This window comes from Hyperolius riggenbachi, chromosome 7 (genome assembly GCF_040937935.1).
Source record: "Hyperolius riggenbachi isolate aHypRig1 chromosome 7, aHypRig1.pri, whole genome shotgun sequence".
In the NCBI taxonomy this organism is placed as follows: domain Eukaryota; kingdom Metazoa; phylum Chordata; class Amphibia; order Anura; family Hyperoliidae; genus Hyperolius; species Hyperolius riggenbachi.
Genome location: NC_090652.1, coordinates 6,381,090 through 6,525,268, shown reverse-complemented (window position 1 = coordinate 6,525,268; position 144,179 = coordinate 6,381,090). Strand labels below are relative to the sequence as shown.

General features: G+C 47.0%; 4 protein-coding genes across 6 annotated transcripts in view; 2 read left to right on the top strand and 2 right to left on the bottom strand.

The window, feature by feature from the left end:
• The window catches only part of FLII (FLII actin remodeling protein), a 107,614-nt gene extending 106,668 nt beyond the window's left edge, over nt 1-946 (bottom strand). Inside the window, exon 1 of the mRNA XM_068243531.1 lies at nt 773-946. Coding sequence (XP_068099632.1) covers nt 773-835 — 63 coding nt within the window. The 5' untranslated portion in view covers nt 836-946. The remainder of the gene's footprint in view (nt 1-772) is intronic.
• A 569-nt stretch (nt 947-1,515) lies between these two features.
• On the top strand, nt 1,516-27,236 carry MIEF2 (mitochondrial elongation factor 2). Of its 2 annotated transcripts, none has more exons than XM_068243529.1 (4): nt 1,516-1,590; nt 12,874-13,027; nt 15,341-15,527; nt 18,141-27,236. In XM_068243529.1, exons 2-4 carry the CDS (start codon nt 12,881-12,883, stop codon nt 19,199-19,201), a joined length of 1,395 nt encoding a protein of 464 aa, XP_068099630.1. In that variant the 5' UTR covers nt 1,516-1,590; nt 12,874-12,880; the 3' UTR covers nt 19,202-27,236. The 2 variants fall into 2 exon arrangements, with proteins under 2 accessions (XP_068099630.1, XP_068099631.1); XM_068243530.1 differs by lacking the exon at nt 1,516-1,590 and adding an exon at nt 1,637-1,737.
• Nucleotides 27,237-35,930: 8,694 nt separating this feature from the next.
• TOP3A (DNA topoisomerase III alpha) lies at nt 35,931-101,654 on the bottom strand. Of its 2 annotated transcripts, XM_068243526.1 has the most exons (20): nt 101,399-101,653; nt 96,493-96,779; nt 95,032-95,091; nt 92,182-92,255; nt 92,022-92,097; nt 90,374-90,482; nt 74,930-75,073; nt 70,689-70,859; nt 59,531-59,631; nt 58,254-58,328; nt 56,413-56,495; nt 55,399-55,606; nt 48,103-48,288; nt 46,387-46,516; nt 43,192-43,305; nt 42,939-43,104; nt 41,103-41,246; nt 40,892-41,014; nt 38,623-39,335; nt 35,931-37,190 (listed from the first exon to the last, which is right to left on the bottom strand). In XM_068243526.1, exons 2-20 carry the CDS (start codon nt 96,682-96,684, stop codon nt 37,009-37,011), a joined length of 3,051 nt encoding a protein of 1,016 aa, XP_068099627.1. In that variant the 5' UTR covers nt 96,685-96,779; nt 101,399-101,653; the 3' UTR covers nt 35,931-37,008. The 2 variants fall into 2 exon arrangements, with proteins under 2 accessions (XP_068099627.1, XP_068099628.1); XM_068243527.1 differs by lacking the exon at nt 74,930-75,073 and having other exon boundaries at nt 101,399-101,654.
• On the top strand, nt 101,618-114,926 carry SMCR8 (SMCR8-C9orf72 complex subunit). Its single transcript, XM_068243528.1, has 2 exons — nt 101,618-104,306; nt 114,188-114,926. The coding sequence occupies exons 1-2, from the start codon at nt 101,959-101,961 to the stop codon at nt 114,639-114,641; spliced, it is 2,802 nt and encodes a 933-aa protein (XP_068099629.1). The 5' UTR covers nt 101,618-101,958; the 3' UTR covers nt 114,642-114,926.
• The last annotated feature ends 29,253 nt before the right edge of the window (nt 114,927-144,179 follow it).

Below are 144,179 nucleotides of genomic sequence, written 5' to 3'. Positions count from 1 at the left end.
CAGAAGTCAGTCAGTAATATAGTCAGGCAGTCAGAGCTCAGCAGCCAGGTAGTCAGTAAGGCAGTGAGTGCTCAGCAATCAGTCAGGAAGGCAGTGAGTCAGGCAGAGAGTTACAGATCAGCAGTCAGTAATGTAGTCAGGCAGTCAGAGCTCAGCAGCCAGGTGGTCAGTAAGGCAGTGAGTGCTCAGCAGTCAGAGCTCAGCAATCAGTCAGTAAGGCAGTTAGTCTGGCAGTCAGTCAGAGCTCAGCAGTTAGTTAGTCAGTCAGGAAGGAAGGCAGTTAGTCTGGCAGTCAGTCAGAGCTCAGCAGCCAGGTGGTCAGTAAGGCAGTGAGTGCTCAGCAGCAGTCAGAGCTCAGCAATCAGCCAGGAAGGCAGTTAGTCTGGCAGTCAGTCAGAGCTCAGCAGTCAGTTAGTCAGTCAGGAAGGAAGGCAGTTAGTCTGGCAGTCAGTCAGAGCTCAGCAGCCAGGTGGTCAGTAAGGCAGTGAGTCTGGCAGTCAGTGACAGCTCAGCGGTCAGTTAGTCAGGAAGGCAGTTAGTCTGGCAATCAGTCACAGATCAGCAGTCAGTTAGTCAGTCAGGAAGGCAGTTAGTCTGGCAGTCAGAGCTCAGCAGTCAGTCAGGAAGGCAGTTAGTCTGGCAGTCAGTCACAGATCAGCAGTCAGTTAGTCAGCCAGGAAGGCAGTTAGTCTGGCAGTCAGTCAGTGAGCACCTCTCTGGGCAGACACACACAGTGTAATATGCAGGAACATGACGTCACTCCCGGGCTCACCTTGAAGTCATTGCCGCTCAGGTCCACCCCGCGGATGAAGGGCAGCACCCCGGTAGCCGCCATGTCCGGTGTCCGCACCAGCAGCAGCAGCAGCAGCAGGAAGAACTCAGGCCCCGCCCCTTCCGCAGCTCACACTAGCCTGGCCAGTCCGCTGTCACTGCCACACCCAACCCCGGCAGCGCTCAGGCCCCGCCCCTTCCGCGCATCATACAAGCCTGGTCGGTGCTGCTGTCACTCACTGTCACACCCAGCCCCGCCTACTCCCCTCTCACACGGCCAATCAGAGAGTCACAGGGCTGTCATTGAAGCGTCCGACTCGTTACTTTTTTTTTTAATTTCTTTCTAATAAACTTTGTTTCCCCGCCCAGACGTGACATTCTGATGACGTCACGCCCCAATGGCTTCCTCACTGGCTCCCGGACGGTGCTATTCTGGGAGCCTTTCCTCCCCTCCGGATCTGTTTTTATCCAGCTCGTCTGTGATTGGCCGCCGTCAGCCGCCTCCTCCCCTGATTGGCTGGCGGGCTGTACTAGAGGCGTGTGCGGGGAGCATGGCGAGGCCGCTGATTGGCTGGCGGGCTGTACCAGGGGCATGTGCGGGGAGCATGGCGAGGCCGCTGATTGGTTGCACAGCTGTACTAGGGGCGTCTGGCGAGGTCGCTGATTGGCTGGCGGGCTGTACTAGGGGCGTGTGCGGGGTGCGTGACGAGGTCGCTGATTGGCTGGCGGGCTGAGGATGGCAGAGCGTGATTGGTCAGAACCGTGTACTCCGTGCGGAGAGCGGAGGGGAAGCAGAGCGGGCCGCGGAGAGAAGAGCGGGTGAGTCCTGGGGTGACCCCGGGGCTGGAGGGAAGGAAGCCGGCCGCGGAGGGGGAGGATAGGCCTGGACACCCTGAGCTCTGTCCGGAATTGACAGGGAAGTCCTGGTCACCTCAATGTCATCTCCCCATATCAGTGCTATGAGGGGTGAGAGCACTTCCGGGGTCTTATGGCTGCCTAACCTCTCCACCAGCAAACGCCTCCTCAGTACAGCCCGCAATGCCTCAAGCCCTGACACTGAGTATCTGCCCCCTTTCTCCCTCCATACAAGGGATGGGGGGGGGGCCTTCAGCACCACTGGTCATCTACACACCACACTCTGCCACTGATTACCTGTCACCTCTCCCTCCTCCCCTTACATGGACTGGGGGCCTTCAGCACCACTGGTCATCTACACACCACACTCTGCCACTGATTACCTGTCACCTCCCCCCCCCCATTCCATGGGCTGGGGGCCTTCAGCACCACTGCTTATCTACACACTGCCACCGATTACCTGTCACCTCTCCCTCCTCCCCTTACATGGACTGGGGGCCTTCAGCACCACTGCTTATCTACACACTGCCACTGATTATCTGTCACCTCTCCCTCCTCCCCTTACATGGACTGGGGGCCTTCAGCACCACTGCTTATCTACACACTGCCACTGATTACCTGTCACCTCTCCCCCCCCCCCCCATTACATGGACTGGGGGCCTTCAGCACCACTGCTTATCTACACACTGCCACTGATTACCTGTCACCTCTCCCCCCCCCCCCCCCCCCCCATTACATGGACTGGGGGCCTTCAGCACCACTGCTTATCTACACACTGCCACCGATTACCTGTCACCTCTCCCTCCTCCCCTTACATGTACTGGGGGCCTTCAGCACCACTGCTTATCTACACACTGCCACCGATTACCTGTCACCTCTCCCTCCTCCCCTTACATGTACTGGGGGCCTTCAGCACCACTGCTTATCTACACACTGCCACCGATTACCTGTCACCTCTCCCTCCTCCCCTTACATGTACTGGGGGCCTTCAGCACCACTGCTTATCTACACACTGCCACCGATTACCTGTCACCTCTCCCTCCTCCCCTTACATGTACTGGGGGCCTTCAGCACCACTGCTTATCTACACACTGCCACCGATTACCTGTCACCTCTCCCTCCTCCCCTTACATGTACTGGGGGCCTTCAGCACCACTGCTTATCTACACACTGCCACCGATTACCTGTCACCTCTCCCTCCTCCCCTTACATGTACTGGGGGCCTTCAGCACCACTGCTTATCTACACACTGCCACTGATTACCTGTCACCTCTCCCTCCTCCCCTTACATGTACTGGGGGCCTTCAGCACCACTGGTCATCTACACACCACACTCTGCCACTGATTACCTGTCACCTCTCCCTCCTCCCCTTACATGGACTGGGGGCCTTCAGCACCACTGCTTATCTACACACTGCCACTGATTACCTGTCACCTCTCCCTCCTCCCCTTACATGGACTGGGGGCCTTCAGCACCACTGGTTCTCTATCCACTGTCACTGATTACTTGTCACAACCCTCTCCTTTTATTTACAAGGGATGTCATCTACACACACTACAAGGGATGGGGGCCTTCAGCACCACTTGTCATCTACGCACACTCTGCCACTGATTATCTGTCACCTCTCCCCCCCCCCCTTTTACAAGGGAAGGGGGGCTTCATGGACACACACTGCCACTTATCTGTCACCCTCTCCCCCTTTACATGAGACAGGGGGCTTCATCACCACTTGTCATCTACACACACTCTGCCACTAATTACGGAGCAGTGCTTTTCAGCGCTGCTAGATTTGGGCGCAGCCGGTGCCTCCATAGACTACAATAGGCATCACTCCTATTGCAGCGCTCAGTGAGTAACATCGGCTCCGTCAGATCGCTGGAATCGCTGGAGCCGAATTATTTCATCCCACCACTATCCATGGCGCCTGGAGGGCGAAATAGTAATTAAAACAGCCCGGACTTGTGCAGAAGCAGGATCAGCCGTATAACAGCTGTATCCTGCGCCCAAGTCTACCGGTGCCGATTTCAAATGTACTCCACTAATTATCTGTCATCTCTTCCATCATTACCTCTTACAAGCACCTCTTGAGACACACACACGCACACACACACACACACACACACACACACACACACACACACACACACACATACACATGTTTAAATTGCATTGTAAGGACATACACATAGAACAGTAGCTTGTATTTTGAACCATATTTTCCAGCCTGCCTGATCTGCTTCAGGTCGAGAAAGAGATCGAGTTCAAGCTAGAATCGGTCGCTGACAACCAGTAGGCTGTACAATTGTTTCCTGATACCTCCATGTCGTCATACTTCCTGGGTTAGCTCCGCCCCCCCTGACCCCTATAGGACCCATACCAAAAGTATAAATAAAGGCCATGACCCTTAGCACCCCATTCTCTTTTTTGTCCTCAGACACTATAGGATCCATGGTGTGGTAGCTATTACCAAATTTATTTACTCTAATACTCTTACTTTTATACTTACACTTTTCAAGGTTGTTCTTTCTCTAAATTGTAGATGATTGGCTCATTGAGCTCTTACCCTATACCCAGGTTTTTATATATGGAATGTTTTTTCCCTGCGGTACAAGAGAGTCCTCTGGCTACTAAATGTGCCTCTTAAAGACCTCTTATGGATCATTATCGGCATCACATAGCAGGCTAAATGCCTGAGGGGATCACTGTGTGCCCTTTTGGGTGCGCTTTACTCACAGGTTTGCCTCTATGTCGGGTCAGCCTGCTGTGAGGTTAGGTCTTTTCTGCGAGGACGGCTGCTGTGGTCGTAGGGGAGGCGGATATTGCCTCTCTGGATCGGAGGTGTGCCGCTTGGCGGGACATCGCTGTGCTATGGCCGCCGCAGGGTTTCTCCCTCGCCATGCCGCTTGGCGTCCGGAAGTCCGCAGTACGCATGCGCGGAGGGAGGTGTCTGGTCTATACTCGGTCTGAACGAGCGGCGGCCATATTGGTTGAAGGCAGGCGTGCCCATTCAGCGTCAGGACGTCTCGGCACGCTGCACTGCTCTGCAACTAGAGCGGGTATTTAAAGCAGAGGTGTCTGGGCTCTCGGAGAGAGAGCTGCAAGGCGCAGGTCGTGGAGGTTTCGCCTTGAAAGCTGCGGATACTCCTCCTATGGTCAGAGAACTTGCGGTTCTTGAATTGTGAATCAGTAAGTCATAGTTTTGTTGGAGGTTGTATGGTTCAATATTATTTTCATGATCGGATTGTGATAATTGTCTTTCCTTATTCCCCACAGTGAATCCCGCCGGTAGTAATGATCCGGGTCCTTCAGGGTAAGATTAAAAAAGGACAAAAAAAAAAAAAAAAAAAAAAAACTTTTTTGCTGCAGACTAAAAAAGCAATTAAATTATTGCTTATGTCTTTCAGTGCATGCCAAACAAACCAAGGAGAGGAAAGACGTAATAGGTCAGACTCCCGCTCCAGATCAAAGCATAAGAAGCGTCAGCACAAATCAAGGTCTAGATCAAGGTCTAGGTCAAAACGGCGGTCTTCCAGATCAAGCCATCATACACATCACAATTCAAGGAATAGATCTCATTCACCAATACGCAGGCAATTGCCTGATAAAGGACAGTGCTGGGCTTGTCCTAGACCAGCTTTGCCAGACAAGACAGTCTGTGACTCTTGTTTTAGTCAACTGGCTAAAGGTCAGGAAGACAAAAGTGAAGATATTACAGAAATTATAAGGAAGGTTGTACGAGATGAAGTAATGGCCCATTCATCAACAGCGCAACAACCAGTAAACCAACAAGACATGGGAGAGACTGAAGAGGAGGAGGAAGAAACTCCTTGCATATTTGACATTAAACTCACAAATCCGTTCATTACTGCAGTGAAGGAAGCATTAGAATGGGTGGACCCTCCCGCAGAGCAAGAGCAAAATAAGGAGTATTATGCGCACCTACGTAAGAAGTCGAATTCCTTTCCTTTAATGAAGGAGATCAAGGGTTTAATTATGGAAGAATGGCAGAAAGTGGAAAATAAACCCTCTTTCCATAATCGCTTCTCAAAGTTATATCCTTTAAAGGAAGATGAGGTTGCGTTTCTTCAGAACCCTCCTACAGTAGATGCGTCTTTATCAAGACTGGTAAAGCATGTGACATTACCAAAGGAAGACTCAGCAATATTCAAGGATGTGTTAGAAAGACGTGTGGATAATGACCTGAAGAAATCATATCTCATGGCAGGAGCTTTGTGCAAACCAGCTATTGCACTTACTTCAGTGGCAAAGGCACAGAAGGTTTGGACATCTACAATAGAACAGGCGATTGTGGCAGACGCGGATAAATCAGAAATTCTGGCAGCTTTGGAAGATTTAAAGATCTCGGCAGACTTTGTGGGAGAAGCTTCCATGGACATCTTGAGGTCATCTTCTAGGATTATGCTGAACGCTGTGACAGCCAAGAGAGCTCTTTGGCTAAGGCCATGGAGAGCTGATTTGGGATCCAAACAAGGCTGGGTGAAGATTCCATATGACGACGTCACGCTGTTTGGTAGCGAGATGGACAAAGCAATCGCCAGAGTGACTGGCGGAAAGTCAGGATTATTGCCGCAGGACAGACCTCCAAGAAAGAATTTCCAGAATTATAGAAAACAGCAATCTAGTCGGTTTAGGGATGCCAAGTCATATAGACCTGGGAAACCATACAAGGCTAACTGGAAAAGCTCGCAAGCCTCTTTAGCAAGATCCTTGAAGTCAGGTATTCAAAGTTCAACGCAAGCCAAACAGTCCTTTTGAAGGTACGACCACCCTGGTGTCACCGGTGGGCTCAAGACTCCAGAGCTTCAAGGACATCTGGGTGGAGAGAGTGCAGGAAAGATGGGTGCTTTCTACCATAGCAAGGGGCCACAAGTGGCAATTTCGCTGGTCTCCAAGGGACCGGTTTCTCCCAACACTACTTTCAGGGAATCAACAGAAGGCAAATACATTATTGGAATATGTAAGCACCTTAAGGAAACAAAAGGCAGTCTGTCTGGTACCCTCAGAAGAGAGATACAAGGGAATCTATTCTCAACTCTTCCTAGTGCAAAAGAAGAGTGGGGATTACAGACCAGTAATCGATCTCAAGTACTTGAACAAAGCAATATCAATTCCCAAATTCAAGATGGAGTCATTGCAATCGATCATACTAACAGTAATGCCGGACGACTGGCTGTTGTCAATAGACTTACAGGATGCCTATCTGCACATACCGGTTCACCAGAAATTTCAGAAGTTCCTAAGATTCTACATAGAGGGTATCCATCTGCAATTCACTTCGCTGCCCTTCGGGCTAGCAACCGCTCCAAGGACATTCACGAAGGTTCTAGTAGCAGCAATAGCGGTTCTAAGAGTCAAGGGAATACGTATTTACCATTATCTGGACGATATATTGATCCTAGCAGATTCCAAAGAGAAGCTGATCAAGCACAGAGACACTTCACTGCAGTTTCTGACAGATCTGGGTTGGATTATCAACCACAAGAAGAGCCAGTTATTCCCAGCAAGAAGATTGACCTATTTGGGGGCAGATTTCGATACCAGAAAGAACACAGTATCTCTGCCAGTGGAAAAGGTAAAGAACTACAGCAGGATGATTCTTCAGGCAATGCATTGCCCGATGTTATCTTCGAGACAATGTCTTCAAATATTGGGTGTAATGTCATCTGCGATTCCACTGGTCAAATGGAGCAGATGGCATATGAGAACTTTCCAGATGAACTTCTTGAAGCAATGGAATCAAGCGTCATTGAGCCAGAATATAAAGTTGCCAATGTCATGCAGGCTCTCACTGCTATGGTGGACCAACTGGAGGAATCTCAGTCAGGGACATCCATTGACTCCATATGTTTGGATCACAATTACTTCGGACGCCAGCCAGATCGGATGGGGAGCTCATTGTCTCCAGAAGTGGTCTCAAGGACGTTGGACCACCATTCAGCAGGGAGTAGTATCCAACATACTGGAGCTCAGGGCAGCGTACAAGGCAACACAGGCATTCGCTCATCTAGTAAGGAACTCGGCGGTGTGTATACAGATGGACAATCGGGCTGCGGTTGCTTATGTCCAGAAACAGGGGGGTACCAGGAGTGTTTCTCTAATGAGGGAACTTTCTCCTCTTATGAACTGGGCAGAGAAAAATCTGTTGGCTATCAAGGCAGTGTATCTTCCGGGGACGATGAATATACAAGCAGATTTCCTTTCCAGAAACAAAGTGGACAACAACGAATGGAAACTGAATACGTCAATTTTCAAGGAGATTGTACTGTTATGGGGTCTCCCCCAGATGGACTTATTTGCTTCCAATCTCAACTGCCAAGTTCCGAACTTCATTTCGAGACGTCCAGTACTGGGAGCGAGTGGGACAGATGCGCTAGTAGCTCCTTGGGAAGCATCACTGGTTTATGCGTTCCCTCCAGTTCCACTGCTACTAAGATTCCTAAAGAGATTACGAACAGAGGAAGTGTGTGCCATAGTAATAGCCCCTTACTGGCCGAAGAGGCCGTGGTTTCCAATATTGATGAATATGTCTATGTGTCCACCATGGAGACTGCAAGTAGTACCGGACCTCCTTTCACAGAACGGTCTTTACCACCAGAATCCAGAGATTCTAGCATTAACTGCTTGGAGATTGAAAGGAAATTGTTGTTAGACGTAGGTTTCTCCCCGTCGGTTGTTGAAACTCTACTTCAAGCAAGAAAGGTCTCAACTAATAAGACATATCATAGAGTCTGGAAAAACTTCATAGACTTCTCATCCCGGAAAGAGGTTGATTTCTTAACACCCTCAGTCCCGCATATCCTGGACTTTATACAAACTGGTGTGGAAAAGGGTCTGGGGGTGAGTACTTTGAGAGGACAAGTGTCTGCCATCTCAAGCCTCATAGGAAGGACATTGTCCACAGACAGACTGGTACAGCAGTTCTTCCAAGCACTAATGAAGATTCGACCTCCCGTCAAAAAGACTCTTCCTGCCTGGGACTTACCATTAGTGCTGGAGTATCTTTCGTCATCTCCTTTTGAACCGATTGAGTCTTGTAACATCTGGAACTTAACGTTAAAAACAACATTCCTTGTTGCAATCTCGTCTGGCAGAAGAGTATCAGAAATTCAGGCTCTGGGGGCATCAGATCCATATATTATGTTCTTTCCAAACAGAGTAGTACTGAGGCCAGTCTTGGATTTCCTACCTAAAGTAGTCACCACTGCTCATATTAATCAGGAATGGACTCTGCCCGCCTTTATGGGCACAGACGAGGGGACAGAAGATCATCCTTTAGACATTGCAAGGATTTTGAAAGCATATATATCGGCTACTGAATCATTCAGAAACTCACAACACCTATTTATCTGTCCTTCCGGGCCTAGGAAAGGCAAGGAGGTCACAGCAAGAACTATCGCCACCTGGATAGTAAGACTAATAAAGGCATCTTACAGGGCCAATGGGGAAGGTCAGGTACCAGCAGCATCAGCGCATTCTACCAGAAGCGTAGCGGCCTCATGGGCAGCTTCAGCTGGTGTTTCTCTGACAACAATCTGTAAAGCAGCAAATTGGACTACTCCTAACACCTTTATTAAACATTATAGAATCGATCCCGCGGTTCTTACCACTGTGAATTTTGGGAAAAAAGTGTTGTCTGCTAAATGATAAAGATAAAGTTTTTTTGTGCATTAAACCCACCCGTCTGATTATTGTTGTGCTAGTTAAATCCCAGGAAGTATGACGACATGGAGGTATCAGGAAAGCCAGAAAATTTGTACTTACCTATGTAATTTTCCTTTCCTGATACAACTCCATGTCGGCATACGACCCACCCTTTTATTTTCTTGTGTCTGAGTCCTATATACGAGAATGGGGTGCTAAGGGTCATGGCCTTTATTTATACTTTTGGTATGGGTCCTATAGGGGTCAGGGGGGCGGAGCTAACCCAGGAAGTATGCCGACATGGAGTTGTATCAGGAAAGGAAAATTACATAGGTAAGTACAAATTTTCTGGCTTTTGCAAGATCTGATCTTTCCCTTGATCACAAATATTGAATTTGAAGTAGAAAATGTTATGTGTACCCACCATAATGAAAAGCTATAACACACAAAACAAAAACCAAGTTGTTTTACCAGTGGCACATTGATTGGTAGAAGCCATTCAGAGAAGTATGCAATCATTTTTTCTCTCGACTATGCTCCACTCCGAGCAGTACAAAACCAGCTGAGGCATAATGCTCAGTTGCATATGCATGTAAATAATCGATAGCCATTCAGATATTGGTCATTAAAGGACACCTGAACTGAAAGCGATATGGAGGCTGACATATGTATTTCCTGTTAAACAATACCAGTTGCCTGGCTGTCCTGCTGATCTCTGGCTGCAGTAGTGTCTGAATCACACACCTGAAACAAGCATGCGACTAATCCAGCCACACTTCAGTCAGAGCACTTGGTCTGCTGCATGCTTGTTCAGTGGCTATAAATGTATTAGAGGCAGATAACCAGCAGGACAGCCAGCCATCTACACTGTTAAAAAGGAAATAAATATGGCAGCCTCCATATCCCAGGTGTGCTGTTTGCTAACAGATGTGCAGTGGCTGTTAGAGTGAGAGTTATTTGTGTCGAGCTGCTGCTTGTTTTTCAGTCCCCTTGTTACTGTGAAATATAAATCAGATTTGGTATTCTTGTTATGGCGCCTGTGTTTTCAGTATCCACAGAGCACACTGCAATAATGTAAACAGTGATTTAGCAGGAAGGCATGCGGTGCTGGATCAGCTCCCAGTGCCACAGGCTCTTATCTGCGGGTAGGAATGCACCGCGCCCCTGTCCTGATTCTGTCCTGATTCTGTCTGTGACGTCAGGGTGTTTAGTCTGTTGGTGAGACCTTTCTGTAGTCATAGCAGAAGGATTAGCACTGGCCGGAGCGTAGCTATAGCTGGCCAGAAGTGGCCTGACCGAGCCTCAGAAACACACAGCTGTGATCATCACACTTCTGATGGATTAGGGCATAATCACACATGATCGCAAAACGCTAGCGTTCTGTCATTGCACTTTATTTACGCGTTGATCGCATATTTTTACTGGACATTTTTGCGGGGTTTTTTTTTTTTTTTTGCGTGTTTGTGTTTAGCGTTTTCTAGCATGTTTGTGTTTAGCGTTAGTCACAATCGGCGGTGATCAGGGCAGTGTAGTCACTGCCATATAGTTATTATTGCACTAGCACTTTAACAAGCCCTAGTGATCGCCAACGATTAGCGGTAAATGGCTGCTAATCACCCCAGTGTGAATGGGCCCTAAAACTGTCTGAAATCATTTCAGGGCCCGTTTCCACTAGCGCAGAAATTGGGCAGACCTAATCTGCAGAGTTTCCCCGCAGGTAAACCCTGCCATAGAGTATAAAACTGCTGCCGGCCGAATCACTTGCCTTAGCGATTGTGCCGACATTGCAGCATTTTTCCGTGTAGGCAGCAGCGAATCCCATAGCCGTGCATGGCACAGCTTCTGGGATTCGTCTGTGTACCTGCAACACCAGGAAGTGCTGCCGCGCGTCTCTCATAGTGGAAACTGGCCCTCAAAGTTTATCGGTTGTTGATGTTGGAACTTTAGACCCCGTTGATTGATCCAAGCCCCATGTATGGCTGGCCAATGAGATTTAAATCGCCCTGAGTTGATGCAAATGTTTATACAAATATATGCGGGTTGAAAATTGACCCATCAAATAATTTGCATACAAAATTAGCATAGCGTGTATCGGCTGGGAATTATCTGCATCACATTGATTAGGCCTGGTCGAGCTCCAGTTTTTATGATACTTCTTCATAGAAATCTCAATGGGACAATGGGCATTAGGAACAAGGGTAGGAACACACTAGGCAAAATCGCATGCGGTTTCCTCTATGTGCTATGGAAGGCGCATATGCGATTCTGCCGAGTGTTTTCCTACCCTTAGGCCTCCTTTCCACGGACCGCTGATAGGCAGTGAAGTGCCTCTCAAACTCTCACAAATTCTCACTGCTGCCTGGTCACTGCTCACTGCTGCCTGGTCACTGCTCACTGCTGCCTGGTCACTGCTCACTGCTGCCTGGTCACTGCTCACTGCTGCCTGGTCACTGCTGCCTGGTCACTGCTCACTGCTGCCTGGTCACTGCTCACTGCTGCCTGGTCACTGCTCACTGCTGCCTGGTCACTGCTCACTGCTGCCTGGTCACTGCTCACTGCTGCCTGGTCACTGCTCACTGCTGCCTGGTCACTGCTCACTGCTGCCTGGTCACTGCTCACTGCTGCCTGGTCACTGCTCACTGCTGCCTGGTCACTGCTCACTGCTGCCTGGTCACTGCTCACTGCTGCCTGGTCACTGCTCACTGCTGCCTGGTAACTGCTTGTCGCTGCCTGGTAACTGCTTGTCGCTGCCTGGTAACTGCTTGTTGAGCACACAGCTCAAAGGTTCGTGGAAAGGAGGCCTTAAAGTGAACCCGAGATGAGGGATTTAGAGGCTGCCATATATTTGCAGATTGCGTGGCTGTCCTGCTGATCCTCTGCCTCTATTGCCTGACACACACAATGAGATTTTCTTGCAGTTTTACTGCCAGATAGATCATTTCCAACATGTCTGATCGATTTTTACGATTAATCGATCGATTTTCTGTTTACTTCTGTGGAAAATTGTTTGGAAATCAGATTGTACACGTTGTAAATAATTGATCTGGCAGTAAATCTTCCAGAAAATCTCATTGTGTGTGCCAGGCATAATGCATAATGCCTGGTACACACCATGCAATTTCCCGTCAGATCAACAGGTCGAATTGATAATTTCCGACAGGTCCAATCTGATTTCCAAACATTTTTCTGATCAGTTTATGATAGAAGTGATTGGAAAATTGATCACACCTGTCAATGTATCAGTTTGACCCGTCAATCTGAAAGGGTATTGCAGGGTGTTTACAAGACATAATACATTTAGCCATAGCCCCTGAACAAGCATGCTTACCAGCTGCTCTGACTGAAGTGTGACTGGATGCTTGTTTCAGCATTATGACTCAGGAATAGCACTGCCAGGCAACTGGTATTGTTTTTAAAAGGAAATAAATATGGCGGCCTCCATATCCCTCTTACGTCTGGTTCCCTTTGCATAAGAAGCTTAGACAGGCTCCCATAGAGTGATAAGTGTGCAATCTGTGTCGGCTCTGCCTATAACGATCAGCAGTACACATTAAAGCTGAATCTGTCTCTCTCTGTTTTTGCAGTCTGAGGATGGCAGAAATGCAGATGCAGAAGAAAGGAAAGAAGGGGGACGATGGTATCAGCAGCGTGCTGGACTTCCTGCTGGCTAATGCCCGCCTGGTGCTTGGGGTGGGCGGAGCTGCCATGCTAGGCATTGCCACGCTGGCTGTGAAGAGGGTGAGTACCGGCATCTAGCAGGATTCGGTCCTGGCAGTTTGTTGGTCAGGTTTGCAGGACAATTGCTTTTCTGGTGCTCATACACACGTGCAGATGTCACAACCAGAGATCCAATCTATATTCAGATGGGGTATCACCGCTTCCCTTCACCTACTGTCCTATCCCTTAAAGGGACACTTAGAGGTGCTTCATTTTTACAATAATTATGTATAAATGATTGTCAGTGTTTGCCCATTGTAAAATCTTTTAATTCCTTGATTTACATTCTGACATTTATCACATGGTGACATTTTTACTGCTGGCAGGTAATGTAGCTGCTGCATGCTTTTTTTTGGCAGTTGGAAACAGCAGTAAACAGCTATTTCCCACAATGCAACAAGGTTCACAGACAGGAAACTGCCAGGAGTACCACGGTCCTCAGTTTCTTGTGGGAGGGGTTTCACCACAAGATCAGTCATACAGCGCCCCCTGATGGTCTGTTTGTGAAAAGGAATAGATTTCTCATGTAAAAGGGGGTATCAGCTACTGATTGGGATAAAGTTCAATTCTTGGTCGGAGTTTCTTTTTTAAGCCAGGAATAGAAAAAAAATCCGTTCTACTTGCCTGGGGCTTCTATCTGCCCCCTGCAGCCGTCGCATGACCTCGCAGTCACTCACTGAGTCTCTGGTCCCTCGCTACCAGCTAGTTTAGTTTTCGCTGACAGACCTGGCCATGCATATTTTTCTTTGCGTTCCCTTGCACAATAGCGTCCTGCGCTTTCGCAGGACGCTATTGAGGATGGGGACATGAAGAAGGATACATGTGGCCAGGCCTGCGCAGGCGCAGAAAGCCTGCCGACTCCGTCAGGGAAAACTAAACTAGCTGACGGCTGGGGATAGGAGGATCCGAGAGTGACAGTGAGGGCACGGGACGGCTGCAGGGGTCCGGTAGAAGCCCCAGGGGGATGCTGTCGTTTTGCACTTACACATTAGAGGAGACAGCACCGGGGGTTTCATCGATTGTCCTGATATTGCTTGTCATTGCCACTCTGCACCCAATCGAGCAAGTCGAACCAATTGCAGGATGTCCGACCGTTTAATGCGGCCAATTTCGTAATAGCAGTGAACTGTAACCTGGTAAGATGAACGTGTGTGCGCACTCATAGATCTGCATAGCGCTAGCCTGCGTTCCTGGAAGGGATGATCGCTGTTTCTCTGCAGTGACTGCCCATACATTACTCAACTCTCGGCATCGATATCTGTCCAATTCAATAAGACGGATCAAATCTGGCAGAATTCGAAGACCCAACATGATTACCCGATCAATCGGTTCAATTGATTTCCGGCCAAATTGATCAATGCGACATGCTGGTAAAATCTGTCAAGAGGCTGGATTGGGTGTGCGTTGTTCGGTTTTCTGTTTTTTTCCACGCTGGTCTCCCCCACCCGCGGTGTTTCTTTTTATTTATTTTTATTATCCACCATGTTAAACCGCTTTATGTAGTGAGATCAGTACATGCGGCGGTGTCACATGGTACAGGCGCTTGTGGTGGCAATTCCGGAAGATGCAGGTCACAGGAGGCCAAGAGTTGGCGAGACTGGTGAGCCTGCAATCTAGTGGCCTTTTTCGAATGCATGGCCACCCTAAGGGCCCGTTTCCACTTGTGCGGTGCGAATTGGCTCGGTAAAAATTTGCATGCGGGTACGAATTTCGCATACGATTGTATGCGAATTTGCATACGATTTTGCATGGATGACGATGTATACTAATTTAACCATGGCAGTGCCTGTGTGCTTTTCCATTGATTCCATGCGAAATCGTATGCTAATTCGATAGAAAATTCACATACCAATACCGCATGCGAATTCCCTATTAAATACAGTGCATGCGATTCGCATAGCGGTATGCAAATTCTGATGGCTCTGCCGTGCAGATCCTGACAAGTGGAAACAGTCCAGTCCACTTGTATTGGCTATGCGAATTTGCATGCGGCAAATGCATGCAAATTCGCGATAGTGGAAACGGGCCCTTATTCTTCTGGTGATCTATAGATGGAGTGTAAGGCCTCCTTTCCACGAACTGTTGAGCTGTGTGCTTAGCAAGCAGTTGCCAGGCAGCAGTGAGCAGTTATCATGCAGCAACAAGCAGTTACCAGGCAGCAGTAAGCAGTTACCATGCAGCAACAAGCAGTTACCAGGCAGCAGTGAGCAGTTGAGAGTTTGAGAGCCATTTCACTGCCTGTGAACAGTTTGTGGAAAGGAGGTCTTACTGTTCCGCTAGAGGGGATCTTTCAGTGTTCTTTATTCCTCATTATTGTGTCTCCCTCTCCTCCAGCTGATAGATCGGGCCGCCTCTCCTCCTGATGAGAAGGACCCGGAGCTGAAGGTGGAGCAGAAGTCCTTGGAAGAGAGCTGGAAGGAGGCTGTGCTGCTGAAGGCATCTCCAAAACTCGTGAAGAAGGCGAAACGTGCCGATCTCAGCGCCTCATTGCCGGCCCCCGAGCCCAGCCAGCCTGCTGCAGGTCTGTGTCTTTTAGCTTCTCAGACAGGCTGGTGAGTCTTTGGCCTCGATTCATAAAGCATTCCCGCATGCGGAAATGCTGAAAACAGCTCACTTTACCGACCACACAGCAAAATCTGTATTCATAAAGGCTTTTTCCGCATGAAAAGCCGACATTCGTGAGCAGAGTGATAAATCGCTGCCTTGCGCGGTGATTATCGTGACAAAAGTAACAAATGTCAATTCATAAAGATTAGAGGAAGCGGTATGCGGACGGGTATTACCGCTACCTATGATGTGGCGAGAAGCGTGTGGAATACATTGCAGTGAATGGAACAGACCTCCCAAGCAGCAGCAGAGAGAACACCGCACGGAGGGACTCCGCCTGCTTCTCCTGTTTCCGCATGCGTACCGACAGCCTTACGCCTGCCTACAGCGGAATATCTCTGCACGCCTGTCACAACTAGAAACATTTTTATGAATGACCACCCAGAAGGCTGAAATACCGACAGCGATGTTTCCACGCTACAATTTACCTTACCGACAGCACTTTTATGAATCGAGGCCAATGTCTTATTTATTGTATAAATACAATTAATAATAATATAAATAATATTGTGCCTCCAGCAGCGATAGAACCTTACACCTTAGTATGTGCATCTCACTAACATTTTAAATGCCAAAGTTTGGATGTTTGTTACTCGATCACACAACAATGGCTGTATGGTTGTGAATGAAATTTGGCACACGCATAGTACATTACCTGGAATAAAGTACAGGATACTTTTTTATTCCCATAACCAAAAAGGGGGCGGAGACAAATACACATTTCACTGGGAAAATGTAAACAGCAGCCATTCTTACACTGTTAATGGCAGGGTTCTCAAACTTTGCACAGTTGGTCACTGGGTGACTGAGATTAATATTCAGGGAAGTGGGTGGAGCCTATAATAGCCAATCAAAATCCACCTATTGATTTTCAAGGGGAATATGTAATTGCAGCCATTCTTGCATGGTTAATGGCACAAGCCTCAAACCTGGTACAGTTGGTCATTGGGTGACTGGGGTTTAAATTCAGAAAAGGGGCTGGAGCCACAGCCAATCAGATTTGTTTCGTTTTAATGGAAATTGACGCCAAAGACCACAAAGCCGTCAAACTTGGCCATTGAGTGTTTCTGTGTTATGCTTCATACACACTTGAGATAAAAGTTTTTGGAAATTGAAAGATCACAGACCAATTTTACCCCCTTCCATGTAGTATGAGAGCCATACTCTACACAGTCTATTCTATGGAGCTGAACTCCCCGTCAGATAAAATCTTTGCAAGATGCTGCACACAAAGATGCTTTACAGACAAAAAAGATCGGTATCTGCAAAAGATCTGTTCCTGCCAAAGATCCGTCCCTGCAAAATGCATTCATAGTCTATATCTGCAAATCATCATACACACCTTGTTTAACAGACTTCATCTGCATATCTGGCAATCATCTGCAGATCTGAAAATCCATCCTGGTGGATCTGATCTGCAGATGAATGTCAGTTAAACAAGGTGTGTATGAGGATCTGCAGATATCATAGACTATGAATGCATTTTGCAGGAACAGATCTTTTGCAGATACTGATCTGTTGCATGTGTACAGCATCTTTGTGTGCAGCATCTTGCAAAGATTTTATCTGATGGGGAGTTCAGCTCCATAGAATAGACTGTGTAGGTATGGCTCTCATACTACATGAAAGGGGGGAACATTGGTCTGTGATCTTGCCTTTTCCAAAGACATTTTTATCTCAAGTGTGTATGAACCATAAGGTTTAGAAAAAGTGGATGGAGCCAATACCAGCCAAATACATTCCTGGTGCAACGCCGGGTCATCGGCTAGTATTAAATAAGCGAAAGGACTGCTTTGCTTAAATGATTCTACCAAAGGACTCTGTTTACACCTAAGCCAGTAGTGCATAAAGAACACCTGAACTGAGAGTGAATTGGAGGCTGCCATATTTTTTTTTTTTATTAAACTGGATCTGCGATTAAAAACTATAACAAGTAACTTCTCTATATATCTTATCTAAAGTTTAGATAGTTAATACAGCAAATCTAGCTGCAAACAGCTTCAACAGTATATGATTATTTATTCCTGTGATATGAGAGCGGCCATGTTTGTCACATTACACACAGGTAAGCTGGTCTGTATCTCCAGCCCTCAGGCTGTAAAAACTTCACTGCCTGTGTTGCCTGCTTACTGGCTGCTCAGTCTGTTCAAAAAGGGCCTTAAAGGGAACCTGATGTGAGAGTGATATGGAGGCTGCCATATTTATTTCCTTTGAAACAATACCAGTTGCCTGGCTGTCTTCCTTATCCTGTGTTTTTTAATACTTTAAGCCAAAGACCCTGAACAAGCATGCAGCAGATCAGGCACTCAGGTTTTACTGGATTGGCCATATGCTTGTCCCAGGGTTTTGACTCAGACACTACTTATGCCAGAAGATAAACAGGGCTGCCAGGCAATTGGCATGATTTAAAAGGAGATAAATATGGCAGTTTCCATATACCTCTCACCTCAGGTTCCCTTTAACCTATTTTTTTACTGTTTCAGCTTTATGGCTGCTTCATTTGATTTGATTGTGTTGTCCTTCACAGAGTCCGTGGCTGTTTCTGCCTCTGAGGAAGAGGACCTGTTGGCTAGTGCTAAGAAGTCTCCCATATGCTTCACCTTGCAGGAGATCCTGCTGGATTATTACAGTAATGAAGCCTGCATGTCGGAGCCTCTGGTGGAGACGGTCAGACAGCTGGTGCTGGACATCAGTCAGAAGCTGCAGGGTTTCCTAAAGGCCAAGCATCCAGAGATGCCCTTCTCTGCCCTGAAGCTCGGGGGTTCTCTGGGTCACGGTCTTGCTTTGACTTGCATAGACCACGCCTGCTTGTTACTTCCTCTGATCTTGGAGCCTGATTTGTGGACTTTTCTACCAGGAGAGGAGACTATCCTCAACGATCCTCAGTTTTGGATGGTTAAAAGGGTCAACCTGGAATACACCGCTCGGGGGAGCAGTCCTTGGGATAGGTTTATGCTGGGGGGCTACCTCTCCACTCGGACAATCGTGGAGACCCTGAGCAAGACAATCGTAGGGTCTATCAACTGGCCATCTGTAGGAACCGTACTGGGGTGCACCATAAAACCTGCCATTGCTCTAGATGAACTTAAGCTACAAGTAACTCATCAAGACTTCAGTCTTACTATTGACATTCTCCCAGTGGCTGAAACCAAAGACACTGTCCTCTTGGCTTACGCTCACTCAACAGCTCCTGCTGAAAACCTTTGGCATAGAAGCTTCTACCGTGATGAAATCGGCAAGCTACAAGACCTGGACAGCACCGACTGTGGCGTCCGGCAAAAATGTCTCCAAATTCTTAAAAGTATCTGTAAAAACCACCCTGGTCTCTGTCGGCTTACTCCAACTCATCTGAGGCACGTCCTCCTGCACATCAACAACAAGCCTTCTGATTGGACGGAGGGTGCCTTGTCCGATCGCTTTCTTCAGGTCGTAGAGGCCCTCATTGGATACTTGGATCAAGGCTTCCTCCCATGTTATTTTAATGATAAAATCAATCTGTTTACGTCTTTGACGGAGGAGGACATAGACGAGATAGGATATGGTCTGTATCAGATTTTTTCCCAACCGGAGTCTCTGCTGAACAAATGAAAAATGCTGCAGTCCTACTGCTTGCTGTGAACCAATCAACAGCTTAATTTACCAGACTTGCCAGAAGGGCATAGAATAGCGGACGCCTTTGTTGGGCTCTAGATGAACGTCCGTCTGCTTACCGAATTCATTTTGGCAGAGTATTCAGAATTATCATCGTTTCCATGGATGAATTAATACTTGATCTCTCCAAGTCATATATACACTGAAGTATTGTTTTTCTTTATCTCTGAGAGCTGAAGAAAGGAGTAAGATCTGATTGTTTTAATTGTCACCCATTTTGTCACACGAGGATTTCAAGCATGGAGATTAGCAGCCAAAAATAACCTATGGTATAAGAAGTGTGTGGTGCCAAGTGCACAATTTTTAAGCCCGGAAATGAGCAGTACATAGGGTGACAGAAGGGTTCCATTCTTTTAAAGGATTTGCTTTGCACATACCCCCTTTTACATGATTTGTGCTGCTGTAAAAATAACAATACTTGCCTCATTAGGGACTGCAAGCACCCACCAGAGCAGTGGTAGGGGTTCTCCCTGGTCCGGCCTGCACACTTCCTCCAGAACAGTGGTTGGGGATCTCCGGGGTTGGGCCTGCTTATCCTCACCAGAACAGTGGTTGGGGATCTCCTGGGTTGGTCCTGCTTATCCTCACCAGAACAGTGGTTGGGGATCTCTTGGGTTGGGCCTGCTTATCCTCACCAGAACAGTGGTTGGGGATCTCCGGGGTTGGTCCTGCTTATCCTCACCAGAACAGTGGTTGGGGATCTCCGGGGTTGGTCCTGCTTATCCTCACCAGAACAATGGTTGGGGATCTCCTGGGTTGGTCCTGCTTATCCTCACCAGAACAGTGGTTGGGGATCTCCGGGGTTGGTCCTGCTTATCCTCACCAGAACAGTGGTTGGGGATATCCTGGGTTGGTCCTGCTTATCCTCACCAGAACAGTGGTTGGGGATCTCTTGGGTTAGGCCTGCTTATCCTCACCAGAACAGTGGTTGGGGATATCCTGGGTTGGTCCTGCTTATCCTCACCAGAACAGTGGTTGGGGATCTCCGGGGTTGGGCCTGCTTATCCTCACCAGAACAGTGGTTGTGGATCTCCTGGGTTGGGCCTGCTTATCCTCACCAGAACAGTGGTTGGGGATATCCTGGGTTGGTCCTGCTTATCCTCACCAGAACAGTAATTGGGGATCTCTTGGGTTGGGCCTGCTTATCCTCACCAGAACAGTGGTTGGGGATCTCCTGGGTTGGTCCTGCTTATCCTCACCAGAACAGTGGTTGGGGATCTCCTGGGTTGGTCCTGCTTATCCTCACCAGAACAGTGGTTGGGGATCTCCTGGGTTGGTCCTGCTTATCCTCACCAGAACAGTGGTTGGGGATATCCTGGGTTGGTCCTGCTTATCCTCACCAGAACAGTAATTGGGGATCTCTTGGGTTGGGCCTGCTTATCCTCACCAGAACAGTGGTTGGGGATCTGGGTTGGTCCTGCTTATCCTCACCAGAACAGTGGTTGGGGATCTCCTGGGTTGGTCCTGCTTATCCTCACCAGAACAGTGGTTCTGGATCTCCTGGGTTGGTCCTGCTTATCCTCACCAGAACAGTGGTTGGGGATCTCCTGGGTTGGTCCTGCTTATCCTCACCAGAACAGTGGTTGGGGATCTCCTGGGTTGGTCCTGCTTATCCTCACCAGAACAGTGGTTGGGGATCTCCTGGGTTGGTCCTGCTTATCCTTACCAGAACAGTGGTTGGGGATCTCCTGGGTTGGTCCTGCTTATCCTCACCAGAACAGTGGTTGGGGATCTCCTGGGTTGGTCCTGCTTATCCTCACCAGAACAGTGGTTGGGGATATCCTGGGTTGGTCCTGCTTATCCTCACCAGAACAGTGGTTGGGGATCTCCTGGGTTGGGCAGTGACCATAGACAAGGGATGGAGTTAATTTGCCATGGTTAGAGATCCTGCAAATTGCGACTGGATGTTTTCTTGAAATTTTTTTGGGTCATACAAGGATATATGAGGGTGGGAGAAAGCTTATTTCTTTATCTTTGTGCTATTGCATTCTTTTTAGCAATCCCCCATTATGATCTGATATGCCCCAAACATGACATATTAACTTTTTCCACCAAAAAGTAGACCGTTTAAAAAATAACAAAATCCAGCCCAGGTTTTCGAGGGGAATTCTGTTCCCCAGCCTTAATAAATTGGGGCATCCCTCCATGACTGCGAAAAGAGACCCGTAATGCTGGCCTGCTCGTCCACTTCCCAAGTTTGGGAGAAAGTAGTTGGCTTACCCTTTATATGACTTTGAGATGTCTCAGCCTCTGAGCGACCTACTAGTGGGACTTGTGTTTTCTCTGGTGTTCAGTAGTGACGGCGCGTGAGAAATTGCCATCGCATTCCTGACTTGATCATTTGGCCTCCTCTTCATTAGGGGGTTGCGTTTCCAGAAGCTGATCTGCGAGTGAGCGGTGCATTCTGGGAGTTAGCACAACGGCCGGAGAGGAAGCATTGCATTTTCTCATGTCCATTGATTGCTGTGTTTCTATCTTTTATATTTGCATTGACATAATGGGAAGCGTAATTCATAGACTCTTGATTTATTGTTCTAATTGCTGCTATTAATTGAGTGATAACCGTAACGGCCGGTATGCCAGTAGCTGCACATGAAGTCACTTTTTGTTAATCTTGTAAGCTTTGTAATGAAGCAATCACTGTGAGGGTTCTTTGTTGAACGAGTGTCACATTTGCACAAATCCCTGACAAATTTCATATCTGAATTGCACTGGTGCTGGGTGTAGGGATAGGGAATGGGATGCAAATAGTTTTCAAGCTGATGCAGTATTATGCAAATTTTGTGTGCATTTTTATGCAGCCTGAACATGAACCAATCAAATCCTGCTGTGGTAAGATTTGATTGGTCCATTTTTTAAGATGCATAAATTTGCATAAGACATTTGCATAAAATTGCATCTATTTGAAGTTATTTGCATCTGATTGATCATCCCTAGTTGGGAGTTATGGAATATCTTGTATGCACTTAGAGGGGTACCTGTCTTACGTGTGGGTTGCCAATAACTGTTCTGCAGCTTAATCAACAATGATGGAATAATCGGATTGTGATGTGCCGATTCTTTGCTTCGATCTGTAGTGACTTGATTACATTTCTTGAGATGTTGATCCGGTTTATAAAGCACTTTACCTGTAATTTTGCTTCGCAGCGTCATGGATTCCGGTCGAAGTCTTCTGGAACGCTGAAGAGCCAGCGGGGCGTATAGATGTCCTGGCAGTTTAGCTTTTACCATACAGCTGCAGTTTAATCTTATGCATGTTATCTCTTATGATGTCCGAATTCAGCAACAGCGGGGCTGGAAATATGTGCGTCTCCATAAGCTGTAGTAGCTACAGCTATAGCCGCGCTCAGTCAGTAATTTGGGCGCTTTCAAAAGACTGAGCCCAAATTATGATCAAAACAACGTAATTTATCCGCCGGCAATAGCTGGCAGCCAGATTGCGTCTTTCTCCAGTGGCAATGGTGGCTCGGAGGGGGGGATAGTATTAAATGTGCAACACATACAGTACAAAGAATGTAAGCTTCTCTGCCACTGTAAACACACACGTTGTGCAATGAATGCTTAGCATGCAGTATATTACTCTGACGGGACCCTGCGTGAACGTACTATAGGAATATTGCTACAGTGCATCGGGGTCTGATATTAATGTAACAGATTCAGTGTAAGAGGTGTGAAGGCTGGTGGGTTGAGTTCCTCAAAGCATCTTTGCTATAACGGTCATTTAAACCCATTAAAGAAATAAGGCACCATACAAAAAAAACCAAAAAAAAAAAAACCTTTGCCCGATGTCTCCCACTGCTGCCTGTGGAGTGGACTTCACAGTTTTCTGAATCTGCTGATCCACTGCTGAGCAAGAGGCATTCTGATTGGAGGAGGTGGGTCATGTGACTGCAGTGGGGTCTGTTCCCTTATCTTTCTGTTTATATAATGGAGCAATAATATTCAGGCTTTCATCCAGTGTTCTCCCCAGGCTCTATTAGCCGGGTGCTCCACTCGGCTAATTTTAGTGAGCACCCGGCTATCTTCAGCTCACCTACTCCACCTCTGCGGTAAGCAGAGCTGCGTCGCCCCTGCATTCCCCCCCCCTTGCACCTCACCCAGCTGGAAAAAAAAAAAATCTGGGGAGAATGCTGCTTTCATCTGTAGCACCTATAAAACAATCCTCTCCATCTCATCAGGAGGCCTGAGATGAGAATCTCGTGATGGCTGCGTATTATAAAAAGCTGCCAGTCGCAGTTAGAGTAGTAAGGCCCAGATGATTTTCTGCCGATTGCCTGGCGTTTTCTTTATACATCTAGTGATGATGGGGGACATTCTTCCAAGAGAAAAATCGTTCTCTTATAGGCCCAAATGCAATTCACTTTTCCTCGTAGGATATTTTCACCCTTTGTCATAAAATGCCTTTTAAACCACCAGCAAGCAAGAAAATACTCAAAATAATTTTGATAGTACTTTTTCACCTACTATTAGGTACTTTAATTGTAAAATGTTTAAAAGTTATTTTAAAGACAATATGAAAATTATCTCCTAGGAGAAAAAGTTCATGTTGTTGAATATGGGCCATAGAATCAGATGAGAGATCGGTCATGCGGAAATCGATCTAGAATCGGCCTTGCTGCCTCCCCCCCAAATTAATAAATGTCCCCCCGGTGCAAGGAATGCATTACTGTTCTACGCCCTCAGCTTGTCCCTACGCTGCTTCGTGTGTGTGTGTGTGTGTGTGTGTGTGTGTGTGTACGTGTGTGTGTGTGTACGTGTGTGTGTGTGTACGTGTGTGTGTGTGTACGTGTGTGTGTGTGTACGTGTGTGTGTGTGTACGTGTGTGTGTACGTGCGCGTGTACGTGCGCGTGTACGTGCGTGTGTGTGGCCCAGAGCAGCAGAGGGACAAGCCACAGAGAGGTAATGTATAACATGCACTGCAAAATTGCACGCTGTTCTCGCTATGCACCCGATCGAGCAAGTCGGCCCAACAGCTTGCGGCATGCGTGATCGACAAAGTGCATGCCCGACAGACAAAGCGACCAATTTTGGGACAAAAATTGGTCGTATTGTCGGTCGGGCATGCACTTGGGGACACAAATTTTCATCCAATTAGATTAAAATAATCAAATAAGATGGTTGATCAGCCGCCAAGTTGCCTGATGTATGGCCACTTTAAAGTGTATCAGAGATGAAGCATTCTCATGTATTTTACCATATATATCAGTGGGAACATTACAGATACCTACCCTGCTCTCTGTTTCATCCTTCACTGCTCAGCCTGCTTGTTAGCAGCCCTGATAAAATCCCCGACTGAGCATTCAGTGTTGCTTTGCTACAAGCCTCAAGGGGCAGGCTTGGGCTTGAAAAGACATCAGAGAAGATAGACTCAGCTATTATAATTCCTGAACAAAGCCAGACTGAATGCTCAGTCAGGGATTTTATCTGGGCTAGTAAGAAGCAATATGAGCAGTAAGGGCCTGTTCACACTGCACGCGTTTCCAGTCGCGTTTTGGAAACGCGTGCAGGTGGCCGACACGCACGACATTAGACATTGCATAGAGTGCAATGTCTGATGTTCACACTGCATGCGTTCCAGACCTGTGCGGTCCGGGAAAGCATGCTGCACGCAGATTTTGCTATAACGCGTGGCTGTCCCATTCACTTTTCAGTGATGGGATCAGCCACGTAATGCACACAAACGCGGATGGCCATGCGTTCGTACGCGTTGCGGTCCGCACGCATGGCCATCCGCATTTGTGATTTGAACGGGCCCTTACTAATGTAACAGAAAGCAGGGTAGGTGATTTCTCTAATGTTCCCACTGATATATATGGTAGAATACGTGAGGGTGCTTCATATCTGGTTCCCTTTAAATGTTAGTACAAGATCAGTGAGAGATTAAGGCTTTGTGGTGCCCTCTACAGGTGGCCATCTATGTTTAGATTGCCACCCAATGTCATCAATCTTTAGCTACACACACACACAGACACACAGACATACAGACACACACAGACACACAGATTTACCAAATCTATGTAGTATAAGGGCCAACATATTTAAAATACCTTGAATGATTGATTGGATAAGCTCTTATACTACATGAAAGTGGTAAGATTGAACAACCAAAATTGTATGTGGTGTGTTGAGCCATGTGATCCGAATCTGTTCAGAGAGGGATTGATTTTTCCCGCACTATTGCCCTCGGAATGTGAACCTTATGTTGATCTACAATGGCTGTGTGTAGGTTATGTGTTTTCAGATGCGGTAAACGGCACACAAGCTCACCCGATGGTGACCCCTGTCTAAAGTATTAGTCAGGGATCAAAGCTTGTATTATAGTCATGTGTGAAGGGATCAAAGCTTGTATTATAGTCATGTGTGAAGATGCGATCATCAAATAATTAACGGGAAGAAACTACTGCATCAATTAAAAATCCAACTGCAAAGTAACGGACAATCAACAAATTCTGAATGATCAAATGAGAAAACTGCAAAAACAGTTGTTTTTAATCCATTACCAAGAATTCCGTTCTTAATCGCTTTAGAAAGATCACTAGATTTTACGATTATACTCCCAAAACTAAAAGTTCAGTGACTGCTAGAAGTTACATAAAAGAACGTTTGAGAAAATTCCCAATCATTCCGTGTATAAAAACCTTTATCTGTAATGGAGAGCGAGAGGTACAGTCTTGCTTTTCTCTGGTCAATAAATGTAATCATTGCTGGCTGAAACTCTCTGAGGCATGTCTTAACTATGCCCCCCTCCTGCATGGACGCATCACCTTGACAACAGCATAGGGGGGAGGGCAGATTGAAGATGGAGATTCTTGCCTTAGCCAATGAGCAGAGATAAGTAAGCCTATACTACGCTCTGCAGTAAAAAAATGATTTTTACACACGGAATACTTTCAAATGTTCTTTTATGTGATTAAGAGTAGTTTACTTGAAATTTTAGTTTTGCCAATATAATACCACTTTAAGATTTATCAGTGGTAGTTTATACTACTCGCATCAAATAATTGTATTAAGATTGGTGTGGCTGTGGTCAGTTGATTTCACAGAATTGGATAGGAAGGGGTAATCTGAAGGGTATTGGAGATCAGACTGCCTATCCAGCAACAGGATACCACAGGAGCAGAAACGATGCACCCCCTGCCCCCACCCCTATTTTATATTGAAATGTATTAGAAATCTGTTCCTAGTGTGTGTTACAGATCAGATAGATCTCTGCCGGATGTGAGAGGGATCTATCTGATGGTGAATCTGGTGGTCACCTAGAAGTGTATGGCCACCCTAAATAAATTATAAAAACTGATCTGTCCAACAATTTAATACCTTATAATTATTGGTTGAACATATGAAATGCAGTTGACTGGATCAATTCCTCTAATACTATTTATACTGGTTGAACTCGATGGACGTATGTCTTTTTTCAACCAAAATAACTATGTAACTATGTATGCAATGTTTGTGCCAAATTCTTCTTTGTTCTGGTATAGATTATCAATTACCGACTTCCAGCCAGTATGGTACCAGTCTTACTATATAATGCACATACGTATGTATATATAATGCACATACGGTAACTTGCAGCAGCCAATCAAAAAACATTCATTACAAAGGTAAAGTCTGATTGGCTCGCAGCACTTGACACCTCAGAAGGTGCAGTCTGATTGGCTGGCAGCACTGGACACCTCCAGCAGATGCAGTCTGATTGGCTGGCAGCACGTGACACCTCAGAAGGTGCAGTCTGACTGGCTGATAGTCTTCAGAGAGCCTTATTCATAGGCCAGGGTATCTATACGCACATTATACTCCAAGCACTTATAGCGAGCAGACAAGTGGGGATCTATAGGAACTAACACGGTGGTGTCTGTTATTGCTGTATCTTTTGTGTGAGTGATGCTTCGATTGTGATTTTTGCTGCTTAATATAATTCTATTTTTAAAAATGGAAATATATTGTGATAATAAAGGTTTTCTTTAATTAGCTCTTTCGAGTCTGTTCTTATAAATTCCATAGTAGTCTACTGTCGTGATGTCTGCCATTGCACACTAATGAAAACATTTACTACTTAAGTCCATTTACTTTTTCTCCATTTCTTAAAACGGAACTGTAGATCTAATTGTTTCACTTACCTGGGGCTTCCCTAAGCCCCCAGCAACCGTCCTGTCCCGCACCGCTCCTCGACGAGTCTCCATTCTCTCGCCGCCAGCTACTTTCAGTTTCGCCGCCAGGCCACTGCGCGGCTCTGGCCACGCGTATCCTTTCTTTGCGTTCCCCGCTATTGCAGAGGGGAACGCGAAGAAAGGATACCCTTGGCCAAATCCACGCTGGCATCGACTTACAAGTCGAGGTACAGAACTGATCGGCGGTGGGGGAACGGAGCCTCGGGCAGGACCGGCGCGGGACAGGATAGCTGCTGGGGGCTTGGAGAAGCCCCAGGTAAGTGAAACGATGTGTTTATTTTAGATCTACAGTTCCGCTTTAAGTTTAAAGGGACTCCGAGCATCTCTCATGGGCATGCCTTTAAACCAGATGACTTCCAACAAAATCGTGCTATGACCCCTCTGGAGGAGCCTCTTGCAGTGGCCATGCGTGTCACTTCCTCTTCCTGCTTCATTCAGTGATGCACTTCTCTAACAGAGAAGACAGGGTTGACCCAGAAGTTATAACATAGCCAAGATGGTAGTCGCAATCTTTAAATAGAACGAAAACTATTTGGTGTAGAACGGCGATTCTGGCATCAAATGAAAGAGGAGATCACACGCTACAGAAATGTATGCATCTTTAAATACTTTGCAGTACCGGTCGGAGTCTTAAAGACATGCCCATGAGAGTAGCTCAAGTGAGAATCTTAAAAACACCCCGGTTCTGACCAACAAAGCTGAGGATGCCGTGACATCACTGAAGTTGGCTCCTCCTCTCACAGCCTCGAAAAGCTGGAGTATGCTGCCTGCTAAACCAATTGTACTAAGTATGCCTGAGCTCAAATCTGTGTCCATCCTGGAGTCCCTGGCCCTAATTTGCTTTTTGATATTTTCATATCAATAGAATGCCCTTTAAAGAGACTCTGTAACACAATTTTCAGCCTCATTTCTTCTATCCTATAAGTTTCTATACCTGTTCTAATGTGGTCTGTCTTACTGCAGCCTTTCCTAGTTGCACAGTGGCTGTATTATCTGTTATATAATCTAATCTTTCCTTTGTCGGCTCAGGCAGGAATGTGCTGCTCTGCGGTGATAGGTAGAAGTTATGCACGCCCCCTGCAGGCTCTGTATGAGTCACAGACTGAGCTTCTCTAAGCCTATCACATGCTGGTTAGCAGCCATGTTTTTTGTTTGTAAACACTGCCTTAAACTGGCAATTACAAGCCAGGATTGCAGCAGTGAGTGGCAGAAACAGAACAGGAGGGGCCCAGGAGAACATAATGAATAGAATGGTATGCTTTTTATTGTAAGAATTTTAGAGTACAGATTCTCTTTAAAGCGATACCTAAGTCTTAAGAAAAAAATGACTTTTACTCACCCGAGGCTCTCCTCAGCCTCCTGCAGCTTAACGGTGCTCTCGCCATCTCCCTCCGATACACCTGGACTCGCCGGTGGCCACTTCCGGTTTGGCCGACAGGCTGGGAACGTGGCTGATTATAATGCTATTGCGGCCGGGGACGCGGATAATCAGCCGCGTTTCCAGCCTGTCGGCCGGTGACGGCCAAACTGGAAGTGGCCACCGGCGAGTCCAGGTGTATTGGAGGGAGACGGCGAGGGCACCGTTCAGCTGCAGGAGGCTGAGGGGAGCCTCGGGTGAGTAAAAGTCATTTTTTTCCTAAGACTTAAGTATCCCTTTAAGCTGCCAGCAAACAAGGAAATAGAATCATTTTGGCAGCACTTTTTCATTTCAGCTCTTTTTGGTCCTCTTTTAATTGCAGAGTGCTAAAGTTATTTTAAAGGGATACTGTAGGGGCGTCGGGGGAAAATGAGCTGAACTTACCCGGGGCTTCTAATGGTCCCCCGCAGACATCCTGTGCCCGCGCAGCCACTCACCGATGCTCCGGCCCCGCCTCCGGTTCACTTCTGGAATTTCTGACTTTAAAGTCAGAAAACCACCGCGCCTGCGTTGCCGTGTCCTCGATCCCGCTGATGTCATCAAGAGCGCACAGCGCAGGCCCAGTATGGTCTGTGTCTGCACAGTACACTCCTGGTGACATCAGCGGGAGCGAGGACACGACAATGCGGGCGCAGTGGTTTTCTGACTTTAAAGTCAGAAATTCCAGAAGTGAACCGGAGGCGGGGCCGGAGCATCGGTGAGTGGCTGCGCCAACACAGGATGTCTGCGGGGGACCATTAGAAGCCCCGGGTAAGTTCAACTCATTTTCCCCCGACCCCCTACAGTATCCCTTTAAGGAGAAGATTAAATTTATCTCCTAGAAAAAAAAGTTAGGTTAATAAGTGTCCCAGGCCCATATGCAATTATTATTATTTAGTATTTAACTTATTCTTCTGAGTGTTCACACCTTGTCTATAAAATGCCCTTTAAGCCGCCAGCAAGAATAATTTGGAAAAAACTTTTTCAATTTGTTTTTGGAAGAACAATTATCTCCTAAGAGATCTCAGGAGACTATATTGCATATGGACGACGGTGTCATCCTGGCTCTCTTAGGGTTGTTTGTTGTTTTTTTTCAAATTCACTAAGATTTAGAAGTTTGGTAATTTAACGAAGAGAGACCAGCTTCAATTCACTAAGCCCTGCTCAGTAAGTGTCAGGCAGGAAGCTGTGACTGTGTGTGTACGCGTCGGGGTTATTGAACTGTGCATCCCCAGAATTCCTTTAGATGTGCTGCAGCCACCAGAGGGAGCTCTTCTGTATTCCAGTATACAGATATGCACATCTAAAAGGATACAGAAAAGCCTTGTACAAATGTCTCCTTCCCTTGTTCTGCCCATTCTGAAGCCCCGCCCTCCAGAGTATAGGACCAAATGGGGTGAGAAGCAGGGAAGTGTGGCTCTCCCTATTGGCTGTCTGCTAGGCTACATCTGTCTATATTCCCACATGGAGAGTGGGAGTTACCGGCTGGTCAGAGCTGGAGATAAATAACCAAGCTTTTACTTGATTTACAGAATGCTTTAATCTTTGTGAATTGCAATTTCTTGGCATATTTACCACACAAGTCAATAATTTTTGCTTTTCAGGGGGGGGGGGTGATAAGTTTAGTAAATTGGCATTTGGCAAGGTAACCGGTAAAATCAGCTGTTTTCTTCGTGAATTGAGGCCCTGGTCTCCTCTCGCCATTGATATGGAGCTTTGTATTATTAAAGAGAACCAGAGACGAAGCACCCTCATGTATTTTACCATATATATCAGTGGGGACATTAGAGAAAACACCTACCCTGCTCTCTGTTTCCTCCTTCACTGCTCAGCCTGCTTGTTATCAGCCCTGATAAGATCCCCGACTGAGCATTCAGTCTGGCTTTGCTATAATGACTCAGCTATAATGATTCCTGAGCAGAGCCACAAGGGGGCAGGCTTGGGCATGAAAAGACAGCACAGAAGACAGACTCAGCCATAATGATTCCTGAGCAAAGCTAGACTGAATTCTCAGTCGGGGATTTTATCAGGGCTGATAACAAGCAGGCTGAGCAGTGAAGGAGGAAACAGAGAGCAGGGTAGGTGTTTTCTCTAATGTTCCCACTGATATATATGGTAAAATACATGAGGGTGCTTCGTCTCTGCTTCACTTTAAGTGGACAGAGTGATACGAGGACCCGGAGAAGAGGTGGGCACAGCACACGGCCATTCTTATACACACAAACCTGTCACGCCAATGGCTACAGTGCACACATTATCAAACAGCGCATTCCCTCTGCCAACCCCCTGCCATGGCCAAGCTGCAGCACACTCTGCCCTCTCCCCCTTTATGGCACTGAGCAGCAGCATCATCCTCCCAGACTGGGCAACTTCACATGGGGAGAGACGAGGGAAAGAAAACAGAAACTGAACAGGTAAAGCTATGGCCCATATGCAATTTGCAACTTTTTCTCTTAAAGAGAACCAGAGATGAAAAATTAACATTTATACATACCTGGGGCTTCCTCCAGCCTGGATCGCTGCCACACCGCCTTTCTCCACTGCCTCTATCCGCCGGTACCGGGTCCCGTCATTTCGGCCAGTCAACGCAAGCGCAGTGCGCTCCCTCCGTACTGCGCAGGCCCATGCGTAAAGAGCCGGAGGGAGCCCCTGCGCATGCGTATAACTGGCTGCATCAGGCGGAAGTGACGGGACCCGGTACCGGCGATAGAGACAGCGGCGGCGTGGGAGCGATCCAAGCTGATGAGGCTGGAGGAAGCCCCAGGTATGTATAACATTTTTTTTCATTTTTAACATACGTTCGTCTCTGGTTCCCTTTAAGAGATAGTTTTACATGTTCTATTTAGAATGATTGTTTTTTAGCACCTTGCAATTGAAAAAGTACCAGAAATTAGGTGAAAAGTACTATCAAAACTATTTTAAGTATTTCCTCACTTGGGCCTAGTGCACACCAGAGTGGTTCTGCTGCGGTTTGCGATCCGCTTGTGGGTGCGGATCCGCTAGGGTAATGTATCTTAATGGGCTGGTGCACACCGGAGTGGGAGGCGTTTTGCAGAAACGCATACTCCCGGGCTGCTGCAGATTTTGGATTGCGGATGCGTTTCTGCCTCAATGTTAAGTATAGGAAAAACGCAAACCGCTCGGAAAAATGGCAGTTCAGAGCGGTTTTGCAGGCGTTTTTGTTACAGAAGCTGTTCAGTAACAGCTTTACTGTAACAATATCTGAAATCTACTACACCAAAAACGCTTCCCAGAACCGCAAAACGCTAGCTGAAACGCTGCAGAAAAAGAAGAAAAAGCGTTTCAAAATCTGCTAGCATTTTGCGGATCTGCTAGCGGTTTTTGGTGTGCACCGGGCCTCGCTGCTGATTTAGGCTGATTTCACATTGGGACGTTAAAGTCCCAGGTTACAGCAGCCAGTAACGCAGCCCAACTCACAGCAATGTAAAATCAATGTGCTGTTCACAGTGCCCACGTTGCGTTAGGGTATAACGCTGCACAGTAAATGAAAGTACAGCATGCTGTACATTATACCCCTATAGAGCTGTGTTAGAATGTTTGCACATGCTCAGTAAGGTTTGTTGTTTTTAAAAAAAAAAAATATATAACGGCCAACTTCAATACTAACATGCGTTGTGTTAGGGGCACGTTATGCTACCTTAACATCGCATCAAACACAACGTCTTAGTGTGAAAGAGCCCTAAAGGGGCATTTTATTGACAAGTTTGAAAATATCACTTAGGAAAAAAAGTTTATTGCATGTGGGCCTATGAGTCTTAAAGCACCCCTGAACTGAGAAAGATATGGAGGCAAACATATTTATTTCCTCTTAAACAATTAGGCATAGAGCACACTTAGCAGAATTGCATGCGTTTTCCCCATTGCATAGTAGAAAATGCATACGATTCTGCTAAGTGTGTTTCCTGCCTCAATCTTTAAAGTTCGCCAATACATTTTATCATCCTGATTCTTGCTTTTACTGATGGGGGAGTCATCTGGCTATACATAATAATATGGTAGGACATTACACTATGACTATGGTAGGATTAGATTGTGAGCTCCTCTGAGGACAGTCAGTGACATGACTGTATTCTGTAATGTGCTGCAGAAGATGTCAGTGCTATATAAATACATAATAATAATATGGTAGGACATTAGACTATGACTATGGTAGGATTAGATTGTAAGCTCCTCTGAGGACAGTCAGTGACATGACTATGTACTCTGTAACGTGCTGCAGGAGATGTCAGTGCTATATAAATACATAATAATAATATGGTAGGACATTAGACTATGACTATGGTAGGGATTAGAGTGTGAGCTCCTCTGAGGACAGTTAGTGACATGACTATGTACTCTGTAAAGTGCTGCAGAAGATGTCAGTGCTATATAAATACATAATAATAATAATATGGTAGGGCATTACACTATGACTATGGTAGGATTAGATTGTGAGCTCCTCTGAGGACAGGCAGTGACATGACTATGTGCTCTGTAATGTGCTGCAGGAGATGTCAGTGCTATATAAATACATAATAATAATAATATGGTAGGACATTAGACTATGACTATGGTAGGATTAGATTGTGAGCTCCTCTGAGGACAGTCAGTGACATGACTATGTACTCTGTAATGTGCTGCAGAAGGTGTCAGTGCTATATAAATACATAATAATATGGTAGGACATTAGACTATGACTATGGTAGGATTAGATTGTGAGCTCCTCTGAGGACAGTCAGTGACATGACTATGTACTCTGTAATGTGCTGCAGAAGGTGTCAGTGCTATATAAATACATAATAATATGGTAGGACATTAGACTATGACTATGGTAGGATTAGATTGTGAGCTCCTCTGAGGACAGTCAGTGACATGACTATGTACTCTGTACAGTGCTGCAGAAGATGTCAGAGCTATATAAATACTAAATAGATAAAAAGTTGGTGTCTACCAGCATACTATCCAGTTACCCGGGCTATTGACCCCCTTGATAAACCGGTGGTGTTTGCTATGCATTGGTCTGTCCAATAAACACATAATAAGCACCTTTTCGTGTACGGATAATTGCGATTCTACACCTTGAGGGCCCATTCACACTACAAACGCTTTTCTGAGCATTTTGCGATTGATTAGCAGTTTTTAAAATCGCTCCCATTTATTTTACATTAAAATTGCGCTAAAAATCGCAGAGAAATTGTGGCGATATCTTGATCACGTACGCAAAAATCACGGCGATTTTTCTGCGATTTTAATGAAAGTGAATGAGTGATTTTAAAAACCGCTAATCGCAAAACTCTCAGAAAAGCGCTTCTAGTGTTATTGGGCCCTGAAGGCAGTTCAATCATCCATCTCGGATTTACAATCCCTCAGAACAGAACACGAAACATCACAGGCCATTCAGCTTTCAACACAGAAAATCTGATTTTTTAATAAACGTTTTTATCTGCAAAGACATAACAATGTATTGTGATAAAAAAATATCTGAAAACTATACAAAATCCACAAATATACAACCTGTATCTTACCGTTAGGAGAACGGCTGCCTCCGCTAGATATGGCCAATGGGATGCAAGTGTGGGATTATGCAAATGTTGTATGCTAATTAATGCGGTTTGAAAATGGAGCAATTCACCCTCGCGGAGGTGGAACTCAATCAGGCCATTTACAAGCAGCATCAATTTGCATAATCCGGGATCAACTGAATAATTTGCATCTCATTTACATTTTACCAAGGGAAACGTATTCACAGCAAACAACCAGGGGGTTGTCAGGTCTCTCTGGGTAGGACCAAAATCAGCAAGGTGGGGCAGAATCAGCTACGTGGGGCGGGGTCAATAGTGTGGGACAAAGTCAGCAATGTGGGGCGTCGCTGGTCATTTTATCTAGGTAGATCAGAGTCTTAAGGCACTGTAGGGACGTGCCTACAGCCGCCTGATGACGGAAAGGCATCTCACTTTTCTCCCCGAGTGCCTCCCTCCCTATGCAGAGTCCTGATAAGAGTGTATAAGAGGTTACTCACCCAGCTCTCTGCATTCCAGTGACGAGATCTCCCTTCAGCTAGGGGCACCTCTAGCTACCTAATACTTGGGGTACCTCTAGCTACCTAATGCTAAGGGACACCTGTAGCTATGACAGGCGAGGGACGTAAGGAAGGAGTGACAGGTGGGCCAGCCAGCACACTTGCGGTGCAGTTCGGTGGAGGTTTGTAGGTTCATGGAGGGCGGAGTCTCCATGAACCTACCAGGACATCTGTGCCTATGGGCTCCTGTGATCTAAACCTGGGCCTGCGTAGATCGAGTGAATATCTGAAATCTACTCTGGAAAGGATTTGTTGTTGGAAGGCAGCTGGCTGGGATGAGATATCGATGGCTAGGCTTCAATCTAGTCTAAAACAGCTCATCTGGATAGCAGCAGAGTTTCTGTGCATAAAATAAAACCTGTTTTTCCCCGAAGTGCACAGCAAACCAAGACAGATGAAACAAACCACCGCAGATGAAGCTCTGTCCTAGTGAAACAAGTCAGAGTTCACTCTGGTCAAGCCAGATCCATTGGAAAGGAGCTTTACTGTAATCCCGATGGTCTGTGTTACCCCCCAATAACAGAGACAGAAATAAGGCTGACACTCTTAGCTTTCCCACAGAAATGGCCACCCTGCCGCTTCACTTTAAAAAGAGCCTGAAGCCAATTTTTCTTACCTCTTTATTGCATCCTTATCGTCACCATTAAGATACAAGCTGATTCGCCGCATCCCCGCGGCAAAACGAGGTAGTTATGCCCCTGAAATCCCCGGGGCAAAATGCCACAACTTTCCAAGTCACAGATTTTGCTGCCTGGGAGAGGCAGAGCTGGGCACAGTAGCTCTGCCTGTTGTCCAGTCAGTCAATCTCTGCCTCTCCCCGCCCCTCTCAATCTTCTTTCACTGAGAGGGGCGGGGAGAGGCAGAGATTGACTGGATAAGAGGCAGAGCTACTGCACACAGCTCCGCCTCCCCAGGGCAACAAAATCTGCAACCTGGAAATTTGTGGAATTTTACCCGGGGATTTCAGGGGTATAAATACCTCGTTCTGTCGCGGGGAAGCAGCGAATCAGCTTGTATCTTAATGGTGACGATAACCGCGCGTTAAAATGAGGTAAACAAAAAATTAGGCTTCAGACTCTCTTTATTTAACACCTGAGCTGAGAGGGATATGGAGGCTGCCATATTTAATTCCTTTTAAACAATGCAGATTGCCTGGCTGTCCTGCTGATCCTCAGCCTCTAGCACATGCAGCCAGAGACTTCCTGCCTGCTGAGAAATACAAATCCTATTATTGTGCAATAAATAGTGAGTCCTATTGGCTGCCATGTTCTGCTGGGGAGGTAAGCCAACCACTAGCTCGCCTTTATTAAGCTGTTTTTGATCATTTTATAATATTTGGACGCCTCCATTCTCCAATTTGCCGGCACAATAGACTGAAGAAGCGGCTGACCGCCTGCCTGCAAGTCTGCTCTCCTTCACAGACCTGTACACACATCCAACTAGTCTTTTTAAACGTTCACCAAATGAAAGATTTCGCTGTGTTGGGCGACCACCTTGTGCAAAAAATGTAGCCAAACAACCTGACGAGTGACCGATATCAGGGTGGTTGCCAAATCCGTCTGGCAGATCAACTCAGACGAATGTTGGGCAGATATCAAGGCAGCCATGCGTGCACAATGTCGTTTGAATGACACTTTTCTCCTGAATGCGGACATGTTGTGCATACTGTCGTTTACGCTTGCGTCTGCAGTATTTAAAGGAGCTGGTCGTTTGCGATATGCAGAAAAGACTTGATGTTTCAACAGTGTAACTGGTAAAGTTCATTCATGCCCCGTTGGTTGTCTTTTCCACGACTTTTGTTTGGCTTGGATATGGGCCTTGAGGTCCAGAGACAACTCCCCTCCGGCCCCCAGTGCCTGAAATATGTCAGATAACAGCAGTGGCACCAAGTCTGATCTCTGGTTCGCAGGGCACTGTAGAATGAGGAGACAGTCTTCTGCTTGCAGTATTTCACTATACCCTCCAGTTCTTTTCCTGTAGTGCATCTGTAACTGGGACAATAGGCTGGGCACTATCTGGTTAGAGTTCTGCCTTAAGCCCTTAGTAGAGACACTCCATCACCTCGCATGGCTTCCTGGCAATGATAGCAGACGCTGGTCATCTGTTCTGGGGGCAGTTAGTGCGATTGTGACCTGGCTGGTGGCAGATGCCGCAGGTGCGCTGACGCTTTGCTGTCGGGCCGCGCTCTGAGGTGTTATCGGATCTCTTTTTCTTAGCGCCAAACCCTCGCTGTGCACCAGACCCGCCGCCGAATCCACCGGGAAAATCACCAGAGGGACCTGGGGGGAAAAAAACATTTAATGGGCTATAAAGGCAGAGTATAGCTGCAGGGCGATGCAGCAAAGCAGTATGGGTAGATTAGAAGCACTGTACTAATGTGACCTTACATATAATTAAGCATACTTATTACTAAGCTGCCGGGAGGCTTGGGCGCAGGATACAGCAGATATACGGCTCACCCTGCTCCAGCTCTATTCCCCCTCCAGGTAGCCATTGACACTGGGGAAATACGTATTTTGGTTTCCAGCTATTGCTGGCGCCCAAATTGTACTATTTGTTTTGTAATTTGGACATTAATTACTGTCTGAGCGCCACTTTAGCCATAATTACTATTATGGCCTATGGTAGCTCAGGCTGCTTCCCGGGGGAGGGGACGGGGGGTACAACTGCAGGGGGGACAGGGAGCAAGTGGCAATTTAATTTATGCAAATATATGCAGCCTTGAATTGGACCGAGAGAGTGCCACCTGTCCCATGCAGCTTCTGAACTGGCCACTAGAGGTCGAGGCTTGCTGTCATGTGACTGCAGTGAGCCTGGAGCTCTAGCGGCCAGTTCAAGACCTGCACAGGACAGTAGAGGGAGCCAGCTGGAGAAAGGACAGCCATATACACTGAAGCACGCTCAGACACATATTACCAGCGCATAGAGAGCGCTATAATAATAACAGAGCAGAAGATTTAGGTGCAGCCAGCGCCACCATTGACCATAATATGAATTCTGCCTATAGTGGCGCACACTGGGTAACTTCAGCGCCGTCAGAAGAAGGAGCTGAAGTTACTTTTATAACACAGTAATTCGGCTGTATCCCGCGCCCAAGTCTCCCGGCGGTGACTTCATATGTATGCCCCGCACACGTCACCCGAGGTATATCACCTGCAAGTAGGCCCCCGCCCATTTTACACATCATCCTCCACCACCCACGCGGACCTGGAGGGGGAATAGTAATTACCTCCGCCGGGACTTGTGCAGGAGCAGAATAAGCTGTATACCGGCTGTATCCCGCGCCCAAGTCTCCCGGCGGTGACTTCATATGTATGCCCTGCACACGTCACCCGAGGTATATCACCTGCAAGTAGGCCCCCGCCCATTTTACACATCATCCTCCACCACCCACGCGGACCTGGAGGGGGAATAGTAATTACCTCCGCCGGGACTTGTGCAGGAGCAGAATAAGCTGTATACCGGCTGTATCCCGCGCCCAAGTCTCCCGGCGGTGACTTCATATGTATGCCCCGCACACGTCACCCGAGGTATATCACCTGCAAGTAGGCCCCCGCCCATTTTACACCCACAATGCGGGTGCCAATAAGCCGGCCTACCCTTGGTGATACACGGTACTTTGAAAACGATTGCTGAAACAATCAGACAGTAAGATGGTGATTTCACGACCCCACAATGCATGCTTCCCGCCTTCCTTCACACGTTGCTCACCTGGCGGGACGTTCTCGTCAGCCCATTGAAAGTAGCCGCACTGCTGCTCTCTGGGCTTGGAGCAGGTGTGAAACTGCCGCCCCTTGTTGGCGCCATCTTTCTGCACGGTGCGTGTGATGGCCGGCTGATTGCACTTGCACGTCGCCTGTCCTCCATCGTCAGCGTTCCCATTTCCTCCCGCCGGCCGGAACCCCTCAGATGCCCAGGAACTATTGAAGGACGTGGAAGGTCGTCCTCCGGACACCTGCAAGGTCGGGGCACTCCTGCCGGCCCCGCTGTCCTGATCCGACCACAGGAAGAAGTTACAGTTTCCTTGGTTACACTTGTAAAACTGGCGTCCCAGGTTGGGCCCTTCTTTGCGCACGGTGAGCTGCACGGCACTGATGCCGCAGTTGCACGTCACCTCGTTACTGTCAGCGTCGGCGGTGATGGGCGGGGCACTGCGCTGGACAGCTGGCGTCACCAGTTGCGGTCTTCCATCCTTCTTAGCAGGGGGCTGCCGGCTCTGTCCACCCCTGCGGTTATTGGTTTGGTTCGCCTGCAGGTGGTTGCTCTCGCGGGGGGCGGTCTGGGGGGCTCTGCTGCCGCCGCCGCTGTGGAGATATTTCAGGTCCAGGATTTCCCTGAGGGTTTCGTCACAGCCACCGATGCACCCCACAAATTCCAGAGGCATCATTGGGGGAACACTACCTCGCTTAAACTTCAGCTTCAGCCTGCAGGGGGAGATACAGAGCATGGTCATTACAACCAAACAGGCTAAATTTACTGAGGTGTGGTCAGCCTGGCTTGGCTCCCGAGTCTGTTTATTATGTGTCTTTATCTTTCTTATGGTTTGAACAAGCAGTAACTGTGCACAAGGAGGTGGATGTGGAGCAGACTATTTTACTTGCACCGTATGTTGGAGCTTGTTGCTCCAGTTATGAGTGGGCACTATGTACTTAGTGTATTGAGATATGTATAAGGGCTACTTCACACTGACCTGTGTAATATTGGACATCAGTTGTGAATGTGTCTGGTCTGCCGATCCAGGGACAAGGATACTTGTAGTGAGAGGGCTGTGGAGTCGTTGCAAAAATCATCCGTCTGCCATATTTATTTCCTTTTAAACAATTTTTTTGCACGTTGCCTGGCTGTCCTGCTGATCCTCTGCCTCTAATACTTGTAGCCACAGCCCCTGAACAAGCATGCAGCAGACTGAAGTATGACTGGATTAGATGCATGCTTGTTTCAGGTATGTGATTCAGACACTACTACAGCCAAAAAGATCAGCAGGGCTGCCAGTTAACTGGTATTATTTAACAGGAAATAAATATGGCACCCTCCATATCCCTCTCACTTCAAGTGCCCTTTAATATTCACTATTTGGAGAGTTGGAAGCAGCACTTATGAAAAATTAAAAGAGTTGTGTGTAGATCAGCTGTGTGTACCAACAGACTCTAAGGCCGGATCCACACTAGAAGTGCTTTTCTGAGCGCTTTGCGATTGATTTACGGTTTTTACAAATTTCTCCCATTCACTTTCATTAACCCTCCTGGCGGTTTGTAAAAATCCGCCAGGGGGCAGCAAAGCCGTTTTTTTTTTATTTTATTTACCATGCAGCGAGACAAGGTCTTGCTACAGGATAGCCGCTGCTCAGCGGCATCCCCCCAGCCCCTCCGATCGCCTCCGGCGATCCGAGATCCCGTTCAAAGACGTTGTGACGTCAAAGGGGACTCCGATCCACCCCTCAGCGATGCCTAACACTGATTGGCCAGGCAGCGCACAGGGTCTGGGGGGCACACGCAGCTAGCAAAGTGCTAGCTGCGTGTAGCAAAAAAGAAATTATGCAAATCGGCCCAGCGGGGCCTGAGCAGTGCCTTCCGGCGGCATAGCCCGAGCTCAGCTCGGGCTTACCGCCAGGAAGGTTAAAATCGCTGTAAAAATCTAATGGGAGAAGTTTTTAAAAAGCGCTCATCAATCATCCGGCCTAAATCAGCGTAGTAAAACTATTGATCAGCACCAATCCAATAAAACACGTAAATTTATTGAAAAAGTTAAAATGACATGCTGTAGGGCAGCTACAGCCCGCTGTTTCAGGCGTCTGCACTCTTACAAGCCGTCCAGGCTGGGTGGGCAGAAGTCTGAAACAGCGGGCTTTAGCTGCCATACAGCATGTTGTTTAACGCTTTCAATACCTGTTTTACTGGATTGGTGCGGATCAACAGTTTTTCTAATTTAATACTCACTACACATTTCTCTCCCACTCAGTACACCCAATGTCCGCACTCACTTGTGGACAGGATGAGGCCTGCAGACATCGCACACGCTGTCGTCCCGCGACACCTCCAGAACGGAAGCAGGAAACCAAATCGAGGTCTTACAGCTCGGGTACCCCAAACAGGTGATGTAGAATCTGAGGAGTGAGAAGAAACCGTTACTCAACTAATGTCATCTTTAGCATCAGACGCCGGTCTAATAAGCATGGCCGCTCCCTCTCTCACCCGCCTTCTCTTCTGGTCTTCAGCACCATATCCCGGTTACACTGCGGACATTTCCGGATGGGCAGCGGCGTTTCCGCGTAGATCTCCTGCTGTTCCACATGCTCCGCCGCCTGGCCGAAGTATGAAGAGAGCGCCTCGTCCAGCCTGGCGACACAAAACACAGAACCGCGGGTCACACGCATATCATGGCGGCACTTATGGGTCTCCTGCCCTGAATTCAAGGTTTAAAGTGGACCTGAACTTTTGCACAGGACACAAGGAAAACATAACAGAAATGCACCCTGTATGTATTTAGAGAGTTTAGCCTGTCTAATCCCCCTCATTTGTGTCCAATCACAAGTTGTAATCTGATCTCTCCCCTGAGTCACATGACTGCCTATGGCAGATGAGCCCGTTTGAAAGCACGGGATGTAAACAATATGTCTGCTTCCATGAATCAGGAAGTAGAAACACTGCAGATTTATTTTAGGATTTCTATCAGCTGTAACAAAGAAATGTTTTTGTGTAAAGGTTATTATGCGGTTGTGTATATTTTACATCAGAGAGGAGTTCTGAGTTCAGGTCCACTTTAACCCCCCTGGCGGTATGATTTTACGCTCTGAAGCAATGCAATTTTTTTTTGCACGCTTTTAGGGGGGGGGGGGGGTATGATACTGCAATGAGATCTGCAGCGCATATTACTCGCCTCCCCTGGAGTTCTGAAATTCTCCCTCTGTCCTCCGTGTGGTGCTGTAACCCAAATTGACCCGAAATTGGCTGCATCGTTGATCAGGCATGCACTTGGCGGCACCGATTTTCATTTGATTCCGATTATGATAATCAAATGATGGTCGATCGGCCGCCAAGTCGCTTAATGTATGGCCACCTTAAAGAGGAACTGTTAAAAAAAAAAAAAAAAGTGTGTCACTTACCTGGGGCTTCTGCCATCACCGTGCTGTCCTGCGCCGGTCCTTCACGATCCTCCGTTCTCCTGCCGCCAGCTACTTTCGGTTCAGTCGAAGCAGCAACTGCGCCTGTGCGCCCCACGTAGCTTTCCCACCAGCTACAGTGGCCTGTGCGATTAGCGCAGGACCCTATTTTGGCCCGGAACGTGAAGAAAGCTACGCATGGCTAAGGGTGCGCAGGTGCCATTACCGTTGACTTACAAGTCGATGGTATGACAAACAAAAGTAGCTGGTGGCGGGAGAAAGGAGGATCGTGGAGGACCGGCGCGGGACAGGAAGGCTGCTGGGGGCTGGCAGAATCCCCAAGTAAGTCAAACACTTTTTTTTTTTTTAACTTTCAGTTCTGCTTTAAAGTGGAGCTGAACTCTTGCACAGGACAGAAGGAAAACATAGAAATGTACCCTGTATGTATTCAGAGAGTTAGGCTAATTCCCCCTCATCTGTGACAAATCTCACATAGTAATTTGATCCCCACCCATGTCACACGACTGCCATGGCAGGTAAGCCCATTTGAAAGCACAGGATGTAAACAATATGTCTGCTTCCATGAATCAGGAAGTAGAAACTGTACAAATGTATTTTAGGATTTGTATCGGCTGTAACAAAGACATGTTTTGTTTATTATATCGTCGTGTATCTTTTAGAGCAGAGAGGACATTCTGAGTTCAGGACCACTGACCAGCTGTGTGCCAGGAATACTTCAAGGCCTCACTTTATCTGCATGTGCATGAATAAACAGCTGAGAACAATACCCCAGCCCTCAAACTCTGACATCTACTGGTGATTGAGCTGATCCCAGAATCTGACGTCAGAGCTAACTACAATACTAGGGTTTGGTGACTATGAATGAATGAATGAAGGAAGGTAGGTCCAGATCGGAAGTCGAGCTCACTTGCTGGCTTTGGCTGCTGCCTCAATGAAGACCTGCTTGTACTTCTGCACTTGGTGCCTCAGGACGGTGAATTTGTCCTTCTTGCCTTCACAGATCAGCTTGAGATCGGCCTCCAGCTCAGCTCGGAGGTCAGGCTTGGACATCTCGAATCCCATGGAGTCATATCCTAGGAGGGAACACAAGAGGCATGAAACCACCGGAGGTCAGCCAACAACTCCAGACTGGTTTACTTGTGACCAGCAGAGGTCCTCACCTTCCACCAGCCCCATCCCCAGCTCTCCAGGAAGGAACCTCTGCTCCGGGGTGAGGCCCACATACATGCGGGACTTGATAGTCTCAATGTGCTCAGCGTGGGTGGCATCAGTTCCTGCGTGTGGAATAACAACGCAGCCGTAATAAGTCATCATACAGCACTGCAGTAAAAGCACATGCACTGCTCAGTACAACCACCTGCCTAATACCGTGCAGCTGCCGTCTGTATGGCCAACACTGACTCAGATGGTAATACCGTGCAGCTGCCTTCTGTATGGCCAACACTGACTCAGATGCTATGTTGTGGTGTCTAGCATTAAGACTGAAGCAGTAGATCCTTTAAAGCGGCACTATGGCAAAAATGATGCTGTTCCATTATCGCCACCATCAGTTATTTAATCGGGACAGCATAAATATATCCATAGAGCTTGTGTTAAAAAAATAGCTCCTAACACCAATTCTTCGATCTGCGTCATGAAATCCAGCTGTTCCTATGCTGATGCGACGGGCAGGACAGTGGAGTCGGAGTCTAAGGTTTCATCAACTGAGGAGTCGGAGTTGGATGATTTTTGTGCAGACTCCACAGCCCTGGCGACGGGGCTAGCTGCTCTCTCCTAACTGCTATCAGCCTTCTGCCTCTCTCTGCCACAGCTGATTTATAACTACACACTACAGAGCCGTGTTCATCTACAGAGCCGTGTAGCTATAAAGTAATTAGCTAAGTAACTAAGTAGCAGCCAGATCATTTAGTTACTTTCTACTGTATAGCTACATGTGAGAAGCAACAACACAGCTCTGGAGTGTGTGAGCAGCGTTATAAATCACCTGTGGCAGAGAGAGAGAGAGAGAGAGAGAGAAAGAGAGAGAGAGAGAGAGAAGGAGAAGGCTAATAGCAGTTAGCAGCGAACAGCCAGCCTGTCGCTCCCCCATCAGGAACAGTTAAAGGAACACTTAAGTCAAACAAAAAAAAAGTTTTACTCACCTAGGGCTTCCAATAGCCTCCTGCAGCTGTCCGGGGCCCTCGCCGTCTCCCTCCGATCCTCCTGGCCCCGCCGGCAGCCACTTCCTGTTTCGGTGACAGGAGCTGACAGGCTGGGGACGCGAGTGATTCTTCGCGTTCCCAGACACTTTAGCACACTCTATGCTGGTATATGGTATATGATATATGCTATAGCAGCATAGATGGCGCTATTGTGGCCAGGAACGCGAAGAATCACTCGCGTCCCCAGCCTGTCAGCTCCTGTCACCGAAACAGGAAGTGGCTGCTGGCGGGGCCAAGAGGATCGGAGGGAGATGGCGAGGACACCGGACAGCTGCAGGGGGCAATTGGAAGCCCCAGGTGAGTAAAACTCATTTTTTTTGTTTGACTTAAGTGTCCCTTTAATTTACTAACACAATCAGCTGTGTAGAAGAGTAAAATTGGTGTTAGGAGCTATTTTTTAACAAGTTCTATGGAGACATTTATGCTGTTTACTATTTTTTTATTTATTGGTTGAATTTATAAAGCACCAGCATATTACCCAGCGCTGTCCCTATTAAATAACAGATGCTGGGGATAACAGAACAGCATCATTTTCACCATAGTGCCCCTTTAAAGAGGAAATGTAACCAAGGAATGAACTTTATCCCAATCAGTAGCCAATATTCCCTTTCCCATGAGAAATCTATTGCTTTTCTCAAATAGATCATCACGGGGGTCTGTATGGCTGATATTGTGGTGAGAGAAAACAGATTTTAGAAAAATTAGAAGAAAAAATGATTTTTAAAGCATTAAAATTACATTGTATCAATGAGGTCACTTTGCAATTGAACAAGTACTAAGAAGCAGATGAAAAAGAGCTTTCAAAATTATTCTGAGTATTTTCTTGCTTGCTGGTGGCTTAGAAGGCATTTTAATGATAAGGCGTGGAAATATCCCCCAGGAGAAAAAGGGAATTGAATAAGGGCCACTGATTGAACAGAATTTATGTTAGACACAGGAAAACCTTATTGTGTTTTAGACACATTTCCTCTATACATTACTGCAGAGGTGCTTGGCGTACAGCCACCTTCTCATTCTATAGTGGTGGGGCTGTCTTAAAGGGGAACTGAAGTAAGAGGTATACGGAGGCTGCCATATTTATTTCCTTTTAAGCAATACCAGTTGCCTGGCAGCCCTGCTGGTCTATTTCTCTGCAGTAGTATCTGAATAACTCATCAGAAACAAGCATGCAGCTAGTCTTGTCAGATCTGACATTGTCAGAAACACCTGATCTGCTGCATGCTTGTTCAGGGGCTATGGCTAATAGTATTAGAGGCAGAGGATCAGCAGGGCTGCCAGGCAACTGGTGTTGATTAAAAGGAAATAAATATGGCAGCCTCCGTATACCTCTTACTTCAGTTCCCCTTTAACACCCTAAAGACAACAGGAAACAGAGTACGGGAGCCCAGCAGTGCAGGATGTAGGGTCACATGGAAAATTCAATAGGTATAAAAAAAAAAATTATTCACAAAGGTGGGTTGCAAAGGGGCAACTGACCACAAAAAGCAGGTGGAGATGATTAACCCGACTCCACTCAGGATGGTCCAGCCGGACCCACATGCGGTCACTCTCCTTGGTAAGAACTGAGGACAGTGCCACTCATGGTAAAACCACACGTGGTCTCTCTCAACCCCTCCGGCGTGGTATCTTGGGGGTGATATAATTTATGGGAAAAGAGGTGTCTAGGTGTGTATACAATGGATTCAAAACACAATACAATTAGAAGATGAGGTAGCTTACCTCAATGACGAAATCTGAGTCAACAAAGAATAATTTATTAAGCACAGGCAACGCGTTTCGTGGCTCACAGACTGCTTCCTCAGGCCAACACAAGTGTCCCGATTAGTAAAAGCTGATCAGCATAGGGAACCTCGTATTTCAGAGGTTCCCTATGCTGATCAGCGTTAACTAATCGGCACTGGTGTTGGCCTGAGGAAGCAGTCTGGGACCCACGAAACGCGTTGCCTGTGCTTAATAAATTATTCTTTGTTGACTCAAAGATTTCGTCATTGAGGTAAGCTACCTCATCTTCTAATTTTATTGTGTTTTTAATCCATTTTATACACACCTGGGCGCCTCTTTTCCCATAAATTGTGTTCTCAGTCTATATACTTCCTGTTAGACCCCCGCACACACATGGTTTGTACCAGTGCTGTATCGTGCCATAAGAGTCACCTATGCCGTGCTTCTCCATCAGAGAGATGAGATCGGCCTCTGTGAGCAGCTGCGGTGCGCTGGTCTCTCCATCCACCATCTCCACTGTGCTGGGCTGGAATCTGGCGTTCATCTCATACACCGGGAGAATCTGCAGGGATGAAATACCGCACAGAGGATTACCGTGCTGAGCTCACTACATGGCTACAGCAAACTGGCTGTTCAGAGCGACCCCCGGTGATACAGGTACACCGCACAGCCCCCTCACTTCATCCAGCATCTCATACACGGGAGAATCTACAGGAATAAATACCGCACAGAGGGTCACCACACAGAACTCGATACACCGCTACGGCGGACTGGTGATTCAGAATGACCCCCGGTGATACCGTTACACCGCACAGCCCCTCACTCATTCCAGCACTTCATACACGGGGAGAATCTGCAGGGATAAATACCGCACAGAGGATTACCGCGCAGAACTCGCTACACTGCTACGGCGGACTGGCGATTCAGAATGACCCCGTATACTGTTACATTGCACAGCTTCCACACTAAGGATAGTCAGAAATGCCGATAACCAGTTCCGACGGAATTCCGCATTCCAATTCTGCAGAAATCTGAATTTTAGACTTTGAGGAATGGGGATTTCTTCTGCCGTTTTTGTTAATAAAGTTAGGTAATTTAAAAGAAACATGTTTTTTTTTTTGCAGAATCTGCTATATTTTAGCGATGTACGCTATTATGTGTACAACAGCGGTACACTTCCGAATTCTCTGATTGGCCTCAGGGTCGGTCCACACTTGTGCGCATGCAAAACGGAAAAGAAACACGCGTCCCCGCAGTGTGCATTCTGCATCAGCTTTGTGCAAATACACCGTTCCGCGTCTGTTCGATATCCGCAGCGTCGCTAAGTTGGCGCGTACGCATCGCCGCTCACCTGTCTTGCTGCCGCTTGTCCCACCTTCAGCAGCATCGGGGTCAGCAGAAGCGCGGCTCTCCATAGGCTGCGAGAGGCCAAGTCTCCCTAGCAACAGGGAGAATTCTCATTGGTCCAACATGAACCAATGAAAATCCTCCCTGTTGCAGAGGATTCCCATTGGTCTGATGTAGCTCAACGGAGAATCCTCGGCCCCCAGGCTGTTCAGAAGGCACCAAAAGGTGGCGATGGTCAGCGGGAAACTTATTACACCACGGCAGCGGCGTGGATGTGACGAAAACGGGTGACGCGGATGCGGCGACTAGCCTAGTGAGAACAGAGTCCGATCTCATAGGCTTGCATTAGGCACGTTTTCCTGTCCAGTCCAGGAAAAAGTGCAAAGTCCGGATTCTACGTTCCACCTTGCATTCCACGGCACATGATTCGTGTTTTAACAAGTGGAAGCAGGTCCAATTTTTAACATGGGATCCGATTCCTGCGTTTTCGAGGAGCTTTAAAAACATATCTCATGGATACCGGTTTTAAATCAAGTGTGAACCGAGCGCTAATACTTCCGAGTCTTGTGAATGGCCTAAAATGTCCAAATCTGAGTAATGTGGCATTCCGCAGATTTCTGATTTCTGCACTCCGAATCCCGCTGCGGAATGCATATTTGTAATCAGAACCTCGAAAATCGGAATTATGCAGAATGTGGATGCCTATCACTGCTCCTCACTCATTCCAGCATTTCGTAACGGGCAATTGTGAATTTTCGCACCGCTCCCCAATTCAGCGTCCGGACGGGATTTTTCGCTCACCTTGGTGCTCCACTTGTCGTACGGATAGACGTCGAGGTAATTCCTGGCGATGATCATCAGCCCGTGAGCCACAAACCGCTCGGCGGCGATGTCGATCTCCACCGTGGTCTCCTGCCCCTGAGCATCCTGGGAGCAGCAAGCCAGAAAGTGCCGCACGATGAACTCATAGATGCGCTGCTCATTACCCTGGAGGCACAGAGATAAGGTGTTACTCCGAGGAAAACAAATAAAATTGTGTCTATACCAAGAACCCCTAGACATACATCAGGGATGCCTCTCCCAAATCAAACAAAGGGGGTGGTATTTCTGACAGCACTGCACTGACGGCTCTGACATCCATCTACACCAGTGTTTCTCAACATTTTATTGGTATGTACCCCTTTTAAAACCTTGTACTCACCAAGTACCCCCTAGCATAGCAAACATCACAAGTACCCCTTGACAAATATATATTTAATTTTAGTACATGATAATTGCTTCTAAACAATTTTCAAGCATTTGCTATTGCTTTTAATTTGCTAAATCACAGATTTGGTGTTGTTTAACCCTCCTGGCGGTTTGCTAAAAAATCGCCAGGGGGCAGCAAATCTTTTTTTTTTAATTTTTTTTTTTTTTTTTCATGTAGCGAGACAAAGTCTCGCTACATGATAGCCGCTGCTCAGCGGCATCCCCCCAGCCCCTCCGATCGCCGCCGGCGATCAGGAGATCCCGTTCAAAGAACGGGATCTCCTGGAGGGCTTCCCCCGTCGCCATGGCGACAGGGCGGGATGACGTCACCGACGTCAACGACGTCATAGGGGATTCCGATCCACCCCATAGAGCTGCCTGGCACTGATTGGCCAGGCAGCGCACGGGGTCTGGGGGGGGGGGGGGGGGGGCGGCTGCGGCGCAACAGATAGCGGCGGATCGGCGGGTAGCGGCGGCGATCGGGCACTGCACGCAGCTAGCAAAGTGATAGCTGCGTGCAGGAAAAAAAAAATTATGCAAATCGGCCCAGCGGGGCCTGAGCGGTGCCTTCCGGCGGCATAGCCCGAGCTCAGCTCGGGCTTACCGCCAGGAAGGTTAAATAAGATTTATCATTGTCTAAAACTCTAAATTTGTTATTCTTGGTGAAGTATATCAAGCCTGAGTACCCCCTGGAACCAACAGAAGTACCCCCTGGGGCACGCGTACCACACGTTGAGAACCTAGGATCTACACAACTGGGCATGAAAGGCCGCTAAGCACAGCCTTTTCCATCACTTTACACTTCCCACCCTATCATGCAAAGCTCTACATAAATTATCACCTCCTTACATTTCCTCATTAATCTCCATACCTCCCTGCCCAGAACCTTCACTCCGCCCAGGAGACCCTCTTGTCCTCTAGCTTGGTCATCTCCACTCACTCCCTCATCCAGGACTTCTCACGGGTGGTCCCTCTCGTTTTGGAACTCTCTCCCTCCAGCCTGGCATGCTCAGAGCCTGGCAGCCTTCAAACGCACTCTCAAAACACACCTGTTCAGACAAGCCTATAATTTGCTATAGGTAGCATTGGAGGTTCACTGCGTCCTCCGCTAACCCGTGTCTCCTTCCCTAATGTAGAAGCTTTCCAGAGGCGCCAATAGAATAAAAGTCACTTAAACGAGCTTAAAACCGATGGGGCAGTGGTGGGCCTATCCCATCCATGCGGACAAAGCAAACAAAGGAAGGACTGTGGCATCAATAGTCAAACAACAAATTATTTATACTCCTCAGTAAAAATAGGCAACGCATTTCATGGGCTCAATCCCGCTTCATCAGGCCAATCAAAAAGGAGCATACAGCTTATCAGCATCAAAACCACACTGAGCGCCTCTGTCTTCCCTAATGTCTCCACCCCACTACCCTCTAGATTGTAAGCTCACAAGGGCAGGGACCTCTTCCCCCTAATGTCTCAACCCACTACCCTCTAGATTGTAAGCTCACAAGGTCAGGCTCCTCCCCTAATGTCTCCACCCCACTACCCTCTAGATTGTAAGCTCACAGGGGCAGGGACGTCCTCCTAGTGTTTCTTATTCTGCTGTTATTTATCCTATGAACATGTACCAGTATTGGAGATGTCTCAAACCTCACATCAGCCATGTCAGTATCTGTATTCTTGGATGTCCTGATTGTACAGAGTTTTGAACTTCATGTATCTATGCTCACCAGTTTGTGTTTTGTATTATGTACATCACTACAGAAGATATTGGAACTTTACAAATACAAATAGATGCTCTGCCCATTCCAGCCAACAGAGGGAGCTGTGAGGAAGCAAACATAAGTGAGTGGAGTGAGTCAGCCTGTAAGACTAAAAAGTGGTCATATACTAGTCGATATGACCAACAGACCCCCTCAGATCATTATCTGACCAGAGAGCGATCTATCTGATCAAATCCCTTCACGCACTACAGATTTTTAAAGTTTAACTGTCGGGCATAAAATCAATGCTTTATTTTTATCTGGTAAACAAGTAATAAGGATGCTAACCAGGCAATCCAAAAGTTACATTCACTATTACTTTTCTTGTTGATAAATGATCATTCCCCAGTTTACCTGACTCTTATTTGGTACATCTGCCACACAAAGGAAGTTGCAGGGCATGCTGGGTTGTCCTTTTTTGCTTCTCTACTTCCCCTCAGACTTAACTAATGCAGCCTGATTGGCTGAAGCCTCTTTCCCTCCTGTTTTCCCCTCCCACACCTCTGTTCCTCTCTGATTGGCCAATATTTCTCATGCTGAGACAATGCACTTTATATAGTGGAAAGCAGGCAATGCATACACAATCAGGCAGAGGAGAGTAAGGGAGGAAATGGCATCAGGATTGGCTTCAAAATAGCCACAGCTAAAATGAGAAATGCTAAGAAGGATTTTCTCTTTTTTTACTGTTGAAAAATCCCTAAAATCAAAGCGTGGACAGCAGGGCTGTGGAGTCGGTCCAAAAATCCACCGACTCCGACTCCTCAGTTTAGGATTCCTCCGACTCCTCTAATTTGCATATTACAATTTTGTTGATTAAAAGTATGTAACATGAAATTCGTCTCTTAACTGCCAACATTTAGGAATTTTACAATACAACTGAAGTGAGAAGGATATATAGACTATTATATTTATTCCCTTTAGACTAAAACTAGTCCTTGGTAAGAGTACTTGTAAAAGGTACAAACCGGAACAAAGAACATCTATCAGGCCCTAGGCAATGTAAGTGTGGGTACATGTAAGAATGATGTGCAGGTACTCTGCAGGGGAATGAGGAGATTGTAACCAGACAACACCTCTGTGTTCAATGTGCACAGCATTCTCAGTGGAGTCCCTGCAGCTCTGTGGGGAGTGCATATGTAGAGTATAGTACTACTGTGTAACAAAGTAAACCTGAGACAGACGAAATTAAAGTTTTATACATACCTGGGGCTTCCTCCAGCCGCCTTCAGGATAATCAGTCCCTCGTTGTCCTCCTCCACCACCTGGATCTTCTGCTATGAGTCCAGGTACTTGAGCCAGTCGGGCGTAGTGCGCATGCACACACTCCGCCGCCAGGAGCATACTACACCTGTGCAGCACTATTGCGCAGGTGCAGAATGTTCCTGGCTGTGGGAGCGGCATGCGGCCGGACAGCGCTGACTGGCTGAATTACCAGGACTCATAGCAGAAGATCCGGGTGGTGGAGGACAGCGAGGGATTGATTAGCCTGAAGGGGGCTGGAGGAAGCCCCAGGTATGTATAAAACTTTACTTTTCATCCGTCTCAGGTACCCTTTAATTTGTAGTCACCAAACCAAATTTTAACAACATATCAAATTATTTGATTTCATCAGCAAAGGGAGTGCATACATTTGCATAAATCAGCATCAATGCAGAATTATTTCCATCTCGTTGACCATCTCTATTAGTGACACGGCTACACATCAGGCTTTATCCTTACAGCATAGATGTTATTTAGTATATATAAGAGATTCCTGTGTACACATATATACAGTCACAATCAGATATGTATATCTGACCTTAAAAATACGGGGACTGCTTTATTGAAGCAGCACAAGTAACTAATTTTGATTGGTTTATTTCATGCTTGTGGACTAAGCACAGCTATTACTGTATATATACTGTATATATACATTATTTTTAATGACTATTATCTGAGAAATAGAACATTTTATCATATTTTCTATTTTAATTACAGTTACAAATTCATTAGGAGTCGGTGCATTTTTTCCCGACTCCGACTCCAGGCACCCAAAATTTCCACGACTCCGACTCCACAGCCCAATACATTTGTTAAGTAAGTAGAGCAAATATTTATCTGCTTATATCCAGTGATGTGAAAAACTATTTGCCCCCTTCCTGATTTCTTATTCTTTTGCATGTTTGTCACACTTAAATGTTTCTGCTCATCAAAAACCGTTAACTATTAGTCAAAGATAACATAATTGAACACAAAATGCAGTTTTAAATGATGGTTTTTATTATTTATTATTTTATTATTTAGTGAGAAAAAAAAACTCCAAATCTACATGGCCCTGTGTGAAAAAGTGATTGCCCCCCTTGTTAAAAAATAACTTAACTGTGGTTTATCACACCTGAGTTCAATTTCTGTAGTCACCCCCAGGCCTGATTACTGCCACGCCTGTTTCAATCAAGAAATCACTTAAATAGGAGCTATCTGACACAGAGAAGTAGTTCAAAAGCACCTCAAAAGCTAGACATCATGCCAAGATCCAAAGAAATTCAGGAACAATTGAGAACAAAAGTAATTGAGATCTATCAGTCTGGTAAAGGTTATAAAGCCATTTCTAAAGCTTTGGGACTCCAGCGAACCACAGTGAGAGCCATTATGCACAAATGGCAAAAACATGGCACAGTGATGAACCTTCCCAGGAGTGGCCGGCCGACCAAAATTACCCCAAGAGTGCAGAGAAAACTCATCCGAGAGGCCACAAAGCACCCCAGGACATCATCTAAAGAACTGCAGGCCTCACTTGCCTCAATTAAGGTCAGTGTTCACAACTCCACCATAAGAAAGAGACTGGGCAAAAACGGCCTGCATGGCAGATATCCAAGGCGCAAACCACTTTTAAGCAAAAAGAACATTAAGGCTCATCTCAATTTTGCAAAAAACATCTCAATGATTGCCAAGACTTTGGGGAAAATACCTTGTTGACCGACAAAAGTTGAACTTTTTGGAAGGTTCGTGTCCCGTTACATCTGGCATAGAAGTAACACAGCATTTCAGCAAAAGAACATCATACCAACAGTAAAACATGGTGGTGGTAGTGTGATGGTCTGGGGTTGTTTTGCTGCTTCAGGACCTGGAAGGCTTGCTGTGATAGATGGAACCATGAATTCTACTGTCTACCAAAAAATCCTGAAGGAGAATGTCCGGCCATCTGTTCGCCAACTCAAGCTGAAGCGATCTTGGGTGCTGCAGCAGGACAATGACCCAAAACACACCAGCAAATCCACCTCTGAATGGCTGAAGAAAAACAAAATGAAGACTTTGGAGTGGCCTAGTCAAAGTTAGTGTTGGGCGAACAGTGTTCGCCACTGTTCGGGTTCTGCAGAACATCACCCTGCTCGGGTGATGTTCGAGTTCGACCGAACACCTGATGTTGTTCGGCCATATGGCCGAACTAAGAGCGCATGGCCGAACGTTCGGCTAGCGCTGTGATTGGCCGAACGGGTCACGTGGTTCGTACCCGAACGCGCTCTGATTGGCCGAACGGGTCACGTGGTTCGGGTAAATAAATACCCGATCCACGTCATTTCTCCGCCATTTGTCTGTGGGTTTAGCTTTGGGTAGGCAGGGTAGTTCTCTCTCCAGCTAGGCTAGCCAGGGTCCCCCCAGTCATTGTGTCGCTGCTGGGAACAGTAGTACACCGCTCACCCACCACTGTATAGCATTGTGCTCTGTGTCGCTGCTGGGAACAGTAGTACACCGCTCACCCACCACTGTATAGCATTGTGCTCTGTGTCGCTGCTGGGAACAGTAGTACACCGCTCGCTCAGCCACTGTATAGCATTGTGCTCTGTGTCGCTGCTGGGAACAGTAGTACACCGCTCACCCACCACTGTATAGCATTGTGCTCTGTGTCGCTGCTGGGAATAGTACACCGCTCACCCACTACTGTACAATCAATTTTCTCAAAAACTATAAGCTCTTTTTCAAATATTTTTTTCCACTCCCAAGGTGCACATACCCTGCAAATTTGGGGTATGTAGCATGTAAGGAAGCTTTACAAAGCACAAAAGTTCGGGTCCCCATTGACTTCCATTATGTTCGGAGTTCGGCGCGAACACCCGAACATCGCGGCCATGTTCGGCGAACGTTCGCGAACCCGAACATCCAGGTGTTCGCCCAACACTAGTCAAAGTCCTGACCTGAATCCTATTGAGATGTTGTCGCATGACCTTACAAAGGCGGTTCATGCTAGAAAACCCTCAAATAAAGCTGAATTACAACAATTCTGCAAAGATGAGTGGGCCAAAATTCCTCCAGAGCGCTGTAAAAGACTCGTTGCAAGTTATCGCAAACGCTTGATTGCAGTTATTGCTGCTAAGGGTGGCCCAACCAGTTATTAGGTTCAGGGGGCAATTTCTTTTTCACACAGGGCCATGTAGGTTTTGAGTTTTTTTTCTCACTAAATAATAAAAACCATCATTTAAAACTGCATTTTGTGTTCAATTATGTTATCTTTGACTAATAGTTAACGGTTTTTGATGAGCAGAAACATTTAAGTGTGACAAACATGGAAAAGAATAAGAAATCAGGAAGGGGGCAAATAGTATTTCACATCACTGTATGTGTTTTGTTTTTTATGACATAGTATGTCTGACAGCTCCTCTTTAACAAGTTCCAACAAGAAACCCATTGAACATCTGTGCATGAGCCCCCCAGTATTTGTTTTGCCACACAGGCTCCCCAGAACTCAGGAGTGAAAAGAGGAAAAAGCAGCCAGCATGTAGCTTCGTCTCTCGCTGAATCAAACGCCGCAAGCAACACACTCACGACCGGCCACTGATTGACCTAAATTTTCCACCCTGTGGAATCGATCGATTTCGGCTGAAAAGTGGTCGATCAGGAATCGTTTGCTGCGTTGATTTCTAGCAGATTTGATCGAATTGGCAGGATATCGATGGGAAATAAATTGATAAATGTATGGCCACCTTTAGATTGCTCAGATGCCCCCTTGCAGTCTGATCAGAGGGTAAGCAGGTGCAGGAACCACAGACCGTAAGCAGGTGCAGGAACCACAGCTTCGGCTAAACATAAAATTCCACAGAGGTAGAACTCCCAGTCTCACCTGCAAGCTGCCGGCGTATTTCGTGGGGTGGATGGGGGGATGGGCCTGATCTGTCTTGGTTCCATTTCGGGGGGTCGGCCCACCCCTGTCCAAGATGCGTTGTGCAAATCCGCCCCACTGAGGGTCTCCGGTCTGCTGCTCCACCAGTGGGGTGAGGTTCAGGTCCTTGGGGAAGATGTTGGTTTCTGTGCGGGGGTAGCTGATAAAGCTAGAGGAAAAGTAAAACAACAAAAAGGGGCTTATTTAAAGGACCACCGAGGTGACATGTGACATGATGAGATAGACATGTGTATGTACAGTGCCCAGTACACAACTAACTAGGCTGTATTCCTTTTTTCTTTCTCTGACTGAAAGAGTTAATCATCACGTATACAAGTGACAGCTTCCATCCGGGTCAGACTGGGTCAGACTATAACATAACCCTCACTGATAAGTAATTACAGCCATAAAACACTTTCCTGTCAGTAAATGGCTTCCGAGAGCAGGAATGAGATAAAAAGGGTCAATAATTCATAGATTTCAGCTCTAGCATACGTCAATGAAGGGGTCACTGAGCAGAGACAATGAAATAGTAAAAACTTAAAAACTAGATTTAAATATAAAATAAAACTGTGGGATATGTGAAAAAGTCATTTTTAGGAGGAGGAGGATAGATACAATTGTTTTTCTCATCCGTTTATTTTCACCTCAGGTGTCCTTTAAGAGACAAAGCCCCATATGCAATTTACTTTTTCTCCTTGGTGATATTTTCACAACTTGTAAATAAAATGCCCTTTAAACCACCAGAAAACAATACTCAAAATAATTAAGACAGTACTTTTCACCAACTTGTTGGTACTTTTTCCATTGCAAAGTACTGAAAAGTTATTTGAAATCGAAGATGAAAAATTATCGCCTGGGAGAAAAGTCAGGTGAAAAAGTGAATTGCATATGGCCCAAAAAGTAACTGCAAAAGAGTAACCGCAGTGGCACCAGTCATCTCTCTGCCATTAACGTTTAGGAGATCGATCTCACCCTTGTGTGTACAGCTTCTCTGCAATTTTCATCGTCTCTTTGGCTCCGATTTTAAGTTTTCGAGAGGCCAGTTTCTCCATCTCCTGCGCACAAATAACAGTAATATGATACCGTCTGGAAGCACAAGGGACACACTACACAGTAAAGCAATATGTAACATGATGAGGTAAACATAGGTACATGTAGTACTAGCCTTGCTAAGGCCTCACTCACATTAGGCAATGCAGATGGCAGTGTAAGCAGTATGCAACGCGCCTAATCGCACTGCCACCTACGTTGCTGTGCACTGCTGACCGTATTCACTACAGTGACATCAGATCAGTCTTTCCATGCTTTGCTGTGTTTAAAGGGAACCAGAGAGCATCAAAAATTAAATTTTGGGTTTCATACCACTTTAACCACTTCCCCTCCCCTGGGACGAGTAACTACGTTCCTGCAAAATCCCGTATCTCCTTGCAGGGACGTAGGTACTACGTCCCTCCCCGCCGTGCACTCCCGCTCGCGCACCCGCGCTAGTTACCGCTGCCGATCGTTAGCCAGGAGATGAATGAATGCAAACGCAGTTCCCATTCTTTAATCTCTGTCCCCATAGGAATGGTCGCAGGCATCAAAGCATTACAGCGATCATTAGTTTACATCCAGCGGAAGCCATGTGCGCACACTGCTTCCTATTTAACGTACTATAAGTACACAATAAGTATTAATGTGCGAGGACATCTTGTGGCCAAATAGTAAAAATACATCTATACAAAGTTTTTTTTTCATACACTTTTTTTTTTCTATTTAAAATTAACCCCTTACCTCCCACACTCGCCAATAGTTAACCCCAAAAATGTTTTTTGGGAAAAAAAAAAAAAAAAAGATGATGGGCTTGTAATTAGAGATGGACGCAAAGATAAAAAAAAATGCACCTTTATTTCCAAATAAAATACTGGCGCCATACATTGTACTTGGGAAAAATGTTAAGCATGGCAATAACCGGGACAAATGGGCAAATAAAATGTGTGGGTTTTAATTACGGTAGCATGTATTATTTTAAAACTATAATAGCTGAAAACTGAAAAATAATGAATTTTTTACATTTTTTTCTTATTTTTCCTGTTAAAATGCAATTAGAATAAAATAATTCTCATCAAAAAGTACCACCCAAAGAAAGCCTAATTGTGTAAAAAAAAAACAAGATATAGATTGTTTTGTTGCGATAAGTAGTAATCAAGTTATAGGCAAATGAGTGGAAGGAGCGCTGACAGGTGAAAATTGCTCTGGTTTTTTAAAGGGACTCCGAGCAGTGCAGAAACTATGGAAAGATGGATATCATTTTAAAGCTCTCTTTCTCCTCTTTCCAATGATATATAAACCGCCGCCCTACACCTTTTAGTTTTCGCTATTTTTGCAATTGAAATTGAATGCAGCTGCTGACTTTAGGAAAAAGTCGGCCTGTGTAATACAATGTAACTATGGAAAGATGGATATCATTTTAAAGCTCTCTTTCTCCTCTTTCTGGCGACACCTAAATCGTCGCCCTACGCCTTTTAGTTTTCTCTATTTTCGCGATTGAAATTGCGGCCGCGGCAATTTCAATCGCGAAAATAGCGAAAACTAAAAGGCGTAGGGCGACGGTTTATATATCATTGGAAAGAGGAGAAAGCGAGCTTTAAAATGATATGCATCTTTCCATAGTTTCTGCACTGCTCGGAGTCCCTTTAAGGTGAAAAACCCTTGGAGGTGAAGAAGTTAAAATAGTAAGATTTCAAAAGTCGATTGCAGACAAAACAATCTCTGCAAGACAAATGTGTGCGAGGAACATGTGACCAAAGCCGCCGCCCACGTCCCATACGCACCACTGTGTCCAGAGCCACAGGCCTCCACTTGCTTTTGGGTTTGCTCCCCACCTGAACGACGGTGGCTGTGGGGTCCTAAAAACACAACAACACCTTTGTTAAGTTCACAAAACACTGCGGACTAAAGTAAGTGCATTTTCCAGAAAATTCCCTCCCCCAGCTGCTGAATGGCTCCGCCTTTGTGGGCATTGAATGGGTAGATCAGGGGATGTGATACAAGTTCAGCTCTCCTCACTTGGGGTTTTGTACATAAAGCAGATAAGTGTTCTAAAAGAGTCTTTCTGCTCTCAATGTTTGCCTTTAACCACCCTGGCGTTCTGATTAAATCGCCAGGGTGGCTGCGGGAGGGTTTTTTTTAAATAAAAAAAAAACTATTTCATGCAGCCAACTGAAAGTTGGCTGCATGAAAGCCCACTAGAGGGCGCTCCGGAGGCGATCTTCCGATCGCCTCCGGCGCCCAGAATAAACAAGGAAGGCCGCAATGAGCGGCCTTCCTTGTTTTGCTTATATCGTCGCCATAGCGACGAGCGGAGTGACGTCATCGACGTCAGCCGACGTCCTGACGTCAGCCGCCTCCGATCCAGCCCTTAGCGCTGGCCGGAACTTTTTGTTCCGGCTGCGCAGGGCTCAGGCGGCTAGGGGGGCCCTCTTTCGCCGCTGCTCGCGGCGAATCGCCGCAGAGCGGCGGCGATCAGGCAGCACACGCGGCTGGCAAAGTGCCGGCTGCGTGTGCTGCACTTTATTTGATAAAAATCGGCCCAGCAGGGCCTGAGCGGCAGCCTCCGGCGGTGATGGACGAGCTGAGCTTGTCCAGACCGCTCAGGAGGTTAAAGGCCTCTTGGATTAATTCGGATTCATAACCTCCTGCTAACAGTCTTACCCCCAATTTCTTGACCAAGAAAATCCGAGCCGCACGTATTGTTACGGCGCAGCCTGAGGAATTGGCTGTAAGGAAGCCATTGGGTCACATGTTTTGGATGAAAACTAAAATAGTTTTTGGTACCCTGTGGAAAGGAGTCTTCCTCCATGGATTCACAATGCTAGATCTTACATATCCCTGTCTACACACTGTACAGATGGAGTGGTTGTAATATACTGAATGCCCACTAGATGGTGCTATGGAGCCATCCATAATGTACGCATATCCTCAGATGACGGGCGTAAGAGGCGGGGATAGAGATTTATAGATTCTGTATCATGTGAGTGTAAGCTCTGCTGCCAACCCTCTGCACGTCGGTTGCTGTTACTGCCGCACTCCCAACCAATCTAGCCCGTACCTCCATGCAGATCTGGTAGAGAACCAGGCAGGCCGTGTGGTTAAACAATCGGTGCCTCTTCCAGCTAAACTCCACATTCCCGTCTTCATGTTCATGAGTCACTGAAAGACACAAACACACCGCAGTGAGCAACAAGCAGCAAAAGAAAATACTAAATACTACAACTACAGGCAGGTTTGTTCTTAACCTGAATCTGTACTCTAAAATTCTTACAACAAAAAGCATACCATTCAATTCATTATGTTCTCCTGGGCCCCTCTGTGCTGTTTCTGCCACTCCCTGCTGCAATCCTGGCTTGTAATTGCCTGTTTTATGCAATGTTTACAAACAAAAAACATGGCTTCTAACCAGAGTGAGAACAGCTTACTGTGTGACTCATGCAGAGCTTGGAGAGGGTGTGTAAAGCTTCTGCCAATGACAAGCAGTGCTGCACATTCCACACATTCCAGCCTGAGCCCGACAGAGCAGACAGAGAAAAAAAGATTAGATATATTACAGAGACAGTGCAACTAGGAAAGGCTGCAGTAAGACAGACCACATTAGAACAGGCTTAGGAACTTATAGGATAGAAGAAATAAGGCTCAAAATTTTGTTACAGTCTTTTTAACCTGAATCTGTTCATAAGTCGGAACATTGTGCCATCTCTGCCCTCTGTACCTCCTCTGTGCCCCCGTGACTCCAGTGTCTCCCTCCATGTAACCTGTGTCCGCTGTATCTCCTCTGTACCTCCTCTGTGCCTCCAGTGTCCTCCTCTGTCCTCTGTGTCAAGAACCGGCCCGCGGCACGCCTGCGTATACGGTTCCCGACTGCGGGTTTGACCAGATTAAGCGGGGAACAGCCTTATTTAAGCTACAAACAAGGCTGGAACCCCTCAAAACACCTCTCACTGCCACCACTAGCGTTGCTAGACACTTCCACTCTGCTGTCGAGTCCTCAGCGCGCACTCCGCGTTTTCGTATTTGGGTCAGCTTTGCGCTTAGGCCAAATACGGGAACGCCACGCACCCACACACACACACAGTTGCAATCTTACACTGTCGTGAAGCCAAGACCCACTAACAGTCGTTCCGAACGATACTGTTAGCTACTCGCACTGGCGTTGTTCGTACGTTGGGTCAGCTGCGCGCTTAGGCCAACGTATGACAAACGCCCCCACACACAATGCAATTACAATTTCCTACGGTAGTGTTGCTCAAGCGTACAATTAGGCATGAACTTATACACGGTTACACTTCAGTCTCTTCTAGGCTATGAGTGTTAGTTTAGTACGGCAGAAGTCAAACTTATTAAATAATAATTTAATATTCCAGAAAAAACATAGAACAGTGCAGAACTGAATATATACAAAAAGATTACAAAAAAACAAAGTAAAAATAGTTACAAGATAAAATGTACAAAGATAACACACAAAGCGATTTTGCTTACCAAAATAAACGGGAAATAAACGTACCAGCGTATCGATCTGGTGTTGTTGCGGGCGGTACGCACTTCTGGTCAGGAACCAGGTTAGTTCTAGCCGTGTGAGCTACCTCCAAGAACTACAAGTTGTGGCTATCCTAGCTGCGGTTTTATACTATGAAATACGCCTGGAGGCTGTAAGCCTGTTTGGACGGGGGGAAGCTAGATTTAATAACATCCTCAGACATAATTTGATTTCCCAGAGATCTGACATCCACATGTGAACAGTGTCCTATACAACAAAAGACTTTGTTAACCTCCAATCTCCCCAGGTTACAGGTGACAATTGATTAAGGCTTTCACATTGCAGCAGGATGTCCTGTGTGATCTGCTTCAAAGCAACTGTCTGATTAAGTGTTTCCTAATTACCTGTTTTCTGGCTGTCCAGAGGAACTGTATGCTAATGTCCCAGCCCCCTGCTTCCAGAGAAATTCACTGCAAATGTAGTACAGCCAGATAACCATCCCTTCAAAGCAGAATACACATGTGAGATATAGCAGACAGAAAATGACAGAGATATGTTCCTGTATTTCCTAATATCATCAGCACCCCAATATATCACCACACCTCCCCTCTTTAGAATGGGGCAAGGCAGATGATCTTCCCAGATTATCCTGCCTGCGCCTACATTGTTGGTTCTGCTTGACGGGACAACCCGTCCGCATTCCCATGATTGCTCCCCTTCCTATGTTGAATGGTGAAGCTATATTGTTGGAGAACCAAGCTCCATCTCAGCAATTTTCCATTGTCACCAGAAACCCGATGTAACCAACTAAGAGGGTTGCGGTCGGTGACGACCGTGAATACGCGACCATAGAGGTAGTGCTGCAGCTTTTGTAGGGCCCATACAATTGCCAAGCACTCTTTCTCTATGGTGGCGTAGGCTACCTCCCGGGGTAGCAGCTTCCGACTTAAATACAGAATCGGATGTTCTTCCCCAGTCTGGTTTACCTGGCTTAACACAGCACCTAGGCCAAAGGCTGAGGCGTCCGTCTGGACCACAAACCGTCGGCTGAAGTCTGGCGCTTGCAACACGGGAGGGCTGGCTAGGGCCCTCTTCAGAGCTGTGAATGACTGTTCACATTCTGGCGTCCAGAGAATCTGCTTGGGCAGCTTCTTTTTGGTGAGATCTGTCAATGGCTTGGCAAGGGCACTGTAGTTGGGGACAAACTTTCTATAGTACCCAGCAGTCCCTAGGAAGGACTGAATCTGCTTCTTCATTTGGGGGGTGGGCCAGGACACAATGGCATCTACCTTCCCAGTATCTGGACGAAGCTCTCCACCCCCCACCACATGTCCCAGGTACTGTACCTGTTTCATACCTATCTGACACTTGCTAGGCTTGACTGTTAGTCCTGCTGCAGTGATGCGCCCCAAAACCTGTGACAGCTGCGCTAAGTGGTCGTTCCAGTTGGCGCTAAACACGGCGATGTCATCTAGGTAGGCGACAGCGCAGTGTTCCAAACCTTCCAGGAGACCATTTACAACCCTTTGGAAGGTGGCTGGGGCGTTTTTCATCCCAAAAGGCATCACATTGAACTCAAACAGACCTGAGGGGGTGATAAAGGCAGACCTCTCCCGTGCCTCAGCTGTTAGAGGGACCTGCCAGTATCCCCGACTCAAATCCACGATTGTTAGATATTGCGCGCCAGCTAGCTTATCTAACAATTCGTCGACCCTCGGCATTGGGTAAGCATCTGACGCAGTTATCAAATTTAGTTTTCGATAATCTACACAGAACCGAGTGGTCTGGTCCCGTTTGGGTACTAGCACTACAGGTGATGCCCATGCGCTGTGCGACCGTTGGATCACCCCTAGTGACAGCATTTCCTCAATCTCCTTGCTGATGTGGGCCTGAACCTCAGGGGAGACTCTATAGGCTGACTGTCTAACCGGCTTGTTATTTCCGGTGTCAACATGGTGTACAGCCAGGCTGGTCAGACCAGGGCGGGCTGTAAAGGTACCACGGTAAAGGGTCAGCACATCAGATAGCCCAGCCTGCTGCTCTGCTGTCAACTCCGGATTGATCTGCACCTCGGCAACAGAGTCGGTTTCCTGGGTGGATGCCAGGATGTCAACCAGGGCCTCTGCTTCACCGTCCGGTAGCAAACTGCAGACAGGGAGAGCGCAAGCGGTTCTAGCATGATGTTCCTTTAACATATTTACATGGTATGTTTTCAGCTGCTTACCTCGGTCTTCCAGCGCGACCACATAGGTCACATCACTAATCTTCCTATGTATGGTATAGGGCCCATCCCAAGCGGCCTGCAGCTTATTCTGTCGCATCGGGTTTAGGACCCATACCTTGCGACCTACCTCATAAACTCTCTCCCTAGCCCCGTGGTCATACCACTGCTTCTGGGTGGCCTGGGCTTGAGTCAAATTCTCTCGCACTAACCCCACCAGGGTGTCCATCTTTTCCCGGAACTTTAGAACGTATTCCACTATGGAGACCCCGGGACCCATGTCCTGCCCCTCCCAGACCTCTCGAATGAGATCGAGGGGTCCGCGTACCCTCCTCCCATATAATAGCTCAAAGGGCGAGAACCCGGTGGATGCCTGGGGCACCTCACGATAAGCAAACAGTAAGTGGGGCAGGTATCGCTCCCAGTCTCTCCCTTGCGATTCAACAAACACCCTTAGCATCTGTTTCAGAGTACCATTGAACCGCTCACATAACCCATTTGTCTGGGGGTGGTAAGGGCTGGCCATGATGTGTTCTACCTGCATTTGTTTACAGAGGCATTCCATTAGGCGCGACATGAATTGCGGGCCGTGATCGGTGAGCATTTCACGGGGAAAACCGACCCGTGAGAAAATGCGCACCAATGCGTCCGCAACCTTGTCTGCCCGTATGGAGCTCAGGGCTACAGCTTCAGGGTAGCGAGTGGCATAATCTACCACCGTAAGAATGAAACGTTTCCCTGTGCTGCTGGGTATCGCTAGAGGCCCAATTATGTCAACAGCAACCCTTTGGAAGGGCTCCTCTATTATGGGTAAGGGCCTTAGTGGGGCTTTGTCGGTGTCACCTGCTTTGCCGACCCGCTGACAGGCGACACAAGACCGGCAAAAATCAGCAATATCTGTCCCCATGTGGGGCCAATAAAAATTGTGGGCAAGCCGGGATTTGGTCTTGCGGATCCCCAAGTGACCAGCCAGGGGCACCTCATGTGCTATTCTTAATAGCTGCTCCCTGTACCTGTGAGGAACAATCAACTGCCGGTCGGCCTCCTCCACTTCAGACGGCTCAGAGGGAATAACCTCTCTGTACAGTCTGCCGTGTTCCCAGTACACCCTCACCTTGTCGCCCTCCACCGGTGCCCTGTCCGCCAGACTCCTGAGCTCTTCCAGGCTGCTATCAAGTCGCACAGCCTCGGAGAACTCAGCGCTGTCGGCCACAGGCACCAGGGAGGTGGCAAACTGAGAGGCCTCTGGGTCCTCAGAGCCAGGCTCTGAAGTGGAAGAGCCTGACCCAGTGACATCAGCCCCTTCAGTGGACAATTCGTCTGCTGCAGCCCGGTGAGCACTGCGGGTCACCACTGCAGCTGATGGAGCGTTCACTGCACACTTCATTATGCAACACATCACATATGACATCAACATTATCTGCATTCATGGGAACAACGTGTCCTCCTCCAGGCCTGGGCACTGGAGACTCACTAGGGCTGGCTCCTAGTACACAGTCCGTAGCCCCTGGGGCCTCACCAGCACTCCCCGCTTGCACAGCATTATCACACAGTACCTTGCAAGAGTCCGGAACTTCTGCGGGGGATGCAGGCTCCATGGGGTGTGGAGTAGGCTCATACCGGGCCACTAACCGTCCCAGGTCAGTACCCAACAAAACGTTCGTGGGGATGGCATCCGTTACCCCCACTTCTTTCATTCCGCTGCCGGCCCCCCAATCCAGGTGGACCAAGGCGGTGGGTATGGCGGGGGTGACACCCCCAACTCCTTTGACAGCCATAGTCTTGCCAGGAATGTACTCCTCGGGGTTCACAAGCTGGGGGTGCACTAGAGTCACCTCTGCTCCAGTGTCTCTTAGACCGGTGGTAACCGTATCCCCAACCGTGACAGGTTGCAGATTCTCTGCATAGCTACCTGCATTCCTGGTGGCACACAACGCATTTCGGGCCCCGCCAGAGTTTGGGGCTTCCTTCTTCTTTTCTGGGCACGTAGCACTGATGTGACCCGGTTTGTTACAGGCAAAACATCTCCGAGTGTCAACGGTGGCTGTTCTACCTCTCGGCAGCTGCGGGACTTGGCTTCGCTGGGTGCTCAGAGGAGAAGGTCTCGCAGGCTTTTCTCCCTTCCAGCTGGGCGCCGTAGTCCTCCGAAAGTCAGATGCTCGATTGGACGTGTAGGCATCAGCAACTTTCGCGGCCTCATCCACGGTCTTTGGCTCTCGGTCCCGTACAAACTGCCGGACCTCAACAGGGCAAGTGTGGAGGAACTGGTCTTTTATTATCAGTTCCTGCAGGGCATCAAAGGTTTCAACAGCCAGTCCTTTTACCCACTGCTGGAAGGCAGTGCGCAGGTTGCAAGCATGATCCAGGTAACTGTCATTAGGACCTCGCTGCACTGTCCTGAAACGTTTGCGATACACCTCTGGCGTGAGGTGGTATCGCGCAATAATGGCTTTCTTAATCGCCTCAAAGTCTGTTTCTTCCTCCTGGGGGAGACTCACAAATGCCTCCAGGGCCTTGCCTCTCAGCCCTGGTGTGAGGTATCTTGCCCACTGCTCACGGGGCACCCCATACTGCCGACAAGTCCTTTCAAACCCCTGTAGGAAAGTGTCTATGTCAGAGTCCTTGTCCATAACGGGGAACTTATCCAGGGGGATTCTGTGGACTCGCTCACCTTCGCGTTCTGCGGGTCCAGCAGACCGGTTCTGCTGCTGAAGTTTAGCCAGCTCCAGCTGGTGTTGCCGTTCAGCTCTTCCCTCCTCTGCCCGGAGTCTGTCCCTCTCGGCCTGGAGTCGCTGGGCAGCTTGTTCCCTCTCTGCTTGTCGTATTTCCCTCTCTGCTTGCCGATGTTCCAGAATCAGCTTTAGGCGCAGTTCGGGCTCAGCCGAACCTAGTAGCTGTAGGTCGGCTTCCAGAGATGTCATCTCCGTGTTAGGTGGATCATCCAGGACATCGTCTCCACTCGCATCCTGTGGCGGGAGCGATTCCTCCTCTGGCGTGTCGTGAGCTGCATCTGCTGACGTTGAAGCACGGGCTCGTTCTGCCTCATCATGCTCCTCGAGCGCACGAACTAACTGCTCCTTAGTCTGGCCGCTCACCGTCTCGATGCCTTTGTGCTCACACAGGTTGAGTAGTATCTCTTTGTTTTGCCTTGCATAGCTGGATGCTTTCTGAGCCATCGTGTTGCACAAAATAAAAAGAAAAAAAAAGGGGGGGAGGGAAAGCAAACACCAAGTGTGTATCTTTGAACAAAAAAACGTATATAGATTCTGCACTGAGTAGACTTCTGTAGGCTAGTTGCTTCTAGCAAGCTTCCAGCCTTTAGTACTCAGAATAGCGAGCTAAACTGCGTACTAATGTACTAAACGATGCCACCACTGCCAGCCAATTATGTCAAGAACCGGCCCGCGGCACGCCTGCGTATACGGTTCCCGACTGCGGGTTTGACCAGATTAAGCGGGGAACAGCCTTATTTAAGCTACAAACAAGGCTGGAACCCCTCAAAACACCTCTCACTGCCACCACTAGCGTTGCTAGACACTTCCACTCTGCTGTCGAGTCCTCAGCGCGCACTCCGCGTTTTCGTATTTGGGTCAGCTTTGCGCTTAGGCCAAATACGGGAACGCCACGCACCCACACACACACACAGTTGCAATCTTACACTGTCGTGAAGCCAAGACCCACTAACAGTCGTTCCGAACGATACTGTTAGCTACTCGCACTGGCGTTGTTCGTACGTTGGGTCAGCTGCGCGCTTAGGCCAACGTATGACAAACGCCCCCACACACAATGCAATTACAATTTCCTACGGTAGTGTTGCTCAAGCGTACAATTAGGCATGAACTTATACACGGTTACACTTCAGTCTCTTCTAGGCTATGAGTGTTAGTTTAGTACGGCAGAAGTCAAACTTATTAAATAATAATTTAATATTCCAGAAAAAACATAGAACAGTGCAGAACTGAATATATACAAAAAGATTACAAAAAAACAAAGTAAAAATAGTTACAAGATAAAATGTACAAAGATAACACACAAAGCGATTTTGCTTACCAAAATAAACGGGAAATAAACGTACCAGCGTATCGATCTGGTGTTGTTGCGGGCGGTACGCACTTCTGGTCAGGAACCAGGTTAGTTCTAGCCGTGTGAGCTACCTCCAAGAACTACAAGTTGTGGCTATCCTAGCTGCGGTTTTATACTATGAAATACGCCTGGAGGCTGTAAGCCTGTGTGGACGGGGGGGAAGCTAGATTTAATAACATCCTCAGACATAATTTGATTTCCCAGAGATCTGACATCCACATGTGAACAGTGTCCTATACAACAAAAGACTTTGTTAACCTCCAATCTCCCCAGGTTACAGGTGACAATTGATTAAGGCTTTCACATTGCAGCAGGATGTCCTGTGTGATCTGCTTCAAAGCAACTGTCTGATTAAGTGTTTCCTAATTACCTGTTTTCTGGCTGTCCAGAGGAACTGTATGCTAATGTCCCAGCCCCCTGCTTCCAGAGAAATTCACTGCAAATGTAGTACAGCCAGATAACCATCCCTTCAAAGCAGAATACACATGTGAGATATAGCAGACAGAAAATGACAGAGATATGTTCCTGTATTTCCTAATATCATCAGCACCCCAATATATCACCACACTCTGTACCTCCAGTGTCCCCCTCTGTGTCACCTCTGCCCTCTGTACCTCCTCTGTGCCCCCCTGTGCCTCCAGTGTCTCCCTCCATGTAACCTGTGTCCGCTGTATCTCCTCTGTACCTCCTCTGTGCCTCCAGTGTCCTCCTCTGTGTCACCTCTGTCCTCTGTACCTCCTCTGTGCCTCCAGTGTCCTCCTCTGTGTCACCTCTGCCCTCTGTACCTCCTCTGTGCCCCCCTGTGGCTCCAGTGTCCCCCTCTGTGTCACCTCTGCCCTCTGTACCTCCTCTGTGCCCCCCTGTGCTTTCACTGTCTCCCTCCATGTAACCTGTGTCCGCTGTATCTCCTCTGTACCTCCTCTGTGCCTCCAGTGTCCTCCTCTGTGTCACCTCTGTCCTCTGTACCTCCTCTGTGCCTCCAGTGTCCTCCTCTGTGTCACCTCTGCCCTCTGTACCTCCTCTGTGCCCCCCTGTGGCTCCAGTGTCCCCCTCTGTGTCACCTCTGCCCTCTGTACCTCCCCTGTGCCCCCCTGTGGCTCCAGTGTCCCCCTCTGTGTCATCTCTGTTCCCCTGTACCTCCTCTGTGCCCTCCTGTGTCCCTGTGTCACCTCTGCCCTCTGTACCACCTCTGTGCCTCCAGTGTCCCCCTCTATGTCACCTCTGCTCCCCTGTACCTCCTCTGTGCCCTCCTGTGCCTCCAGTGTCCCCCTCTGTGTCATCTCTGCCCTCTGTACCTTCTCTGTGCCCCCCTGTGGCTCCAGTGTCCCCCTCTGTGTCATCTCTGTTCCCCTGTACCTCCTCTGTGCCTCCAGTGTCCCCCTCTGTGTCACCTCTGCCCTCTGTACCTCCTCTGTGCCCCCCTGTGGCTCCAGTGTCCCCCTCTGTGTCATCTCTGTTCCCCTGTACCTCCTCTGTGCCCTCCTGTGTCCCCGTGTCACCTCTGCCCTCTGTACCTCCTCTGTGCCTCCAGTGTCCCCCTCTGTGTCACCTCTGCTCCCTGTACCTCCTGTGCCTCTAGTGTCCCCCTCTGTGTCATCTCTGTTCCCCTGTACCTCCTCTGTACCCTCCTGTGCCTCTAGTGTCCCCCTTTGTGTCATCTCTGTTCCCCTGTACCTCCTCTGTGCCCTCCTGTGCCTCCAGTGTCCTCTGTGTCACCTCTGCTCCCTGTACCTCCTCTGTGCCCTCCTGTGCCTCTAGTGTCCCCCTCTGTGTCATCTGTTCCCCTGTACCTCCTCTGTGCCCTCCTGTGCCTCCAGTGTCCTCTGTGTCACCTCTGCTCCCTGTACCTCCTCTGTGCCCTCCTGTGCCTCTAGTGTCCCCCTCTGTGTCATCTGTTCCCCTGTACCTCCTCTGTGCCCTCCTGTGCCTCCAGTGTCCTCTGTGTCACCTCTGCTCCCTGTACCTCCTCTGTGCCCTCCTGTGCCTCTAGTGTCCCCCTCTGTGTCATCTCTGTTCCCCTGTACCTCCTCTGTGCCCTCCTGTGCCTCTAGTGTCCCCCTCTGTGTCATCTCTGTTCCCCTGTACCTCCTCTGTGCCCTCCTGTACCTCCAGTGTCCTCTGTGTCACCTCTGCTCCCTGTACCTCCTCGGTGCCCTCCTGGGCCTCCAGTGTCCCCCTCTGTGTCACCTTTGCCCTCTGTACCTGTTATACAAGTTTAAAAGCCATTTTTTTTTTGACTTTTTTAAAATCGATTTTCTCAAAAACTTCAACTCCAATTTGAAAAAAAATTTCGTCTTGTTCCCATGGAAACACAGAATCCATGCCGTTCGTACCGGCGGGTCGTTCGTAAGTCGGGCGTTCTTAAGTCGGGGACTACCTGTACCTCAGTAGAGGGGAGCCGCAGGATAATTCAGAGGCTTCCTGGATGCATACATGTGATATAGGCATAGATGTGTCTCGGCTGAGCTCCGCCCAGAATCTAGCGGGTGTACAGCAGTCACCAACCTCCATCAGTGCCTTGGCCAGCAATCAGCTAAGCGAATCGACTCAGGCACTGTTCTGCCCACAAGGCTTTATACTTATACAAGGCTTTACACCCCCACTTCGCTCCTCCAACAACATCTTCCTATCCACCCCACGCATCTCGCACTCCCATGGATGACTACAGGACTTCACTAGAGCTTCCTCCATCCTGTGGAACTCTCTCCCACTGTCCATCAGGCTTGCCCTCTCCTTCATCATCTTTAAACAAGCCCTCAAAACTCACCTCTTCATGGAGGCCTACCTCACCTCGACGCTGCCCTAACTCTCTCTGCCGAGTACCCCTCGATGCAGCCCTCCCTCCTTTCCTGTCACCACCCCCTCCCTCTAGATTGTAAGCCTTTCACACGAGCCTTCCTCCTTTACTATCATACAGGATTGTACACTCTACCCAGAGAAATGTGAACTTGTATTACTGGGACTACTACTGCAATGTATGATCTGGCATTGTGTGTCTGGCTGATTGTATTGCTTGTCACTCCTATTATTGTCTGTAACATTTATTGTACAGTGCTGCGTAATATGTATGCTCTATATAAATCCAATAAATAATAATAATATACTGCTTGTAATTGTACTTTCCTGACTGCAGAGCTTTCTGCCTAAACTGGAAATTACATTTTTATGCAAGATGGCTGCTTCCAGGACTAGCGGTTATCACCAGGAGAGAGAAACGTGGTTTCAACTAAGAGGACATTACTGGAGTTTTTTATCTAAAAACAAACAAGCGGACAGACATGGAGGGGAAAACAGGGAAAGAAAGGTGCTTCCTGCCTCTCTCTCCAGTATTTCCCGTTATCAGGGTACGGAGTCGGGGTGATCGGACGATGCGGACCGTACACGCTGTGGCTGCGGTGTGACCCCGAGAAGCGGAGAGACAGATCGCCGTACCTTTGATCTTGTAGAAGGTCTCGGGAACGAAGGCCTGGATGGCTTTGAATCTCTCCACCACGAACCCCAGCGTGGGGAACTGGCAGCTGCCATAGCTGATCAGCTGATTGGCCAATACGGAGGGGAAGATCTTCTGGAGGCGGAGAGTCTGGAATCTGGTGAAGGCGGCACCTGTGCATAAATAACACTCATTAAAGAGGAACGGTGGTCAAAATAATATCATAAATAAAATACCATATTATTACACATTATTTAACCAATAAGAAAATAATGCCAGAGGAAGCCAGTGGTTTCCCAGAATGCTCTGGGAGGAGAATTACACACAGCTAAACAGCCTAGGCTGTGACATCATAAGGATGTATGGTAATTACCAAAAAAGTTGGTATCCTGAACAATTTACTACATTCTGATATGTGTCACTACATGGCCTCTTTACTGCATTCTGCTGTATGCCACTACAGGGCCTCTTTACTGCATTCTGCTATATGTCACTACAGGGTCTCTTTACTGCATTCTGCTATATTTCACTACAGGGCCTCTTTACTGCATTCTGCTATGTGTCACTACATGGCCTCTTTACTGCATTCTGCTATATGTCACCACAGGGCCTCTACTGCATTCTGCTATATGTCACTACAGGGCCTCTTTACTGCATTCTGCTATTGTCACTACAGGGCCTCTTTACTGCATTCTTCTATATGTCACTACAGGGCCTCTTTACTGCATTGTACTATATGTCACTACGGGGCCTCATTACTGCATTCTACTATATGTCACTACAGGGCCTCTTTACTGCATTCTGCTATATGTCACTACAGGGCCTCTTTACTGCATTCTACTATATGTCACTACAGAGCCTCTTTACTGCATTCTGCTATATGTCACTACAGGGCCTCTTTACTGCATTCTACTATATGTCACTACAGAGCCTCTTTACTGCATTCTGCTATATGTCACTACAGGGCCTCTTTACTGCATTCTACTATATGTCACTACAGAGCCTCTTTACTGCATTCTGCTATATGTCACTACAGGGCCTCTTTACTGCATTCTGCTATATGTCACTACAGGGCCTCTTTACTGCATTCTACTATATGTCACTACAGGACCTCTTTACTGCATTCTACTATATGTCACTACAGGGCCTCTTTACTGCATTCTACTATATGTCACTACAGGGCCTCTTTACTGCATTCTACTATATGTCACTACAGGGCCTCTTTACTGCATTCTACTATATGTCAATACAGAGCCTCTTTACTGCATTCTGCTATATGTCACTACAGGGCCTCTTTACTGCATCCTGCTATATGTCACTACAGGACCTCTTTACTGCATTCTGCTATATGTCACTACAGGGCCTCTTTACTGCATTCTATTATATGTCACTACAGGGCCTCTTTACTGCATTCTGCTATATGTCACTACAGGGCCTCTTTACTGCATTCTGCTATATGTCACTACAGGGTGTCTTTACTGCATTCTGCTATATGTCACTACAGGGCCTCTTTACTGCATTCTGCTATATGTCACTACAGGGCCTCTTTACTGCATTCTACTATATGTCACTGCAGGGCCTCTTTACTGCATTCTGCTATATGTCACTACAGGGCCTCTTTACTGCACTCTACTATATGTCACTACAGTGCCTCTTTACTGCATTCTGCTATATGTCACTACAGGGCCTCTTTACTGCATCCTGCTATATGTCACTACAGGGCCTCTTTACTGCATCCTGCTATATGTCACTACAGGGCCTCTTTACTGCATTCTGCTATATGTCACTACAGGGCCTCTTTACTGCATCCTGCTATATGTCATTACAGGGCCTCTTTACTGTATTCTGCTATATGTCACTACATGGCCTCTTTACTGCATTCTGCTATATGTCACTACAGGACCTCTTTACGGCATTCTGCTATATATCACTACAGGGCCTCTTTACTGTATTCTGCTATATGTCACTACAGGGCCTCTTTACTGCATTCTGCTATATGTCACTACAGGGCCTCTTTACTGCATTCTGCTATATGTCACTACAGGGCCTCTTTACTGCATTCTGCTATATGTCACTACAGGGCCTCTTTACTGCATTCTACTATATGTCACTACAGGGCCTCTTTACTGCATTCTACTATATGTCACTACAGGGCCTCTTTACTGCATTCTGCTATATGTCACTACAATGCCTCTTTACTGCATTCTGCTATATGTCACTACAGGGCCTCTTTACTGCATTCTGCTATATGTCACTACAGGGCCTCCTTACTGCATTCTGCTATATGTCACTACAGGGCCTCTTTACTGCATTCTGATACATGTCACTACAGGGCCTCTTTACTGCATTCTACTATATGTCACTACAGGGCCTCTTTACTGCATTCTGCTATATGTCACTACAATGCCTCTTTACTGCATTCTGCTATATGTCACTACAGGGCCTCTTTACTGCATTCTGCTATATGTCACTACAGGGCCTCCTTACTGCATTCTGCTATATGTCACTACAGGGCCTCTTTACTGCATTCTGATACATGTCACTACAGGGCCTCTTTACTGCATTCTACTATATGTCACTACAGGGTCTCTTTACTGCATTCTGCTATATGTCATTACAGGACCTCTTTACTGCATTCTGCTATATGTCACTACAGGGCCTCTTTACTGCATTCTACTATATGTCACTACAGGGCCTCTTTACTGCATTCTGCTATATGTCAATACTGGGCCTCTTTATTGCATTCTGCTATATGTCACTACAGAGCCTCTTTACTGCATTCTGCTATATGTCACTACAGGGCCTCTTTACTGCATTCTGCTATATGTCACTACAGGGCCTCTTTACTGCATTCTACTATATGTCACTACAGGGCCTCTTTACTGCATTCTGCTATATGTCACTACAGGGCCTCTTTACTTCATTCTACTATACGTCACTACAGGGCCTCTTTACTGCATTCTGCTATATGTCACTACTGGGCCTCTTTACTGCATTCTGCTAGATGTCACTACAGGACCTCTTTACTGCATTCTGCTATATGTCACTACAGGGCCTCTTTACTGCATTCTACTATATGTCACTACATAGCCTCTTTACTGCATTCTGCTATATGTCACTACAGGGCCTCTTTACTGCATTCTGCTATATGTCACTACAGGGCCTCTTTACTGCATTCTGCTATATGTCACTACTGGGCCTCTTTACTGCATTCTGCTATATGTTACTACAGGGCCTCTTTACTGCATTCTGCTATATGTCACTACAGGGCCTCTTTACTGCATTCTGCTATATGTCACTGCAGGGTCTCTTTACTGCATTCTGCTATATGTCACTACAGGGCCTCTTTACTGCATTCTGCTATATGTCACTACAGGGCCTCTTTACTGCATTCTGCTATATGTCACTACAGGGCCTCTTTACTGCATTCTGCTATATGTCACTACGGGGCCTCTTTACTGCATTCTACTATATGTCACTACAGGGCCTCATTACTGCATTCTGCTATATGTCACTACAGGGCCTCTTTACTGCATTCTGCTATATGTCACTACATGGCCTCTTTACTGCATTCTGCTATATGTCACTACAGGGCCTCTTTACTGCATCCTGCTATGTCACTACAGGGTCTCTTTACTGCATCCTGCTATATGTCACTACAGGGCCTCTTTACTGCATCCTGCTATATGTCACTACAGGGCCTCTCTACTGCATTCTACTGTCACCACCCCCTCCCTCTAGATTGTAAGCCTTTCACACGAGCCTTCCTCCTTTACTATCATACAGGATTATACACTCTACCCAGAGAAATGTGAACTTGTATTACTGGGACTGCTACTCCAGTGTATGATCTGGCATTGTGTGTCTGGCTGATTATTACCTGTATTGTGTTGCTTGTCACCCCTATTATTGTCTGTAACATTTAATATAAAAAAAAGATAGGAATAAAGTTTAATAACGTAATGTTATTAAAAAAAAAAAAAAAAAGCTATATAACTAAAAATAAAAATAAGGGACTCTTTCTTTACTACTAACGTGCTATTCCTTATCCGTACTACACATACAGTTCACACCTCTGTGCACCACGTTTAGGCGGCTGCAGGAGCTCTCGCTCAGGTGACTCCAGTGTAAGTCGAGGCTGATGTTTCAGCACATGTTGGGTGCTTATACTCAAGTATAAACGATAATGGAGATATTGATCTGACGCTCATAGCACTGTTGCCCTGGCAACAGCGGTTCCTACCTATCCGCAGGTCCAGCTCACTCCGCACATCCACAGCGTCGCTGGTGTTCTGGTCAGGCGGTCCCAGGTTCTCGCAGGCCGCTCGGATGGAGCGCGGGGTGATCTCGGAGAAACGAGCGCGCAGCACCTGAATATTGAGCTTCACTGCAGGATCCAGGAATAAAATGTCAGACGCGCCAAGACGGAGATCACATGACATAACGGCTGACATACGCCAAGACGGAGATCACATGACATAACGACTGACATACGCCAAGACAGAGATCACATGACATAACGACTGACATACGCCAAGACAGAGATCACATGACATAACGACTGACATACGCCAAGACGGAGATTACATGACATAACGACTGACATACGCCAAGACAGAGATCACATGACATAACGACTGACATACGCCAAGACGGAGATCACATGACATAACGACTGACATACGCCAAGACAGAGATCACATGACATAACGACTGACATACGCCAAGACAGAGATCACATGACATACGCCAAGACAGAGATCACATGACATACGCCAAGACAGAGATCGCATGACACACCGACTGACATACGCCAAGACAGAGATCACATGACATAACGACTGACATACGCCAAGACAGAGATCGCATGACACACCGACTGACATACGCCAAGACAGAGATCACATGACATACCGACTGACATACGCCAAGACAGAGATCGCATGACACACCGACTGACATACGCCAAGACAGAGATCACATGACATAACGACTGACATACGCCAAGACAGAGATCACATGACATACCGACTGACATACGCCAAGACAGAGATCGCATGACACACCGACTGACATACGCCAAGACAGAGATCACATGACATACGCCAAGACAGAGATCACATGACATACCGACTGACATACGCCAAGACAGAGATCACATGACATACCGACTGACATGTCATGTGATCTCTGTCTTGGCGTATGTCAGTCGGTATGTCATGTGATCTCTGTCTTGGCGTATGTCAGTCGGTATGTCATGTGATCTCTGTCTTGGCGTATGTCAGTCGGTATGTCATGTGATCTCTGTCTTGGCGTATAACGACTGACATACGCCAAGACAGAGATCACATGACATACCGACGGACATACGCCAAGACAGAGATCACATGACATACCGACTGACATACGCCAAGACAGAGATCACATGACATAACGACTGACATACGCCAAGACAGAGATCACATGACATAATGACTGACATACGCCAAGACGGAGATCACATGACATAACGACTGACATACGCCAAGACAGAGATCACATGACATAACGACTGACGTACGCCAAGACAGAGATCACATGACATAACGACTGACATACGCCAAGACAGAGATCACATGACATAACGACTGACATACGCCAAGACAGAGATCGCATGACACACCGACTGACATACGCCAAGACAGAGATCACATGACATACCGACTGACATACGCCAAGACAGAGATCACATGACATACCGACTGACATACGCCAAGACAGAGATCGCATGACACACCGACTGACATACGCCAAGACAGAGATCACATGACATACGCCAAGACAGAGATCACATGACATACCGACTGACATACGCCAAGACAGAGATCACATGACATACCGACTGACATGTCATGTGATCTCTGTCTTGGCGTATGTCAGTCGGTATGTCATGTGATCTCTGTCTTGGCGTATGTCAGTCGGTATGTCATGTGATCTCTGTCTTGGCGTATGTCAGTCGGTATGTCATGTGATCTCTGTCTTGGCGTATAACGACTGACATACGCCAAGACAGAGATCACATGACATACCGACGGACATACGCCAAGACAGAGATCACATGACATACCGACTGACATACGCCAAGACAGAGATCACATGACATAACGACTGACATACGCCAAGACAGAGATCACATGACATAATGACTGACATACGCCAAGACGGAGATCACATGACATAACGACTGACATACGCCAAGACAGAGATCACATGACATAACGACTGACGTACGCCAAGACAGAGATCACATGACACAACGACTGACATACGCCAAGACAGAGATCACATGACATAACGACTGACATACGCCAAGACAGAGATCACATGACATACCGACTGACATACGCCAAGACAGAGATCACATGACATACCGACTGACATACGCCAAGACAGAGATCACATGACATACGCCAAGACAGAGATCCCATGACATACCGACTCAAAAACAGATTCAGGAATAAAAGGTCACACACACCAAGATACAGATCACATTTTTTATTACTATACCAATAATTACAAGCCTCTATTTACAAGAATAACAGTTTTATACCCTCATGACATACATACTAAAAAGTCCCTAAGGTATCTATGCGTTTTTCCAAATGATGTCATTTTTATATATAAGTTGTTTATTTTATTACCTATGCGGTAGGGGTGTAATGGGTTAAAAACAAATAAAAAATTCTTTGTAGGTGCAAGCTTACTTGGCGAAATAAATTGATTCTGATTTATTTTTATATATAATCGTGTATGTGGGTGTATTTTTACTTTGTGGCCACAAGATGGCGACACAATCCCTGTGTACTGTGAACATGTGATGTGTGAAGTATCTGTATGACTTTCACATTGTGAATGAATGGTTCTCGCTGATGCTGGCTTTCATTCATCACAGGCACTGTGATTGGCTCTGGGAACAGTTGTTCCCATTCACCGACCACGTAAGGGTGCGATGATGGTTGTTAAAGATATCCTGTACTATAAAAAAAAACGTCCCCTGGGGGGTACACACCTCGGGAGGGGGAAGCCTCAGGGTCCCAATGAGGCTTCCCCCTCCCCTGTAGCTGCAGGCAATCCAGCGCTGGCTCCCCCGAAGTGTCCCGCAATCCTGGCTCGACAAGCCTGACAAGGCTTGCTATATTTACCTTCCCTGGCTCCAGCGGGGGCGCTGTTGCGGTTCTCAGCACGGAGATAGGCGGAAATAGCTGATCTCTGTCGGGTCCCTGCGCAGTAGAGCGGACCGACAGCGATCGGCTATTTCCGCCTATCTCCGAGCGGAGAGCCGATACTGCGCCTGCGCTGGAGTCGGGAAGGTAAATATTTACATCCCCGCTGTTCGGAGGGGCACAGCGAGACAGCCATGGGACCGAGGACGACGGGGGAAGCCTCAATAGGATCCGGAGGCTTCCCCCACCCCAGCGGAACTTTTTTAGTTACAGGTTTTCTTTAAGTGACGTTTTCAGGGGCGTAGATATGTGTAGCAGCGGTGGGGAAGGGGTTAAAGCAGGGGTAGGGAACCTATGGCTCGGGAGCCAGATGTGGCTACATCTGGCTCACATACAAGTCAGTGGGGGTTGATTCACTAAGCTACACTGCTCTAGCAGCGCAGCTTAGTGTGGAAGCGCAAATTACATTTTCAAAGTAGGCACACTAATGCTGTAGCATGCACTACTACCTTACTTGCACTACCCCAAAACGAACGGCTGCTCCAATTGTCCCACTCTGGTCAGGTCCAGTGACTTCGTAGGACAAGTTTCCCGCACTTTGATTGGCCCAATAGGCTACCTGTCACAGGCTGCCTATTAAGCCAAAGTGTGGGGATCTCATCCTACAAAGTGAATCAATCCCCAAGTTAGCTAGGTAATTGTACAAGCTGTTAGTCAGTATTTCTCCTGTCTGGATCTCAGGGAAAATGCTGATTTTGCTAAAACCCAAGAGAAGCTGAAGACGTGTCTGACGGATCAACAGTATATACACATCCCCATGGCAAAAGGGACATGATCCCTCTGCTGCGCATGCGCACTGTCCCAGTTTCAAACATATTGTAAGGCTCTCGCAGAATAACATTTTAAAATATATGGGGTTTATGGCTTTTTCAGCCAAAAAGGTTCCTGACCCCTGAGCTAGAGCAAACCTAAGTTAGGCTTTCCTTCACTTGATCTCTGCCTTGTTCTGCATACCTGAATACCGCACACTGCCTTCTGACGTAACCAGAACTGCAGAGAGGAGAGTGTGTATGTCGCTGGGAACTGACACTCTTTGCTGTGCAGCAAGCCATCGCTCAAAATGACCCTTTATAAATTAAATTTACTTAAAGCAAACCTGAAGTGAAAATAAACTTATGAGATAATAAAATATAAAGGATAGCGGCATTCCTGGGGGCACAGAGAATCAGCCAGTTCCACGTCGGCAATGTGCGTTCCTCAGTAACTGGAAGTTACAGGACGGCTGCCAGGCCGGACACAGAACATCTATACATCTCCCGGGCACAGGTGACAGACTTTATTACCAGGGGCACCATGACCCAGCACTATTCACTAAACCTTTTATAAGGAGAGGCTGTCAGGGATTAAAGCACAGCTGACCTGAAAGGGATATGGGGGCTGCCATATTTATTACCTGATAAACAATACCAGTTGCCTGGCAGCGCTGCTGATCCATTTGGCTGCAGTAGTGTCTAAATCACACCAGAAACAAGCATGCAGCTACTCCTGTCAGATCTGACAATGTCAGCAACAACTGATCTGCTGCATGCTTGTTCAGGGGCTATGGCTACAAGTATTAGAGGCAGAGGATCAGCAGGACAGCCAGGCAACTGGTATTGCTTAAAAGGAAATAAATATGGCAGCCTCATATACCTCTCGTTACATTTAAAGAGAACCCGAGGTGTGTTTGAAGAATGTGATCTGAATACAGAGGCTGGATCTGCCTATACAGCCCAGCCTCTGTTGCTATCCCAAACCCCACTAAGGTCCCCCTGCACTCTGAAATCAGACATAGATCACAGCCACGCTGTGCGTACTGTGTTTACATCTGTAGTGTCAGTCTCAGCTGCTCCCCCGCCTCCTGCATAGCTCCGGTCCCTGCCCCCATTCCTTCCCTCCAATCAGCAGGGAGGGAAGGGAGGCAGGCAGGAACCAGAGTTCTGCAGGAGGTGGGGAGAGCAGCAGACTGACACTATAGAGATAAACACAGCCAGCTCTGACAAGCTGTTTGTCAGCAGCGTGGCTGTGATTTATGAAGGATTGCAGAGTGCAGGGGGACCTTAGGGGGGTTTGGGATAGCAACAGAGGCTGGGCTGTATAGGCAGATCCAGCCTCTGTATGCAGATAATATTCTTCAAACCCACCTCGGGTTCTCTTTAAAGGTAATAATCAGATATAAGCTGCTCTCTCATTACTTATTGCTATAAAGCTCCTTGCCACTGCAACAGCTCTCCCTTCCAACCTCGGCAATAGTAGCTTCATCTGTCTACATATGATAAACCTCTCATTCAACTAGTAAGGCCTTTAAGGTGGGGAAGTCTTAAGCTGCCCAGTGTCACCTTATTCTATAGCTACACTCAATCAACAACAAATACAGTAGAATGTCTTTATAGTAAACCTCTGGCTCTAGTATATAGAAAGACAAAAAAAAAAATTGTATGCCATGTTCAATGCTTTAGACCAGGCATGGGCAAACTTGGCCCTCCAGCTGTTATGGAACTACAAGTCCCACAATGCATTTGCCTTTATGAGTCATGACTGTGGCTGTCAGACTCCTGCAATACATTGTGGGACTTGTAGTTCCTCAACAGCTGGATGGCCAAGTTTGCCCATGCCTGCTTTAGACCATAGTAGAAATCTGACTGTAATCCCAATCGGTAGGCAGAGACTAATATGCCTGCTGTACACAATACAATCTGGTCTGCCAATACAATAAATAAGACTTGTAGGATCAGCTCCTCTATGTTATCCCCAAAGAGAGACTGGAATATGGATAGTGGGATATGGAGAGAGCAGGAAAACCCAGTGCGGACGCAATACAAATGTGAAAACCCTCTGTGTTACACCCCACAAAGCAACATGTTTCGCCCTCTCAGAGGAAGGCTTCATCGGGGTAGAAGATAAATTATAAAGTGCAGACACATAATAAACACAACATCACATTATAGCGTCAGCAGCTGAGCTGAACTGTCTTGTAGGGGTAGTCAGTCTTTATAAAAGTCTACTAGTATGGTTTATCAGCCAATCGGCTTGCACACGGTCAGCTGCAACACACAGCATGCAATTTTTAGTTCAGATTCTATCTGAGCAATTGATTGATATTGATCAGCTATGGAAGAAAGCTAGCATACACGCTTACACAGCTTTTCCAAATTCCGATCAGATTTCTGAATATTTTTCCGATTAGATATCATTAGAAATTGGATCGAAAGGACATACACAGGATAGCCAGTAGTTCGAACTATGTTTTCCAACCTGTCCAATCCGCATCCAATCAAAAAAGATTGATTTTGAGCTGGAATCGGTTTACAATGTTTTGCCCAATTCGATCTTTTTCTAGATAGTTTCGGAAGTAAAAATAATATCCCCTGTTCAGTATATGTATTGCTTCTGTTACCTTATTCCAGCAGCCAAAATAGGCAACTTTGATGCTTCTTGCTTAACCACTTGAGGACCGCCCCCAGCCGATGGGCGGCGGCAAAGTCCGGGCCCAAACGACCGCAATACGCCCATCGGCGGGGGCGGCTGCGGGAGTGGCTATGCGGCGATCGCGTCATTCGTGACGCGATCAGCCGCCGGGGACTGGCTCCGCCCACCGCTCGTAGTAACCCGCCGGCCGTTCGGAAGCGCCGGCGGGTTACTACCACCCGGATCGCCGCTGCACATATGTATAATAGGCTTTGTAATGTATACAAAGCCTATTATACTGGCTGCCTCCTGCCCTGGTGGTCCCAGTGTCCGAGGGACCACCAGGGCAGGCTGCAGCCACCCTAGTCTGCACCCAAGCACACTGATTTCCCCCCCCCTGCCCCCTGATCGCCCACAGCACCCCTCAGACCCCCCCCTGCCCACCCCCCAGACCACTGTTTGCACCCAGTCACCCCCCTAATCACCCATCAATCACTCCCTGTCACTATCTGTCAACGCTATTTTTTTTTTTATCCCCCCCCCTGCCCACTGCCCCCTCCTGATCACCCCCCACCCCTCAGATTCTCCCCAGACCCCCCCCCCAGACCCCCCCCCCGTGTACTATATGCATCTATCCCCCCTGATCACCTGTCAATCACCTGTCAATCACCTGTCAATCACCTGTCAATCACCCGTCAATCACCCCCTGTCACTGCCACCCATCAATCAGCCCCTAACCTGCCCCTTGCGGGCAATCTGATCACCCCCCCACACCAATAGATCGCCCGCAGATCCGACATCAGATCACCTCCCAAATCCATTGTTTACATCTATTCTCTCCTCTAAACACCCACTAATTACCCATCAATCACCCATCAATCACCCCCTATCACCACCTGTCACTGTTACCCATCAGATTAGACCCTAATCTACCCCTTGCGGGCACCCAATCACCCGCCCACACGCTCAGATTGCCCTCAGACCCCCCCTTATCAATTCGCCAGTGCAATATTTACATCTGTTATTCCCTGTAATAACCCACTGATCACCTGTCAATCACCTATCAATCACCCCCTGTCACTGCCACCCATCAATCACCCCCTGTCACTGCCACCCATCAATCAGCCCCTAACCTGCCCCTTGCGGGCAATCTGATCACCCACCCACACCAATAGATCGCCCGCAGATCCGACATCAGATCACCTCCCAAGTGCAGTGTATACATCTCTTCTCTCCTCTAAACACCCACTAATTACCCATCAATCACCCCCTATCACCACCTGTCACTGTTACCCATCAGATTAGACCCTAATCTGCCCCTTGCGGGCACCCAATCACCCGCCCACACGCTCAGATTGCCCTCAGACCCCCCCTTATCAATTCGCCAGTGCAATATTTACATCTGTTATTCCCTGTAATAACCCACTGATCACCTGTCAATCACCTATCAATCACCCCCTGTCACTGCCACCCATCAATCACCCCCTGTCACTGCCACCCATCAATCACCCCCTGTCACTGCCACCCATCAATCAGCCCCTAACCTGCCCCTTGCGGGCAATCTGATCACCCACCCACACCAATAGATCGCCCGCAGATCCGACATCAGATCACCTCCCAAGTGCAGTGTTTACATCTCTTCTCTCCTCTAAACACCCACTAATTACCCATCAATCACCCCCTATCACCACCTGTCACGGTTACCCATCAGATTAGACCCTAATCTGCCCCTTGCGGGCACCCAATCACCCGCCCACACCTCAGAACGTCCTCAGACCCCAGCCCTGATCACCTCGCTAGTGCATTGCTTGCATCTATTTCCCCCCTCTAATCACACCTTGAGAAACCCATCAATCACCTCCTGTCACCCCCTAGCACACCTACCCATCAGATCAGGCCCTAATTTGCCCTGTGTGGGCTCCTGATCACTCGGCCAAACCCTCAGATCCCCCTCAGACCCCCTTCCGATCACCTCCCCAGTGCATTGATTGCATCTATTTTCCCCTCTAACCGCCCCCTGAGACACCCATCAATCACCTCCTGTCACCCCCCTAGCACTCCTATCCATCAGATCAGGCCCAAAACATCCTGTCATCTAAGAGGCCACCCTGCTTATGAAAGGTTCCACAAAATTTGCCCCCTCATAGACCACCTGTCATCAAAATTTGCAGATGCTTATACCCCTGAACAGTCATTTTGAGAAATTTGGTTTCCAGACTACTCACAGTTTTGGGCCCGTAAAATGCCAGGGCAGTATAGGAACCCCACAAGTGACCCCATTTTAGAAAGAAGACACCCCAAGGTATTCTGTTAGGTGTATGATGAGTTCATAGAAGATTTTATTTTTTGTCAAAAGTTAGCGGAAATTGGATTTTTATTGTTTTTTTCACAAAGTGTCATTTTTCACTAACTTGTGACAAAAAATAAAATCTTCTATGAACTCACCATACCCCTAACGGAATACCTTGGGGTGTCTTCTTTCTAAAATGGGGTCACTTGTGGGGTTCCTATACTGCCCTGGCATTTTAGGGGCCCTAAACCGTGAGGAGTAGTCTAGAAAACAAATGCCTCAAAATGACCTGTGAATAGGACGTTGGGCCCCTTAGCGCACCTAGGCTGCAAAAAAGTGTCACACATGTGGTATCGCCATACTCAGGAGAAGTAGTATAATGTGTTTTGTGGTGTATTTTTACACATATCCATGCTGGGTGGGAGAAATCTCTCTGTAAATGGACAATTGTGTGTAAAAAAAATCAAAAATGTGTCATTTACAGAGATATTTCTCCCACCCAGCATGGTTATATGTAAAAATACACCACAAAACACATTATACTACTTCTTCTGAGTACGGCGATACCACATGTGTGACACTTTTTTGCAGCCTAACTGTGCTAAGGGGCCCAAAGTCCAATGAGTACCTTTAGGATTTCACAGGTCATTTTGAGACATTTGGGTTCAAGACTACTCCTCACGGTTTAGGGCCCCTAAAATGCCAGGGCAGTATAGGAACCCCACAAGTGACCCCATTTTAGAAAGAAGACACCCAAGGTATTCTGTTAGGTGTATGATAAGTTCATAGAAGATTTTATTTTTTGTCACAAGTTAGCGGAAATTGATATGTATTGTTTTTTTTTTCACAAAGTGTCATTTTCCGCTAACTTGTGACAAAAAAAAAAATCTTCTATGAACTCACCATACTCCTAACAGAATACCTTGGGGTGTCTTCTTTCTAAAATGGGGTCACTTGTGGGGTTCCTATACTGCCCTGGCATTTTAGGGGCCCTAAACCGTGAGCAGTAGTCTAGAATCCAAATGCCTCAAAATGACCTGTGAATAGGACGTTAGGCCCCTTAGCGCACCTAGGTTGCAAAAAAGTGTCACACATGTGGTATCGCCGTACTCAGAAGAAGTAGTATATTGTGTTTTGGGGTGTATTTTTACACATACCCATGCTGGGTGGGAGAAATCTCTCTGTAAATGGACAATTGTGTGTAAAAAAAAATCAAACAATTGTCATTTACAGAGATATTTCTCCCACCCAGCATGGGTATGTGTAAAAATACACCCCAAAACACATTATACTACTTCTCCTGAGTACGGCGGTACCACATGTGTGGCACTTTTTTGCACCCTAAGTGCGCTAAGAGGCCCAAAGTCCAATGAGTACCTTTAGGATTTCACAGGTCATTTTGCGACATTTGGTTTCAAGACTACTCCTCACGGTTTAGGGCCCCTAAAATGCCAGGGCAGTATAGGAACCCCACAAATGACCCCATTTTAGAAAGAAGACACCCCAAGGTATTCCGTTAGGAGTATGGTGAGTTCATAGAAGATTTTATTTTTTGTCACAAGTTAGCGGAAAATGACACTTTGTGAAAAAAAACAATTAAAATCAATTTCCGCTAACTTGTGACAAAAAAAAAAAATCTTCTATGAACTCACCATCCTCCTAACGGAATACCTTGGGGTGTCTTCTTTCTAAAATGGGGTAATTTGTGGGGTTCCTATACTGTCCTGGCATTTTAGGGGCCCTAAACCGTGAGGAGTAGTCTTGAAACGAAATTTCTCAAAATGACCTGTGAAATCCTAAAGGTACTCATTGAACTTTGGGCCCCTTAGCGCAGTTAGGGTGCAAAAAAGTGCCACACATGTGGTATCGCCGTACTCAGGAGAAGTAGTATAATGTGTTTTGGGGTGTATTTTTACACATACCCATGCTGAGTGGGAGAAATATCTCTATAAATAGACAATTGTGTGTAAAAAAAATTAAACAATTGTCATTTACGGAGATATTTCTCCCACCCAGCATGGGTATGTGTAAAAATACACCCCAAAACACATTATACTACTTCTCCTGAGTATGGCAATACCACATGTGTGGCACTTTTTTACAGCCTAACTGCGCTAAGGGGCCAAAAGTCCAATGAGCATCTTTAGGCTTTACAGGGGTGCTTACAATTAGGCACCCCCCAAAATGCCAGGACAGTGAACACACCCCACAAATGACCCCATTTTGGAAAGTAGACACTTCAAGGTATTCAGAGAGGAGCATAGTGAGTCTGTGGCAGATTTCATTTTTTTTTGTCGCAAGTTAGAAGAAATGGAAACTTTTTTTTTTTCTTTTTTTTGTCAGAAAGTGTCATTTTCCGCTAACTTGTGACAAAAAATAAAATCTTCTATGAACTCACCATGCCTCTCACTGAATACTTTGGGATGTCTTCTTTCCAAAATGGGGTCATTTGGGGGGTATTTGTACTATCCTGGAATTTTAGCCCCTCATGAAACCTGACAGGTGCGCAGAAAAGTCAGAGATGCTTGAAAATGGGAAAATTCACTTTTGGCACCATAGTTTGTAAACGCTATAACTTTTACCCAATCCAATAAATATACACTGAATGGTTTTTTTTTTTATCAAAGACATGTAGCAGAATAACTTTCGCGCTCAAATGTATAGGAAATTTTACTTTATTTGAAAAATGTCAGCACAGCAAGTTAAAAAAGTCATTTTTTTGCCAAAATTCGTGTCTTTTTTGATGAATATAATAAAAACTAAAACTCGCAGCAGCAAACAAATAGCAGCAAAAGAAAGCTGTATTAGTGACAAGAAAAGGAGGTAAAATTCATTTAGGTGGTAGGTTGTATGACCGAGCAATAAACCGTGAAAGCTGCAGTGGTCTGAATGGAGAAAAAGGCTCTGGTCCTTAAGGGGCGAAAAGACTGTGGTCCTGAAGTGGTTAAAGGGGCACTATGGTGAAAAAAAATGTTAAAATGTAAAATATGTGCAAACATATACAATTAAGAAGTAGGTGTTTTTCCTGAGAAAATGAGCTATAATTGTTTTCCCCCCTATGTTGCTGTCACTTACAGTACTTAGGAAAAAGCTGACAGAAGCGACAGGTTTTGGACTAGTCCATCTCTCCGTGGAAGATTCTCAGGGATTTATTTATTTTCAAAAGCACTTAGTGAATGGCAGTTGCTTTGTCTAACTGCCAAAAAACTGTGTAGGAAGCAGGAAAGCTGGCCAGCATCATTGTTTAAATCCTTTTTAGGGAATATCTTTATAAAGAACTAGCTGATTGCCCGGCGTTGCCCGGGTATGTATTTGGCTGGTGTTGGCTCTGCATACTTTTTCTAGCCCTGACACACAATTACTTAATGACCAAGTTTGTGAGCTTTGCTGTCTTTGGTATCAATAATTTGCATTGAAATGAAAAAATCAGATTGGCTGTTTGTGGCTCTGTCCCCTTTTCTGAATTTGAACCCCAGTCACCCAATAACCAACTGTACCAGGTTTGAGACCTGTGCCATTAACAGTGCAAGAATGGTAGCAATTAAATATTCCCCTTGAAAAGCAATAGGTGGAGCCTAATTTTGTAGGCTCCACCCACTTTTCTGAATATTAATCCCAGTCACCCAGTGACCAACTGTGCAAGGTTTAAAAACCCTGCCATTAACAATGTAAGAATGGCTGCAGTTTACATTTCCCAGTGAAATTTGTATTTATCTCCACCCACTGATGACCCGGCGTTGCCCGGTATGTATTTGACTGGTGTGGCCTCCGCCCACTTTCTAACCCTAACGCACAAACACTCAATGACTAAGTTTGTGAGATTTGGGGTCCTTGGCATCAATAATTTGTATATTCCCATAGAAATTAAACAAATCAGATTGGCTGTTTGTGGCTCCGCCCCTCTCCAGCATTTGAACCCCAGTCACCCAATGACCAACTGTAGCAGGTTTGAGGCATCTGCTATTACCAGTGTAAAAATGGCAGCAATTTAAATATTCCACTTGAAAATCAACAGGTGAATTTTGATTGGCTATTATAGGCTCCACCCACTTCCCTGAATATTAATCTCAGTCACTCAGTGACCATCTGGGCAAAGTTTGGGAACCCTGCCATTAACAATGTAAGAAGGGCTGCAGTTTACACTTTCCCAGTGAAATTTGTTTTTGGCTCCGCCCACTTTTTGTAACCTGGACACAAAGTCACTAACCAATGACCAAGTTTGTGAGCTTTGGGGTCCTTGGCATCAATTTGTATTTTCCCATGAAATGAAACAAATCTGATTCACCGTTTGTGGCTCTGTCCCCTTTTCTGAATTTGAACCCCAGTGACCCAATGACCAACTGTACCAGGTTTGAGGCTTGTGCCATTAACAGTGCAAGAATGGCAGCAATTGTAATATTCTCCTTGAAAAGTGACGTGATTTTTGATTGCCATTTTTAGGCTCCTCCCACCTTTCTGAATATTAATCCCAGTCACCCAGTAACCAGCTATGCTAAGTTTAAGAACCCTGCCATTAACAGTGAAGAAGGGCTGCAGTTTACAATTTCCCAGAAAAATCTGTTTTTAACTCCACCCACTTTTTGTAACCTGGACACACAGTCACTACTCAATGACCAAGTTTGTGAGCTTTTGGGTTCCTGGCATCAAAATTGTGCTAATGAAAGCAGTTTATCCAGCAAAGAAATCTGGCTGTTTTTGGCTCTGCCCCTTTACTGAATTTGAACATTTTTGCATTTTACTATTGAAATTAAACAAATCTAATTGGCTGTTTTTGGCCTGATCCCTTCAGAATTTAAACCCCAGTATCCCAGTGACTGACTGTAGCAGATTTTAGGCCTCTGCCATTAAGAGTGCATGAATGGCAGCAATGTAAATATTCCCCTTGAAAATCAAAAGGTGAATTTTGATTGGCTGCTGTAGGCTCCACCCACTTTTCTGAATATTAGTCCCAGTCAGCCAGAGGTCAACTGTGTCACGTTTGAGAACCCTGCAAATAACAGAATGGCTGAAATCAATCTAACAAATCTGATTGGCTGTTTGTGGCTCCACCCCTTTAGTGAATTTGGACCCTAGTCACTCAATGACTGACTGTATCAGGTTTGAGGCCTCTGCCACTGGTAGCAATGGGAATATTCCCCTTGGAAATCAATAGGTACATTTAGATTGGCTGTTGTAGGCTCCACCCACATTTCTGAATATTAATCCCAGTCACCCAGTGGCCAATTGTGTAAAGTTTGCGAACCCTGGCATGTTAAAAATGTAGTTGTTGGCACCGCCCACTTTTTCTAACCTTGACATACAGTCACTCAGTTATCAAGTTTATCGGCTTTGGGGTCCTTGGTATCAATACTTTGTATATTCCCATTGAAAAATAAACAAATCTGGCTGTTTGTGGCTCCGCCCCGTTTCCGAATTTGGACCCCAGTCACCCAGCAACCAACTGTACCAGGTTTGAGGAATCTGCTTTTCACAGTATAAGAGAATGGTAGCAGATGAAATATTCCCTTTGAAAATCAAAAGGTGAATTTTTATTGGTTGTTGTAGGCTCCACCCACCTTCCAAAATCTTAATCTCAGTCACCCAGTGACCAACTGTGCAAAGTTTGAGAACCCTGCCATTAACGGTGTAAAAATGGCTGCAGTTTATATTTTCCCAATAAAAGTTTTTTTGGGCTCCGCCCACTTTTTATAACCTTGACACACACAGTCACTCAATGACCAAGTTTGTGAGCTTTCAGGTTCCTGGCATAAAAAAATATGTGAATGGAAGCAGTTTATTCACCAAGGAAATCTGATTGGCTGTATGTGGCCCCGCCCCTTTAGTGAATTTGGACCCCAGTCACCCAATGACCGACCGTAGCAGGTTTGAAGCCTCTGCCATTAAAAATGTAAGAATAGCAGCAGTTTAAATATTCCCCTTGAAAATCAATAGGTGAATTTTGATTGGCTGTTGTAGGCTCCACCCATTTTCTTGAATCGTAATCGTATTCACCCAGTGACCAACTGTGGCAAGTTTGAGAACCCTGCGATTAACAGTCTAAGAATGGCTGCAGTTTACATTTTCCCATTTAAATGAATGGCTGAAATTTGATTGGCAGTTTTATGCTCCGCCCACTTTTCCTGGATTTGTAACCTCGGTCACCAAGTGACCAACTGTGCCAAGTGTGGGGACTCTGGCTTGATTACTGTGAGAATGGCAGCCTTTTCCATTTTTCCAATGACATGAATGGGTGAAATCTGATTTGCTGTTTGTAGCTCCGCCCAGGTGTGCAGGGGCGACCCGAGACCCCCAGAACATATCATCCCAGGTAGTAAGGGATCTGTATACCAAGTTTCGTTCAAATCGGTCAAGCCGTTTTCGCGTGATCGCGGCGCACGCACGCACGCACGCACACGATTTTATATATATAGATAGATAGATAAAGGCCTTGCTGAGAATCCCCTATGAAGAGATGGACTAGTCCAAAACCTGTCGCTTCTGTCAGATTTCTACTACCTACTGTAAGTGACAGCAACATAGGAGAAAAGTAATTTACTTCTTATTTGTCTGTTTGCACACATTTTACAATTTTTTTGCCATAGTTCCCCTTTAAAGTATCCCGTCTATGGGTATCTCAGGACCTAAAAATGAACCAATGCAAAGCTGCTTCTTCCCCATAAAAAGCTGAGAAGTGCACAGTGAGTGTAGGAAGCTGTTATAGGCAGAATTGCTAGGATTACATTGCAGAGAAGGATGAGAGCTGCTGTACCTGATTTGCAGACCTGGATCACCTCAAAACCGATATTCTCCCCCTCCCGATCACAATCCGTCCATATGACAAGAGCCTGGCACTGCCGTATCTCCCGCTCCAGTGTCCTCTGTAACCACACACATATCACAGATGATGGAACGTGCACCATTTAAGTCCAGCATGCACTGTAATCAGTCATGGCAGTGTGACATGCTGTCATCCCTATCTTGTTATCAGCATTGTTTGCACAGCCAGATACAAGTGTTATAGCCCTGTACTGCTGTGTAGGAGAGCTGCCTCTGCACCTGAACTGAGAGGTATATGGAGGCTGCCATATTTATTTCCTGTTAAAGTGGACCTGAACTCAGAACGTTCTCTCTGCTCTAAAAGATACACAACAGCATAATAAACTTCAAACAAAAAACATGTCTTTGTTACAGCTGATACCAATCCTGCAATAAATCTGCAGTGTGTCTACTTCCTGCTTTCATAAAAGCAGACCTATTGTTTACAGCCTGTGCTTTCTTACGGGCCTATCTGCCACAGGCAGTCATGTGACACAGGGGAGAGATTAAATTATAACTTGTGTGATTAGACACAAATGAGGGGGGATTAGTCAGGCTAAACTCTCTAAATACATACAGGGTGCATTTCTCTATGTTTTTCTTCAGTCCTGTGCAAGAGTTCAGGTCCACTTTCAACAATACCAGTTGCCTCGCTATCCTGCTGATCTCTTTGGCTGCAGTAGTGTCTGAATTACACACCTGAAACAAGCATGCAGCTTATCCAGTTACATTTCAGTCAGAGCACCAGATCTGCTGCATGCTTGTTCAGGGGCTATAGCTAAACGTATTAGTGGCAGAGGATCAGCAGGACTACCTGGGCAACTGGTATTGTTTTAACCACTTTCCGACCGAGTCACGCCGATGGGCGTGGCGGCAGCCCCAGGACCGCCTAACGCCGATTGGCGTAAGTCCTGGGGCTGTAATTTGCATGAGATGCGCGCACACTGCGCGCGCATCTCATGCTCGGAGGGCGGAGCTCCGCCCCGCCTTCAGTCTCCGAGCGGCTATTGCTGCTTGGGAGACTGTTAGACGGCGTGATCGCCATCTATTTACTCTGTGCAGCGCTGCAATCAGCAGCAGCGCTGCACTGGGGACAGCCGTGCGACACGGCTGTCCCCCTGGGGGACAAGAGAGCAATCGGCTGTCATAGGCTGAAGCCTATGACAGCCGATCGCCATAATTGGCTGGCTGCGGGGAGGGAGAGGGTTTAAAGAAACAGGGATTTTTTTTAAAACAAAAACAAACAATAATATTTATTATGAAAAAAACAAACATGGGGGAGCGATCAGACCCCACCAGCAGAGAGCTCTGTTGGTGGGGAGAAAAGGGGGGGGGGGGGAATCACTTGTGTGCTGAGTTGTGCGGCCCTGCAGCTTGGCCTTAAAGCTGCAGTGGCCAATTTTACTAAAAATGGCCTGGTCACTAGGGGGGTTTAGCCCGGCAGTCCTCAAGAGCTTAAAGGAAATAAATATGGCAGCCATCATATACCTCTCACTCTGGGTGTACTTTAAGGGAAAAAAAATAGTGTTTGAAAAAATTATACTGGCTAAAAGAAGATGATCAAAATGTGCACAGAGCTGTCATGGTCACAGCGCGTTTACCTTGATGTTGACCATGTCATCAGGACAAACCTTCTCCACTTCTGCATCGAATAGAGACACCGGGTTACAGCTGTGCCTGGCAGACAAAGACAAGTCACGTGTGAGTGTTACCTATGCTGAAGCTCCGCCCCACCGCTACCCGCAAGGGCCAAATACCAACCAAGATCTGAGGTGACTCTGAAACTCCATCCCCAGCAAATGGCCAGACACTGAGGTCATGGTGACGGTGACATCCTGCAACAAACCAGACAAAATCAGCCGACTTTATACAGCAACTGCAACCACTAGATCAGGGGTATGGAACCTATGGCTCGGGAGGGAGATGTGGATCTTTTGATGGCTACATCTGACTCACAGACAAATCAGTAGGGGATGATTCATTAAGCTACACTGCTCAAGCAGCGCAGCTTAAAGAGAATCTGTATTGTTAAAATCGCACAAAAGTAAACATACCAGTGCGTTAAGGGACATCTCCTATTACCCTCTGTCACAATTTCGCCGCTCCCCGCCGCATTAAAAGTGGTTAAAAACTGTTTTAAAAAGTTTGTTTATAAACAAACAAAATGGCCACCAAAACAGGAAGTAGGTTGATGTACAGTATGTCCACACATAGAAAATACATCCATACACAAGCAGGCTGTATACACCCTTCCTTTTGAATCTCAAGAGATCATTTGTGTGTTTCTTTTCCCCTGCAGCTCTCATGCACTGAAGTGTCAGGCTGTTTCTTCCTGCAGAGTGCAGACAGCTCTGCCCCTGTCTGTAATTCCTCAGTATGTGAAAGCCCAGCCAGCTCAGAGGACGATTTATCCAACTTGTAAAAGATAAGAGAGAAGAGAGAAGCTGCCCTAATCTAAATAACACACAGGCAGTGTGCATAGAGGGGCCTGAAAGGGGGAGTTCATAGCAGAACCACAACACTGAAGAACTTGGCAGCCTTCCAGACACAGGGTGACAAGTCCGACAGGGGAAAGAGAAGCTGATTTATTACCGAGATGGTGATAGTAGAAAGTGCTGCAGTAAGCCAGAGCACATTAGAATATGTTTTGGAATTTGTAGAATGGTAGAAAACAGGATGCAATTTTTGTTACAGAGTCTCTTTAAGGGGGCCATACACTAGGCGACCAACCAACCAAATCGACCATCCAATTTGATTAGTATAATCAAATTGGATGAAAATTGGTGCTGCCAAGTGCTTGCCTGACCAACAAAGCGACCAATTTCGGGACAGCTAGATGTCCCAGAATAAGTATAAACAGTCCCTGGCGAAGATCAGGTGGATATCTAAGCCTCGTATACACATAGGAGGGCTATCGCCAGTGAGGGATCGGGACTCAATTAATAGATTCCATGCTGAAATCTAATGAAAATCATTGTGCTGTGTGTGGTAGGAATCGATTCCCTTTATTGAGGAATCAGTTGTGCTGTGAAGTAGCAGTACTCTGTAGTGGATAAAACAGCAGCAGCTGCAGGCATAGCGGCGGTGTGTTGGGTGTAGGCCGGGGTTGCTTTACTGGTAGGTGCACTCTTGCACGATAGCACTTTGTTCCCTTGAAAAAGCTTCCATTTAGGAAGCGAAACGTGTCGGGTTTTTGGTGGGGGGTTGTGTAATGTTATTTTGTTGCAATGATGAATAGGGAATGAAGTTATACTTCCTCCTTATGATGTACAATAATTCCCTCTTCATTGGTCAGACTTGTTGACAATTTTATTAACAGCACCATTATTGATTTTAATTGATTCATTAAAGAGAACCCGAGGTGGGTTTGAAGAATATTATCTGTATACAGAGGCTGGATCTGCCTATACAGCCCAGCCTCTGTTGCTATCCCAAACCCCCCTAAGGTCCCCCTGCACTCTGCAATCCCTCATAAATCACAGCCACGCTGCTGACAAACAGCTTGTCAGAGCTGGCTGTGTTTATCTCTATAGTGTCAGTCTGCTGCTCTCCCCGCCTCCTGCAGAACTCCAGTCCCCGCCTGCATCCCCTCCCTCCCTGCTGATTGGAGGGAAGGGACGGGGGCAGGGACCGGAGCTATGCAGGAGGCGGGGGAGCAGCTGAGACTGACACTACAGATGTAAACACAGCCTCACAGCATGGCTGTGATTTATGAGGGATTGCAGAGTGCAGGGGGACCTTAGGGGGGTTTGGGATAGCAACAGAAGGTGGGCTGTATAGGCAGATCCAGCCTCTGTATGCAGATAACATTCTTTAAACACACCTCGGGTTCTCTTTAAAAGTTGGGTTTTAATAGTCCTCCTGTACATGGAATATCTGCGTTTATGGATATAAATTAGGTTGTAGTTGTGTATAAGGTTAGTTTGAGAAAAGGTAGATAGGCGATAGCAGAATTCAATTCAATTCACTTTATTGTCATTGTGTGTAACACAACAAAATTACTTTTCATAACAACCCCACGGTGCATATAGGGAACATAGTGATAGTAACAAGGAAGAGAAGAAATTATACAAGTATGCCAGGTATTACAGATATTTAAACAATTTGTACACAGTGTCAATTATTTCAGACAGGATTCAGAGTTCATCAAGTTTATGGCAGATGGGAAAAAGCTGTCTTTCAGTCTGTTTGTGTGTGTGCGGATTGATCTAAAACGTTTACCTGATGGAAGGAGCTCAAACAAGGCATTTCCAGGGTGAGTGTTGTCCTTGATAATGTTTTTGGCCCTTCTCACGCTACGAGTCTTATACAAAAGTTCCAGTGATGGTAGTTCAGTGCCAATAATGGCTTCTGCTGCTTTAACAACTCGCTGCAGGGCTTCTCTAGAATATTGGTAACATTACCGATGTGCTACTGTCGGTAAGAGCTGATACCAGCTTATCGGTGAAACGTATTTTATTATCGATCTGTATAGCGCCAACATCTTCTAGGGTGCTGTACAGCAGAATACAAGGTAAACAGTATACGGTAACTACTGATATTCTATCGGCAATATCTTGCACCCATTTCAACTCGCAACACTTTTAAAATGTACTATGTGTATTTACTTACTCTTCCGAACAAGTGATACTCATATTCATAGATCTTGTTATACTTGGAATAGCCTTCTCTCTGTAGACAAAATGACCAAGTTAGTTACAAATTAGATCTACTACTTTTTTTTAAACTCAGCATATAAGATTCATTAGAAAAGACAAATGTAGGTGTAAAAAATACTGTCAATTACAAATACAGTGAATGTTACAGAGAGTAACAATGTGAAAAAACATAGAATTGGACAGAAATACAGATACACGGGTGTAGTTAGAACCATAAATATGGAGGCTGCCATATTTATTTCCTGTTAAACAACACCAATTGCCAGGCAGTCCTGCTAGTCTCTTTGGCTGCAGTAGTGTCTGAATCACAACCCTGAAACAAGCATGCAGCTAATCCAGTCTGACTTCAGACAGAACACCTGATCTGCTGCATGCTTGCTCAGTGGCTGTGGCTAAATGTATGTGAGTCAGAGGATCAGCAGGACTGCCAGGTAATCTGCATTGCTTAAAGGGATACTGTAGGGGGGTCGGGGGGAAATGAGTTGAACTTACCCAGTGCTTCTAATGGTCCCCCGCAGACATCCTGTGCCCGCGCAGCCGCTCACTGATGCTCCGGCCCCGCCTCCGGTTCACTTCTGGAATTTCAGACTTTAAAGTCTGAAAACCACTGCGCCTGCGTTGCCGTGTCCTCGCTTCCCCTGATGTCACCAGGGGTGTACTGCGCAGACACAGACCATACTGGGCTTGTGCTATACACTCCTGGTGACATCCGCGAGAGTGGGGACACGCCAACGCAGCCGCAGTGGTTTTCAAACTTTAAAGTCAGAAATTCCAGAAGTGAACCGGAGGCGGGGCCGGAGCATCGGTGAGTGGCTGCGCTGGCACAGGATGTCTGCGGGGGGCCATTAGAAGCCCCGGGTAAGTTCAACTCATTTTCCTCCGACCCTCCTACAGTATCCCTTTAAAGGACCCTGGAAGTGAGATATATATGGAGGCTGCCATATTTATTTCTTTGTAAGCAATATCTGTTGTCTGGCTGTCCTGCTGATCCTCTGCCTCTAATACTCTTAGCCATACACCCTGAACAAGCATGCAGCAAATCAGGTGCTCTGACTGAAGTCAGACTGGATTAGCTGCATGCCTGTTTCAGGTGTGTGATTCACCCACTACTGCAGCCAAAGAGATCAGCAAGGCTGCCAGGCAACTGGTATTGCTTTAAAAGAAATAAATATGGCAGCCTTCATATCCCTCTCACTTCAGTTGTGGTTTAAAATTGATATTAAGCATCCGTATGTCCAAGTACGTTAAAAAACATACACAGGCTTACATAGGGTGTCCTAATCTCTTCACATGACTGTAATTACTCCAACTCAGTGTTCGTGGGATCGAATAGGATATTCCCACAGCAGACGCCTGAATAGAATATATATGATGAAATACAAAGCCATGAAAAGGAACATAGAACTATACTCACCCTCCTCATCCGCCCATTAGACATGATGTCAGCGATCCCCTTGGCCGCATCGTTTTTCTCTGCCACGCACAGGACCTTCTGGATGGGGTTCCGCAGGGACATGCTGGGGGAGGTTTGTGAACAGAGACGTATTCTAGTTTGCGTCAGGATCGTCACCCTACTAAATGCCAAAATATTTCTGCAGAAGATCATCACGGGAGCAGCAAGGCCTTATAGCGACCGGCCGCGGTCATAGCTGCGCCATCCACGCCCGGAGAAACGGAGAGAAATGTGCCAGGGTTCAACGCCTGCAAAGAAAGCAACACATCCATGTATACATTCTTACACAAGAACTAAACAATTCTGCAGTTCAGCTCAAAAACGTATCCTGATTGACTGAGCTGCAGAGGGCAACAATTATTGGGTGTTTACCCCAGGCAAGTAAAATAAACATTATGTACATTGATGAATTCCTACAGCAACCGCATACCTACCTGGTCACGTGATCACATTTCTCCTGCTCTTTATTCAAATGATATGATCTGTGGAGCAAGGACTGTGTGTGCAGCCAGCAGGCAGCCCTGAATCTCCTTCTGACTGGGAAGGGGGTGGGGTTCTGTGTCCTGTTATGGTCAGTGGCACTGATGACTAAGAGGCGTGGCCAAGCTCTCACTCATAAGGAGAGACAAATCATTTTCTAGCTGTGCCACTCCCATCATGCTTTGCAGTGTGGCAGCCAGTGTGACACCTCTGTTGTCAATTCAGCAGCCATTCCATACAGGTGTCACCAGTCTGAAGGTGCAGAAGAGGTAGCAGCTGAGGAACCTTTATGAAATGATTTATTAAAAAAGGTAAGTATGGATGATCAGTTTGACGTTACTCATTTTGGACTAAAATTTTATGTTAGTTTTATACAAGTTTATGGAGTTTGGAATACAATCAAATGCAGTAGCTGCTAATTTTGTTTGTTCCCTCACCAATATGCATAAACTTATGCCGATTGGCATCATATTGCCCATCAATAAAATGGACACTACATTTTATAACAGGTGTGGGTTTCATATTTTACGTTTTCGTTCTGCTTGGCTTTTTGGAGTTTGGCTTTTAGGTGGTCACACACACACCATACAATTTTTAAAATATCTGTTTAATTTAAGAATTGCAATCAATTTTTCTGACTGATTGTAACATTTCAAAAATCTGACCAATGTACCACACACCTATGTTCAATGTTTCCCCAATTATGATAAAAATGATTGGAAACTGAGAAAATTGCTTGGGTGTATATATTAATAAATTGACAAACACACACCATACAATCTTTAGAGAAATTGAAGAAAAATATCTGGCATTCCTGATAGATAAAAATCGAAAAAAACTGGAAATCCGATCGGATTTTTCAGTCGAATGAAAAAAAGCTTTCGATTTTTTTCGAGAGATCTGATCATTTTATTGTATCGTGTGTGGCCACCTTTACAGATTGTCAGTGTCCAGACGAGGAGGAGCCATTAAAGGAGGCCTTACAAAGTATACAAAGATTACATTACAAGGCCATATACTTCTCAGCAGCACAAACTCACGGACCCCCTCATGGGTCTTCACTTCACGTTCCATGTCACTCCAATGCTTCCTCCCTCCAGGTTTGAAGGGAAGCATGGAAGTGATGTGAACCAGTGGCGTAGCAATAGGGGGTGCAGAGGTTGCGACCGCATCGGGGCCCTCAACCACAGTATTAGCTTTTTATTGGTCCTGTGCTGACAATATTCACTTCTATAGATGCTTTGAATAGTAGTAATCATTAAAGGACCATTATAGCAAAAAATAAGCGGTTAAAATCTGACAGAACCGATAGGTGTTGGGCCAGTCCATCTCCTCATGGAGGATTCTCAGGATTTTCTTTGTTTTCAACAGCATTTCCCAAAAAGCAGTTGCAAAGTCTGACTGACAAAATAGTGTGAAAGCGAATAGGGAGGCTGGCTGGTATTTTACTATTTTGAAAGTTAAACTGCTGTTCAGGAAAACAAAGAAAACCCTGAGAATCCCCCATGAGGAGATGGACTGGCCTGTCGGCTCTGTCAGATTTTAACTGCCTACTCTTTCTCGATAGTGGTCCTTTAACCTCCTTGGCAGTTCAATTTTTCCGCCAAGGAGGCTGCATCGCACTTTTTAAAAAAAATTTTTTGTTTTGTTTCATGTAGCTACCTGAGTGGTAGCTACATAAAACACCACTAGAGGGCGCATGTGTCCCTCTAGTCCGATCGCCGCCGGCCACAAAAGTAAACAGGAGATCGCGTATAGAACGCGATCTCCTGTTTGGCTTCTCCTGTCGCCATGGCGACGATCTGAATGACGTCATGGACGTCAGCCGACGTCCTGACGTCAGACCCATCCGATCCAGCCCTTTGCGCTGCCCGGGACTGATTGGTCCGGGCTGCGCAGGGCTCTGGCGGGGGGGCCTCTTCCGCCGCTGCGTGCGGACGATCGCCGCAGAGTGGCGGCGATCGAGCTGGACACGCAGCTAGCAAAGTGCTGGCTGCGCCTACAGCACTTTGCAGATCAGAAATCGCCCCACCAGGGGCTGAGATATCCTCCGCGGCGGCTTACCCCGAGCTCAGCTCGGGGTTACCGCTAAGGAGGTTAACAAACTGTCCCCTTCCCCTGCTTGCACCTCTGATAATCTGGTTGTCCTTGGCAGGTTTTGGTGCACCGTATCAATCGTTATGTATAGAGTGCTTAGGGGGCACCAATGTAAAACTTGCATCGGGGCCCATAGCTCTTTAGCTACACCACTGATGCGAACACAATGTGAAATGCATCAGCTATAAACGGCAACATGGGTAAGTTAACTCCCCTCCCCTCTGCCGCGGCCAGCAAGTCATAATTGAGATTAGGAACTCAGCAGGTTTATTCATAGCCTAGCACTAGTTGTGTACAAGGATTCCATGGCACATTGTGCTAAAAATAGCTCTGCGGTGCCCCCCTCCTGCAGGTGTCACTCCATGCATCTGCCTGGATTGTCTATGCCTAAAAACGGCCTTGTATCTGTGTACAAATCCTGAGCAAGTCAGAGGAAACATCTCTCCTGGCAGAGAGCATATGTATATGTACTATACTGTATACATACTGCACAGAAGTTGTATGGACTCATACCTCCTAACTTTTTGAAATGAGAAAGAGGGACACTTAAGCCACGCCCCTGCCACACCCCTAATCACGCATACCATAAACCTTTCATAAGAAAATGATGTTGTTCTATAATTGAGACCACACTGGTCCTTTCTATCCTGGTTTATTTTCCTTCATATTAAGATTTTAAAATTAGCAATATATCAATTTAAAGGACAGGAATAAAGTCTAGAGTCAAACACATTTTTTAGTAGAGAAATATGTATATTTACATAGAAAAAGGAACAAAGCTCTGAAAAAGGGACAAATGAGGAGGAAAGAGGGACAAATGAGGAGGAAAGAGGGAGATAGGGACAGGGCTCCCAAAGAGGAACTGTCCCTCCAAAAGAAAGACCGTTGGGAGCTATGTTATTCATAGTACAACACTAGTTGTGTACAGGGATTCCATGGCACATTGTGCTAAAAATAACTCTGTGATGCCCCCCTCCTGCAGGTGTCGCTCTAGGCATCTGCCAGGATTGTCCATGCTTAAAGGATACCCGAACTGACATGTGTCATTATGAAATAGAGATGTGTATGTACAGTGCTTAGCACACAAATAACTGTGCTGTGTTCCTTTTTTTCTTTCTCTGCCTGAAAGAGGTAAATATCAGGTATGTAAATGGCTGACTCTAGTGATGGGTCGTTCGCCAACGAGCCGGCTCTTTGCTGCGAACGACAAGAGCCAGTTCTCAGTTTTGAAAGAGCCGATGCCTCAGCCGCCCCACAGAGCTCTGCTTTGCTCTGCAATAAAGGGCGCTGAGGCATGTTGGGAGATGTAGTCCTCCTCTTGCAGCTTGTAGGAGTGTATGGGGCGGAGCAGAGCAGTAGCAGGAGGGATTGTCCCAGTCAGAGAAGCAGTCTGGAATTGTCATGGAGACGGGGGCAGGGCTTTTACTCCGATTATGAGTGGTGTTAAGTGATATTTAATGAAGAGCCGATTCAGAGCCGTAAGAGCCGGCTCTTTACTGGGAGCCGATTCAGAAGAGCCGATTCTCTGAAAAGAGCCGGAAATCCCATCACTAGCTGACTCAGTCCTGACTCAATTAAATATGGAGGATGCAGAGAGGCACACTTTTCCTTGTGGTTACCTTGGGTGCATGACCTTGGATGCTAAGCAACATCCCAAGCAAAGATCAAGTAGTAGAAAGGTTGGTCAGCACACCAGCTTCTCACGAGCAAATTTATTTCCTATCACGTGTCAACACTAGGTTAACAATTGTTTCAAGGCCACTCAGGGTCCCCTTCATCAGAACAGTGCAGAGACTGTTCTGATGAAGGGGACCCTGAGTGGCCCCGAAACAATTGTTAACCTAGTGTTGACATGTGATTGGAAATAAATTTGCTCGTGAGAAGCTGGTGTGCTGACCAACCTTTCTACTACTTCAGTCCTGACTCAGACAGGAAGTGACTACAGTGTGACCCTCACTGATAAGAAATTCCCTTTTTACCTTTCTTGTTCTCAGAAACCATTTTCTGCTAGGAAAGTGTTTTATAGTTGGAATTTCTTATCAGTGAGGGTCACACTGTAGTCACTTCCTGTCTGAGTCAGGACTGAGTCAGCCACTTACATACCTGATATGTAAGTAACTATTTCAGGCAGAGAAAGAATAAAAGGAACAGAGCCTAGTTATTTGTGTGCTAGGCACTGTACATACCCAGGTCTATCTCCTCATGTCACATTCGGGTATCCTTTAAAACATATAGGTATGTATGTACTGTATATATACTGCACAGAAGTTGCATGGAGTGCCACCTTTACCTGTCAGCAGGCTTCTCGCGCCAGTTCTGTGAAGTTTTACTGTGGAATGTCCCTCCTGTCTCGCCGTACAGAGTCCGGGGCGTCACGTGACGGCAGCCGGACCACACCTCCCGGCATGCACCGCTCCGGCGCTCTCCGACAATCTGTGGTTTATTCATTCATGAGTGTTTCCTTGGACATCCGGCGGCCGGGGCGGATAGTCCGGAGCTAGAATACCTCGGGTATGACGGCTGACGGGGAACGCAAACCCCCTCCGTGTGTGACGTCAGCGTGTCATGTGACCAGCTTCCGCTCGATGTCACATGACTGGAGGCCGCAGCCCAGCGTCACGTGACCCGCAGAGAGAGGACTACACTTCCCGGCACGCCCCGCGCCTCGCCGTATCTCTCTCCCCGGGAAGCTCTGGCGCTGGGCTGTGTGAGGATTCCTCCCCGTCGTGACTCTCCTCAGCGGTGTGACGTCAGCAGGGAGGTCATGTGCCCCGTCCTCCAATATGGCTTCCCCCCTGTGAGGTAGAGCAGGCTGAGGAGAGGAGCTCGGGGCTCCTGGCTGGCAGGACGATGATTGGCTCTCCAGATTTGGTGGCATTCACCCGTGAGGAGGAGGGGTACGATGACCCTGCCATGAGGGTGTCGCCAGGGCTGCCGGAGGAGTACTCGGTGCCGCTCTTCCCGTACTTCGAGGCGGAGAGCAGCCCCTGGTCGCGCCTCTCCGGCTCCAAATTCAGCCGGGACTTCATCCTCATCTCCGAATTCTCCGAACAGGTTGGGCCGCAACCGCTGCTCACCATCCCCGACGACCCCCGCGTCCGCGGAACCTTCGACCTCAACTACTTCTCCCTTCGCATCATGTCGGTGGACTACCAGGCCTCCTTCGTTGGCCACCCACCGGGCTCCTCCTACCCCAAGCTCAACTTCGTGGAGGACTCTAAGGTCGTCCTAGGCGACTCCAAGGAGGGGGCTTTCGCCTACGTTCACCACCTCACGCTCTACGACCTGGAGGCCCGCGGCTTCGTCCGGCCGTTCTGCATGGCGTACATCTCCACAGACGAGGACAAGATCATGCAGCAGTTCTTACATCTTTCTGGGGACTTCTCCAAAGCCTCCGATTGTCTGAAGACGGGAAACCGCAAGGCGTTTGCCGGTGAGTTGGAGAAGAAGCTCAAGGATCTAGACTACACTCGATCGGTGCTGCTGACCGAGATGGAAGAGCAGCAGAAGACGGACGACAAGGGATTTTATACCACACAGGCCATAGAGAAGGCCAACGAGTTGGCCAACGTGGAGAAATCCATCATTGAGCACCAGGATTTGCTCAGGCAGATCCAGTCGTATCCCTATAGACATTTAAAAGGGGAGGACTACCAACCCTACGTGCCAGAAACCATGCAGGATGAGCCAGCAACTCAGGAAGCTGAACCAGCATTAGCCTCTGACCATGAAGATAACGAAGAAGGTGACAACTTTTCTCCTGGACCTTCCTACACTCCCAAGTTCATAAAGGCCAAGTCTTCCAAGTGTTTTGACAAAAGACTGAAAACGTTAGAGGAGCTCGTAGACATTTACTTCTTTACACAAACGATAGACCTGCTGACTGGAATAGAGAAGCGATACAGAGGTGATGTCAGTTATTTATTAATGAGTCATCTAGAGAAAGCACTGCTGCAGCAGCAAACCATAGTGAACTTTTTATTTGAAGATGTGTCAACGTGGGATTCCAAACTGGCCGATCGGCAGTTCTCTGACACCCTGTTAGCTACTCAGGTTGTACCGAGCTCCAAACTAGTAGAGGAACCTGAAAACCTTAAGCCCTCAGCCAGTTTAGAATCTTATAAGTCCAGCGTGGAGTCCGTCCCTATAAAAATTGAACAGGAATTGTTTGAGGATGACCAAGATGGAGAAGTGGCAGAGCTAACGGCTTGTGATAATCCAGGTAACATGGATTGTTTAGATGTTGATACCAAAGGGAGTGTGAGCAGCGGGGAAAGTATTGAGGTCTTGCAGACTGAGAAGTCCACCTTGCTTATGCATTCGGAGAGCCAGCCATGTCTAGGACTGCAGCATAGCCCTCAGATACACAGGAGGAAGGCCGGTAGCAGGAGAACTATCAGTGAGGACAGCATTGAAGTTCTGAGCACGTGTACATCTGAAACTGTGATTCCTGAAGACTTTCGGGGAACATACCAAATAGCCATTAATGAAGAAGATTTCTCTGCAGAGGAGATGGGCAGAGAATATCAGTTTGAGGAAGGCTCTGCAGACGTAGATCCCATCCAAAGTGTCCAAGATTACGAGAGTGACTTGGCCATGGTCCCCCCTTGTTGTATTAGCACAGACAACTCAAGCCCAGAAGAACAAGTAGGGGATATTCTTCCAGAAGATGTAGATGATGGGGCTGTTATTGATGTGCCACTTCAAGCATGTAAAAATGTCGACCAGGCTTTTGGTCAGGTGAAGTTCTCTGTTGAGCATGTAGATGATACTTATGTAGAACCTCTCCCTGCACCCGAGTCCAGGTACTTGTTGAGCAGCAAGGATGCTGAAAAAAGTACAATTGATGAGTATTCGGATTCGACTAGTTTTAGGAGCAGCATGTCAACGTCTTCTGACCGGACGCCCTCGCCCCCTCCTGTTACTATGGTCACTGACCGGCAGAAGAGGAAAGCTGGCCAAAATGCCCTGATGTTCATCAGACAGTACCCATTCTCTCACCCTGCCATCTACTCCCTGCTGAGTGGGAGAACTCTTGTGGTTGTGGGGGACGAGGAGGCATTTGTGAAAAGACTTGTCACTGCATTGTCCTTGTTTGTCCCTAATTATGGACATTGTGCCAAACCAGTTAAGCAATGGGTGACATCGCCTCTGCACATAATGGATTTTCAGAAGTGGAAACTGATTGGACTTCAGAGGTAAGAAGTTAGATCTATGCATTCATTTTTGTAAATGTCTTTAACGGACCTTCACCTGGGGGGGAAGGGGGGTTAATTGGGTTAATTGTGTCGGCTTCTGGGGGTGCAGAAGGTATGCACCAATGGGGCTGCTCAGTGGGCCTCAATTTTGAATCCCCACATGCTGCAGATTGCGTCAGTGTCTCTGGCAGCCACAATACATGCTGGGAGATGTAGTTCCTGTTAAGGTAATTGCATCTCCTAGCTGTGAGATGTAACCACATCAGTGAACTATATCTTCCGGCGTGTATTGTGGCTGCCAGAGACACAGGAAGCCATCGGAGAAATTTCAACCTCCAGTACAGGAACAAAAAAGATGGAGGCTTAGGCTTCCTGGGGGGGGGGGAGCAGTATAGAGCATCCCTTGTAAGTAAAATGCACGCTGTCCCACAAATGCCAATACGATTAGTTTAAGATGGAGGGCACTGGTCCAATTTAGGGGACCCAGCAAGAAAACCTCATAGAGTAAAAGTTCTCCAATCACAGCACCCTCTACAGCACAAAGGCCAAATGGTGTGGGCATAGATTACTATAACCTATCGGTTCGAGAGGGTGCCGTCCACCCAATCACATTGGCGTAATTTCCCTATGAGGTTTCCTGCTGGGTCTCCTAAACTAGACTAGTCCCCCTAAAGGACAACTGAAGTGAGAATTACATGGAGGCTGCCATATTTATTACATTTTATACAATACCAGTTGCCTGGCAGTCCTGCTGGTCTATTAGGATGCAGTAGTGTCTTAATCACACCCCTGAAACAAGCATGAAGCTAATCTTTTGGATCTGACAATAATGTCAGAAACACCTGGTCTCCTGCATGCTTGTTCAGAGTTGATGGCTAAAAGTATTGGAGGCAGAGGATTAGCAGGGCTGCCAGACAACTGGTATTGCTTAAAAGGAAATAAATATGGCAGCCTCCATATCCCCCTTGCTTTAGTTGCCCTTTAAGAGCATCAAGGTGTTGAGAATGCTTTAAAGTAAACCTGAGATCAGAAGAAATAAAAAAAAATATATAAATATACATACCCTTTGGTTTCCTCCAGCACCCTTCAGGCTAATTAGTCCCTCGACCGTCCTCCTCTCCTAGGTGACCCAGTATTTCCGCCAGTCAGCGCAGTCTGTCGTGCTCCCATCGCTGGGAGTGTTCTGCACCTGCGCACTTTCACGCGACTGGCCAGATTACTGGGGCTAATTGCGGACAATGCAGGTGGAGGAGGAGGATGGCGAGGGACCGATGAGCCTGAAGGGGGCTTGAAAAATCCACAGGTATATATATTTTTTTTCTTCTGCTTTCAGGTTTACTTTAACTACTTAAGCCCAACTGGACGAACATTCTCGTCCAGTTAGGCTGCGCGCGCTCCCATGGGACACGCGCGCTCCTGCCACCGGCCGTTAGCCCAGCGATCAATGAATGGGATTCACTGATCGAAGCCCCCCGTAGAAAAACCTTCAGCCTCTTAACAGAAGCTGCTGTTTTTCTGATTGTCAAAAAGTTTCCTGTCCTCCTAAATCAGTGTTGCCAACTCATCCCTTTAATTACTGACACATCTAAGTTATACAGGTTCTGGGGCTATTTGCACATAACCAGTGCATTAACTGCATCTAAATAGCCACAAAACCTGTATAATTCATATGTGTCAGTAATTAAAGGGATGAGTTGGCAACCCTGCTCCTAATGCGTCCTGGAAGCCTGATTGTACGCTTCCAGGACTTTTTGACTGTGGCCATCTTGTGGCCAAATCGTAAAACTACACCCACATCTATTTTTTTTTTATTAAACAAATGCATTATTTTACATTTAAAATTAGCTGTTTACCTCCGTCACCACAAATTACCCAAATACATTTTTTAATTTTAAAAAATTACAATTAAAAAAATAAACAACATAAATAGTTACCTAAGTGTTTGAACTTTTTAAATAAACATGTCAAAGGCGTATATTAATATAATTTTTTAAATTATCTGCTTGTAAATAGTGATGGACGCAAATTGAAAAAATGCACCTTTATTTCCAAATAAAATATCAGCGCGATACATTGTGATAGGGACATAATTTAAATGGTGTAATAAACTGGACAAATAGGCAAATAAGATACATGGGTTTTTATTACGGCAGCATGGATTCATTTTAAACTATAATGGCCAAAAACAGAGAAATAAAGATATTTTTTTTCCATTTCTTTCTTAATATTCCTGTTAAAATGGATTTAGAATAAAATCATTCTTAGCAAAATGTACCACCCAAAGAAAGCCTAATTGGTGGCGGAAAAAACAAGACGTAGACCAATTCATTGTGATGAGTAGTGATAAAGTTATTGGCAAATGAATGGGAGGTGAAAGTTGCTCAGATGCAAAAAATAAACAACCCTTTAGGCTTAAGTGGTTAACCTCCTTGCCGGTTATCCCGAGCTCAGCTCGGGGTAACCTGCGCAGGAGGATTTCTCAGGCCCCGCTGGGCCGATTAGCATAATTTTTTTTGTTACATGCAGCTAGCACTTTGCTAGCTGCTTGTAGCATTCGATCGTCGCCGATCCGCCGCTACCCGCCGAGCCTTCCCCGCCCAAGACCCCTGCGTAGCCTGGCCAATCAGTAGCAGGCAGCGCTGAGGGGTGGATTGGGATTCCTTGTGACATCATCCCGCCCGGTCGCCATGGTGACCAGGGAAGCCCTGCAGGAAATCCCGTTCTGAACGGGATTTCCTGCTTACTCTGATCGCCGAAGGCGATCGGAGTGGGTGAGGGAATGCCGCCGCTCAGCGGCTATCATGTAGCGAGCCCTGGGCTCGCTACATGATTTAAAAAAGAAAAAAAGTGCTGCGCTGCTCCCTTGCCGGTGAGAATTAGACCGGCAAGGAGGTTAAGAGATGTTTAAATATTACAGCATCATCATTTTAAGGTCTGGATAAAATATTGGAGCCATTTAGCCAAACTGTAAAAGTTGGTGCATGTTGTTTGGGCAGCAGAATGGGGAGGGGAGTATACAATGTGACTGTGGAAATGGACAGGGAGGTTTGGTGGGGCTTCTGATGACATTAGCTTCTCAAAAGCCAATCCCTGATATGGAGGCTGCCATCTTTATTTCCTTGTAAACCGTGCCATGCAGTGCATTACGATGCAGCAGTCCGTTATACCGCAACACACCCGCTGCACTGGGAACTGTGCATACGTTGTGCTTTGCAATGCTGTAAGCTGTGTTACAAAATGGTTGTAACACTGCAACACACCATTGTGAAAGTGGCCTCAAAGTGTACCTGTGATGGCGAAATGAAAAGATGTTATACTCACCCGGTGCTTCCTCCAGCCCCATGAGCAGCGATATGTCCCTCCTGTCCTCCCGAGTGCCTCCAGCCACAAAAGGACTCGGTAATCTGCCTCAGTGGTGCCAGCCGGCTCTTCTGCGAATTCACTTTCATTAAAATTGCAGGAAAAATCGCTGCAATTGTGCATACGCAAAAGTTGTGGTGACTTTTACTGCGATTTTAATGAAAGTGAATGGGAGTGATTTTTAAAACGCACTAATCAATAACAAAGCGCTCATAAAGCGCTTATAGTGTTGCTGAGCCAGAACTGCGTATGCACAGAACGCTACCAGTTATGGGAGCACAATTGGGGGACCTTATTTTTTTTATTACATTTTAAATCCATAAGCAGTGTTCTCCCCCAGAAATTTTTTCTAGCCGGGTGGCATGAAAAAGTATCCGGGTGGGGCGAGAGGAGTAGGGAATGCAGGGCTGGTGCTTCTGTGTGCAACTCTGCTTACAGCATAGGAGGAGGTGAGCTGATAACAGCCGGGTGGTCACCAAAACTAGCCGGGTGGAGCGCCCGGCTAAAAGCGCCTGGGGAGAACACTGCATAAGATGTATCATATTTTTTCTGGTCCACAAGATGATGGAAAGCTCTGTTTGTGACGGGTAATAGAAACTGGTACAGTGGATTGGTGTCTTTTTAGCATTGCCGTGCACAGCAGCGAGGAGGCCTTTGGGCAATCTGCTGGGGTTTTTTGAAGTTCAGGTTAATGATTAAGTTGGTTATTTGAACTGGTCCCCCAGTTCCACCAACAGTTCAGTCAACACAGGTTGCTTTAATCGCATTGCTGAGGCGCTATCTACCTGCAAGGTCACTTGTAGAACATACAGGGCATGGGAAACACAAAATACAGGCTTTTAAAGGACAACTGAAGTGAGAGGTATATTCCATATTTGTTTCCTTTTAAACAATACCAGTTGCCTGGCTGTCCTGCTGATCTCTCTGGCTGCAGTAGTGTCTGAGTCGCATGCTTGTTCAGGGGCTATGGCTAAATGTATTAGAGGCAGAGGATCAGCATGATGTTATACTTACCAGGGGCTTCCTCCATCTCCCTGAAGCCCGTCCAGTCTCTCGCTGTCAGCCTTGTAGTCAGGCACTGCTGTGAATGAGTGACCCTGGCCGTTCGCCTCCTTGGTCACAGTTCCCTAGCCAGGAGCATTCTGAGCCTGCACAGTTCATTAAAGAGACTCTGAAGCGAGAATAAATCTCGCTTCAGAGCTCATAAATAGCAGGGGCACGTGTGCCCCTGCTAAAACGCCGCTATCCCGTGGCTAAACGGGGGTCCCTTCACCCCCAACCCACCCCCCGCAAAAGTGTGTCGTAAAAAGGTCGCAGAATTTCCTTTCCTGAAGGCAGGGCTAACGGCTGCAGCCCTGCCTCCAGTCGCGTCGCATCGCCGCCTCTCCCCCGCCCCTCTCAGTGAAGGAAGACTGAGAGGGGCGGGGGAGAGGCGGAGATACGCGCTGACAGACGCGCGTGGGGCAGGGCTGCGGCGGTTAGCCCTGCCCCAACCAGGAAGCGCTCCCCGGGTGTATCGAGGGGGATTTGGGGGGTGAAGGGACCCCCGTTAAGCCGCGCTATAGCGGCGTTTTAGCAGGGGCACACGTGCCCCTGCTATTTATGAGGTCTGAAGCGAGATTTATTCTCGCTTCAGACTCTCTTTAAGGCTTGTAACTGCACAGAACGCTCCCGGCCATGGGAACGAGTAGTCTGGCTCAGTCTGAGACTTTACTGGGGCTGTCAGTGAGACGACATGGAGGGAGCCCAGAGACTACAGGGGCTAGAAGAAGCCCCAGGTTAAGTATAAATTGTTTGTTGTGTTCCTCACAGTTACACTTTAACCTCCCTGACGGTAACCTTGAGCTACACTCGGGAGCCGCCGCAGTTGATCGCCCCCGATCACGGCCGTTATACGTACCCCCCCACGTGATGGCTCAGCCTCTCCAATCAGCTCCAGGCTTCGCTATGGGGAGGATCAGGATTGCGCATGACGTCAGATGTCATGTCCAATCGTCGCCATAGCGACGACTGAAGCTCATTGGGGAGGTTGTGGCTCTCGCGGGAACGCGGCTGGGATCAGAAGGGTGCGGGGGGACTTGGGGGACAATGGTAGCTAGCCTAGTGCTAGCTACAAAGGCTACAACAACTTTAATTCAAAAAATCCCTCCCTCGGATGCAGCCTCAGAAACTGCTTACTGCCAGGGAGGTTACGGTGACCATACACACCAAGATTTCCACCCGATGTTTGAGAAACGACCAATAAATCTGATCAGAGAGGGACTGATTCCTACCCCACACTGGTGAAGTCTAGTGACAGTGTTTGATGCCATGCGACACGGGAAGTTAGCAGTAGCTAATTCCATGGACAGAGGGGGCCTGTGACGCCCGCGAGGTGCCTGTCTGGGTGGCGTTGCAGCGACGGTTTTGTCCCAATAGGCAATGTTTTGTATTTGTGGGTCCAGCAGTGGCGGAGCTGAAAAGGAAGTGAAATGTCGGGGGAGCACGTTCGCAGCGGGACGTCTCTGGATTGGATATTGCAGTCTGCAGCAGAGCTATGATGCAATTCCCAGAATCTGGGTTAACAATGCTGACAACACCCGATTCAGTCTGGTTTATCCTGCCTCCTATCTCTGTGTTCTACGAGTCTTCTGACGGCCAGAGCAGTAACTAGGTGAAGAGCTAAAGTCCTCATGCTGCAGATGATGATTATCCTGCTCCGCCCCATTCTAAAGGCTATGGGGTTATATTACTATGCAAGCAGACTGGAACATCAGGTGAAAAAGGTTTCAACACCCATTTAGGCAAAACCAGGCGTCCAGTTGGCTCATTTAAGTAACCCTGAAGTGAGAGGTATATGGAGGCTGCCATATTTATTTCCTGTTAAACAATACCAGTTGGCTGGCTGTCCTGCTGATCTCTCTGGCTGCAGTAATGTCTGAATCACACACCTAAAACCAGCCTGCAGCTAATCCAGTTACAGTTCAATCGGAGCACCTGATCTGCATGCTTGTTCAGGGGCTGTGGCTAAAAGTATTGGAAGTCAGAGGATCAGCAGGACAGCCAGGCAACGTGCATTGTTTAAAAAGAAAATAAATATGGCAGCCTCCATATCCCTCTCTTTTCAGGGGTCCTTTAACAGCTGACTGTCATTGTGGGCTGTTCCTATTGTGTGGTCCCACCCCTTTTGTCCTTGTCTCGCCCCTTTCTATAGAATAAGAACATTCAGCTCAGCCGTAGCAATCCACATCTGTGCAGTTTCAGATGATGCGTAGGGAGTGTGGGCCTCCAAAAGCCTTTGGAACATTGTGTGAGCAGGAAGTGGCCATAACAATGAAATGGCTGTTTCTGCTCAGACCCAGGGCTATTGTGAATCTGGAATAGTGTGTATTTAGTGTGTTGTCTTATTTGAAAACGTAAAATCTTGGTGGGCAGAGTATTTGCTCCTGACTAGTGCTAGTGAATTCAGGACACCTGAATACTCCCAATTTACCGCTGCTCAGCACCGAACAAGCGGCCAGTCAGGAGGAGTTTCACTGACTCACTTGTCACGTGACGCCAATACTGCCTCCTTTTGTTCCAGGTTGCTTTCTGATGTCATGGAAGTTCACCACTTCACCGCTTTAAAGGCTACCCGAGGTGACATGTGACATGATGAGATAGACGTGTATGTACAGTGCCTAGCACACTAATAACTATGCTGTGTTCCTTTTTTCCTTTCTCTGCCTGAAATAGTTAAATATCAGGTATGTAAGTGGCTGACTCAGTCCTGACTCAGACAGGAAGTGACTACAGTGTCACCCTCACTGATAAGAAATTCCAACTATAAAACCCTTTCCTAGCAGAAAATGGCTTCTGAGAGCAAGAAATGGATAAAAATGGGAATTTCTTATCAGTGAGGGTCACACTGTAGTCACTTCCTGTGTGAGTCAGGACTGAGTCAGCCACTTGCATACCTGATATTTAACTCTTTCAGGCAGAGAAAAAAAGAAAAAAAAGGAACACAGCCTAGTTATTAGTGTGCTAGGCACCGTACATACACATGTCTATCTCATCATGTCACATGTCAGTTCGGGTATCCTTTAAAGTGTATACAATATAATACAGTGTTCTCCCCAGAATTATTTCCAGCCGGGTGGCATGAAAAAGTAGCCGGGTGGGGCGAGATGAGAATGCAGGGCCGGTGCTTCTCTGCACAAGTCTGCTTACAGCATAGGAGGAGGTGGTGAGCCGATAACAGCCGGGTGCTCACCAAAACTAGCCGGGTGGAGCATCCGGCTAAAAGAGCCTGGGTAGAACACTGTAATATGTGGGGTCACTACTAATGTCTTCCTTACATGTATTCTAGTCCATACTCCCCCCTCCCATTTTTTTTAATCCCTCCTATTAAAAGGGGCACTACAGTGACATTTTGGCTACTCGGATAACCCTAGTAGCATTGTAATTGCGAGAGAAACCTATATATGTTAGTGTATCTGGCTACAGATGCCGGCTGGATAGGATAACTCATAGCACCTCATATACTAGGTACACACCATACAATTTTCTGGCAGATTTACCTGCCACATCGATTATTTCCAACATGTCTGATCTGAATGTCAATTGATTTTCCAATCGATTACCATAGAAATTAACCACTTGACGACCAGGGGATTTATGCCTGATCTGTGCTGCGTGGACTCTCCAGCCCGCAGCACGGATCAGGATAGAGCCAGGGCGATCAGACTTACCCCCTTTTTTCCCCACTAGGGGGATGTCCTGCTGGGGGGATCTGATCGCCGCCGGCTTGCTGCGCTTTGCGGGGGGGGGGCTCTTCAAAGCCCCCCTCCGCAGCGTTCTCTGCGCTCCGTCCCTCTCCCTCCCCCTCTGAGCGGCGCAGGATGGATATCCGTCCTGCGCATTGTATGATAGGCTACAGCCTATCATAGGCCGGCGATCCCCGGCCAATCAGAGGCCGGGGATCGCCGACCTGCCTTACGGCACTGCTACGCAGCAGCGCCGTATGATGTAAACAGCGGGGATTTCTTCCCCACGTGTTTACATTTTGCCGGGGAGCCGCAATCGGCGGCTCTCTGGCTGTTCACGGAGACACCCTCCGTGAACGGACATGTTTCCATGGAAACCCACAAACGACCATTTTACGCCAATCGGCGTTAGCTGGTCGTCAAGAGGTTAATGGAAATCGATAGAAAAATCAATCAGATCGGACCTGTTGGAAATAATCGATCTGGCAGATAAATGTGCCAGAGAATTGTATGGTGTGTACCTTGCATTACAGATCCTGGTGTCACTAGAAAGCAACCTCCTCGTCTGTTCAGCTGTATCCTCTCGGTGTGAGATAAAAGGCTGGACTGTAGGCTGACTCCTCAGCAGCAAGTAGTATGGATAGCTTAGGTAAATGGGACACCGCTAACGAGATAACTAAGTTATCTGTACTTGCTGCTAACGAGCCAGCCTACAGTACAGGTTTTTATTTCACACACAAAGAGCATAGAAAAAGCTGTTACAGCTGAGCAGAGAAGGACGTCGCTTCTCTCTAAAGCCCAATCTACACGATACGATTCTTTGTGCGATTCGATTACAATTCTATTTACGATCCAATTAAATCTGACATGTTTGATCGGGATTAGATTCAATTCGATTGCAAAACAATGGAAAATTGAATTGAATCGAATCAAATCCCGATCGAACATGTCGGATTTAATCGGATCGTAAATAGAATTGTAATGGAATCGCACAAAGAATCATATCGTGTAGATGGGGCTTAAAGTCAGATCTGACAAGACTAGCTTCATGCTTGTTTCTGGTGTTATTCAGATAGACCAGCAGGGCTGCCAGGCAACTGGTATTGATTAAAAGGAAATAAATATGGCAGCCTCCGTATACCTCTTACTTCAGTTCCCCTTTAAGAACTCTAAGCTCTGCTAAACCGCTGCTAACCAGCAGCAAAACAAGGGGTTTATACCCCCCAAATCCCCTCTCCTATCTCCGGGGAGTGCTTCCTGATGAGGCAGAGCTTATGGCTGTAGCTCTGCCTCTCAGCGCGTCAATCCCCGCCTCTCCCCGCCCCTCTGTCCTCTTTCACTGAGAGGGGCGGGGAGAGGTGGAGATCCGCTAGCAGATTGACACGCATGGAGACAGAGATGCAACTCAAAGCTCTGCCTCCCCGGGCAGCAAAATGCAGGACCAAGAGAGTCGTGGATTTTGCTGGGGGGATTTGAGGGGTATAAACCCCTTGTTTTGCCGCGGGATAGCGGCGGTTTAGCAGGGGTACAGTTCTTAACATGACTGCATGATAAAAAAGTGAATTTAGACTCGCTTCAGAGTCTCTCTAACTTTATTAGGTATTGTAGCCTCTCCCCCCATCTCTTCAACAGTCACTGTGTTTCGGGTTCCAAGATCACAATGTCTCCTGGATGAGATTTGAGTTTCATTCCATTTTAAATATTTCTTGTTTGTTTTTGTGTTTCTGTATGAAGTGTGAGTGGGAAGCTGAGGTAACCTGTCCCAAAACGTTACCCACGTCTGTTTCTGTATTTCAGAGGGGTGTCTGCGTCCGGCTGCAATACCCTGCACTCCCTGACCCGCTACAGCCGATACGCCAGTATCCTGGACGCCGACAACAAGACCCTGCGCTGCCCCGTGTACCGGGGGGCCGTCCTGCCGAGGCTGGCAGACCACCGCACGCAGATCCGCAAGGGCAGCACCTACTACATGCACGTGCAGAGCGTGCTGACCCAGCTCAGCTCCAAGGCCTTCCTGTTCACCTTCTGCCACCACCTGCACCTGGCCATCCGCGAGAAGGAGAGCGAAGAGTCCATCGCACAGCGGCGCGCCGCCTTCCTGCACCAGCTGCTGGGCCTGTCTCCAGAAGACGCCCGGATAGTCGAGTACCTCTCAGAGCTCCTGAAAATGCATTACCTGAAACAGTCAGGGACGCAGCTGCTGCCTGTGCTCAGGTTCCACTACATCCCCAGCGTTTTATACAAGATCTGACGTCCGGCACTAGGCACATTTCCTCACGGATGTATACAGGACTCTTCAAGCATGATTATTTTGCACCGTAGGCCAGAAAAGAGTTTCTATTTTTCGTTGTCTGTTTTGTTGTCCTTTTTTATGTTGTCTGATTTTTATGCGGTTTCCAGACGTTGTACTACTGAAGGCCCTGGGCTTACGGCAGCTAATCTCCGGGTTACTGGATTCACTGTCCGCTTTTATGTTCCGCAGGTTTACTTTAGGAAGAGAGACTACATTAAAAGTTCCGGCTCTGCCATGATTTTATTTATGTGTTTTGTGGACCGGTTATTATGATTTTTTCATAAATCCTTACCTCCTCCTTAGCGACCCACAGCTGCCTGCGTTCTCCCAGCCAGCCTAAACCACTCCCCCTTAAGTCACATGAGCATTTTGGGGGTGGGGTGGGATTGCACAGTCAGGTGTACACCTGCTTATTTGCTCACTGATAGGCCATTACAAGTGAGAAGGTGTGGCTTGAGACTGAAGAGGTGGAGGCCGTATGGAATGTTAGCAGCTGCACAGATTGAAGGGGGCCGTTAGCGATACAATCCCCCAGACAAACAATTGTCCGATACGTTCGGAGACAATCATTTGGATCCAGCAACGGAAGAAAAACTGCAATCAATTTGATCAGCTTAATGGAACTGATCTGTTTTGATTCCAGTAATATGATTGGATTGATTACCAGTTTTCGCTTCCGATCGATCACAACCATCGGACAATCGATCATGCAGGGGATTGTATCCTTAATGGCCACATTTCTAATATTATGGATGGTCACTGCTAGCAAGTCTGTTGTGTGTTGTAGGCTGATGATTGGTGCTGACCCTTGATAGACCTGGATTGAGTTAGAATCTCCCCAATGGGCAGAGACAACAAGAGTGCCACCTGCCTGGAGAGGTTTAAAAAATGAATATGGCGGAAGATCCACTTTAAAGTGGTATTATAGTCAAATTTCAGATGTGATATAAAGCATTAAACACAGCAAAAACGTAACGGCTAAAACCATTAAAGTACTGGAAGGGGTGTACGTCTGCGTCACTGGTGAGTTGGGTGCAGGGGGAGCCAAATGATGACTCTCCCTGCTGCAAAACTCCCCGTCGGCGTTAAAGGGGCACTGTGGCGAAAAATTGTAAATTTTAAAATATGTGCAAACATAGACAAATAAGAAGTACGCTTTTTCCAGAGTAAAAATGAGCCATAAATTACTTTTCTCCTATGTTGCTGTCACTTACAGTAGGTAGTAGAAATCGGACAGAAGCGACAGGTTTTGGACTAGTCCATCTCTTCACGGGGGGATTCTCAGGTGTTTTCAAAAGCACTTAGTGAATGGCAGTTGCTCTGTCCAACTGGCAAAAAACTGTGTAGCGAGCAGGGAAAGCTGGCCAGCATTATTGTTTAAATCAGGGGTCCCCAAACGGTTTGGGTCGCGGGCCGGGTCAACATACTTCAGACTGCTGGGGGGCAGAGTATACATAAAATGATGTAGAAGTCTTTGCAGGCCAGACAGTGAAGCATACCCAGGTGACAACCTGCAGTCCAATTGGACAGCAGTGTCACCTGATGTGGAATTTGATTGGAAACCAGCAAATTACTGCTCCACCCACCACCCATCCATATAGATGGGTGGTGCCAGCACTGCTATTTTATATGCGGACCACCAATATTTAAAAAGGTAGCTGACCACATCTATAAGTAATGCATTGTGTGTGGGGAGCTGGTAAAAAAAAAAAGCCTCAGGGGGGGCGCATTCGGCCCGCGGGCCTTAGTTTGAGGACCACTCGTTTAAAAACTTTATAGTGAATATCTTCATAAAGAATAAAAGCCTTGCTGGGAATCCCCTATGAAGAAATGGACTAGTCCAAAACCTGTCACTTCTGTCAGATTCCTACTAAGTACTGTAAGTGACAGCAACATAGGAGAAAAGTAAATTATGGCTCATTTCACTCTGGAAAAAAAGTACTACTTATTTGTATATGTTTGCACATATTTTAAATTTTAAAATTTTTCGCCATAGTGCCCCTTTAAATACCATTGGGGGTCTGGCAATCGTCGAAGCACTGCATTACATTGCTTCTACGGGGAGCCTAGTCTCGGTGCTGTGCGCTAAAACAACCTGTGTCGCTGGAAGGGTTAAAACTCAAGCCATTTAGCTGCTGACTGCTAAGCTTGCCTTCACTATTATCAGAATGTTTTGGAAGTGGAATTCCTGGTACACGCAATTTCCCATCAGATCATTTTTGACAGATTCGACTGTATTTCAGATCATTTTTCTGATCACTTCTTTGCAAAACAATCAGAAAAACGATCGGAAATCAGATGGGATCTGTCAGAAATGATCTATTCGGACCATCTATCTAACGGGATATTGCATGGTGTGTACCAGGGTTAATCTGACAGGAAGGAGCAGAGAACTTTCTCTCCTTAATTGGCTCACTAATTTAATGAACTAATACTCAATTAGGAGTCAATCTGATAATTTGTCCTGCAGCAGTGATTTCAGTGAGGCTTAAAGGATACCCGAAAAGTGACGTGTGACATGATGAGATAGACATGGGTATGTACAGTGCCTAGCACACAAATAACTATGCTGTGAAACTTTTTTTCTTTCTCTGCCTGAAAGAGTTAAATATCAGGTATGCAAGTGGCTGACTCAGACCTGACTCAGACAAGAAGTGACTACAGTGTGACCCGCACTGATAAGAAATTCCCCCCCCCCCTTTTTTTTTTTTTACCTCTTTCTTGCTCTCAGAAGCCATTTTCTGCTAGGAAAGTGTTTTATAGTTTGAATTTCTTATCAGTGAGCTAAGGCTGATGCTGGGCGCTGATAGTTTAGAAAAGTACCGTTGAGGGTTTTCAGCAGTGTTTTATGTCATGTTCTTGATCCTGCCACCTAACTACATATATCCGGGTGTCCTGCTCAGTACAGGCTAGGGATGAGTCGTTTCTTAAGTAAATTATAAAAGTGCCAGTATCTTGAAATCAGTCATAGTTGTTTTTTATTACTTTATTGATCAGAACCTAATTTTAAAGCTTCAGTTTGGGCTTATATGTTGTTTTTAATTTAATACATTTTGTGTGAAAGTTTTGTGCGTCGCACATAAAGACATTTTCCAGAATTATTTTTATATTTCCTGGCTGGCTGGAATTGCAAAGCTGTCTACTTGTGCCAATGTTAAATGCTGCTGCTGCTTGGTTAGACTGATCAGCTGTGTCCTGTCCAGATTCCTCCCTATGATACCATCACATGCAGGAAGTAGTCAGGGAGGAGTTGGGAGGGGGCAGCAACTAGTCTTTCACTGTGAGATGAATCCGCCCACTTGGAGGTGGGCGGGGTAAGGTGATGGCTCTGTGCTGGGGAAACATTATCCCCCTCACCTCTCCTGGTTGCTGTATACTCTGTGTGCTAATCTCTGGGTCATGTGACTAACTTATCCAAGGAGGATTTCTCTGGAATGGCTGCATCATGAATATGGTGTGGGGGCGGAGTCCCTTATCTACCTTTACATCGCTGCTCACCCTCTCCTCTCCCAGCCTGATCACTGGCCAGAAGGGGGCACTTTGAGAGCTCACAGCTTTGAGACACAATGGTTAGGCTTAGAAATCGAGTAGATAGGAACCTAGTGGGTGAGCTTAGAGCTTACTTTAAGGGTGCGTACACACAATCAATTTTGATTGGCCAATTTTACCAGCTCCATGTATTATGAGGGCCAACAGATTTTGAAAACGGTAGATCGTGTAGGAACACTCTTACTTATTGGTAGCTGTAAAATTGGCCAGTAAAAATTGTATATGTGTACGCACCTCAACGCTTGCTGCTAGATTGCTAAGACTTACACTTGTGTACTAGGCTCTATACCTAAACCCAAGTACCCACATGCAATGCTGATAGGTCAGTGATTGGACAGATTTACCGCTGATGTAGAATGAAAGCTCACCCACACAGACTCTTCATAGCATTCGCAATCTGAAGGCCCTCATACTACATAGAGATGGTAAAATTGTTCAGTGATTAGCCAATCAAAATTGGATGTGTGTAAGCACCCTTACGTCTGTCTGAAGGATTATACATTTAAATTTGAGAAAAGCGTACTTGAAATGGCATGATGAGAGAAAAGTGAACTAACAAAAGGGATATTTGTGTGTGTAGTAGCAATAGTCTATTAGAACTGTCCTTCTGTCTCATTTTAATCTCTTTGTGGGGGGTTCAATTTTAACTGTGAAATGTGCACAACAGCCATGTCAGTGTGATCCAAACTTGATTCATTCGGCTCCAAGCAACACAAAATAATACCGTAAGCGTTAAGGCAGAGAGAATTCTCTGGTTATCAGACAGAAGTGTTTTCAGAAGAGTTAGGGCTGTATTCTGTTCCACTGCCTCATTTGGATAGATAACAGCACTGGCTTTGCCTTCCTCAACGTAATGGATCAGCTGTGTGCCCTCCCCCTCCCCCACCTTCGTTGTGTGCTTAAATTTACTTTATTAAAAGGATGTATAGAACTTTATTAGTGACACTATATAAATTAAAGGTATTGTCTGGATATATTACTAAAACCGACTTTTCTGTTTATATTCATAGGTAGCTATGCATTCATAAAACTGAGTGTAAGTTGCACCAGCGATGTGTCGAAGCTCTCTTCTGTTCTTCCTGCAGCTGCACGCACTGTGCTGCTTACCTCCAGCTCCTGATCACGTGACAGGCATTCAGAGCCAGAGGTATGCAGCATAGAGCATGAGTCCATCAGGAAGATTACAGGAGACCAGAAACAGTGTAATACTTACCTGCTCCAGCGATGCGTCGATTCCCTCCTGTTCTTCCTGCCAACTGCACGCACTGTGCTGCTTACCTCCAGCCCCTGATCACGTGACAGGCATTCAGAGCCAGAGGTATGCAGCATAGAGAGTCCTTCAGGAAGATTACAGGAGACCAGAAACAGTGTAATATGTACCTACTCCAGCGATGCGTTGATTCCTTCCTGTTCTTCCTGGCAGCTGCACGCACTGTGCTACTTACCTCCAGCCCCTGATCACGGGTCAGGAATTCAGAGCCATAGTTACGCAGCATAGAGCATGAGTCCATCAGGAAGATTACAGGAGACCAGAAGCAGTGTAATACTTACCTGCTCCAGTGATGTGTCGAAGCTCTCTCCTGTTCTTCCTGCAGCTGCACATGCTTTCTTACCTCCAGCCCCTGATCACGTGACAGGCATTCAGAGCCAGAGGTATGCAGCATAGAGCATGAGTCCATCAGGAAGATCAGAGGAGAACAGAAACCGTGTAATACCTGCTCCAGCGATGCGTTGAAGCTCTCTTCTGTTCTTCCTGGCAGCTGCACGCACTGTGCTGCTTACCTTCAGCCCCTGATCACGTGACAGGCATCCAGAGCCAGAGGTATGCAGCATAAAGCATGAGTCCATCAGGAAGATCAGAGGAGACCAGAAACAGTGTAATACTTACCTGCTCCAGTGATGTGTCGAAGCTCTCTCCTGTTCTTCCTGCAGCTGCACATGCTTTCTTACCTCCAGCCCCTGATCACGTGACAGGCATTCAGAGCCAGAGGTATGCAGCATAGAGAGTCCTTCAGGAAGATTACAGGAGACCAGAAGCAGTGTAATACTTACCTGCTCCAGTGATGTCGAAGCTCTCTCCTGTTCTTCCTGGCAGCTGCACATGCTTTCTTACCTCCAGCCCCTGATCACGTGACAGGTATTCAGAGCCAGAGGTATGCAGCATAGAGCATGAGTCCATCAGGAAGATCAGAGGAGACCAGAAACTGTGTAATACTTACCTGCTCCAGCGATGCGTCAATTCCCTCCTGTTCTTCCTGGAAGCTGCACGCACTGTGCTGCTTACCTTCAGCCCCTGATCACGTGACAGGCATTCAGAGCCAGAGGTGTGCAGCATAGAGCATGAGTCCATCAGGAAGATTACAGGAGACCAGAAGCAGTGTAATACTTACCTGCTCCAGCGATGCGTTGAAGCTCTCTTCTGTTCTTCCTGGCAGCTGCACATGCTTTCGTACCTCCAGCCCCTGATCACGTGACAGGTATTCAGAGCCAGAGGTATGCAGCATAGAGCATGAGTCCATCAGGAAGATCAGAGGAGACCAGAAACAGTGTAATATGTACCTGCTCCAGCGATGCGTCGATTCCCTCCTGTTCTTCCTGGCAGCTGCACGCACTGTGCTACTTACCTCCAGCCCCTGATCACGGGACAGGAATTCAGAGCCATAGTTACGCAGCATAGAGCATGAGTCCATCAGGAAGATTACAGGAGACCAGAAGCAGTGTAATACTTACCTGCTCCAGTGATGTGTCGAAGCTCTCTCCTGTTCTTCCTGGCAGCTGCACATGCTTTCGTACCTCCAGCTCCTGATCACGTGACAGGCATTCAGAGCCAGAGGTACGCAGCATAGAGCATGAGTCCATCAGGAAAATTACAGGAGAGCAGAATCCGCACTGGAGAAGGTTAATATTAAACGGCTCCACTGTGCTATCCTGCAGCAAGGGGAGGAGCTCTGTGAAAAACCCTGTTACTCTTACCGTTAGCGGTCGAGTCCCTCAGGATGGCCACACGAAAGAGATTCCATGTCCCTCCCCCAATGGAAACACAAGCCCAGATTGTTTAAATAGCCCCTCCCCTTCCTTTACCTTCAGTTATAAAACGAGCAGCCACCCGGACAAAGAAACAAACATCAATATACATATCAACATAAATATATTTAATTTTAACTATACAAGATGGGTGGGAAGTTATAGTCCATCCTGAGGAACTCGAAGAAGTACCGCTAACGGTAAGAGTAACAGGGTTTTTCTTCCTAGCGTCCCTCAGGATGGCCACACGAGAGACCAGCGAGAAACTCTTACCCCTAGGGTGGGATAACTGAAGCACTTTTCTTCCGAACGCTTGATCTTGATTAGACAACACGTCCACTATATATTTTAGAACCTCCGGACTAAAAAATCTCCTCAGCAGCACTGGAAAGGCTTGGTGTTTCTTTAACCACCCTGGCGTTCTGATTATATCGCCAGGGTGGCTGCGGGAGGGTTTTTTTTGAATAAAAAAAAAACTATTTCATGCAGCCAACTGAAAGTTGGCTGCATGAAAGCCCACTAGAGGGCGCTCCGGAGGCGATCTTCCGATCGCCTCCGGCGCCCAGAATAAACAAGGAAGGCCGCAATAAGCGGCCTTCCTTGTTTTGCTTATATCGTCGCCATAGCGACGAGCGGAGTGACGTCATCGACGTCAGCCGACGTCCTGACGTCAGCCGCCTCCGATCCAGCCCTTAGCGCTGGCCGGAACTTTTTGTTCCGGCTACGCTGGGCTCAGGCGGCTGGGGGGACCCTCTTTCGCCGCTGCTCGCGGCGAATCGCCGCAGAGCGGCGGCGATCAGGCAGCACACGCGGCTGGCAAAGTGCCGGCTGCGTGTGCTGCTTTTTATTTGATTAAAATCGGCCCAGCAGGGCCTGAGCGGCGACCTCCGGCGGTGTTGGACGAGCTCAGCTCGTCCAGACCGCTCAGGTGGTTAACAGTTTCACAGCATCAGAACTTTGTTTTTCTTACCAAAGCATCATTTTTAGCTGCATTTTTAACTAAGCTCCACCCATCAAAGAAAGAAAGCCCTGGCTTTTTTTCCCTGATGCTGTGCAGAGCATGATGGGATTTCCTATGTTATTCACGTTGCCTAGTAACTGGGAGAGGTGCACAGGACAGTTGGAACTGTGTCTCATGCTCCCTGTCACCTCCTTTCAACCAAAAAGATGGCTGCCATCATGAAATCAAACATTTGCCTGTTCTTTTAAAACAGTGTGGGTAAGAGATTATATTACCTATCTATTTTAATTAACATAACTAATGTTTGTTTGTTTAGGCTGGAGGTCCTCTTTAATGAATGTATTAGGAGAAGACCAGGTTGCTGCCCTACAGATCTGATCAAAGGATGCGCCTGCTCTTTCTGCCCAAGAAGTAGAGACCTTGTAGAATGCGCTGTGACTTTATGCGTAAGGGTATGTCCTGATTCTTTATAATAGCTTCCTTAATCCAGCGTGAAATTGTTGACCTTTAATTGGCCCCGCAAAAAGAACAAAAAGGTGATTAGATCTTTTAAAAGATGTTACTCTTTCTAAATAAGAAATAATGGCTCTCCTCACATCCAGGCAGTGAAGCTTTTCTTCCTTAGCATTTTTCGGAAAATTGCAAAAAGATGGCAAAACAACCTCCTGGGATATATGAAAAGCAGAATTGGCCTTAGTAAGATAAGTTGGATCAGGCTTCAAAATTATCTTGTTTTCTAGTACTGTCATCAAAAGAATCTTTAACCGATAAAGTTTGTAGGTCACTGATCCTCCTTGCAGAAGTGATTGCTACAAGGAAAACAACTTTGGATGTCAAAAGATTTAAGGAAATCTCATCCAATGGTTCAAAGGGAAATTTCGCCAAAGATGATAATACCAGAGGAAGATCCCATGGCGGAATAATTTTTTGTGGTACAAATTTATCTGACTTAATGACCTTCATAAATCGCACAATTAAGGGATCAAAGGCAAATCTTTTGTCAAGAAAAACAGACAAAGCCGCTACCCGAACCTTAATGGTCCCAGGAGCAAGACCTACGCCCACTCCTTTTTGTAGAAATTCCAAAATTTCTGGCCCAGCATCTCCTCTCTTTGTCTTTTTCCTCCAAGCTTCAAAAGTTCTCCAGACTCTGAAAAACTCTCCTAGTAACTGGTTTCCTATTTTTTAATAAAGTATTTATTACTTTATCAGAGACTCCCTTCTCAACAGTTCCCTCTCAGGATCCAGGCAGACAGTTGTAACCACTCTGGTTTGGGATGTTGAGCTTGTCCCTGAATCAACAGATCCGGATGTAGAGGCAGAATGAATGGATCTTCTACTGACATATCTTTCAGCTGAGGAAACCAACACCTCTTTGGGCACCAGGGTACTATTAGAATCACCTGGGCCCTTTCTTTCACAATTTTGCATAGAACTTTTTGAATTAGCTTGAATGGAGGGAAAGCATACATTAGTCCTATCCACCATAAATAGGTCTAGGGCTGGTCGATCCCAGCAAGTCACTATCATTTCGAATACTTCCTGATTCAATTCCAATTCGCTCTCCAGAACTAATTGGCGACTCAAAACATCTGCTCAAACACTCAATTGTCCTTTTTATGTGTACTGCCACCACTGATATTAAAGGTGCCCGTACACTCGTCAGATTGGCAGCAGATAGATAAGAAATGCATCTGATGATCTATCTGATGCGTTTTTAGAACATTTTTTACCAGGATAGAATTCCAATAGATTTCAGTTTGAAATCTATTGAAATTCGATCTGATGGCATTTTTTTGCCATCAGATTTCCATTAAGGCCAATGCAAACTGATAAGCAATCTCATCAGATCGACCTAAATTTTCCACCCTGCCAGTTCGATGGAAATCCATCGAAATCGGCCATCGATCGGTCGATTGGCCAACCCATTTGCAAACGATCAATCGATCGATGGGGATCGATCGGTCGGCCAGAAAATCGGCTGAGTGTATGGGCCCCTTTAGTGTTCTTCTGACCATAGAAGAATTTCCTGGGCTAGCTTCATCAATGATTCTCACCTTGTGCCCCCCTCTTTGTGCAGATATGACACTGTTACCATGTTGTCTGAAAATAGAAGCTCTTCTCTCTGTAACACTCTGTCCTGGAAGTTTATGAACGCCAACTTCACAGCTAGTAATTCTCTGTAATTCGAGGATTTCCTTGAAATCTGTTTTGACCATTGTCTCTGAGCTTGCAGATGTGCACAGTGAGCACCCCAACCCCAGGCACTGGCATCCATTGTAATTATTATAGGATTGTCCTGTCTCCATCTCCTTCCCATAGAAAAATTGTTTAAATTCTTCCACCAGTCTAGAGATGTCTTCACTTCCCTGGTCATATTGATAAATTGGTCTATTGAGGTTGGTGACTTGTCCCAATTTCTCAGAACACGCCATTGAAGCGTCCTTGAATTAAACTGAGCCCAATCTACAGCTGGAATTGCTGACGTCATCAGACCCAGTACCGACATTAAAGTTATAATTGACAACCGATCTGCCATCTGTATCTGCTCTTCCGCATTCTTTCATTTTACCATCTTCTCCTGAGTGAGAGAAATGGTTTCCATTTCTGTATCTATCACATATCCTAAAAACGTTTTCTTTTTGGAATCAGTTCAGACTTTTCCCTGTTCACCATCCATCCAAGAGACTCCATAATCTGGATGCACTGATAACAGTCTCTCTCTAATAGATAGATCCTTGTCGAGTTCATAATCAGGAAATTGTCCAAGTATGGAATGACTTAACTTTTTCAGATGCATGTACTGAATTATTTCTGCAACTACCTTTTATAAAAATCTGAGGTGCTGATGTCAGTCCGAAGGGAAGTGCCCTGAATTAATAATGCGCAACTGAGTCTCCTTTCCTGATGGCAAACCTTAGATATTTTTGATGATTCACATGAATGGGCAGATGCAGATAGGCATCTTGAAGATCTATAGATGCCATGAACAGGTTTTTCATTAGCACACTGAGTAACAAAGTGCTTCAGCTGCTGCATCAGTAAGGAATGCCACTGCTTTATAGACCAAAGGAATAACCTGGTGAATAGTTTCATGTGGCAATCCTTTAATAAGCTCTTCTTCTATAGCTTCAATCCAAGACATGAGATTGCGTGCTACACAAATACAAGACATCTCTGGTTTAAAGCAGAACGTAGTAACTTCCCAAGCTCTTTTAATTAGGACATCCGATTTTTTTTTTTCTGTCCATCGGATCTTTCAAAAGACCGGAATCTTCAAAAGAAAGATGTGACTCTTTTAAATACTAGGAAATGGCTAAGTCGATCTTAGGACATTTATCCCACAGAGCTTCGTCCAACTCTGCAAAGGGAAAACGTCGTTTAAAAGAGTTTGGAATAAATGGTCTACGTTCTGGATCTTTCCATTGATCCATCATACATTTCTTTCAGTGAGGAATGGACTGGAAAAGACCTGCATGGCTGCACTTTCAGACCCTTATAGATCTTTTCTTGAACTGATAGTTCTGGCTCAGAAATGTGTATGCCCTCATTCTCATATATTGCCCTCAGCAATTCAGATGTATCTTCAGCAGAAAAAAGATATTTATGAGATTTAGAAGTAGAAGGCTCTTCACCCTCAACCATATCATCTCTCCGCTCACCTTCCTCTAAGGATTCCTGCCCAGAGACATCTTCCTCCAATCTCTCACCCTCAGGGGGAACAGGAGTCTCACTAGCACCCTGCGGTTTAGTAGGAGCATCTGACATAGCATTGCGAAAAGCCTTGAATGTATTACACAGCTCATTTTTCAAGACTTCCACTAAATCTTTCACCACTGATGTATTCGAATCAGCCGGAGCAACACATTTCTGACAAATCTTATTTTTCCAAATAAAAGGTAATTTAACATCACATCTTCTAGCTTTATCAGTTTTCTTAGCCAAAGTTATGGATTTCGAAGTGTTAGGAAAGGTCGATCTAAGGTATCAAATCACTCTAAAACCATCCGTTTTAGGTACACCAGACTCTTCCGAAACATTCCCCTAAGGCTCAACACACACCATACAATCCTGGTTGTACAGATTTACCAAATCTATGTAGTATAAGGGCCAACAGATTGAAAATACCTTGAATGATTGATTGGATAAGCTCTTATACTACATGAAAGTGATAAAATTGAACAACTAAGATTGTATGGTGTGTGTTGAGCCTTAGGCTTGTTCTTGGACGAGTTTGTCTGTCCACTCTGCAAAATGCAGGAGTCCATACCTGCTGAGCTGCATCAATCACCACCGCTGCCTGCAGGACGCCGAGGGGAAAAGGAGGCAGTAACGCACCCAAACCATTAACCCGAACTTCCTGAAACTACCGACAGGAAGTTCCGCTACGTCATCACCTGTCGCGCTGGTATGCGCATCTAGCAAAACAGCCGGCCACGTTGAAAGGAACTCTGCTCTCTCTCACACAGTTTTGCCGCAATCTTCACCAATAGGTCGGGGAATAGTAAGAAGGGGAGCCCGGGTCCCACCAGAACTTCCGGACCAAGTAACAAAATAAAAAACCATGGGCTGCCAAAATGGACTTGTGCACCTGGGTGGTCCGGAAAACATAGAAGAACTTAAAGGGGAACTGAAGAGAGAGGTATATGGAGGCTGTCATGTTTATTTCCTTTTAGACAATACCAGTTGCCTGGCAGCCCTGCTGATCCTCTGCCTCTAATACTATTAGCCATAGCCCCTGAACAAGCATGCAGCAGATCAGGTGTTTCAGTGGTTCAGACTTATAAGTCTGATCTGACAAGACTAGCTGCATGCTTGTTTCTGGTTTTAATCAGATACTACTGCAGAGAAATAGACCAGCAGGGCTGCCAGGCAACTGGTATTGATTAAAAGGAAATAAACATGACAGCCTCCATATACCTCTCTCTTCAGTTCCCCTTTAAGGTAAAGGAAGGGGAGGGGCTATTTAAACAATTTGGGCTTGTGTTTCCATTGGGGGAGGGACATGGAATCTCTATTGTGTGGCCATCCTGAGGGACGCTAGGAAGAAATAAACCTTCATATCAGTTATTGCAATTCATTTTGTAATTTTTAATGATCACTTTAAGTTGTGCATTCAGTGTCACACTAGTGAGGATATTGTATGGTGTATGATGACTTTGAAACGATTTGCTGCCTATACTCCATCTCTATCACTACTAAAGGTGTCCACTAATGATACAATCTTACCATTTATGTAGTAGAAGAGTAAACTGAGTGAGGACACTTTAGGTAACTCCATCATATTACATAAACCCCCTCCGAGAAGTGACACAGCCTAATGTTGGGAATACATGGCTCAATTCTGAGCCATTTAGATGGCTCGATAGATAATTTCCCACATGTCCGATCTAGCCAAATAGATCAGCAGAACAGCCAGGCAACTAGTATTGTTTAAAAGGAAATGACTATGGCGGCCTCCATATCCCTCTTACTACAGTTGTCCTTTTAAGGGTGGATCAGAAAGTAGCGCTGTTTGCTTTTATCTGCCACACAAGCTAGTTTCTGTGTAATTATGTAGCTTACCTCCGTCGGGTTAATCTCTTCTCTCCCTGCACCACTTGTCACATGACTGCGGAACACTAGTAACTGTTTGTTCAGCAGTATTAACATGAAGCCCTGACCCCAATCCCACCAACCCATAAGTGAGGAGTGTAATGGTTCTATGACAAAGTGACTGGAAACCTTGTAATAAGAGATGATAATGTGGAGAAATAATAAATGTCTTAAAATAAATAAAATGCTTCCTTAACTGATGAAATGACACCGGCTGTTACTTTCCGGATGACAGGTTCCCTTTTATCAGCCTGCCACGGTTAGGCACCCTCCCTCCCCCTCTGCACATGGTGTAGTGCAGAGAGCCAGGCACCTGTTCTCACCATCCTGCCAGCTCCGTCTTATGACTGTGATAAGGGGATACAAGGCTGGCAGCTGTTCTGTATTCTAGTGATGCAGCCACATGGTCACTGTGCCAGTCCAAGCTATATGTGTGACATCTAAAGAGAACCTGTCACTATAACACTCCAATACCCTGACTCCAGGCTGGCAGCTGTTCTGTATTCTAGTGATGCAGCCACATGGTCACTGTGCCAGCCCAAGCTATATGTGTGACATCTAAAGACAACCTGTCACTATAACACTCCAATACCCTGACTCCAGGCTGGCAGCTGTTCTGTATTCTAGTGATGCAGCCACATGGTCACTGTGCCAGCCCAAGCTATATGTGTGACATCTAAAGAGAACCTGTCACACTAACACTCCAATACCCTGACTCCAGGCTGGCAGCTGTTCTGTATTCTAGTGATGCAGCCACATGGTCACTGTGCCAGCCCAAGCTATATGTGTGACATCTAAAGAGAACCTGTCACACTAACACTCCAATACCCTGACTCCAGGCTGGCAGCTGTTCTGTATTCTAGTGATGCAGCCACATGGTCACTATGCCAGCCCAAGCTATATGTGTGACATCTAAAGAGAACCTGTCACACCAACACTCCAATACCCTGACTCCAGGCTGGGAGCTGTTCTGTATTCTAGTGATGCAGCCACATGGTCACTATCCCAGCCCAAGCTATATGTGTGACATCTAAAGAGAACCTGTCACACTAACACTCCAATACCCTGACTCCAGGCTGGCAGCTGTTCTGTATTCTAGTGATGCAGCCACATGGTCACTATGCCAGCCCAAGCTATATGTGTGACATCTAAAGAGAACCTGTCACACCAACACTCCAATACCCTGACTCCAGGCTGGGAGCTGTTCTGTATTCTAGTGATGCAGCCACATGGTCACTATCCCAGCCTAAGCTATGTGTGTGACATCTAAAGAGAACCTGTCACTATAACACTCCAATACCCTGACTCCAGGCTGGCAGCTGTTCTGTATTCTAGTGATGCAGCCACATGGTCACTGTGCCAGCCCAAGCTATATGTGTGACATCTAAAGAGAACCAGTCACACTAACACTCCAATACCCTGACTCCAGGCTGGCAGCTGTTCTGTGTTATAGTGATGCAGTCACATGGTCACTATCCCAGCCCAAGCTATATGTGTGACATCTAAAGAGAACCTGTCACACCAACACTCCAATACCCTGACTCCAGGCTGGGAGCTGTTCTGTATTCTAGTGATGCAGCCACATGGTCACTATGCCAGCCTAAGCTATGTGTGTGACATCTAAAGAGAACCTGTCACACCAACACTCCAATACCCTGACTCCAGGCTGGCAGCTGTTCTGTATTCTAGTGATGCAGCCACATGGTCACTATCCCAGCCCAAGCTATATGTGTGACATCTAAAGAGAACCTGTCACTATAACACTCCAATACCCTGACTCCAGGCTGGCAGCTGTTCTGTGTTATAGTGATGCAGCCACATGGTCACTATCCCAGCCCAAGCTATATGTGTGACATCTAAAGAGAACCTGTCACACTAACACTCCAATACCCTGACTCCAGGCTGGGAGCTGTTCTGTGTTATAGTGATGCAGCCACATTGTCACTATCCCAGCCCAAGCTTTATGTGTGACATCTAAAGAGAACCAGTCACACTAACACTCCAATACCCTGACTCCAGGCTGGGAGCTGTTCTGTATTCTAGTGATGCAGTCACATGGTCACTATCCCAGCCCAGGCTATATGTGTGACATCTAAAGAGAACCTGTCACTATAACACTCCAATACCCTGACTCCAGGCTGGGAGCTGTTCTGTATTCTAGTGATGCAGCCACATGGTCACTATCCCAGCCCAAGCTATATGTGTGACATCTAAAGAGAACCAGTCACACTAACACTCCAATACCCTGACTCCAGGCTGGCAGCTGTTCTGTGTTATAGTGATGCAGTCACATGGTCACTATCCCAGCCCAAGCTATATGTGTGACATCTAAAGAGAACCAGTCACACTAACACTCCAATACCCTGACTCCAGGCTGGCAGCTGTTCTGTGTTATAGTGATGCAGCCACATGGTCACTATCCCAGCCCAAGCTATATGTGTGGCATCTAAAGAGAACCAGTCACACTAACACTCCAATACCCTGACTCCAGGCTGGCAGCTGTTCTGTGTTATAGTGATACAGCCACATGGTCACTATCCCAGCCCAAGCTATATGTGTGACATCTAAAGAGAACCAGTCACTATAACACTCCAATACCCTGACTCCAGGCTGGCAGCTGTTCTGTGTTATAGTGATGCAGCCACATGGTCACTATGCCAGCCCAAGCTATATGTGTGACATCTAAAGAGAACCAGTCACACTAAACAGAGGCGTAGCTAGAGCTTACAGCGCCCGGGGACAAAGACTATTAATGTGCCCTCTAAGGAGGGAGCACCGTGTCAAAAAAGGGGCGTGGTCACACAACAGAATATGGGTGGGGCCAAATATACATGATCTTAGCAGTGGTGTAAAAGGTCTGCCAGGGAAGTTTGAGCTCTGCCAGAGTGTTTCCCCCGAAAATACATGTAATCTGACAGCATTTCACCAAAAATACATGTAATTTGGCAGCTGTTCCCCAAAATACACTTAATCTGGCAGCAGCAGTTCCCCAAAAATACAGTTAATCTGGTAGCAGTTCCCTTAAGATAGGTGCCCCAGTATAGGTAACCAGGTCTATAGGTGTCCCCAGTGCAAGTATTTAGGCTTATAGGTGTCCCCAGAATAGGTAGCCAGGTGTATATGTCCGCAGTATATGTAGCCAGGTGTATGTGTCCCCAGTATATGTAACCAGGTGTATATGTAGCCAGGGGTATAGGTGTCCCCAGAATAAATAGACAGGTCTATAGTAGTCCCCAGAATAGGTAGCCAGGTGTATAAATATCCTCAGTATAGGTAGCCAGGGGTATAGATGTCCCCAGTATATGTAGCCAGGGGTATATGTGTCCCCAGTATATGTAGCTAGGTGTATAAATGTCCCCAGTATATGTAGCCAGGGGTATGTGTCCTCAGTATATGTAGCCAGGGGCATGTTTCCTCGGTATATGTAGCCAGGGGTGTAGATGTCCCCAATATATGTAGCCAGGTGTATAAATGTCCCCAGTATATGTAGCCAGGGGCATGTTTCCTCAGTATATGTGGCCAGGGGTGTAGATGTCCCCAGTATATGTTGCCATGGGTATAGGTGTCCCCAATATATGTAGCCAGGGGTATAGGTGTCCCCAATATATGTAGCCAGGTGTATAAATGTCCCCAGTATATGTAGCCAGGGGCATGTTTCCTCAGTATATGTAGCCAGGGGTGTAGATGTCCCCAGTATATGTTGCCATGGGTATAGGTGTCCCCAATATATGTAGCCAGGGGTATAGGTGTCCCCAATATATGTAGCTAGGTGTATAAATGTCCCCAGTATATGTAGCCAGGGGTATAGTAGTCCACAAAATAGGTAGCCAGGTGTCCCCCCAGCAGGAGGGGTGGCAGCGGAGAGAAGATGGAGCAATGGGCACAGCGGTGGGGAAGGGGGGACGTCTCCTTCACCTTAGGGCTCCCCCTCCCTCACTCCCCCCTACTGATATCAGCGGCCAGCGGCAGAACACTTACTCTATTCCAGCGCGTAGAGAGATCTGTGCTCCGCTACTCTGGTCTAGACTAAACTAAACCAGACCAGAGTAGCGGCACACAGATCTCTCTACTATGCCAGGAATAAAGTAAGTGTTCTGCCGCTGGCCCGCCGCTGATATCTGAAAGGAGGAGCAAGGGAGGGGGAGCCCTAAGGTGAGGGAAGGGGGGGGGGAAAGACATCTCTTCTCTGTGCTCCCGCTAAGTAATAAATATAAATTAAAAAAAAACCTCAGGTCACAGCTGGGCGCCCCTAGGTACCCAGCGCCCAGGGGCACATGTCCCACCCCGCCCTCCCCAAGCTACGCCCCTGACTAACACTCCAATACCCTGACTCCAGGCTGGGAGCTGTTCTGTGTTATAGTGATGCAGCCACATGGTCACTATCCCAGCCCAAGCTATGGTGATCTCTCAAGAGAACCGGCCACACTAACACACTCCAATAACCTGAATGTAGCTTTATTTACATTTAGTTCCTCTCAAACTGGAAGGACCCAGGGAAGGCTGTCTTGTTGTACTGCCTGATCTCAGTGTTTATAATCCCAACTAGTCATACATAGCCCGGTAACTGCCTAATCTGGATAGTTATTGATCAATCCCAAATTGAAGAACAGGTCTGATTCAGTATTCAGTATGGATTATATTTCAGTAGAGATCTTAAAGAACCAATCAAGCCACACTGAGGGCCCCTTTACACCGAATGCATTGCACTACAGCAGCAGTTTAAAAAAAATTGTATTGCAAAAAAAAAAAAAATCCCAAAAAGTTGTATGCAGTACAGCGCACGCACCTGCTATTTTCACAAATGGCGCATACGCAATGTGATTAGTTCATTTCAGACAGCAGGCTCTGCTCTCTGTAAGGACCAGAGCTCTTGGGATTGTGCAGGTTTAAAACCACACAGCATCAGGCCTAAGTAGCTACTGCAGCATAGTCTTAGGGCTCGTTTCCACTATCGCGAATCGGCATGCGTCCAACGCATGCGGATTCGCACATGTAATGCAAGTGGATGGGCTTGTTTTCACTGTAGCGTTGTTGATGTGCATTTTTTTCAGCGGTGAAAAAACGCACAAAAGAGCCGCAGAATTCGCCTGCAAGTGGAATGCATGCGAATCGCATGCAATGTATTTAATAGGGAAATCACATGCGTTTTCCCCATGCGTTTTTTTGCCGCGAATTCGCATAGGTAGCAATTTAAATTCACACAGGCAGTGACATGGTTAAAATCACATATACCCTCACGGCAAAAAAACGCATGGGGAATCGCATCCGCATGCGATTTCATCAGCGGTGGAATCCAGGCGATTCCGCACCGCAATAGTGGAAACGAGCCCTGAACTGCATGCAGCCTCGAACCAGTTAAGAGTTCGGGAACGCTTCCTTTTAAAGTTAACCTTAACTGAGAGGAATATGGATGTTTCCTTTTAAACAATACCAGTTGCCTGGCAGTCCTGCTGATCTATTTGGCTACAGTAGTGTCTGAATCACACCTGAAACATGCATGCAGCTAATCCGGTCTGACTTCAGAGCACCTGATCTGCATGCTTGTTGAGTGGCTGTGGGAAAAAGTATTAGAGACACAGGATCAGCAGGAGAGTCAGGGAACTGGTATTATTTAAAAAAGAAAAATCCATGTCCTTCTCAGTTTAGGTTCCCTTTAAGGCTCAGTTCACATTTGGCATTGCAGTGTTCCCTGTAAAAGCAGGAATTGAAGTCATGGCGAACATACAGGGAAGCACGCATTCAAGGAAAAGTAGCTTCCCACCATTACTATTGTTATGCAGTAACACACCCTCCGCATTGTTTTCCCATCTCAGTGTGGCTTTCCGCATTATAATACACCCATTACATGGAACCACAACGCCCCCCCTGAATCTAGCCTAAAGGCTTCAGACAAACATTAAAACGGTCAGATGAAATGATGCAGGCCGGAGCTGTAAGTACAGCCATCCTACCTATCAATACACCACGAGATTCATGGAGATGTCCGTATAAAAGCCCCTGCTACAAACTGAACTTCTCTCAGAAGATTACAGTCTGTGCCCACCTTTCCATTCTGAACAGTAGAATGATGTAATCCAAGGAGAAGCATTGGCCCCACCCACAGAGCCCAACACCAACCCCTATACTCACCTGCTTCTGGTCCTAAACTTCAAGAGGGAGTTTTTAGCTGCAGATTCAGAATTCTGATCTCCATGCATCTGCAGGTGGGCTTTTGGCTACATCTGGGTGTAGTAAAATTGGATGTGTGTAGTATGCGACTCAAGTTTGTGCGTAGAAGCCATAGCCCCGAGACCCGTGTCTCTGACTTTGATGCTGGGAATATACAATGTTGTTTTTTTTTCAGCTGATTTACCGGCTGATCAATTTTCTCATAATTTTTCTATTCACTTCTATGTGAAATGCTGATCAGACCTGACAGAAATTATCTATCAAGCCATCTATCTGCCAAAAAACTCATGGAGTATTCCCAGCATTACCACTGGAGCTGAACTCTTGCACAGGACAGAAGGAAAACGGAGAGAAATGCACCCTGTATGTATTTAGAGAGTTTAGCCTGTCTAATCCCTCCTCGTTTCTGACTAATCACAAGTTGGAATTAGATCTCTCAGCTGACTGGAACGGCAGAGCAGCTAATTTGTAAACACAGGAGGTTAACAATATGTCCATGAGAGCAGCAAGTTGCCACACAGCAAATTTACTGCAGGATGTATATCAGGTGTAAAAACAATGTTTTTATTTAAAGGTTATTATACTGTTGCTCATCTTTTAGAACAGAGAGAAAGTTCTGAGTTCAGGTCTGCTTTAGGGATGATGAATGAGATGCAAATTATTCCAAGTTGATGCAAATGTATGTAAATTATGCAAATGTATGCAGTTTGAAAATGGAAAAGTCAGTTTAAACCTAGGTTTAAATGGATTGCCCCATTTTCAAGCTGCATATATTTGCATAAATTTGCATCTACTTGGAACAATTTGCATATCTGAGATCATCCCTAGTCCGCTTTAGGCCTCTTTTCCACGGACTATTGATAGGCAGTGAAATGTCTCTTATACTCTTACAAATGCTCACTTCTGTCTGGTAACGGCTTAGGGTGCGTTTCCACTAGTGCGGTGGGGAATCGCAACGGATTCTCCGCGGACGAATTCACATGCAGGAGCGCAATCGCATGCAGGTTGTATGCGAATTTTACCACGAATTCGCATACGATTTCGCATGGATAATGCTGTGTGCCAATTTAACCATGGCAGTGCTTGTGTGCTTTTTCATTGATTTCATACGAAATCGTATGCGAATTTGCATGAAAATTCGCATACAAAAACACCATGCGAATTCCCTATTAAATACATTGTATGCGAATCGCATGCGTGTGTGCGGTGTCCGAATTCGGATGGCTCTGCTGAGCAGATTTTTCCTGCACAAGAAAGCGCTCTGTTTTCCTGACAAGTGGACACAGGCTCATTTACTTTTATTGGTTATGCGAATTTGCATGCGGGGAACTCATGCAAATTCGCGTTAATGGAAACGCACCCTTACTGAGCTCACAGCTTAACAGTCCGTGGAAAAGAGGCCTTAGTAAGATTACCTCACACCAGCTGCAGACAATTTGCCTCTAGAAACACAGACAAGTCGCCTTGTAACAACCAGTTTCAGTAGTGCAATGGGCAGAACTCACGAGTGGCTGTCAGCCAATCCCAGAACAATGGGAGTCCTGCTACATATCCTGGAACAACGTCACAAGACACCTTGTACTGTTTTTAGAGACAACACTGCTCTCAAAATGAGTCTAAAATTCAGGATATTTTGAAGTCATTCTGTAATTCACAATGTAACACACGAGGATCTGAGTATCTGCCAGGTCTTGCATGGCCAGTATCTGGTTACGGTGCTGTCAGTGGATTGTGCAATCCCCAGGTTTATATTCGCCTTGTTTCATAATCATGCAGTAATCGTGTTTAATTCCCATGTCACCACCAATCAGCCACACTATTATTTGTGTCATGTTTTCTGTCTGTATTTGCATTAATTTTAGCAATGTGAGAGAATCATGTGTTCATCTCGTGATGTTGTGGAACATTAGTATTGCTTTCCCCCCCCCCCCCATTTTTTATGGCATGGAGCATTTCAGGAATCTTACAGATGTCAGCCACAGAGTAACTGGATTATAGCCCACTTCCTGTTATGTTTTTATGTTCCTGTTGTCCACTTAACAGCGTAACTTGTGAAATGTAGAATTATGTTGCTCTTCTGTCACTTTTGTGTTGTATTTGCCGGAACTCTGAAGAATTTGTATAATAAGATATGCGAATATACAAAGAATATTATAAAATTAGATCTTGTGTGTTTTTTATGCAGAGGAAATCTGCAAGAATTTTTTAAAATAAGAAGCGTAAAAAATATTTCTAACAGCTGTTTTACACTACATGCCATGTTCTGCATTTAGAAATTAGTTTCTGAAATCGCAAAATGCAAGGATATGAACAGAACGATATAAATCGCAGGCAGCCCCAGGACTTCTGCACGTGAACAAGCGCCACACCGGCGCGAAACGGCTGTCGCGCAGTCCTATCACCCCCTGGTCACCCTCCCGCACCCGTCCTTGGCACAGGTCAGAACGTTCCAAAATATGTCTACATGAACCTAAGCTGTTACTGCAATGTGTCAATCTACCTGCTGATGAAAATCAATGGGATAATAAACTTGTCTTAACCTCCTGGGGGTTTCAATTATTTCGCCCAGGAGGTGGCGCAGCACTATTTTTTAAATTTTTTTATTTTTAAATCATGTAGCGAGCCCAGGGCTCGCTACATGATAGCCGCTGTGCAGCGGCATCCCCCCACCCCCTCCGATCGCCTCCGGCAATCAAAGCAAACAGGAAATCCCGTTCAGAACGGGATTTCCTGTTTGGCTTCCCCCGTCGCCATGGCGACGATCAGGATGACGTCAAGACGTCAGAGGGAGTCTCGATCCACCCCTCAGCGCTGCCTGGCACTGATTGGCCAGGCTGCGCACTGGGTCTTGGGGGGGGGGGGGGGGAGCGGCACGGCGGGTAGCGGCGAATCAGCGCGGAGCGGCGGCGATCGGTTTATACACGCAGCTAGCAAAGTGCTAGCTGCGTGCAACAAAAAAAAAATTATGCAAATTGGCCCACCAGGGCCTGAGAAATCCTCTGTGGCGGCTTACCCCGAGCTCAGCTCGGGATTAGCCCCCAGAGGGTTAAGGAAGCAGTGCACGGACTTGTGGGTACTGTAGGTGAATTGATGATTTTTATAGCCTGTTTGCACGCTTCCATGTATCAAGAACCAGGTTGTAGCAAGGAACAGGACAGGATTGTACATTAATTAACCACCTTAGCGGTATGGACGAGCTCAGCTCGTCAATTACCGCCAGAGGGTGCCGCTCAGGCCCTGCTGGGCCGATTTTGCTGAAATAAAAAGAAGCACACGCAGCTGGCACTTTGCCAGCCGCGTGTGCTGCCTGATCGCCGCCGCTCTGCGGCCATCCGCCGCGAGGAGCGGCGAAAGAGGGTTCCCCCAGCCGCCTGAGCCCTGCGCAGCCGGAACAAATAGTTCCGGCCAGCGCTAAGGGCTGGATCGAAGGCGGCTGACGTCCATGACGTCACTCCGCTCGTCGCCATGGCGACGAAGTAAGCAAAACACGGAAGGCCGCTTGTTGCGGCCTTCCGTGTTACTTCTGGCCGCCGGAGGCGATCAGAAGAACGCCTCCGGAGCGCCCGCTAGAGGGCTTTCATGCAGCCAACTTTCAGTTGGCTGCATGAAATAGTTTTTTTTTTATTTAAAAAAAACCCTCCCGCAGCCGCCCTGGCGATCTTAATAGAACGCCAGGGTGGTTAATATATGGTGCAGCGGACCTATATGTCCCTCCCCCCCATTACTGAGTGCCGGGCAACCAGCATCTTCTGTGTATCGCAGGAAGATATTTGCCTGGCTGCAAACTACCTACCTGCTGCTTCTATTTCTGGCATCCAGTTTATATCACATTCTAAGATTGCAAGGATATGTGACTGCAGATAAGCGATTTGCATTGGAAATTCCTTAGGGCATACATGTCAAACTCTGGCCCACAGAGACGTCAGATTTGGCCCTCAAGTGGTTTCCCTACTGTGCATTATGTCTGGCCCACTCTAGACTATTACAGAAGCTATATTGGAGGTGGAGAGATACGTAGAGGGCACACTTCTCCTGCGTAGCCCGGCTCTGATGACATCCGTGATGAGAGCAGGTTCTCGTAGTTGCGGGCAGTGGATGACGACAGCGTGGGAGCGATCCCAGCGGATGGGGCTGGAGGAAGCAACAGGTATGTATAAAATCTTTTCTTTGTTTCATCTCTAGTTTTCTTTAAAGGGAACCTTAAGGGCCCTTTTCCACTAGCGCATTTGCGCTGGCTGAATCACAAAAATGCAAACCGCTAGCGATTTTACAATCGCTACGGTTTGCTTTTTAACATAGGAATCGCGGTAGGTCATTTCCACTACCACGATTCGTTTTTGCCAGGAACGCAAACGCACGGCGGAGCGATATTTCCCGCGATTTTGCTATGCAGTGCATAGCATAGCAAAATCGCGGCCACGAACGTCGGGGAATCGCCAGTAATTGCGATTCAGCAATCGCTAGCATTCACACGCTAGCGATTGCTAGTGGAAAAGGGCCCTAACTGAGGCTTATTGTACACCAGAGGAGTTTTTCTGAGCATTTTGAGTTTTTAAATCTGCTGCTAAGGTTATCCTATGTGTCTGTGCACACTGGAGCAATGAGGTTTTGTAAAAAAAACCCCATAGCATTACATTGGGAAGAGCTTTTAGAGGTTTCAAAAGATCTTCCCAATGTAATACTATGGGTTTTTTTTACAAAACCTCATCGCTCCAGTGTGCACAGACACATAGGATAACATTAGCAGCAGATTTAAAAACTCAAAACGCTCAGAAAAACTCCTCTGGTGTGCACCAGGCCTGAGAGGGATATGGATGTTTCCTTTTAAACAATACCTGTTGCCTGGCAGTCCTGCTGATCTCTTTGGCTGCAGTAGTGGCTGAATCACAGACCTGAAACAAGCATGCAGCTAAGCCAGTCTGTCTTCAGTCAGAGCACCTGATCTGCATGCTTGTTCAGGGGCTGTGGCTAAAGGTATTAGAGACACAGGATCAGCAGGAATCAGGCAACTGGTGGTATTTTAAAAGGAAAAATCCACATCCTTCTCAGTTTAGGTTCCTTTTAAAGGCTCTGCCTCTAACAGAAGACCAGGGTTCAAATCTTGGGTCTTCCTGTTCAGTAGGAGACCTTGGGCAAGACTCCGTAACACTGCTACTGCCTATAGAGAACTCTTTAGTTTCTGCAGCTCTGGTGCTTTGAGTCCACCAGGACAGGAGAAAAGCGCACCATAAATGTTGTGTCTTGTCCAATGCTTTGCAGCAAACAATTCTTCCACCAGTAGCTGACATGAAGACATTTGTTCTGGTGCCATCCTCTTATGCTGGGAGTGACCCTTGTCCAGCTCAGATATAGATCAGCCGACACAGAGCCAATGACCAGAGATCTGCTTCTGATGACTGTACATTCAGTCTCATGGCCAGACCTCTCCACTGTAATTGGAAGTTTTCACACTAGGAACTTGCGCTGTAACCTTACTGGGTATGGCTCATGACCAGCAGACTGCAGCCAAAGAGGTACCGCGGATAATGAGATGATTAGTTCTACTGATCATTACCCTCACTGGAACTGCAGCTCGGGTTTATTATGGCTCGTCAGTCTCACAAACGCACAGCTTCACAATAAGCTTCATGGGGAGGGTTAAAGGGAAGGTCCAAGCAAAATAAAAAAATGTTTCACTTACCTGGGGCTTCTACCCGCCCCCTGCAGCCATCCTGCGCCCTCGTAGTCACTCACTGCTGCTCCAGTCCCCCGCCTCCAGCTAGTTCTGCTTCTACCAGCCCCCTGCAGCCATCCTGTGCCCTCGTAGTCACTCACTGCTGCTCCAGTCCCCCGCCACCAGCTAGTTCTGCTTCTACCAGCCCCATGTAGTCATCCTGTGCCCTCAGTCACTCACTGCTGCTCCAGTCTCCCGCCGCCAGCTAGTTCTGCTTCTACCAGCCCCCTGCAGCCATCCTGTGCCCTCGTAGTCACTCACTGCTGCTCCAGTCCCCCACCACCAGCTAGTTCTGCTTCTACCAGCCCCCTGCAGCCATCCTGTGCCCTCGTATTCACTCACTGCTGCTCCAGTCCCCCGCCGCCAGCTAGTTCTGCTTCTACCAGCCCCCTGCAGCCATCCTGTGCCCTCGTAGTCACTCACTGCTGCTCCAGTCCCCCGCCACCAGCTAGTTCTGCTTCTACCAGCCCCCTGCAGCCATCCTGTGCCCTCGTATTCACTCACTGCTGCTCCAGTCCCCCGCCGCCAGCTAGTTCTGCTTCTACCAGCCCCCTGCAACCATCCTGTGCCCTCGTAGTCACTCACTGCTGCTCCAGTCCCCCGCCACCAGCTAGTTCTGCTTCTACCAGCCCCATGCAGCCATCCTGTGCCCTCGTAGTCACTCACTGCTGCTCCAGTCCCCCGCCACCAGCTAGTTCTGCTTCTACCAGCCCCATGCAGCCATCCTGTGCCCTCATAGTCACTCACTGCTGCTCCAGTAGCCCTCCGCCAGCTAGTTCTGCTTCTACCAGCCCCTGCAGCCATCCTGTGCCCTCGCAGTCACTCACTGCTGCTCCAGTCCCCCGCCACCAGCTAGTTCTGCTTCTACCAGCCCCATGCAGCCATCCTGTGCCCTCAGTCACTCACTGCTGCTCCAGTCCCCCGCCGCCAGCTAGTTCTGCTTCTACCAGCCCCATGCAGCCATCCTGTGCCCTCGTAGTCACTCACTGCTGCTCCAGTCCCCCGCCACCAGCTAGTTCTGCTTCTACCAGCCCCATGCAGCCATCCTGTGCCCTCGTAGTCACTCACTGCTGCTCCAGTCCCCCGCCACCAGCTAGTTTTGCTTCTACCAGCCCCCTGCAGCCATCCTGTGCCCTCGTATTCACTCACTGCTGCTCCAGTACCCCTCCGCCAGCTAGTTCTGCTTCTACCAGCCCCTGCAGCCATCCTGTGCCCTCGCAGTCACTCACTGCTGCTCCAGTCCCCCGCCACCAGCTAGTTTTGCTTCTACCAGCCCCATGCAGCCATCCTGTGCCCTCAGTCACTCACTACTGCTCCAGTCCCCCACCGCCAGCTAGTTCTGCTTCTACCAGCCCCATGCAGCCATCCTGTGCCCTCGTAGTCACTCACTGCTGCTCCAGTCCCCCGCCACCAGCTGGTTTTGCTTCTACCAGCCCCATGCAGCCATCCTGTGCCCTCGTAGTCACTCACTGCTGCTCCAGTCCCCCGCCACCAGCTAGTTCTGCTTCTACCAGCCCCATGCAGCCATCCTGTGCCCTCGCAGTCACTCACTGCTGCTCCAGTCCCCCGCCACCAGCTAGTTCTGCTTCTACCAGCCCCATGCAGCCATCCTGTGCCCTCGCAGTCACTCACTGCTGCTCCAGTCCCCCACCACCAGCTAGTTCTGCTTCTACCAGCCCCATGCAGCCATCCTGTACCCTCGTAGTCACTCACTGCTGCTCCAGTCCCCCGCCGCCAGCTAGTTCTGCTTCTACCAGCCCCCTGCAGCCATCCTGTGCCCTCGCAGTCACTCACTGCTGCTCCAGTCCCCCGCCGCCAGCTAGTTCTGCTTCTACCAGCCCCATGCAGCCATCCTGTGCCCTCGCAGTCACTCACTGCTGCTCCAGTCCCCCGCCACCAGCTAGTTCTGCTTCTACCAGCCCCATGCAGCCATCCTGTGCCCTCATAGTCACTCACTGCTGCTCCAGTCCCCCGCCGCCAGCTAGTTCTGCTTCTACCAGCCCCCTACAGCCATCCTGTGCCCTCGTAGTCACTCACTGCTGCTCCAGTCCCCCGCCACCAGCTAGTTCTGCTTCTACCAGCCCCCTGCAGCCATCCTGTGCCCTCGTATTCACTCACTGCTGCTCCAGTCCCCCGCCGCCAGCTAGTTCTGCTTCTACCAGCCCCCTGCAACCATCCTGTGCCCTCGTAGTCACTCACTGCTGCTCCAGTCCCCCGCCACCAGCTAGTTCTGCTTCTACCAGCCCCATGCAGCCATCCTGTGCCCTCGTAGTCACTCACTGCTGCTCCAGTCCCCCGCCACCAGCTAGTTCTGCTTCTACCAGCCCCATGCAGCCATCCTGTGCCCTCATAGTCACTCACTGCTGCTCCAGTAGCCCTCCGCCAGCTAGTTCTGCTTCTACCAGCCCCTGCAGCCATCCTGTGCCCTCGCAGTCACTCACTGCTGCTCCAGTCCCCCGCCACCAGCTAGTTCTGCTTCTACCAGCCCCATGCAGCCATCCTGTGCCCTCAGTCACTCACTGCTGCTCCAGTCCCCCGCCGCCAGCTAGTTCTGCTTCTACCAGCCCCATGCAGCCATCCTGTGCCCTCGTAGTCACTCACTGCTGCTCCAGTCCCCCGCCACCAGCTAGTTCTGCTTCTACCAGCCCCATGCAGCCATCCTGTGCCCTCATAGTCACTCACTGCTGCTCCAGTCCCCCGCCACCAGCTAGTTCTGCTTCTACCAGCCCCATGCAGCCATCCTGTGCCCTCGCAGTCACTCACTGCTGCTCCAGTCCCCCGCTGGCAGCTTGCCGACCTCGGAGGTCGGCGTGACGCATTGCGTATATTTTGACGTATTCCCGCTAGTGCAGGAACATTAACACATACATTTTTGTGTGTTGATGTTCCTGCACTAGCGGGAATGCGTAAAAATGTACGCAATGCGTCACGCCGACCTCCGAGGTCGGCAAGCTGCCAGCGGGGGACTGGAGCAGCAGTGAGTGACTACGAGGGCACAGGATGGCTGCATGGGGCTGGTAGAAGCCCCAGGTAAGTGAAACTCCATTTTTTTTATTTTGCTTGAACCTTCCCTTTAAGACAGTACTCTTAGGGCCAGTTCAGACACTGCGGAAGGCATCCATCTTTGTCATTTACCGCCAGAATCTGCAGCGTCCTGCATGGAGGTGAATACCAACCTTCTATATCTCTATGCGTTTACCATCATTTGCCAAGTGCCACAGCTGATCAAGTTTTCCATGACACCGCATGTAGCTTCTAGCGTCCGTAGTGTTCACAGTTCTGTAACCACCTTGGGGCTCTAAACACAACATTGAATCGCCGGGAAAGGATGGCAAACGCCTTTCTGCTAGTTACTAAAAAAAAACAAAAGCATTTGAGCACACAAACTAGCCGAACCAACCCTTAAAGAGAATCTGTATTGTTAAAATCGCACAAAAGTAAACATACCAGTGCGTTAGGGGACATCTATTACCCTCTGTCACAATTTTGCCGCTCCTCGCCGCATTAAAAGTGGTTAAAAACAGTTTTAAAAAGTTTATAAACAAACAAAATGGTCACCAAAACAGGAAGTAGATTGATGTACAGTATGTCCACACATAGAAAATACATCCATACACAAGCAGGCTGTATACAGCCTTCCTTTTGAATCTCAAGAGATCATTTGTGTGTTTCTTTCCCTCTGCAGCTATCTTCCACTGAAGTGTCAGGCTGTTTCTTCCTGCAGAGTGCAGACAGCTCTGCCTGTATGTAATTCCTCTGTATGTGAAAGCCCAGGCAGCTCAGAGGAGGATTTATCCAGCTTGTAAAAGATAAGAGAGAAGCTGCTCTAATCTAAATAATACACAGGCAGTGTGCAGAGAGGGGCCTGGATGGGGGAGATGCATCACAGAACCACAACACTGAAGAACTTGGCAGCCTTCCAGACACAGGCTGACAAGTCTGACAAGAGAGAGATAAGTTGATTTATTACAGAGATGGTGATAGTAGAACGTGCTGCAGTAAGCCAGAACACATTAGAATAGCTTTTGGAACTTGTAGGATGATAAAAAACAGGATGCAATTTTTGTTACGGAGTCTCTTTAAGGTACCCACACATTAGCTTGACCTCTCATCGATATATATATAGCAGATTTGAATCATTGTGATCGAATCTGCTATGAGATTAAAGGGGCACTATGGTGAAAAATTGTAAAAGTTTAAATATGTGCAAACATATACAAATAAGAATTACATTTTTCCAGAGTAAAATGAGCCATAAATTACTTTTCTCCTATGTTGTTGTCACTTACAGTAGGTAGTAGAAATCTGACAGAGTGACAGGTTTTGGACTAGTCCATCTCTCCATGGTGGATTCTCAGGGATTTATTTTTAAAAAGCACTTGGTGAATGGCAGTTACTCTATCCAACTGCCAAAATAGTGTGTAGGGAGCAGAGAAGCTGGCCAGCATCATTGTTTAAATCCTTTTTAGGGCCCGTTTTCACTTAA

Coding starts and splice junctions, on each gene's coding strand:
- SMCR8 (XM_068243528.1), top strand. CDS start 101,959: ATGATTGGCTCTCCAGATTTGGTGGCATTCACCCGTGAGGAGGAGGGG. Junction 104,307..114,187: donor AAACTGATTGGACTTCAGAG/GTAAGAAGTTAG, acceptor TCTGTATTTCAG/AGGGGTGTCTGCGTCCGGCT.
- MIEF2 (XM_068243529.1), top strand. CDS start 12,881: ATGGCAGAAATGCAGATGCAGAAGAAAGGAAAGAAGGGGGACGATGGT. Junction 13,028..15,340: donor CCACGCTGGCTGTGAAGAGG/GTGAGTACCGGC, acceptor CCTCTCCTCCAG/CTGATAGATCGGGCCGCCTC. Junction 15,528..18,140: donor GCCCAGCCAGCCTGCTGCAG/GTCTGTGTCTTT, acceptor TGTCCTTCACAG/AGTCCGTGGCTGTTTCTGCC.
- TOP3A (XM_068243526.1), bottom strand. CDS start 96,684: ATGATCTTCTGCAGAAATATTTTGGCATTTAGTAGGGTGACGATCCTG. Junction 56,496..58,253: donor CTGTGGCTCTGGACACAGTG/GTGCGTATGGGA, acceptor ATTTGTGCGCAG/GAGATGGAGAAACTGGCCTC. Junction 48,289..55,398: donor AATACGCCGGCAGCTTGCAG/GTGAGACTGGGA, acceptor CTGTGCCTCCAG/GGTAATGAGCAGCGCATCTA.